This window comes from Oryza glaberrima, chromosome 5, assembly GCF_000147395.1.
Source record: "Oryza glaberrima chromosome 5, OglaRS2, whole genome shotgun sequence".
Taxonomy (NCBI): Eukaryota; Viridiplantae; Streptophyta; class Magnoliopsida; order Poales; family Poaceae; genus Oryza; species Oryza glaberrima.
The window spans coordinates 15400947-15541831 of record NC_068330.1 but is presented as its reverse complement, the minus strand read 5'-3'; the positions used below and the strand labels follow the sequence as shown (position 1 = coordinate 15541831).

Genomic DNA, 140885 nt, shown 5'->3' with positions numbered 1-140885 from the left:
TAAACATCTTTAGTGACATAAGGGTAATGGTTGGCTCACCTGTTCCATGACATCAGCCTCGTCAGGGTTGAAGTTCTTTGTCATCTCAAGGCAGAAGAGCACTTTTCCATCTGATTCAAACTGGCTAGAACGCACTGGGTCCTGCGGATTGAAGGACGACCTCCAGTTGTTCAGGATGCCTGTCCTATTTATGATGACAAAGCCCTCGATGTAGTCAAATGTCTTCTCTGCTGAAATGAGCATTTCCTGGTCTTCGGTGAAGCTTGTGAAATCCAAGTAGAGAACTCGTAGCCACCTTACCTGTCATCCATCTGATTAACTCATGAGTATGCTATTGAAATGCTAATATCATCAAGCTGACATGACTTAATTGTTTCGCTTACCATTTTTGGAGCAGGTTCAAGAGGAATCCTGGCTCTTGTGATGACGCCAAACTGACCTAGGCCACCAAGGGCAGCATGGAAGAGATCAGAGTTTTGTTCAGGTGAGCATGTGATAACATCACCTCTTCCTGCATTTGCCAGTCATTATAGAGAGTTAGTTACATTAAATTGTTCAAATCGTCATGCTATATAGGTCTCTCTCATACCAGTCACAATTTCCAGCTCGTTGACATTGCTGATCTGTGGGCCATGCCGGAAGGTCTGCCCACTGACTCCTGCATTCGACAGTGTGCCTCCAACCGTGAGATGGAGATAGTCCGTCCACGACTTTGGTGCTAAACCATACTTCAGAGTCTCATGCAAAACATTTATCCAGAGTTCTCCTCCTGAAGCATCGACATAGGGTGATACGCCAGGGTTCACCCTCATTGTGTTACTCTGGAGGGATTCCATACTGATGACGATTCCCTCAGCAGCCTGGGACTGCCCATACAGCGAGTGCCCATGTCCACGGGCTGCCACTGTGAGCGTGGAGTGCTCACCCATCAAGAACACATGCCTGATGGTTGTGGCAATGTCAGCCACTGAGCCAGGATGAAGCACCGCAACCGGCGGGAAGCTGGACAGGTTGCCAAAGTCCTGTGCAGCAGCAGACACATCGTGGAAGCTGAAATGGCCATCAAGGGTGAGTGCCTCCAGGGATGATGGCACATCTTGTTTAGGCACATGCATGGTGGTGACACCACCAAGGGCAAGTAACAGGAGCAGCTTCAGATACTGCAAGAGTGATGGCCTCATGGCTCTTCTACGTGTCAAGAATGAACAATATTCTGTGGCAATGTTTTGAGAGGAAGACAAAATGTGCAGGAGGACAGTTGTTCACTGCCAAGAGCAGAGGGATGGGAGTGGAGATGGAGGGAGAGAAGGAGATTTAAAGGAAAACCTTGAAGGGTATGTATGTGGACTGGTGCAGGAAGTGGCATGGTCAAACCGGTATTGGGCACTGTTTGGTAGACTAGAAACCCATGTGAGGATGTGCTGCTTACAAAATTTGGTAGAATACATGTTTCTTTTGGAGGAAGCTATGTTGCGGTGGTTGATGGCTCTATTTGAGATGCTAATGTTCTTTCTTCCTTGGCTTCTGTTTCAAGCATGGTGCAGCATCTGTCAGTAAGTGATTGGATGCAGGGAAAAAATGATGCATTCGTTTAGTAAACTCAGTCTATCACAGTACATATCTTTCACTACAGCTTGTTCAGAGGAACAGTGACATAGAAGAGATCAAGCAGGTGCAGTGAACAGAGATGGGTTTTGAGCGTGTATCTGGTGTGGATCTCAGAAGGATTGAGATTCTGATGAAGTCATATGTAGGGAAAAAGAAGTGATATCAGGTATTCAAGTGGCAAACCTGGTTGCTCCTGAGCAGGCCTGCTTGATCCCTCAAATTCGATTTCTCATGCAAAAATTCATGTTGGTCTTTGCGAGGATGAGCCAAAGTGCTATCTCTGTGCTTTCATATTTACAAGTGGCAAGCCTCCTCTCAAGCATATCTGATTAAGTTTCTTCCCATATTTCTTTTTCGGATGTTGGGGCCTGTTTTCCAACTGCATGAAGATCAATTTCTTGCAGAACATATAAACAGGTAACAAAGCTTCTGTCTGGCCATTTTTAGACAAGTTGATACATCAATGATATAATTCTTTCTCAATATTTTGTGGTTCAGGAATTTGATATTTTGTGCTAGCTCAATTGTATGGACATGGATCACTTAAATGTTTGTCCCTTTTTAGTGACCAGAAACTTTTGCTTGATAATGTAGAATTCCTTTGCCCACATGCATGCTGTTGCCATCCTAAGGTTTATCCAAAACAACACTGCCATGTTCTCGGGGTAATTTTTTTCCAAGTTGCTGCCTGTTAGAGTCTACCATGGGAATCAACGGATCATTGTGGTTCTCGTATCTGATCATATCTGTCTGAAGGCAATGTGAGCAGATATGTGAAACAAACTGAATGCTCTGGCATGTCTGCTTTTTACACTTAGGAGCTTAGACAACAGTTTATGCTGCAGTTCTGAAGATATCTGGTAAATCCACAAGCGTAGGAAACCTAGGTTGGACAGACTTTGTAAAGCAAAGTGGAAATGAGGGGACCGGGAAAACTAAGTATTTACCTTTTTTAGGGATAAGTTTATGCCTAACTTTTGTCACAGATTGTCCTTGTGTGAATAATTTGATACATGCGCCAGTGAACTTATGTTATATCAGCTGTTTACTTCAATTATTAGCAATCGGGATTCAGGCATGGTGTTTATTTGAGTTTTATAGGTATCATGTGCAAAATTCAAAAACATGTATAATTCTTCCATTTTTGATTAAGATGCCTGCTCTGGTATCCTTTTATAATGCACAATATTCAGACTTTTTTTCGTTCTACATAGTGGTTACTTGAATTGGGGGGAGGAAATTAGCAAAGCTAGATCCCCTAAGGTCTGAACAACAAATTGGTAGACTCTTTGCATTACTATCCATTCAGAATTGATGCATTGTACATTTTAAAGGGTACATTTGAATAAACCAAAATGTTGAACACTGCAACAAATAATACCATGTCTACCCGACCTGTCCACCAACCAGAAATTTACAGGAACATCACACTCTGTCAATTATATTTACGTAGTTCTTGGCAAAATAACATCCTGTTCTTACCTTTGACTGCAGAAATGTAGCTGATGCCATGCCTGCATACCACCCATGAGTGGCATACCTAATATCAATATCAAGGAATGACTTCCTGTAGTGCTCTTCTTCCTTGAGAGCACACGCAATAAGCTATCAAAAGAGTATACATCTTTTCCAAGAAAACGAAAGGTAGAGATTTTTTTATCAAACATATCAACACATGACCTATTTGTTGACTTGAAAAGGAGGATTGGTTATACTTTGGGTTTCTTGGTCCTTAAGTGGGAACTGGGATATGCAAACTGACAGCTCCTTTTCTGTTTGTGGTGCAGGGAATGACAGAGAATTGCCACTCTCTAACCCAAGAAATATCACACAAGCCTCAATAGAACCACAGGTATCGTGAAGCAAATCACTCTCAAACATTATTGTTTTTTTTATTCTGTTCTAATTTTATCTGGCTAGGAAGTGGGAACTGTCGGGCGCTGGAATATTGCTGCTTCTTTTAAGCTCCTTTTTTTTTCTGTCACAAAAACTATTTCGTTGAAGTAAATGGATGGTTAAATCGAAATGTGCCCATCTTGACAAAAGGAGCCTAGCACTACCCTCACATGGCCATGGTAGGCTGAGTCCAGAATAGAGATTAGATTCCCCAATCCATGACATGCAATTCGCAAAGGTGACATTGATCCGCATCTGACTGCATGCTTTCAGCTGCTCCTTTGCTGTTTCCTTCCGTGCTGTCGATTATCAGTAGGCTCTGCCCGCAGTCCCCAGCAGGAGTCCCCCACACGGCATGTTAGCCCACCAATGGCCTAGCCTGCCTCTCTGTCTGCTGTGACCAGGCCCCTCTGGACGTTGGAACAACACTTTCGGGCCAGATTTCCCAACCAAAGTCACAGCAGAGGGTTTGCAAAACCAATTGGCCACCGAAAACCGCCCCCGAGTGGTTTTGTCAATAGCTGACTAGCTATCTATGAAAATTGGTGAGTTTCAAATAATCATAGTTTGCATGTGTGTGTGTTTTAACTTAGGTGATTTATCTAGCGGTTTTGAAATGCAAACCGGCTCGATAAGGCTGATAACCACACCAAGATAACCGAGCGATTATCGTCATGTTTTGAAACCCTGCAAGTCTGCAACTAAGGCCTTCATTCACAACTCAAAAAATTAACCTGACAAGGGAGTATGGTCTTTATCCTTAAGGGCCTTGTTTGGCTAATAGGTTAGGGAAATAATTTCCCACACACCAAAAGGCATCTTTAAATCCTAACCATTCATTCTTCCTATTTCATTTAATTCTAACCCTTCATTTATTTCCCAATCCCAATCTTACACCTCATTTCCCATTATCCAAACATAGCCTAAGTTGTAATCTTCCAAAATCAATTTTGAGTCATATTCTTCTAAAACCAATATCCAATGCGAAAATAAGCCTAGCATGACCACATCCACATACACCACATATGTGAGTACGTGACACATACAATTGCCCAAGCCCACTTTCCACCAATATCCAGATCAGTGGGCAGGAGAGCTAGTGGACAGTAGGTTGGTTGGAGCCAACAATGCCCACTTCTGGTATATGCCACCTTGGACGCCCAATTGCCCAAGGCTCAGGCTGCTATTCAGCCGTTGATGCCGCGGTCACCAGAGACGTCTACACTACACTTGCACTTCTGCTTTTGCTTGGAATGATTCTGGAGATCGAGATAGATCGAGATAGCTTCTGCCAAAGCCGTGCAGGATGACAGGGCCATTTCTTTTCTTTCTTTCTGAGTTCTGGAATCATGCGGTGCGTGCAGCGGTTGTTTGTCGGGCTATGTTTTGACAGAATTTTTATAGAAAAACTCTCGATTCCTTAATGAACAAGATTGACTTTGAAATGCTGTCACTGGCCTAAATACGTCTGCCTGTCTCTATTGGCCGTTAGCTGCTTGTTGGCCTATAAGCTGCAGTCCGAATTTGAATTCTATAACTTTACCTTTTAGAGTTGATTTTGGTTTTTTTTTTCGTTATTTAGCTTGCCTTTTGGACCTCAATCAAAGAACAGAAGTATAAAAACCTTACCCTAAAGTTATTTTTGATTTGCTTCATTTATTTTTCTTAGCTTATAAGCCGTAGCTCAGACTTCAAAAGTGTTTAGGAATTTGGACTCCAGCTTCTATTGGAGCAATTGTGGTCGCCCCTCGGGCTGTAGCATGCCACACGGAGCCACTGCCTAGGAGCAACATTACGCAAGCAATGGTCTTATCGTGGTTGGGTATTGGTAAAAAAAAAAACTATCGCAAGTCTTTTGAAATGTAAAATCTTTGCCATTAAGATGCGATTGGGTTAACCTCAAACCATCCCAAAAAAGTCCTGAAGTCATGCAAGGAGGGGAAAAAATAGACCTTAAATCCCAAATTAAGTCCTTAAGCTGAGTTTGGGAGTGAGGGAGTGAGGGTTAGGAACCGTCATCTCAGCACGCAAAATAAAGTGATGGTTATCGCATGATTAATTAAGTATCAACTGTTTTTTAAAAAATAGATTAATATGATTTTTGAAAACAATTTTTGTATATATATATTTTTTAAAAAACACAACGTTTAGCAGTTTAAAAAGTGCGTGCATATGAAAAGTGAGGGAGGTGCATTGAAAAGGAAAGAAATGGACTCAGCCTTGGGTCACAGCAACAAGAGGAAGTCCCCAAGTGGAAAGAAAGTTCTAGAAGTGATAAACCACCCTTATCCTTCCAATTTCCAACGTGTAGCTACTAGCTAGTAGTAGCATTTAAGGCTACGTTCGAAAGGATGGTTTGGGAACCCATCTCGTTCGATAAGATGGGTTGGGAACCCATCTACTCCGCACGGAAAACGGAATAGTCCATTAGTGCGTGATTAATTAAGTGTTAGCTAATTTTTTTATAAAAAATAGATTAATTTGATTTTTTAAGTAACTTTCGTATAAAAACTTGTTTTAAAAAACGCACCGTTTAGTAGTTTGAATTAGTTTGAAGGTTGGGATCTTTCATGTTCGAACGCAGCCTTTAGCATATTGTTTATGTACATCTTCCTCAGTGCCAAGGGAGTTCATGGTCCCTCAGTCCCAGCCATGCACTGTACCAGGGGCATCGCATCGGCGACCGAAAAGGGGAAAGAATGCTGCCATGGGCGCGATCGTCGCCTGTGGCCCGGCCTTAGAATTGCAGTTAAGTGGACACGGATGGGCCCACACTTTTTCACGTGGCCCACTTGACACATCCTTCGGCTTTTTTGGGGGCGTGGGCCTTTTGGCTTCCGTGTCGGTTCCTGGAAATGGAGGCAGGAGCCCCAAACTTTGGGGGTTTGCACAGCATAGATGCTTTTCAAGTCCTTTTAGAACAGGAGACCCGGTCAGTGAACCAACCCTGTCCACTGCTACGCTCCCTCCGTCTTAAAATATACTCCCTCTGTTTTTTAATATACAATACTGTTGACTTTTGTAATAAAATTTTAGTATTTAAAATTTATCTTAAAATATAATATCTTCATATGCTCTCTTTTCTCAACTAATCATAATAATATTGTATTAAATTTTAGTTTGCACCTACTCTGAATCAATCATAACCATTTCCTATTTAATTCTACTAACTTTTTAATCTCCGTGTAAAACCTATTTATATTTTGGGATGAAGAGAATACCGCTTCCACTTTGCAACAGTAAAGCAAACAACGGAAAAGGCAGCACTGCTTCGGCTACAAGACTTAAACCTCGATGTCACGTGCACCCTTTGTGTCTCGATTGGCTAGTTCATCCACTGTGTCCCCTACTTGATCAGTAACATATGTCTATCGTGTAGGGAGTATCTTCTTGCAGGCTTCTTTTGTAAAAACAAATGTTGTGCTTTTTGTGGTCTATGCGTGCTGTGGGCTACAGGCCATTGCAGGAATGAATTGGATAAAGATAAAATTTGCCATCCTAAAAAACAGGCTATATTTAAATATTGTGATCTTTGCTAGTGGACACCGTTAAAACGTAGCTTTACTTGGAGACATCTAAAATATGGTAATTTGCTAGAGGACGCTGTAGTCATTAAAATACAATATCCACTCAACTTGGAAGAAAGAGCGGAGAGACTAGGTGGGGGTATAATCCGGTTCAAACTAGATGTATTGCCTTGTTCACACGGATGAGAAGGGCATTCTAGTTATTTTAAAATATTTCTCTTCCATACAATTTGAAAATGATGAAATAACCGACGCGGTGTCATCTATTAAATTACCATGTTTTTATTGTGAACTCAGGTAAAGCCATGTTTTGCGCGTGTCCAACAGGAAAGACAATAATTTTTTTATGTGCCTTGGATAAATACGGCGAAATTGAATTGAATGAGTACTTTTGCAAGTCAGATGGTGTTGAGAGAATACTTAAACCATTTAGAAAATAGATGGAAATGGTACCTGTTGCAGCGGTAAATTCAGTTGTATGACTAGTATATTTGCTTTGAAGCTGGCTGGTTCGATTTCATGTGCCTTGTACAATTCACATCTTTTGGAGATAACCCAAAGAATAAAATTAATAATTGAGATTACGCAATTCCATAAGAATAGAGAGAATCGATTAATGATTGAATGGCTGTGGCAGGTGAAGTTGGCTCTCCATAAGAAAAGAGAATCGATTAATGATTGAATGGCTGTGGGAGGTAAAATTGGCTCTCCGCATGGAAAATATGGTGGTTTATTAATGCATAATTAATTAAGTATTAAAAAACTTGAAAAATAGAATAATATGACCTTTTAAAGCAACTTTTGTATAGAATTTTTTTTAAAAAAAAACATCGTTTAGTAGTTTGGGAAGCGTGCGTGTGAAAAATGAGGATGGTGAGTTGGGAAAAGAGGGGGAAGAACATAACCTAAGATGATTTAGCATAAATGCTAGGAATAATTGAGAATACTTGAGATGATGTGTATAACTTTATGAGAGGAGACGGTTTGTATCATGGATCGATGATCCAAAGGCTAAGGATGATTGAGATGATGTGGTTTATAAGAGAGGAGAGAATTGGTATTGCCTATACTTATTAGTAGTGTCAAAAAATACTAATACATGAGTATATTGGATTTGTGCAACCCAAACATTTGCAATTGGTAGTTGGGGCGGCGAACGTTAGGGGTTCGTAGGAAAGGTCGGATTGGAAAGCTTAGGTCAAAGGTTCATAGATTAGTGAAATCTTCTGGACTACTTTCTCCGTCCAAAAATATAAGCAGTTTTAGACTTCGATATAGTCTTTGAAATACTATTTTGACCAATAGCATCTATAAAAGTTAGATGTTTTAAATTAAAAGAGTTGCATATTATGATAATTTATTTAATGATAAATCTAGTAATATCAATTTTACATGATTGATCTTTTTAATTTCTGTGCTATTAATAGTCAAAGTTAAAAGTGTTTAACTTGGCACTATTCTAAAATGCTTATATTTTGGGATGGATGGAGTACTCCATATGGTATTATGGTTGATGAATTCATGGTGATAGAAGTATATCCGGTTTAACTCCTGCTCCCTTAACAGGAACGTTCTCAAAATTATCATGTCAATGATGAACTCTCACGTTCCTAGACCGAAAAAACAATGATCCAAAATTCCCAAATGGACAGATAGGCAAATCTTTATTTGACAGGAGCGCACATACGCTCTCCGTTATCTGTCGAATTTGCATCAAATTAAGGTCCACACACAGCAACGGTGCAGCTTTTGATCAGTAGGGATCATTTGCACTGTAGCCACTAGTCAGTGGGATTATTTGGTCGGCCTGGAGATACCATATCTCTCCATCCGTTGGCCGGCTTATCCGTGATCTGGTTGTCGTGTAAAGCTGTGTGCGTGCGAAGAATAATTTGTTGCTTCAAATTCGACAGAGTAATTTGCACTGAAAAATAGAAACCAGTAGTACGGTGGTAAAACCGTGGCGCATGACTTTTCATTTTGGGAGAATAGTCAATGTATCCTTAAAGTTTCGCTCGTTTACCGAATTCGTCGTATGGATATACCATATCATCATTCATATAAAATATATAGTGAATTGTCTAATTTACCCTTATACATATAACAAAAAAAAAGAAAAAAATAAAAAAAGTAAGGATGAATTAGATATATATACCATAGGAACAAAGTACAAAGCAGAATATTGTTGCGAGCGCCGCACAACGCTCCCTCCCAGTTTTTCCCTTTTTTACCACCCAATCTTTATTTCGCATCCTACATCTCCTTAGTTCGTTTTTTACCACCCAGTTCGTTTTTTTACCACCCCACCATTCGTGTTTCTTTTTTCTCTTTTTTATCTTATTCGTGCTTTATCAAAGGATCCCGTAAAAATATTAACCATCTAGGATTTTCCTTTTTAGTTCCTTCTCTCTAGTTTTTCTGTTTTCATGTTTTAGTAAAATATTTACTATCTAGTTTTTCTTTCCGAGTTTTCTGTTTTTCCAGTCTCTCCACTTTTCAAAAGTAACGCCTTTTCAAAAGTAACGAATTTACTCTGTGGAGTTTTTCATTTACTCCCAGCCTCCCACATCTGCTTCTTAAAAGTAACAAATTTATCTCGCATGAATGCCCCTCCATTCCTAGATGGTCGTAAAAGAATTACTACCGGCTTACAACGTAGTAATTCTTTTACCATGGTTATAAATATTGGAGTAAATTGCATTGGTTGTACACAAACTTGTTAGGTGGGTGCAATTTAGTACATAAATTTATAAAATGCTCGTTTCAGTACACGAACTTGTCTAGTTCGTGCGAACAAGGACCAAAATAACTTGGCAATGTTAATTTTACAAAACTGATGTTGATTAGGATGACATGCATACGTGTAGTGAGTATGTATAAGACATGCAATATTTATAATTTTAGTCTCAACTGTCCTTTATCATGGAAATGATGACTTTCATATATTTCTAACCCTTATATCATTGCTCAGTTTTTTTAAAACTTTTTCTACTATCACTATATCCTATTCTATTTTTCATTGAAGAGGTGTATGTCTAATATCAACCTTCTCATATATATGTTTACGTAGTATCCTAACAGCCCTTAAATCAATAAGATTAGCCATGTAGTGTCCTTTTCGCCTTCTTCCGCACGCACCAGACAAGTTCATATACCAAAACGAGCATTTTACAAGTTTCGTGCACTGAATTGCACCCACCTAACAAGTTTGTGTACCGTGGTCTGCGAGTAAAACAATTACCACATTCCTCTCGATATAGCCCATGATCTAGTTTCGTGCACTGAATTGCACCCACCTAACAAGTTTGTGTACCGTGGTCTGCGAGTAAAACAATTACCACATTCCTCTCGATATAGCCCATGATCTCGTAGCCACTGTGTAGTAATATGTTTACTGATGTGTTCAGTACACAGTATAAGAGTAAAAACTTAGACTTCATGGTCTGCGAGTAAAACAATTACCACATTCCTCTCTATATAGCCCATGATTTCGTAGCAACCATGTAGTAATATGTTTACTGATGTGTTCAATAGAGTAAAAAACTGATACTAAGAATATTGTTAATATGTATCACAAAATGGCCGTACGAATAAAAAAAATTACAGGCTCAATCACACACAAGTGATAAAAATTACTCATAGGTGAATCAAACTAGAAAAGAAAAAAATTGATTCAGCCAAAAATCCATCATAAAACTAGGATCCTGGTGGCTTTGCTAGATCTTGCTATAAGGATGGAGATGCTGATCTGTATCTTGTGACAGGTAGTGGAGTAGGGCTGTCAACGAGCCGAGCTCGAGCGAGCTCGTCTGCCTAGGCTCGAGCTCGATACAAGCTTGAGCCGAGCTCGAGCCGAGCCTATAAAATATTCGAGCCTTCCGACAGGCTCGGCTCGAGCTCGATCAAGCTCGAGCTCGACTACCGAGCTTGATTTTTAAGTAAAACAATATATATTTCAAAGATAATCTTTAAAAAAATAATTAATTTCTAGTTCATCATATTAATAGAAGAGGAAAAAAGAATAAAATAAATATATGATGTCAATAAAAGGCATACAAATAACATATTTGATCTCCTAATTTATTAAATAACAACAAAAAAAATCATATATTACTAGGCTCGTTGGAAACTCGAGCTCGGCTCGACAAAGCTCGCGAGCTTAGGGAGAGGCTCGGGCTCGGCTCATCTGGAGCTCGAGCCGAGCTCGAATCAAGCAGCTCGCGAGCCTCGAGTTTTTTTGACAGTCCTATAGTGGAGAGAGCAACCGGGTGGCGAGTGGTAGTCGACGATGGAATCATGGAGGGGTGTAGCGACGTGGTATAGAGATGGGTTCGACGTTGCGCAGTAGCAACCATCCATCATCTAGCAAGCATGAAAAAAATGAAAAAAAACATTCTCATTCATGTATAAGGACGACGAGCAAAAAAAATAGCAAACAACCTCCATCACCAGCGGACTATACCCTATCCTTTGCGGCTAGCAATATGGAGCACGATGTGCAAATATAGGGCCTGTGCAGCCCATTAATTCAGATCAAGTAATATTGGAGATTGCACATTAATTTGATTTGCAAAAAGAAATGGCAAAATTTGCCATAGGGCATCGAAAAAACGTGTAATTAGCTCGTGGACACCGCAAGAACGAGAATCTGTTGTCGGACATCACAATAAAGTGTAATTAGCTCCAGAACACTCGGGGCCTTATTTTATTATTTCCTGTGAATTTGGAGAGAGAAACATTAGTGAGAGTACGATTTTGCCCCTGCCCTCACACCAGCCAGAGCACCGCCACCACCTCCTCCGTGCGGCGGCCGGCGCGGTGAGTGCGCTGGGGAGAGGGGGAGAAAGGCGAGCCCGCTCTGTGTCGCCCGCTGCCACACCCACGCAGGCCGCCAACGCACGCCGCCGCCGGTGGCGACAGTCGACGCATGCGCGTGCCGCTGCCTTCTCTACCATCTGCGCCGTTGTGCCGGAAGACGAGGAAGACGACAGCGACAAGGATGACAAGAAGGAGGAGGCCGTGGAGCTTGAGATGCTGCACATCGACCACGTGTGGAAGTCCGTGAAGCCGACGAGCTCCGCTGGTGGCCACCGCGGGCTGATGCAGGTGGAGCTGCTCCGTTGTTCTTCGGTCGCTGGACATTTCCGTCGGCATCAGTGTCGTCAATCAACACGTCTGTTAGCTCCACGCCAAAGGGGTCATCGGTGGCGATGAGCCCACGCACGCCGGCTACAGTGCGAAACATCCCGGTGATGGCTGCCGCCGCTTAGACCTGTCACAGGGACAGAACACAAGCGCTGCACATGTTCAGTTCCGTCGCCGCCGTTGGCCAACCCAATGCGTCGTCACTGTCCAGGTCGAGACCCAAGGGCAAACTTGTCTTTATTTAGTGTTTCTCTCTCCAAATTCACAGGAAATAATAAAATAAGGCCCTGAGTGTCCAGGAGCTAATTACACGTTTTTTATGCCAGATAGCAAATTCTCGTTCTTGCGGTGTCCACGAGCTAATTAAACGTTTTTCCGATGCCCTGTAGAAAATTTTGCCAAAAGAAATTGGTGCTTCATGCGTGAAGGTAAAGGAGAGTATGCAGATACAAATCGGAGTGTCATTTCCTTACTTGCTTGTTCTGTCAATGTCACCGACGTGGAGCAGCCGCCGGTTGTTTCTCTTGACCCAGATAAACACCTCCTTGCTGGTTAAGGTGATGTCCGACGTCCGGCGACAAGGCCCGAAGCAGCGCCTTCGCCTCAACCGCCACCGGCCACCGCCGTTAACCGCCACGGTGTCATCGTCCTCCTCCATGGTGTGTCACCGATCTGTGGGCTGGGACGGTGGATCGATTTAGATCCGGGGAAGTTGTTTTTATCGAAGTAAATCATTTACTCCGATAATAGTGGGAGCATGACGACGGGACGTGGGGTGGGATCGGAAGTAGGGAAGTTGTTTTTATTATCGAAGTAATTTGTTTACTCCGATATCAATGGGTGCGGGATGACGTGACATGGGGTGAGGTGGGCTTGGACTAATACATGTTTGGTGCTCGGAATACTAAGGAACGCACTGCGCTCCTAATAGTACTACTCTTTTTTTTTTACCCTTTTGACATATTTTTTACTCTTACATACACCATACTTTTTTTTCCTTTTCCTATAATATATGTAAGGGTAAATTGGATAACTCATTGTAGATTTTGCATGGGAGGGTAATACCGTTTGTGCGTGTGGCGATTTTGGTAGGTTCAAGAACTATATTAACCCACATGATAAATTTAAAGGACTCGTTTGGACTATAAAAGCTAAATTGACCCAGGAATAGAACTTTAGGGATCATGATAAGTCTCAGGACCACCTTCACATTCTCGGTTCTGTACACAGGTGTACAGGACAAGCATGTGCCACCGGAACTCTATTCGCTTGCGTACTTACACGAGTAGACGGGTGATCAAGTTTCTGGGCAACGTTACGCGTGACTACTACAATTCATCTTTGCCTTCACCAACATGTCAACGGAGAACACTGAAGACAAGGAGGTGAACGGGAACGACAACAACACTAGAGACAAGGAGGTAAACGGGAACGACGTCAACGGAGAACACTGGAGAGGAGGTGAACAGGAACGACAACACTACAGACGTGAATGGGAACGACAACACCAACAGAGGCAATACTGCCTCAAACTCCAGTGGAGTGCCATTCTTATGATGCTCCAATTTATCAACTGCACTAATTCATACCCTAATTTATCAATTGCACTAGTTTATATCCTATATGCGTTTATTGTCTTAATATTTTGGATTAAAATATGTCGAATTATGACTAAATTTCCAACATGAAACCACATCGATATCAAAAATATATGGGCGTATAAATATATATGAGCAGCTTCACAAATAGGCATACCCTAATATACCCATGTTCAACATATGGGCAAATCCGTATTAAAAGTCCTGTGGGCTGTGGATGTAAAGTGTATTCATCTGTGTCTTCAATGTGCAAGTTTCAGGCTGAAACATACCTTAATCTTGCATCATCATAAATATTGCTGATATTAAGTAGGGGATTTTCGGCATTTCAGTGGTCGAGTGCAACATGAAGATATTTAATATACGACAGCATAATTCAGAGCATAAAAACACATAACACTAGTATAATATGAACTTATAGCAGTGTAAATCACAATACTAAGAACCACACTTCACAAATATCATTGACGCTTTAACCATACTGCCACATGATACAGGCAACTCAAGCGTAGCAGCTGCACATCACACTACTCTGGGTTTAATCAAGAAGTTAAAATGGCTGGTGCAGCAGCAGAGCCACAGACACAGACTTAAAAGGAACAAACGAAAGCCTCTTCAAGTAGAGTATGCTGCAGGCCAGTGGCCAGCGCTGAAACTGGCTCATTATTTGTAGTAACATGAGATAATGAGAGAATAATATGTGGATATGGTATTACTTAAGCTCTTCTGATAGGAGCATCAGAAGGGAGCCATGGTTGCTTAAGAACATCCTCAAGTTCCAAGCTTTGAGCGAAGAGGAACAGACTTATCATGCCCATGGCATCATCATCAAATTTCTGGGATCCTCTCCAATTCCTGAAAGCAAAGCACAATAAGATCAGCCAGAATATAGAAAAAAAGATACTGCAAGAAACCAATCTGAAGAGTACAAACATTTTAATCTTCTTGCACCGATCTTTTGGATGTTTCAGGGTCTTGTCCCGGCCCGACGCGGTCAGGGCCAGCGCAGGCTCCTTCCGGACCGGGATTGATCAGAGTTTCAGTTGATTGCTATTCAAAGTCTTCATAGTCGGCCTCATCCAGCATGTCGTCATCGTCATCGTTGAAGGCAGCGACGTCGGCTGGGTAGCGCAGGATCCCACCGATCCCACCAAAGCCACGGCAGAACTGTGATCCTTCCTGCGACTTGTTGGTGACAAACTCCAGGGTGCAGCCATACTGCTGGTAATTCTCCGCGAACCACTCCAGCAGCAACGGCTTGTCGATGACATCAAACTCTCCTGATGTTGCCTCGTCCACAAAGTTGCTCTGATCTGCCTCCTGGTCACTGTTGAGGTACTTGATCACTGTTTCTCCTGTGGCGGTGTTCTTCAGCTCGTATCGCCTGACATCAAGGTTCTCCCACACAATCAGTGTATCCACAGCACCCATCTCGAGCGCCGTTATTGTATCCTGCACACCTAGGACATACTTCCCGGTGTCCTGGCTTATCTCCTCAAAGTACTTGCCGATCAGCTTCTTTTCTTGGACAAACTTGACATCAGACAGCACCTCTGCAGACATCTCAATTGCTTGGTTGAAGCCACTCTCCCCTCCATATGACACATCAAGAGTCTTGATTACCTTTGCTTGCAAGCGTGGATCAAACATCTCAGATTTTCCCAGCTCGGTCTTGAAATCGGCAGAGCCAGCGAGAATAAGACCAGCGATGTTTGGCTGGTTGGTGGCTGAATTGATGAAGAACTGGGTAGCAAGCTCAGCCGCCTTGCGCAGGTAGTTGTGACGCCTCTCCATGCGCAGGCGGGCAAAGCGGACAGCAGACTGCCCTCCTCGTCCGTGCTTCTTCGGGAGATCGACGTTGAACTTGTAAAGAACCTCCCTGCTGTTGCCACTAAGTGTACCATACAGTGTTCCGTTGCCATCCATGATTATGAAACCAAACTTGTCATCAGACTCCAGAAGCTCATTCAGTGCCTCTGTGTGGAACTTGTTGTCACACAGATACAGCGAAGCGTTAATCGGCCTGAACGGCTCAAAGTCGAAGGTGACCTTCTTCTCTTTGCCGTCATCGGTGACAATGGTCCCAGTATAGAGCACTAATCCATTCGCGGGAACTCGACTATACAGCTTCAGCCTCTGTTGGGCAGAAGTTATGGCGGCCAACACGGACTGACGGTTGACTCTGCTCTTGATGTTAGAGGCAGTTCCATACTCATCACCCAGCATCTTGGTGACTCGGGAGACCTGATCACGAGGTGGCATGATAAGCGAAATCATGCTCGTACCGTTGCCCCTGGCAGCATCAAGTGCCTTGATCAATTTCTTGACCTTCCATACTTCAATGTTCTTGTCGGTTTCATGTCCCTCGCCCATCTTGGCTAGTGTTTACAGCTCTCTTCGCCTGAAAGAATAAAGGTATGGCAACTTTATTTTTTTAAGAATTGATTGGTATGAACAAGTTAAAATAAGACTGATACAAATACTTTTAATGAACCAAAACTCATACAGAATGACCTAAATATGAATATATAGTCAGTGTAACATGTAGACGTGCTTAATCATTGAAATATAAATAAGTTCTGGTCATGGTGTATATTAAATGAAACCACACCCATATACAGCAAACCAAAAGAAATCTATGGAGTAACTTAATCAACATTCACACAACACAGCTTTTAGTTCTCACAACGCTACAATGATTATATGCAGCAGACTAGCCATCCGATCCAAAACAGCACAGACATCAGAAACATATGCACTGTGCGTTGTTCCAGTTGGGGCAAACACTCAGATAAGTGAATGTAAAGTATCAGAAATGGAACAATTTTAGAGTGTGGGTCTCTGTTTTAACAAAGTTGTTTTTACCGCCTTCTTGTAAATAAATAAAATAAGGTGCGAACCCTGTAGCTTAGTCCACAGGAGATCAGAAATTGCACTAAGATCACAGTTCACAACAGGAGATCAGAAATTACTGGGCAGGGCATTTTGTTGGATTCAGACATGAGCCTATGACAGAAGGGTGTGTTTAGTTCATGTCAAAATTGGAAGTTTTGTTGAAATTGGAACGATGTGACGGAAAAGTTGGAAGTTTGTGTGTGTAGGAAAGTTTTGATGTGATGGAAAAATTGGAAGTTTGAAGAAAAATTTGGAACTAAACTCGGCCGAAGTAGGACGTAAAAGAGAATCTCCATAAAAAGAGTGTAATTTTTAAGAGGTTTTTACAGACTAGTCAAGAAAACTTCTTGCAAACTGGAATGATATATCATTAACAGATCCATCTTTTTAGCATCGATCTGCATAGAGACAGCACTTACTACTAAATCAATCGAGACTTTGCACCCTATGTTTTATTTGGTCCTTCTGATCCAACAACCCAAGCGTACACTAGCAAGAAGGTACTAACACTAGGATAGTAGCGTTGTCTAAATAAAATACATCCAACAGCGACGAGATGAGCCTCATCATACTATTAAAAGAACACAACAATCAAGATTAGACATCTCAAATATCTCTAAATCTATCCACGCCGAAACACACCCGGCACAACCGAACCAAATCGTGAGCCAAGAATTAATATGTTCCACCATCTTAGAGCACACACACAGGAAAAAAAATCCACTGATTTTACAAACTAACCGTGTACCGTGTAGACGCCCAATCCAATCAAGTTGAGAAGAAGAAGAAGAGACACACAGATACAGATACAGATACAGATACAGGAGCTGGAAAGCTGGAAGGAAGCGCCTCAAACATGGAAAGAAATTAGAGCACCCTTGCAATCATCCCGCCATTAGCCACATGCGCACATGATGACACAAAAGTACTCCCCCCTCCCAAAATACAAGTAAAAATAAGATCATATAAGACATTCTACCCAGTACTATTTCTTATAATTTTGTGACGGAGGGAGTAATAGTAGTAGAAGAAGAGGGGAAGAGGCGGCGGCAAGGCAGCCGGGGGTGCGCACCTGCGTGAGCGAGCGAGATGGCCGGGCGCCGCGGCGCGGCGAGCGAGCGGTTGCGGTGATGTTCGTGTGCGTCCGCACTGCGTGATTATATTGGTGCCGCTTTGGCTCCGCGAGCTTTAGAAGAGAAGGTTTTGAGCGAGGCAGGGACGGTGGTGGCGGAGATCACGTCATCCAAGAGAGAGAGAGAGAGAGAGAAAAAAGAGGGGTTGGCACACGTAGCAGATGGCGGGAGAGCCAGAGTATGTGTGCTGTTCACCAACCCGTGCGGCGTGGGACAAGTGTCCGCGCGTCGCGTCGGTCTCCCGTTGATCGGTTCGGTTCTCCTCCTTCGCGAAGTCGCGGGCGGGCGGGCGGGCGGGCAACGCAACACCTGGCGCAGCGAGGCGTCGGCCACCGAACAACCGTTGCCGTTCGCAGCAGCGAGATATTTTTTGGGTAGGCACTTTTTTTTTTTAACTTTATCAAAATTTGGTAAGTTTGAAAATGACATCAAAGTGAACAGGCTCTCAGATCGGAGTTTTGTCAGGGTGTCACGTTGAATGTGGTTTCGTTATAATGTTATATTCAAACGACTCTATTTTGCTACACTCCTATTTAGACCAATTTTGATTATTTACAAATGTTTTCCACTGTGATCTGAAACTTGCGTGGGACATATCGATCCCAATCCAATTGTCGTCTTCCTCTAGATGCCGCTGTCGCCAAACCTAGATCTCCCCTACGTGACAGCGCTCCGCCGGTAGCAAGGGACGTGGGGGTTAGGGACTGCACTTCACCGCCAACCACGCCGGCGCCGCGGCACACCAGGCGCTCGACCTGACCGCGCACCACGGCATCACCCCATTCTCCAATGAGCTCCTCGACGTGGGCGGCGACCTGCTCGCGGCGGAGCTCCTCATTGAGGCGAGAGCGTCAAGAACACCATGGAAGCTGCTGAACCTGGCGCCGACAACATTGACCTCAATGTCTAGCCTCCTGACGCCATCGGCGATGACGGGGCCTTGCGCGGCGACAACCATGCGAGGCCAGCGCGCGCAAGCCGTAGTCAGCTCCACCCTGCGGCATCCAGCCCCTTGAGTAGGCCCTCCACCTCGTCGGGGAGGGAGATCAACGCTGGCCATGGTAGAGCTCGCTATTGAAGAGGGACTTCAAAATCCACCACGGAGTTAAGCCAATTTGAGTGGGATTTATTGGGGGAATTGATGATGAGGATGAGAGGAACCGATTTTTTTCATTCAATTTGGGGCGAGAGCAACCTAGGATGGAGATTAAGAGAAGCATTGTCGCATGATTTCACTGGAGAAAGAAGGATGGTGGCGGGCAGAGGTGGAAGACGCTCCTCCACAACTGAGGCAAGGGCATTTGGGTCAAACCAAATAAGAAAAACAACGGAAAACATTTGCAAATAACCAAAGTTGGTTGAAATGGCAGTGTGGCAAGATGGGGTCGTTTGAAAATAGCATTACAACGAAGCCACATTTGGCGATGGCATTCTGACGAAACCCTAACCCGAAGATGGCTAAATATCAATTTTCTCGATGCCGTCGCGTGTCCACGGTCGGCTACGGGTTCACATCCTCCACTAATTAGAGGGGTGATGAATGACAGAGGCGTGTATAGTAAAATGTAAAATGTGAGGAGCGTGTACAGCGCTACAGGGAAATTATTGTAGAAACATACAATATAAAAAAAAGACACGTCAGTGCCTCTTTATTAATACCGGTTTGACAAAACCTGGCACTGTTAGATGGTTTTGAACCAAAAACAAGTTCATGATAAAAACATGCTTCACCTGGCATTGATAATCATTCAATATTGATTGTTCGACGACACATCAGCATCGGGTCTTGGTTATTAACCAGCACATAAGAATAACACATCAGTGTTGAATCTTACATTTATAGTGAGATGAATGGACTTTTGGCAGGAAAGTATATCAGCGTCGGGTCTTTAGAATACAGACCCGACACTTTTGCCAATGACATAAGTGCCGGGTATTCTAATGACCGGGCACTGATGTCGCTAATCATATTAGTGCTGATTTCGGATATATGAACTTAACCTTTTCGTATGAACTCGGATTACGACAAAGTTTAATGAAAATTGTAGCTCTCGACAACACCTATGATTTTATAGTTGACAACTTATTCATTTGAGCTATTTTAGATACTCAAATTCAAGATTCAAATCTTGCTTATGAAGACTAAGAAGGAAAATATCCATTTACTAAGAAGATTGATGCGTAGGTGAGTTGGTAAGGATAGTTGCATCATGCTTGTGAGGAGGATGATGTCTTGAGTTCAAATATTTACAGTGGCAAAAATTATATTATATATACAACTTGCGAAAATAGATATTAGTGGTTGTGGCTTTGTACATGCATGAGTAAAGATGGTAGGAGTATTCAAAAATATTTTTTTAGCCCAAATTTTGAATTTGGATACGTATTATCACAGATGAACCCATTTCAGTGCTGAGTCTAAACAATACCCGGCACAGATAAGCCCACATCAGTGCCAGGTCTAGAGAATACCAGCACACATGAGTCTATCCAGATTCTATCTAGGTGCTTCTAGGCACTGAACAAAGGGAATCATCAGTGCCGAAAGTTTGGTGTCAGGTATATTCACTTCACTATCAAGCATTTCAAGCCAACTGACATTGTCCAAGTGCAGGAAAAGGCAGTAAGCCCCCATCTTACTCAAGACATTCAATAGATTATCCTTACATCGTCCCAAGACTGCTCATAATAATAACAATGGTGCGCACAAACGACAAAGCAGACATCTCAACACATGTAAACCCCCCATCTAGATGAGGTAGAATGGAAACGGAATCAAATGATCGAACGCGAATCTCGCTAAGTTGTGAGTTCCATGATGGCTGTGACGATGTCGCCATTGGCAGCCTTGAGTGCCTTCACCGCCTTGGACCTCGACACGGTGGCCTGGGTCATCACCAGCTCGATGTCCTTCGGCTCGACACCAGTCTCGTCGACGGCCTCATCATCTTCCTGGGCTGCTGTCGACGCCTCCGGCTTCGAGAGCATGCTGCTCAGATCCGGCGCCTTGAACTGCTCTGCAGCCTGGGTCTGCAGCTGCGAGCTCAGGTCCTCGATCTTGGCCTCGCCAAAAATGACATAGGTGTCGGATGTAGGGCTCTTGAAGACATCCGGTTTGGAGATGACAAAAAGGATCTGAAATGGGGCAAAAGAAATAGCAAACATCAACAGGAATCCAACTAATAGAACTATTTAGATTGGCTAGATAAGAGCAGTCGTAAGCTCACATTCTTGCTCTTCTTGACAGTAACACGGCTCACACCAGTGATAGACTTCATGCCAAGCTTCACCATGGCCTTCCTGCTTTTTTTCTCACTACGACTCTGCTTAGATCTTCCACTTGCATCACCTCCTGGTAAAAAAGAGAGTATTGTGTTTAGAAACAAGTCAGTTCAGGCTCCACTGCAGTTTGAACTAAAAAGCTACAATCGATCATTTGGAAAAAAGCTAAAAAGCATCATCTCCTTTTGAAGAATTACTAAACAGGAAAAATATATTACAGGATGAGGATCAGAATATCAGAACATACATTACAGTATTAGGATTAGAATTACCAAAAAGATCAGCACTTGCAAGACTAAGTTACAATTTGGTAAAAATTCTCCCCGCAATATGGAGTTCACATCTATGTGAACCAAGTAGTGACAATGTTTAGCTGTTCTATGAACAATGTTGTCTTAATAGCAAAATGTGTGCAGTGAGCCTGAAATGAACTTCACAGAGCTGGGATTCAGAATCCAACTAATTAAACAAGAATCGCATACTATGTGTACTATAAATATGCCGCAGCTGAATCATTTCTTAAAATTAACGCTAGCCAAAGACACATTTGAATCGAGTAAAGTTTCACATACCCTCCGCATCATCGTCATCTTTGTCATCCTCGTCGTCATCATCTTCATCGTCATCGTCATCTTCAACAACGACTGGCTCATCTCCCTGAAAGAAATGGAGAAAAAAAATAATTGGTTTCACTCGTACAGCGCACATCACATAATTGGGCCAAATTCTACTTTCTTCCATCGATTAGCTGGGTATAACTCAGACTCTACTTGACCATTGTAAAGAAGAAGAAGAAAAACACAACGCGGCGCGGGAAGCAACGCACAGTAAAGAACACAGAGCGATCCAATCTCACCACGCAAACTCTACGGGATAAATCCACCAGCCTAAACCAACTCTGCAGCAACTGCAGCCGAATCCTATCACCACGCACTCAGATCCTATCAAGCACAGAGAATGAATCTAACAGAAGCAAAGCCTTCACCGCCCAACGCCCCCCGACCAGGCATAGAAACTAGACTTCCGAGCAGCCGACCAAGATCTCTCACCTCGTTGAGCTTCTGCTCCTCGATCTGGGCGCGGAGCTCCTCCTCCTGCTTCTCGATCTCGGCCGCCGTCATGGTTGGGAGGGGAAGAGGAGGTGGAGGAGGTGGCGGCGCAGACGAGCAAGGGAAAAACCCTAGAGCAGCGAATGGAGTTGCCGGCGTCGGCTGGGCAACCTAATTTTTATACCTGAGATGGGTTAATGGGCCTTAGTGTGGCCCGCTAATTTCCAGTCCCATCTGATGCCACTCGACCCATGAAAACCAACCTGGACTAATTAATTAGGCTTAGGTTGGATGGGCTTCATCCACGTAAATGGCGAAAAGGAATAAGTTCACTTGCCGTTCCTCATCTTTATATTGAGTTTAATTACACCCCTAAACCGCAATACCATAAATTTTCACTTCTCATCTTGGAAAAATTGTTCAAGTCAGCTCGATATTATGGAGGGCTGGTTTCATTGATGTGGCATCCTAGTCAGTAAAAATAAAAATAAAATACATGTTGGTACCAAATATGAATGGCCACCTCACCTTCTTCATCTACTTCTCCCCTCTCTTCTCTTCCCCTCGTGTCCTCCACACTAGCAAGCTATGCCTAGATTGCCACTTCGGTGATGCCATCTCTACCATGTCTCTATTTTCTCATAGGCCCTGCTACCCTGACCTTCTCCGTGCACAAGGCACAGCGCATCGGCGTCTTGAGCCAGGAACCGGCATGTGGCGTCCGACGATACGAAGACACCAAGCACGTACACTACCTTCTCGCGTAAAGCCGATAGGGTCTCCCTGGAATCGAGCATTGTGGGCATGGTGCACACAGCTACTGTCGCGGAGGACAGCGAGCCGAAGACTGACATGGAGAGGGGCGACGGCCGTGGCGTGGGCATTTGGCGAAGCGAAATTGAGGGTACATGATGCGATGGCGAGCAAGCGTTGACGAGAGATAGAATAAGGTCGTTGTGCTATAGGGAACTTGGTGGCAATGGCGGCTTGGTGGATTGGGGACGGGAGTGATGGAACTGTTGTGGGTCAAAGAGGTGAGAGCGATGGCAGTGGTGGTGCGACGGCGATGATTGTCCTCCTCTAACCACCGTGGCGTGGACACGTCGTCGATGGAGTCGAGTAGCCATGGTAGAACCGACAGCCACGGGCGTAGCTCACGGTGAAGCACATCGACTACAAGGCGGCGAGGGTGGGCCCCGTCCATGTCAGCATGCGCGTCGTGGTCGGTGAAGCTATCGCTAGGGCTCCGATCGTCACGCTCGACTCGACATGGCAGTTGGGGGTGATGGCCACTGCCACCATGAAACTCTAGAGCCGCCCACATAACCGTCGTCATGTCGTGGAGTTCCGACGCCCACGCCGTGGCCGTTGCCCTTCTCCGAAACACCAATGTCCGTGGCCTCAGCGCCCCCCTCCCGCGTTGGTATCTACTCCAGCAGTCCCTTGCCACCCCGTTGTGTTGCAAGGTGAGGTTTGGTAAAAGGAAACGTAGAGGAAGAAGGAGGTGTGTGGGCCCCACATTTTTTTATTTATGCTGATTAGGATGCCACACTAGTGAATCCAACATCTATACTACCATGGGATCTGACTTGAACGGTTTTGTTAAGATGGAGAGGGGGAGATTTTTGATATTGCGATTTAGTAATATCAATTAAACTCGACATAAAGACGAGGAACAACAAGTGGACTTCCATGGCGAAAACGTTTTATCATCCTAATTACTTGCCTAAGACTTGAACTTTAGGATAGATATTGATGGCCTAAGAAAGTCTCACTAGTTGTGATTAGCCATCAAAAGCAATCACTAGTGGAGCGACATGATCACAAAGATTAACAACCAGATATTATTTAAAAAAAACACGCACACACATCCTAACTAAATCGGCTTCCTTTTAAAAACTCCAACCTATCACAAACAATTTATGAAGCAATTCAAGTCAAAGGTTCAAGAAAATTAGAATATTTAGCTCGTACACACACGTGGATGACATTGTTAACATAGAGACCAACTCAAGTCAAAATCACCACTAGATGTATCAACAAATATTTTTTAAAAAAATTAATTGTCAAGAGGCTCACCATTTTTTTTTGACTTGAAGTATTGCATACACATGTAAAACTAGCATGTTGGGATCTTAGATGCACAAAAATAATACAAGAGTTCATGTAATGATATATGTTGCGTTCCCCGGCATGCAAAGCGAAGCTCGTATTATTGCATGATTAATTAAGTATTAAATATTTTTTAAAAAATGGATTAATATGATTTTTTAAGACAACTTTCATATAGAAAGTTTTGCATAAACCATACTCCCTCCATACTCACAAAGGAAGTCGTTTAGGACAGCGACACGCTCTCCAAAACACAACTTTAACTTCTTGTTTCTATAAAATTATTTATTGAAAAGTGATATATGTATACTTTTATGAAAGTATTTTTTAAGACAAATCTATTCATATAATTTTTATATTTTTAAACTCAACAACTTGAGAGTTATTTGTGATTTATATTCCTAAGGTTTGACTTAAATATATTGTCCTAAATAACTTCCTTTATGAGTACGGAGGGAGTATCATTTAGCAGTTTGAAAAGTGTGCACGCGAAAAACGAGAGAGGTGGGTTGGGAAAATGGGAGGAAGAACACAACCATACTTGTGCTCTAATTAAGCTTAATAATCTTCGTTTAGTTGAAGATAACTCAAATACTTGTAATTTATAACATTTGAATCCAATTGCAAATTCTTGTTGGCATCACCAGATGCATTCATAAAGACAAAAGTAACGTTGATGGAACAACCTAGAGTTTCACATCTAGCGAGTAGCGACCCTTTAGATGTAGAAGGCTAGTGGATCAGTAAATGGTGAAACCTCATATATAACATAGAATAAATTTCCTTTTTATAGTGCATTAGCATATATCTAAGTAGAAGGAAATCATATGCACCATTTTGGTCATTCGAGTCCAGTAAGAAAATTTAAGATACATCATAGAGACTAATTATAGAGATTAAATACCTACTCATACACTTGTCGCTTGTTGGACAAATTAGTCCCTTAAACTATGTTATCATTCAATCCTTTAAGTCCCACTTAAAGGTCTAGATGCACTTTCACTCTTAACCATATTGTCTCCGTTGTTAGCCCCGAGCTCCGCTAGCGGTGCTACAACTCTCCTTGCCGAGCTCCGAAAAGACAACAGAGGGGAGGAGTTTGTTGGGGGCGAAGGGAGGGAGAGCATATGCTGATGGTGGAGGGAGGAAGACCACCAGTAGCTCTGTGTCTCTGACTCGTCGACCTAATTAAGGAAGAGAGGGGAAAGAGATGGAGAGGAAGAAGAGCGTTGTTGGACTAATATGTGGGACCCTCTCTATCCCTATGCTAACTTGGACTCCTTGGACCGGTGGCATCTGACATGGCGTCTAACCGCACCAAACCAATCTAAAACTGCTTAGGGGTAAAGTGTCCGATATTGATAATTTATGAGTGAAAATAATCGGTTTTGAAATAGACAAAAAAAACAAGGGGGAAGCACCGGTGATATGGTGGAGTCATGCAAATGGTTCAAATCCAGATACCCACGAATATTACTCACATGAAGATGGAATTTCAAATAGTAATTTAGTGAGATGAGGGATTTGCCGCTGCTTTCCGTCTCTTAGACCACGTGTTAGAGGGCGGCACATTCGTAGAATGTGTGTGTGGTGTTGCGTTAGGGCTGTCAATGAGCCGAGCTCGAGCGAGCTCGCCTGCATAGGCTCGAGCTCGATACAAGCTCGAGCCGAGCCTATAAAATATTCAAGCTTTCAAACAGGCTCGGTTCGAGCTCGACTACCGAGCTTGATTTTTAATTAGAACAATGTATATTTCAAGAATAATCTTTTAAAAAATAATTAATTTCCGGTTCTTCATATTAATAGAAGAGGAAAAAGAATAAAATAAATATATGATGACAATACAAGGCATACAACTGACATATTTGATCTCCTAATTTATTAAATAACAACAAAAAAGTCATATATTATTAGGCTCGTTAGAAGCTCGAGCTCGGCTTGACAAAGTTCGCGAGCTTTGGAACAGGCTCGGGCTCGGCTCGTTTGAAGCTCGAGCCGAGCTCGAATCGAGCCTAGGACAAGTCGAGCTCGAGCAGCTCGCGAGCCTCGAGCTTTTTTGACAGCCCTATGTTGCGTGTGTAGTGTTGTGTGCTAGATGTGTAATCAAAAAAGAAGAAATAGATTAAAACAAGAGTTGGGGAGACTATGTATAAAAAATGACCGTTCTTGAGGCTAGTGACAAAGAAAACCCCCGCATTTCTTTGTTAACTTGGGGTAAGTTTGGTAATGGAAGTTGGGAACTCTCTTCAAACAAAAAAAATGGAACGATCTATTATCATGTGATTAATTTAAGTATTAACTATTCTTTTAAAAAATAAATCAATATAATTTTAAAGCAACTTTCATGTAATTACTATTTTCTTTACAATTACACACTATTTAGCAAGGAAATGTGTGCCTGAAAAAGGAAAGCAAGAAAAGAACTCAGGTCCTTTTTAGATCCCACGCAAAGACTTTTCACCGTGTTACATCGAATGTTTGGACACATACATAAAATATTAAAGATAGACTGGAAAAAACTAATTACACAGATTATGTGTAAATTGCGAGACAAATTTTTTAAGTCTAATTGCTTCATGATTTGACAATATGGTGCTACAGTAAACATTTGCTAATAACAGATTAATTAGGCTTAATAAATTCGTCTCGCAGTTTACATGCAAAATCTTTAATTTATTTTTTCATTAAACTATATTTAATAATTCAAAAAATGTGTTTGCATGACACGGCAAAACTTTTAACCCATGCATTATAAACACACACCTCAGCCTTTGGATGAGAACCCCGTTCCGTTTTCCTCCGGCACGCGCACGGCCCCACCATTACACCACAGCTGTCAGCCAGTCACCACCACCCCGTGCGCCGCTGCTGCTGCTGCGCGGCGCGGTTTAACTCCACCTCCATTTATTTCCTCTCTCTCTCTACTCTCCTCTCTCCCGCAGCGAAGAAGCGAAGCAACCAAGCAAGCAGCCGCCGCCGCCGACCGAAGCAGCGCGAGCTCCGAGCCACCCCCAAAACCCTAGCCAATGGGGGTGGCCGATGCGTGAGGGCGGCGGGGGGGGGAAGAATGGGGAAGGCGGTGGCGGGCCAGCGGCGGGAGCAGCCGGAGGCAGCAGGCGGCGGAGGAGGAGGAGGCGGAGACGGAGGAGGAGGTGGAGGGTGCCGCGGGGGGGCCGTGCGGCCGCAATGCGTGGCCGCGCTGCTGCTGGGCGCGGCCATGGCGCTCTCCGCGCTGTTCCTGCTCAAGCCCTTCGCCGCCCACCGCGCCCGCGCGGGGGCGCCGCCGCCGCCGGGGCCTCCCGGCGACGCGTTCGCGGGTGAGCTAGCCTCGCCGAGATCTCGGTCTCGACGGCCTCTTGCTTTGGTTTTCTTTTCTGCAAATAAATTATAATACATAAATAAACAGTTCGGTTTCGTCGTACGGACGCTATGAGTATTAGATAGTGATTTTGGGAGTAGTTCGTTTACATTTGAGCCTATTTCGTTTGCACGAATTTGCGTGGCGCGTACGATCTGTAGCAAATGTTGCGCCTTATAGTGGAAACCGGAATCGAATTCGATGTATAGTGTCAATCATAGAGCAAGTTGGGCATTTCCTTACGCTTGATAACCTTCTTTTCTTTTTCAACCATATGCTGTTTGCCTGGCAACTTTGGAGACATATGGACGGTTTGGGCCGCATAGTGTCATAGTCACATGTTTGTGCTGTTTATCAATGTGTCATGTTAGCCTTTCTGAGGAAGTTGCCTCGTAGATTTTTCCAACCCCACTTTTTTTTTTTTTTGGTAAGTGGACTTGTAGATTCTTGCTACAGAACAGGATAGGAAATGCTGGGCCAACCTTTCTTTGTGCCAATTGTGGAAAATGTTATATTCCTGAATGGCTTGTTGAGTTGCCATACCTAGTTCAGCTAGTATGCTCTCGTGCGTGTGGTGCTGGGTGGGTGATCTTACATGGATGATAGATTGCCTATTTGTGCAGCATATTCCATTGCTAGCCTTGGTGGTTCTCTAGTCATGGACTTTAATTTGTGTGTGCTGTTGGTGTTGATTTATAGACTTTTCTGTTTCCTGAAGTGCTCAATTTGTTAATAAATTGTACGTTCAACTATTCATGTTCAACTATGGAGTATCAAGCTTTGTTTTATTCCATTTCCATTGGAATATGACAATGATAAAATGCAAAAAAGAAAAACTGAAAAAAAAAAAAGGTGTCATCTTGTCAGATACTCAAATGATGATGTATTGATGCCAGATGCTCTCAACATAGTGAATTTTTCCATAAAAGAAAATGCATTTTTGCAATAGGTGACATTAAATAACATGACAAAAAATATCACGCAAGAAATAAGGTGGATTGATAACCTAGAAGACCCTGACAAAAGTTGCCGCATAAAAAGGTAATGAATAATGAGTTATCAAATGGTGATGTTAAATGGTCTTGAGAGAAACTGCCGTGTAGACACAATATTGCTTTATTAAAACGTGATGCTAGAAGACCCCAACAATAATCTTTAGGATAGATGAGGTTTTGGTTTATTCGAAGGAGCCAACAAAACTTGCCGCAATAGAGAAGCGATCAATTTATTGAGTGCTGAAGTTAGAAAATCACAACAAAAATTTGCTGCAGTAGAAAGAGGTACCCGATCAAATTATAAAATAGTCATGTTAGAAGATGTCGACAAGAAAAGCTTTCAAAAGAGAAAACATACTTTAAATGATGATAATTATGCAACTCATGCATACAGCTTTGCGAGTGCAAGATAAACTGCACCATGCAAAAAAAAGGTGAGTTGGATCTGGCAGGGCATGTGGGAATAAAGCAGGAAGTGAGATGAAATATTCAGGAATGATAATGTTGAATGTAAAATATCATCTGGACGTAAATGTCCCTGCTGAATAGTTGATATGCAAACAATTTGCATAGTCTCTGTTGCATATAGGATGGTGTTCATGCATTTGACTTGATCAGGAGACCACATTTTGAATTATAAGTATGATCAACAATTTTGAACACCCATGTCCTTTCAATGAGGTAGTACTTAGGTCTTCCACTTTTACAGTTAGCTTATGAATTAGTTCTTCAAATATTTATTTCAGTAGTTTACTTGTGAAATATACTTTTCCAACTACTCCTTTTTTCTGCTTTTAGCATGAGCCCTCTAAATTTGCAGCAAGATAACAGAATACAGCCATTAAAATCAGATCAATATTTCATATGCTATGAGAACTCACTCTGATCTAAATAGCATTATCTATGTGTTTTCAGTTGGAAATTTTAGATGGAAATTTTCACTGCAGTACTCTTACTGGTTCTTTTAACAGCTGACATAGTGGCGAGCTTTATGCTACAGAAGACAGTTTCTGAGTTGAGTGGAAGTACTTCTAAGCTTGAATTTGACATCTACGGGGAAATTGGCATTCCTAACTCTACTGTAAGACAGAGATTCTGCACCTTATTCACATGTTTCTTGTCATGTACAGTTTGTCCTATGTTGTATCAGACTGATTTGTAAATGACCATGCAGGTGGCTGTAAATTTCCTACAACCAATAGGTGCACCAAACTGGACAAATGTCATTTTCAGCATTGTGCCTTATCCAAAATACTCAAGTATATCTTCCATGTACTTGAGCATTCTTAGGGCTTCTTTTATGTCCCTGACTGTAGAGCAGTCAACACTCCACTTGACAGAGTCTCTGTTTGGGGACACATCGTTATTCGAGGTTCTTAAGTTCCCTGGTGGAATAACCATTATCCCTCCACAAGCTGCTTTTCTTCTGCAGAAGCCTTACGCATCCTTCAACTTCACTCTGAACTTCCCAATCTATAAAGTGCAAGGTAGAATGAATGAGTTGAAAGACCAAATGAAGGCAGGACTACAGCTCGATCCCTATGAGGTTGGTAAGAATCAGTTTAATTTCAATTTCTTAACACTATAACAATCATTCTATGATGTTAATATGTTATAATTTAGTTTTATACACTTGTTGCCAACTTGCAACAAAATTGTTGTGTACTAGAAATATTTGGATGCCTGTTTCTTGTTACTTCCCTGGTCAGGAATATATAGTGCTAAGATATAAGCAAACTGTTTTTTTTTTGTCTTTTTATCACTGGTATATTGAACCTATTTAGGTCTGTGAAAATGACATATTCCCATATCATAATAATATTACAATTTTTTTTGTGACATAGGTGGATGTTGCAGACAGCGTGCATACCAAAATGCCACAGGTTTTTTTTTCCATATAAATATCATCTCTTTCATAAGCCAGTTCCCCTACTCTGCCAAACACCGATACCCCTCCATGAGCTTCAGCATGTTATTGATTGATTCCATGATGAATACTGTTTTGCCTATTCAGCTCTCTAAAAAGTCCATTTTTTTGTTCCATGGTGATGAGGAGCTAAAAGATTGAGTACATTAAAATACCAGTTTCAAGAAAAAAAAAAGGGTAGCTTACAACATATATTGTTGTCTTTGCATACTTTATTGAAGCTAAAACATTTGAGAATGGAAAACAAACAGATAGCTCTACTACATAATACATATTCCCTGTGATACAAGTGGTCTATCACAAAAGTAATTAAAATGTCACAAGTTATGCGTGATTTTCTTCGTGTTATTATTTATTCCACACTTGCCCTAGGAGTCTTAAGACCCTTGATGCTTATTTTGTTGTATGTTAGAATATCTATGGTGGGAGTCAATAATTACTAGTCTACTGGGTCACAGAAACTGGTGCACGCCATTGGATCTCTTTTTTTGTCTATTGAATTTAATTTCAACTCTTGTACTTTGCAGAACCTCTACATCAAACTAACAAATTCAGAAGGTTCAACGGTGAGACCACCAACAATTGTTCAGGCCTCCATTGTTCTTGAAGTTGGTAATCACCAGCCCTCCCTTCCAAGGATGAAGCAGTTGGCTAAAACAATTGCTAATTCATCTTCAGGAAACTTGGGCCTGAACCACACGGTGTTTGGCAAAGTAAAGCAGATAAGCCTCTCATCTTATCTTAGACATTCTCTGCACAGTGGAAGTGACTCTGATGCACCTAGTCCAGCACCCTTGCCTCAACAAGGCCATCACAATCATCATCAACATCACCATCACCACCACCACCACCATCACCACCACCATAGTCATGAAGAAAAAAGGCATTTGTGTCCGTCTCCTGCACCTGTACATTCTCCTGTTGAACAACCCAAATATAGATCTCCACCGTCTAGTTTTTCACATCCATACACCAATAAGCCAAAGAATAGAACTCCTGTAGCACCAGCAGCTGAGCCAGTACCTAGTAAACACAATAATCACTTTGATTCACCTGCCAACATGCCTCGTGCTGTGTCACCATCACCTATCAGTCCATCAACTTCTGTTCATCACTCTCCGAATAACCCAAATAGGCACCATAGCCCCTCTGATCCATCTCCAGTACTTGCTCATGCACATAGTACTGCCCAAACGCCAGCTGTGGCCCCTGCTCCTCACTCATGTGAGTACTGTTCTTTCCACGGTTCCATACTGCCAGATTCATTATTTTTTAGCAATATTGTACTTGATAAATTGATATCAAGGATTTTGCAATTTTATGCTTTTCAAACTCAAAAAGGGGTGGTAGTAATAATATAAGGCTTGGGACTTGTTATAGGTCGATAGTTTTTAAATTTGTAGGTCTATTATATGCAACTTCTAAAAAGACGCGAATATTAGGGAATGACCTAATATCAAATAATTACTTTTCAAACTCAAAAGACGTGAATATTAGGGAACGACCTAATATCAAATAATTACTTTTCAAACTCAAAAGGGGGTGGTAGTATTATATAAGGCTTGGGACTTGTTATAGGTAGATAGTTTTTAAATTTGTAGGTCTATTATATGCAACTTCTAAAAAGACGCGAATATTAGGGAATGACCTAATATCAAATAATTAGAAGGGGTGTGGCTTCGAACCCAGGTCGTCTAGCCCACCGCTAGAAGACCCCTGGGCGTTTCTCTTATATGCAACTTCTCATCAATCAAATTCTGGTTTATTGCTTTCTGAAACTTTATACCTGTTCAACCACCTCTAGATGTCGCATATATTGAATGTCACTAAAATAACGTCATGCGTTTATGTCAAACTTAGTTACAACTTAGTGAATTGTTCATGTCTGTTACTGTCTTCATACTTGAATAACCCTCTCTCTTTCAACTTATCTGAAGTAGTTCTATTGCAGCATATGCCACGCGGCAGCATTCGTGTCAATGGGCTCTTGCATTCCTGTTGTGCATGCTAATGGGTCTACCATAAGGAGGGCAGACTATCTAAACAGAATATATACTCCAAAAATAAGCAGCCTCACCGATCACCGGCCGTCTTCAGAAGATAACTGAAGTTGCTCATGCGCGAAATTGCGCATCCAGGTCAGGTGGGTGGTGTATATTGTGTTAGAAACATGTAAATATGGGCGGGGCAAATGCAAAAACAAGCATACCTGTGTGTAGTGGTCAAAGCCAAGGAGGTGGCAGGCCCCTTCTGTTGTTGCACAGGTGAAGCTCTGTCCTGCGTTTGCAGTGTAATAGTGCTGAAAAATGATGGTGGAATCCAATATTAGATGCTTATACCGTTTTACATGGGAGCATATGGCAGTTTCTTTCAGTTCTCGATGGATCAAATTCTGGAATTTTTTGATGTTTTACCACTCTAAATATGTTGTCACTACGTGACAGTGACATGGGCTAAGATGGCGAATAAACGAAACCCATTTTGTGGAGTGGAAAAAATACCAAATCTCGAAACTCTTCGGTGATCCATACACGTTTGATAATTCTCAATTCTGGCAGTTTACCGTCTTCTCCTGCGAGTTTCTGGCAGCAGTCTTCTGAGTAAATTTTGTACCCTGTGCGAAACGCTCTGTATCCGAATTAACATGCTAGGTATGTTTACCTGGCCTAGAGAAAACGTATTTACTGAATTAGATCGTCCTGTTCCCAAGCAGCAACAAATCCTGGTGCAAGGTAACTACCAGATTAGTTCAACAATCAAACATAAAGGCACCGTTTCCTTTTGTGATTTTTATGATGTCTTTCATAGTAAATCATTAATAGATCTCTTTGATAGATCATAGCAATCAACTAGATTGAATGTGTGCCATATCATAGTAATTCCAAATTTCTTGTATGCTCATCCAACCAGTCATTGTCATTTACTCTCTCCGTCCCATAAAAAACCAATCTAATATAAAGGATTTTGAGTTTTTGGTTGCATTGTTTGACCACTCGTCTTATTCAAAAAATTTGTGCAAATATTAAAAAGGAAAAGTTGTGCTTAAAATATTTTAGATAATAAAGTAAGTCATAATTCTAAATTTTTTTAAATAAGACGAGTGATCAAACAGCAAAAGCAAAAACTCAAAATCCCTTATATTATGGGATAAAGGGAGTAGATCTCTTTCATAGATCATAGCAATGAACTAGATTGAATGTGTGCCATATCATAGCAACCCAAATTTCTTGTATGCTCATCCAACCAGTCATTGCCATTTACGTACTAAGCAACAGGCAAAAAAAAAAAAAGAAAAAAAAAAGAAAAAAAGAAGGCATAAGAATGCTGGAGTGTGCCAGGTTTACAACATGAGATGATATGCTCTCCGAATGATTCGTGAGTGGTGAAAAAGAAAGAAACAATTGAATGAATTAATATCTGATGATGTACAATGGATCTGATGGTACAGATTCTACAACTATGCTGCAACAAATTACACAATGTAACAAATTTTCAAGAATGTGAATTGAACAAAGATACACAAGCCGCCACCTTACAACACATGGTGGAAGCCAGAGGTAACAACTGTAACGATCAATTTGTGTGACACATATGTACCAATTTTCCTGATCGTGTGGGCATACAAAAGGTCGCTGTCAATAAGTTTTACTGTGCTTGCTGTTGTCTCTCTTGAGTTGTACTTTCAGTTTTTTACCACCTAATTGGTATCCGTTCATCATACTAATGGCTGTCTGTGCAGAAGCAGGAGAATCATAGCTTATAAAACCTGCACCCAATCAGGAACCAGTTAACAAAGCATGATAATACAATCAATGGTTAGCAGTTAGGACAAGTTAATTACCGAAGCATTTACTAAGACCAGTTGCTTTGTCTACAAAAACTTTAGCACTCAGTACTCTACCAAAACCCTGAAAGGCACCGGCAAGATCTTGGTCGCCAAATTCTTGAGGGATGTGGTAGATAAATAAATTGGCTCCAGGAGGACCTGTACACATGAAAAAAAATCATCTATAAAATGAATTTGAGATCTAACAGGTAATAAACTAATTTTCAGGAGTGTAATAGAGACAAACCCTCTATCTGAGGACCGGGGTTGCTGCTAGTACTTGAAGAAGTGGGAGAACTAGCATTCGCATTTGGAACTTTCATTGAATTGTGAGAATTCACAAAAGGACGACTATTGATAGCATTACCAGGATATGATCCCGGATACTGCATACTAGGCACAGGCGAATAAGGACTGCCTAACTGCATTGAGTTAAACGATCTAGGAGCAGAATTAGGTGAAAGTTCAGAATTGACTCCACGAATAGAGCTTCCTTGATTAACAGACTGAACCATATTCGGGAAGGCAGCTTGATTTTGCATAGGAGATAAAGGGTACTGCATTAGTCCATAGGTTCCTTGTGGCTGCACAGATCAACAGAAATATAGTTACATCCCACAATTCAAGCCAGATCATACTCAGGTGCAGAGTATACAAAGCTAAGTTGTCTACACACTGTGTTTCAACCTAGTTCTAAGGAAGGTGCAAACTGTAGCAGTTTAAAAGAATGCACTTTAATGTTAAGCATAATAGTGAAGTTAACTGTTTAGCTATTTGCAATAATAACTGTTCAATAATAAGCAAAGATACAGCCAGAGGACAACATGAGGAACGACAGATGAACAGCTATAGGTTTTCAGAGAGCATGCGCTTGGCAATGATTTTTGGTTTTTTAGAAGACTGAAAAGCAAGTTAGGAATAGGATTACTTGTATTCTAGGAATAATTATGTGGTTGTGTGATGTTCTAAAATCTCAAGACTTTTTAAGTCATAATTTACCTGGTAGCCATAACCATTATACTGTGGTACATATCCCATCTGCATAGCTCCAAATAATGAAGACTGTTGCATTGCATTTGGATTTGACATATTAGATGGGTGAAATTGAGCCTTTTGTGCTTTTCGAGCTTGTCTTTCCTTCTCAGTGTCAGCCCATTTAACAACCAAAGGTACACTTGAACCCTACAAAAGATCAGGGCACATCAAGATCTATGTAATCAACTGTGAAAATTCAAACATAAAGGAAACAGCTAATATATTAATACAACTTAAGGAGCTGGCTACATTTATATATTAAACATACTATCTTTCTGTATACATATGCTACTACTAATTTCCATTGAATTTAAATTTGAAAATTCTCAAGGGTTTTGTTAAGTAGTTTGGAGCTTTTGATTCTGTAAATATTCTAAGATATTATTGGAACACTAAAAAACAAATTTTGGATATTACAGATTGCCTTTTAGGAACAGTCATTGGACCAGAATTGCTTTAAAAGCTGTGACGGTGACAATATGCACATTGATTGACCTATTTACAACATATTACTGCGTCCAGTTTTGCGAGGCTAAAATTGTATACTGTCTACCACTGTTGTTGCTTATACATATTCAAGTGTGAGTGTGCAACAAACAAATCCATCACATTTGAGCTTAACTTATATCTGCACTCATCTATTGTTAATTTGATCTGGATGGACTGTTTCATGCTACAGTCATGTAGCTATTACTTGTTACAATCACAGAATGAGACAGTGAATGAAATTATTTTGTTCAGCTATGTTGGAACAGTATTTGAATCAGGATACAGTACTATTCTTGGCTTTGAGACTGAGCTAGTACAATAGATGCCTAAGTTGCTATCGTTTGCAGGAGAGATCTATAAACACAAATCAGCAAAAAAAATATTGTATCATCCTTCAATTTCCACAAACCTCTATTTTGTGTTTCCCATTTAGAGCTTCGATAGCTGCCAGCGCTTGCTCTTTTGTTTCATACTTCAAAAAGGCACAGCCGGCTGCAAGATCCATAGTTGGAGTAAGCTAAAGGTTCTGAGAAAGTTTAGGGTTCTATATGACAAGTGTTTTCCATCTGAATCAAGAGGGGGAAAAGGTAAAGAGATTTTCACCTTTGCTTGTCTGTTGTGAACCTCTCAAAATTTGCAAATCCTTGATGTTCCCATATTGCGAAAATAAATCAGTCATTTCAGCATCTGTTACATTTTTTGGAAGCATTCCAATGAAAAGTTTGTGCTCTGGAAGCAACAGCGTCAACATGAAAACATAGATACATTAGCAAAATTTAACAATTATTCTGAGGATATACAAATGAATTATGGAAGAAATAATTTTAGAGAGCCTCATACCCAGTCTTTCCAACTCTCCATCAGCATATTTCACTTGCAATGGACTTGAAGCCTGGTTTCAGAGAAAAAAAGGAATTGCTGTCAAGGAGGTCGCAAGAGAAGTAATGTCGGTTTTACAGAACTGAAATCACAACAACAGGCTTTACTCCCAAGCAAGTTTGGTAGGCTACGGAACTTAAATAACTGCCATGAAAAATAAAAAAAAATGTAACAATACTCAGAGATCACTAAAATTTATGATCGTTGAACTGCCGCTACCAGATAACAGAATTGAAACAATACGAATTTTATCCATCATCAGAAGAATGAGCGCTCACTCTCGGGTAAGGTAGGGCGTGTGTGGTTTTAATTAATCCAGAGATGTATGTGTATCATAACATCAAATTCAGAAACTCCTAGCGCTCATGGCATATTAGAGTTCTAACCATGTTTTGGCTTGTGATGAATCCACAAATACCAATCAGAAATAAATAGACACTAAAATAAGTACATGCTCAAACATCATTAACCAGCTCTAGAAAACACATGCTTGGTAGTCACAAACAACAAATAATATTCATTCATATGAGAGTGCCAGGGGTGAGATACGATCTTTATCTTCTCCCGTCAGTGACCAGAACCAGAGTAGAAGTAAACAAAACTACATGGATAGCAGAAAATATGTGTTTGGATTTCATGGCAAAAATGCATGAATTTTGTTATTAGATGTTTCTTGGCTAAAGAGAGGAGAAAGAGAGACTGTGTCAGCTCTTGAAAGGAAATTTACATGAGAATGTGCCATGTTTGGTTCCCTCCTAAATTTATAGAAATTTACAGTCGTGCGAACTATGAGATTATTTTGGTGCAATCCTATGATCCAAACACCAAGCGTACTTTTTTTTTCTCATTTGGCTTGCAATCCTTTACTTTTCCTACAAAAATCCTTGTTCTAAAGCAGGCCTAAAGTTTCACTTAATCACACTGAACATCTATACTTCCAAAAATATGATGCGCTCCCAGATTATCCACGAGAAACCATATTAAACATTTAGAAGGTTCCACATTGAACAACTACAGACACAAAAAAGAAATCCTTTCACATACCCCTGGAAGGGTGCGCTTGTTGTGATATGCATTCACCGCCTTGTCAGCCTCCTCCCTTGATGGGCAGATCAAAAAGCAGCAGCCTGCAAAAGGTCCAGTGCATCTTAAATCAAGGTCAAAATGATGGACAAGTTGATCAAGAATTAAGAATGTCATCTGGAAAGAAAAGGTAGTAGATACTTTCTTCCTGGAAAAAGATACAGTTTCTAATTTGGCAGGAAATGCCATCAGGAATTTGTACAGAGGGAAATGCTGTTTAGTTACGATATGCATAATGCATGTTGAGTTCTTTGGGAAGAAAGAGGGCAAAGAAAGAAGATGGAATTGTAACAAATGAAATCACTCCTGACAATAACGAAAATCGGCTTAAACCAACAAAATGGAAGAAGATCCAATTCCATGTGACACTGAAAAGAATCAGCATCACAATAAAACAAGGTCTAGTGACTAGTGAACAATGACTCACAACAGGCTGGAAACAGTTATTGTCCCATATTTGACCATTGTGCTGTCCTAACCAGGCAAGTGATTGACATTTACAGCAAAAGAAAGGACAAAATTATCGGAGCAAATTACTATGTAACGGCAAATCATTTTGTAGAACAAATTAAGCTCTTAAATCCAAGAAAACAGAAGAAAACAGCGAACACATGTACAGTTCGACTGGTCCTGAATGCTAACCAAATCATGCACGTAAAAGGAAAAAAGCACATCTTTATTCAGTTAATGGCTAAAACGAATCTGCACTGAGCCCTGTACTCCATTTTCAATTGAAGTCAACCAGATCAAGTTTACACCTAAGAGCATCTAAATTCCAGAAATTGAACACCAAATGCTTACTTCTGCATCTCAAAATCAACACATGCATGGGGAAACACCACAGTTCAAAGCATTGTAACAAACCAAAGGACCAGAAACTACCATCCCAAACCCCAAATAACTCAAAATCTATGCCTTGTTCCACAAGAGCACACAAATCCAACGTATTACACCAGCATTGGACCAAATCCCACTAATTCAACACGAACTCGAGCTCAATCGCCAGTAAACAAGAAATTTCAAGCCAAAACCCAAAGCTCCTAACCAATTACCACAAGATGCAGAACCCAATTAACCGCGCGATGAATCAGACTAGAGCAAACAGCACAAAAAAAAAAAAAACCACACATGCAGCCGCCAATTCAGCTGCTACCCAGACACCGAAATTGGCCATGAACAGCCGAAATTCCCCACCACATTCCGCATAAATCGCCACGAGAAGCAACCAACACCCGGGAAACCTTGTGGCCCCACGGGAGGAAAAGCGAGGAGCTCGAATTCCTTCCCCCCCAAGTCAAACTCGGTGGGAGCCCGCCCGCGAGACGGCGACGGCGACGGCGAGGACCCCGATTCCGACCCCTCGCCGCGCCGGAGACCCAGATCCCGAGCACCAGACCGGAAGAGGAGAGCCGCATTGCGCTGGGAGTGGAGGGTGGGGAAGGGGAAAAAAAAAATTCCCGCGTACGGATCTCGGACCTCGGGACGCCTTGGTGGCCTTGTCGCGGATGAGGGTGACCTCGTCGACGACGGCGACGGCGGCGAACATGGCGGCGAGCTCGTCCTCCGTCATCTGCTTCGGCACCTGCCCCACGAACAGCTTCACGCTCTCCTCCCCCCTCCCGTTCCCCTGCTCCTCCCCTCCCCCCACCCCCGCCGCCGCGGCTGCCGGCGCCGCCGCCTCCTCCTGCTGCTGCTGCTGGTTCTGCTGGTCCCTGTCGCCGCCGCCGTCCTCCGCCATTGGGGTTAGGGTTTGCGGCGGCGGAGGAGGAGGAGGCGTGGGAATTTGGGCTTGGGTTGGGGTGGGGTGGGGTGGGGTGGCGACGCCGCGTGGAGACGGAGAGGAGGGGGAGAGAGGGAAGAGGGGAAGAAGGCGATTGATTAATAATAATAATAATAATAATAATAATAATAATAGCTGTCAAATAAATAAATAAATAAATAAGATATAGTTCTAGTTTCGGTTTGAGATATATAAGGAGTCTTAGAGTTGGATATAATTATTTAGAAAATGAAGAATTTACTGATAGAAGATTGTGATTGGTTGAGAAGAGATGATAGGTGAGAAAATTGATTAGTGTAGTATTATGATTGGTTGAGAAGAAAATATTGTTATAATTTAGAATAAATTTTGAAGATTAAAAGTTGTTATATTTTGAAACGGAGTGTGTAACAAAATAGTGGAAAGAGAAGGAATGGATGGATATATGGGATATGTAATGACGATGATTGTGATGGCAGTGGGGAGTATGAGTAGGAGAGGGAGTTGCCAACTTGGCTTCTGGTGTGTGCTTCTTGTGATTTCTTCCATCCTCTCTCTCCCTCTTTCTTGGCTGCTTTAGCCCCAACGGTTTTCTTGCATCAATCCGTCTATGTTTTCTCTCTCTCTTCTTGTTGTTTGCTTACTGCCACTAGTGGTTTTCTTCTTGTTTCTTTCTCTATTTTCTTCGAGTTCATTGTTCTTTTTTCTGAAAATGATTCTGATGAGTGAGTACTAGGTTGCCTTGGACATGTATGTTTTTAGTGTTATAGGAATTACTGACACAAGAAATACTACTTTTGTCATATATTACAGCTATCTTTAGCATTAAAGACGATAATGTAATTTAGAATACTTTGATTTGGAGTGTACATCACACTGTAAAAAATGTGATTAACTTTTTAACAATGAAATGCAAAAATTTTGGATTTGCTTCAAATAAGTTACAACCAATTATTCCGAAGTCTAGTTAAAAGCTACAATCACATCACAATCCATAATATATCAAATTAATTATTAGTTATGATTGTATCTTCACTGTTTAAACTTATATTGAATTAATTGTATTGGTCCGATGTTGGCAAACTGTAGGATCCATGCCATATTGTTCGCTTGCTTAGCTTGCTGTATTCCCTCCATCCTAAAATATAAGGCTCAATCACTCCTAACATAAAAACCAAGAAAAAATTATCACCTCCTCGATTGTATCACATCCATTCATATCAGCAATGTGATTGAGGATTTAAAATAAACCAAATTAAAGAACCAAGAGGTGATAATTAATATATACTTATATGCACGTCTTATATTATGAGACATAAGAAAAGAAGTAATTGTGTCTAATATGTTGGGATGGAGATAATATAACATAAGTTGCCTAATTATCTTATGTAAGTTTGTCGTTATATTGTTTTATGTAAAAAAAAAATACCATGTAACATTTGCTCCATTATTGTCCTTTAAGGCCATGTGAATAAATGTTCCTAGTCTCTATTTAACCAATCGGACTGATCAATTATGATATTTGGAATCATGATCGAGTCATTTACCTCTTCTCTACTATTATAAAAAATCAAGATGTTTATACCAATACTTGGTACGTCGTCCGTATTTGAGTTAATTTTTAAATTCGTTCGTTTTTAGAAATATATAAGGAGTCGTATAAGAAAATCTTTTTTAAAAAAATCCGCATGCTAACTTGGGACGGGAATCAAACTCCTAATTACTTCAGAATTCTTGCCAGGCCATAAGAGTTTTGAATTAGATATCAACACTATCAAAATAAAAAATCTCATATACTTTTTAGAAAAAAATCTAAACAATAATACGATTAAAATAACATTCACCTATTACAATGCACGGGTATTTTTTTTCTAGTCATGCAAAAAATTGAACTCTGCCAAATGAAATTCATGTGTCCCAAATCCCAATATGCCTGGATTTTTTATTATTTGCCATCCTCTTCAATGGTGTATTCCCAAATGCTACCTTCTTTAACAACTTAAACAACTTAGATTATTTACGATCCGAACACACCAGATTGTTTCTATTTTACTACTTTTACTTATATGGTAGCATTTCAGAAGAAAAAGTTTCTATATTTTTTTTTAAAAAAAACACACTATTTAATCGTTTGGAAAGCATATGTTCAATAAAAACGAGAAAGTTGAAGTTTGGAGTTAAAAAAAAGAACTTAGTAAATAAACAAATAAAATTAAACCTTTTTTCTAACATATCAGCTTCAATTTAGACGAGTCAACCCAAGAAGGTTTGAAAGTGAATCCTATGTTTGCTTCACGGTAACAGTGAAAGTAAGCAAGTAAGTGCCTGTTTAGTTGGCGAAATAAAAATTTTTAGGTGTCACATCGGACGTTTGACCGGATGTGGGAAGGAGTTTTCGGATACGAATAAAAAAACTAATTACATAACTCGCATGAAAACCGCGAGACGGATCTTTTGAGCCTAATTAAGCCGTCGTTAGCACATATAGATTACTATAGCACTTTTATGGTTAATCATGGAATGGAATTGGAAGCCCAAGTAAACGAAATCATGCTATCATCGACAAGGACAGACAGGCTACAAAGCCTGGAGCTTTTGCCAATTGGAACTATCCCTCTCATCCGTCCGTCCTCCTACCAGGGAGCTGGCATGTCACTCTCTCTTTCTTTCTGATAAAAAGAGACTACACAGATGAACGAGTGATGTGGGGGCATCAACGGGGAGAAATTGCTAGTCGTGCCAAGGAGTACGTTATGTTTCCTTTTCTTTTCCTATGTTCTGCTCCCCTTTTCTAAAATATAAATAATTATAGAATAATGCTAAGTCAGATATTTTTAATTTAACTATTAATAACGAAAGAATAAACAAAATTGATCACATATGAATGATGTTATTAGATTTATCATAGACGAACTATTAATATGTAACCCTTTTTTTTTGTTTATAACAACTTATTTTTATGAATATAATTGGTTAAAGAAGATCATGCCAAAGTCTAAAGATTTGAGATGGAGAGAGCAATAATATATTTGATGTTCTAGCTCTTTGCACTGGACCATGAATAGACCGATGACCCTGATTGTATGATGTGCTGCCATGGGACTCAAGATAGCAACAACTCAAGGTCTCAAACAAAGAACAAATTCAATTCACATGAAATTATAAGGTTTTTAGTGGGAAAAAAAGAGACAAGCGTAGACTTTTATGTGTGTTTAGATATAGCAGTCATTTAACTTGCCATAACTATATGGGTTTGCTTGTAAATAATTTTTACGTCTCTGACTTACCGAAAACCCACGAGTTAATTTGGACAACTTCTCACTTAGCGGAACACATTATAAATGTTTTTTAAAATAGTTCAAACGGGGGAAATTGTGTTTTTACCCCTATTTTAAAGTCTAAGTATCAAATTTGGCAACATTTTTTCAAGTTTGCTCATTTGACCATTTTTTTTAAAAACAAAGATCAAGTCTAAACGTGTTTCGTGAAGGCAAACTAACGGTGTTAACTCAGAAAAAATATCATTTATGTCCTTTCTCATTTGACCTTAAATTTCTAAAATTTTCACTTACTCGATCTAGTTTTTTTCACTTTATTCCTATAAAATATGAGATGGAAATCTTGACTAAAAATATGAGACAAAATTGATACAGGTTTGAAGGTTTAATAACTTTGACCTAAATTTAAGGCCGAGGCAGGAAAGGACAATGTTGTGGTCATTTTGGTCTTGTTTATTCTCTAAATGCATTATCTAATAACACTCCTAACGTGTGGTTAGAAGAGGATCAGACATCATGTTTATTTTTTAAAAGTAAAGTCAAAAGATTAAAGCTAGGAGAGAGAGGGGGTGGCAAGTTGGTAATTAGGCTTCATAATAGGATACAAACACAATATTCTCTAAGAAATACCATAAAAAAATGTCATGGTTTAATGAGTACATGTATTCATGGCTCTTATTCCTGTGGTGTAGATGCATATGCGTGTTCATTAAAAACACCCGATTAGCTGGCATGTCCAATACCAGAATATTTATACAGTTATACGTACGATTTAATGATTGCATTAACAATTGGAATTTGTCAACTGTTAACGAAAAAGAAATCGTCTTAAAAACAAATGCTGCAGAACAGAAAACTAAAAAAAGGGGCGGAAGAAATACACCAGGTGTGCCTGGCGACCTAAATGATTATTCCGTTGCTTTTGCATGTGTTGAGAAAAAGGAGAAAACAGTGATGTCTAAACAGGGCGCAGCTTTGTCCGAAATGATACATGTCACTGCCAACCCAAAGCCCTCCCCAGTGGTTGTCTCCTCTTTAGATAAAATCTTACCTTTTTTTGTCTTTAGATAAAATCTTTGATAAAGACATCATTGAATTTTCATGCATGGTTACCTTCTTCGAGTAAATTAGTAATTTCCTTCTATGGGTGTGTTTAGTTCACGCCAAAATTGAAAGTTTGGTTGAAATTGAAATAATGTGACGGAAAAGTTGAAAGTTTGTGTGTGCAAAAAAGTTTTGATGTGATAAAAAAGTTGAAAATTTGAAGAAAAAGTTGGGAACTAAACCAGGCCTATGTCGTGCAAACAAACAACAAATTCATCAGTCTTAGAATAAACTTTGAGAAATGGTGCATAATATGATGCTTACAAATGTTACTTCTACCGATGCTCGGGTACACCTACACACCATATTTCCATACTAAAACTTACGGGTAGTGCAAATAAAAAAAAGTTGTTCACCGATATACTAGATTACTAGTACACAATATCTCTCTAATTGGGCACATATAAGGGATCGGTTGACCCAATGATTATACAGTGTGAGTCTCCATCTTTATCATGGTTAAAGGCTTCTAAGGTCAAAAAAACAGGCAATTCCACCACCCAAAATTACATTACATGTCATTGAGCATATTTTTAATTTAGTTAGAGCCTTTCAGTCGTTTTTTCCCCGGACAGTTTAAATTCACCGTAAGTAAAACGGTCACGTTTATACAGTTATGGCATACGATGCACTTGCACCACCACCACGTTCCAATACACCGTACTCCAGGCCACGACAAAACCAGGCAGAATGGGCACAAAAGACCGCCACCTAAGCCGCACAACAGAAGAGCTAGAACAGCAGGGGCAGCCAGCCCATAGGAAACAAACAATTTCCCTTCATCAAGGAATCGAGTCGGAGCCACGGGCTAATAATAAAGAGTATAATAATAACAATATTAATATTCATCATCATATCAGCACATAAAAACGGCGACGGCGGCAAAAAAAAAAACAGCACGACCGGTCCAGCAAATTCCAGTTGTTCAAAAAGGAGCAAAACACCAACGACGATACGATGGCTCATGGCTCCCCCCCCCCCCCCCCCCCCCCCCCTCCATAACGTGCCCACGAACTCTAGGCTGGCGTCCAGTGCGGCAGCCACATGCCCCCGTGCCACCTCGACCGGTGTGGACCATACCACGCCGCGGACGCAACTGGCCACGGTCAACTCATAAACACCGCACAAATTACACCACCACCAAACCAAATGTAGTGCGAGGCTGCGAGCTAATTACTCTCTAATAATCCCCTCTTAACTGACTAGTCTAAGCTACTGCAACTAGGATTTGGAGCAGGAGAGAATGTACATTTTGGGGGGTTTTTTTTTTTCCAGACTGGTGATTTTGGAGTCGGATTGAAGCCTAACCAACGGCGATCCTGTCCGGGCTGAGCAGCACACTTCACTTGGTTGGAGGGTAAAGGGGCGGAGCGGAAGAGGCGTTGTCGTGCTGCAGCGGGGCTCGCGGCTTGATGTCCCGGCTGCGCATGTAGGCCAGGAACTGGCCAGGGAGCTCCTCCAGCAGCGACTGGACGACGGAGATCTGCCCGCCTGCACCCAACCGACGGTCCAAGATGTGGGGTTTGATGGAATGTCAGCGACGAGATTTTACAGGGGGCACTGTCACTGTGTGTGTGATCTGTGGTAACATATGTGAGTCAGTGGCTGACCTTGGACATCCCTCATGGGGACGAACTGGACGATGTCCCGCGTCGCGATCCTGCCGGTCGAGCTCTCCAGCCGCTTGCCGTTATCTCCATCCAGGATCTGCAAAAAGAGGGATTGGTCGATTTAAAATCAGCATGAAGGATGAAAGGGAATGTATGTCTAGATGCAATCAGAATTCAGAAAAAAGGTAGTAAAGTACTGCATTAGTTCGACAAAGTGCAGGACTAGAGCTACCCTCGTAACAGCTAAGCTAAGCTTTCAAATAAGGAAACGCTGTGATTGGATGAGGTATTAAATCATACGCCTATTTTTTCATTTACTATCTTTGAAGTAAATGCCTTTACCTCCATTTGCTTGAAATCAGCATTTCCAACGCCCACGATGAGGATTGACAATGGCAGATCGGATGCCCTCACGATAGAATCTTTTGTTTCTTGAATGTCAGTGAGAACTCCATCCTGCAAAAAATGTTCAGGTGAGTGATACAGACTTGATAGACGTCAAAACTCAAAATGTTCAGAAATCTGGTCGCGTACCGTGATGATGAGTAGGACAAAGTATTTGTTGTTTCCGTATTGAAGGGAGTGGCTGGCAATCTCGGCAGCTTTGTTGATAATTGGCCCAAACAGAGTTGGCCCAGCAAGGGTGACACTGTAAAGGGTAGAGGTGTATGCTGACATGATGCCTTCAACTCCGACGACCTGTAATAGTAATTGAAAATCCATAACATAAATTAACATGATATAAATTGTAGAAACAGAAAATACATAGGATCAACCATTAAATACAAATGACTTGCAAAAAAAAAAAAGAAATACAATTGGCATTAGTAGTCATGTTGCTCATTATTTTGGCAAAGTTCAGAAGGATTTCAGGAACAACACCACACATGATTTGGCAGTACCAGAGCCATGCATTAGGTAACATAGTATAGTTATTACAAGAGTGATGAAATTGAATACAAAAGGTACATTCCATCTACAGTAATACACAAATATTAATAGTAAAAACATATGTAGCAGTGAATAGCAATTAACTAATTGTGAATGTTATAAGAAAAGCCATGCCAATTTTTAACATTCCCAAGTCCTTCTAGCTCCTAAAATTATGAATCAGCAATATCCACACACAAGAATGAGTTAAAGAAATTACAAAGGCTGGAGGGATTTTTAGTGGAACAAAAGATGGCTTAAAAGCACTTGTTGCATGAGAGGCTTTACTAGAGACTACTATTGGAAAATAGTGAAACAAACCAAGCATGAATCTAAGAGGTTCAATGGTAACGAATGTCTTATGTCATATTGTAGGAAAGGGGGAGGGCAAAGCGCTAACGTGTAAAAAAATAACTCATCAACCATGAACCTCACCTCGCAATCATTGGTAGTTGCATTCAGATTAAAACAGTGGGATATGTAGCCCTGTGGTGTCTTCGCTCCAAAACCCCATGCCGGGAATCGCCTATCATTGTCATAAAACTGCAGAACTTCGCCAACCCCTAGTATTGCCTGATACATTAAAGAGTTCAGTTTGCAGGCTTTCTTTCATTTCGAGAATAAGCTTGATCAAACAAGCCCTGACCTGCTGGTATGAGTTCGGTCTGCCAGAGGGGTCAATGTAGTGCAAAGACTGAGGTGAACGGGGGTCACCATTTGAAGCTGAAAACACACCAGGGTTGCACTTTTGTAAATATATATGAGATTGACAGTGCTATATATTTAAGCTGAAACATGGCGCTAACCCGTGAAATCTACAGCCACCATAAAATTTAGCTCAAAACCACTGGAAATGTAGTCCAAGAAAGTATGTTGAACTTTTTCCTGGAACTTATCCACAAACAATTGTCCCTTCAACTGAAACAGATCAGATATATTGAGAAATATTAGATTTTGTGTTACCTTTTTGTGTAGTAGATAACATAAAATAAGAAATTCTTAACCTTTTTCTGTCCCTTATGGCTGAAAAAATTTGCTCCAGACTTTGAATTATATACATTCTCAAGTTGAGTGATAGTTGTCTGGAAGGCCCTATTTGTAAGACAAGCAAGGATATATATAATTAAACTCAGCAACAAGAGCAAAAGATGGCAAAATGATTCTTTAGTCCTTGTGCATACCCAATAAGTTCGTGGTCACCACTTGAATCAAAATCAAAACACTCAACTAGCAATGGGTTATCCTGAAATAATTTAAAACAGAGAAAACATCAGACCAACCTCGGACTATACAAGCAATGCAATACTAATACAAATATCCAAAAGTCAGAGAACTGAACTTGCCTTGCTTCCAAATTGTTGTGATGTTAGTATTATGGGCCTCCAAACAGGGTTTAAATTGTTGCTGATCACTTCAGTTTTACAGATAGGAATGGGACCAGCAGTTTCCACCAGTCTTGATATTCTCAAGAAAGGATCCTGTGTGAATAATATCAAATGTAAATCGAGTGTTACTAATTTGCTAACTAGTAGCATACCTTACTAGCAGAGGAAGTAGTATCATACACTTTTTGAAAATACATCTTTGTTTTCCAAGTTTAGGGCATGGAGTGTCATCTCAACTGCCATCCTTGAGGAATTACTTTCTTCAGCATGTACTGTCACTGTTCCTAGAAGGGTATGTCCACAACTATCTCTGAGGTTAAGTGTCAGGCTGTGATTGTTTGTGACAATCTGTACGAAGAACAAAATATATATATTAAAAGAAGACGATCTTGTTTCTTTGCCCCTATGCATGTGCTCAGATGCCTTGTATACTGCAACTGGAACTATCTAATTCATATTATTTGCAAAGGATCCTGTAACTGGAATCATACCTCTGACAAATTGCAGCATGCTTCTCCAAGAAAATCTTGCTGAGCCAAGTTCAGTGTCTGCATAAAACAACGAATACATGATTCAGAAGTAGTAGTAACTTTACAAGCTAGGAATGGCACAGAATTGGAATGGGTTAAATCAATTGTTCATCAATGTTACTATATATTCTCTTAGTAATGCACTTTATTTCCCAAATACCATATTTAGGTGACCAAGGTAAAACTGTAGAGGAGCCTAAATGAGATGAGACAATTCTACAGCCAAGTCACCAGCTGGTTTTCTGAGAAAATATTAACAATTGAGGCCATTCTTCAGTCAAATCATCACCCAGCTAGTTTCAACACATATGAAATGTATACATGCACCATTTTTGTTTAATTATGTAATGTGATGCGTGTTGGAAGAATTTTCATGAGAAGCTCAAGGCCCCCAAAATACGCATCATATGTAGTATCCACAAATAGGAAAGGACTAAAAGATGCACACCATCAAATATAGCCATATGATAATAAAGAAAAATGGTGCGATAAATGAAAAACCATGGATTGATTTCAAGATCATATTTATAGGTGATTGAATATATCCAAATTGAATATGGGCACATGAGAAAGAAAAGTTCAAAGAGGGAAAAATATGAACGGAAGGAACAAAATATACCTTGACTGGCGTGTTATGGTACCTTGTGTCGATGTCATATATCTTGAATCTGTCATAAATGGAAACAAAAGTGTATTGATAATTGGTAAGTAGGATATGTCTACAAGTGATTCCTACATTTATATGTTATAAACTTACACAAGCGGCTGTATAATCTCAAATTGGTAACTTATTGTAGCCTTTGTGATCCACGAGGGTTCCAGTGAGTTCAGTATCACTTCAGTACGGCCAATCTCTTCTAGCCTTGCATCCTTTCTTATGTAGATCACTAACATTGGATCACTCTAAAGTATGTAATCAGACACTGGATAAATTCGGGGAATACATTCACATATGCAAGGAAAATAACCAATCAGAATTAGTTTGTTGTTATGGTAAATGCAATGACAGACAATGAATAAAATGTTTACCATGTTTGTATAGATGGTGCAAATCAACAGATGTATTGGTTGTTGGCTTGTTGCATGTTTTAACTAGTATATTTGAGGATAAGTATTGATATCTGTTATACATATGTGAGAATAAAACATGTTGAACTTGGTTCACAATTTGACAGTAAGGATCGTTTCCTATTTACTTAAACTTATAATATTTACTTCCTACTTCCGACTAGAACTGTTGCTCTTTTACAACATCACTCTTAGAAGTACCTAGAAACTCGTTTTATTTTAAAAACTAAGTTAATTAACAACTCAGATCGTAACATTACAAAGTAATGGTGATTTGTACCTTGGAAAAAGCATCCATATTCCGCAACTTTGATGCTGAAAAGGATAGCTGCAATAGTAAGGAAGATAGAAATAAGTCAGTGCTGGAGATCATATGACGTTCACGACCCACTGGTTCAGAGCTAGTTAGCAACTCAGCATGACAAATGTAGAATTGATGCAACAGTGCCACATACAGATGGGACTTCAAAGTTCAAATTCATACAATACCGAACTCTCCATGACTCCCATGCATGTCCTTTTCAGTTTTCACACATCAAGATCACTACAAGACAATCCAAAACATACAAACGCTCCTAATAAACTGTTACAGGTGTTCTATCTAGCGAGCACATTATGCACATGCAACCAAGGATATGAGCCTAAAATTGTAAGGGGAAAATGCATGAGTGGAGTGGCAATTTATAAAGAGAAAAGGTGTGAACCTACAACTCTTCAAATAGGCATATCTCCATTCCTTATTTCCTTGCATATATTTTTCAGAATAAAAAACAGATTATAATATTATAACTATATTTTATTTTTAGACGGTGTTGAATAAATCTTATGAAGACCAAAATTTTAACTAAATGTTTTAGGTAATGTGTACGACATAAAGTTTATTCTCAGCGAGACACCACACACAAATAGGGATCAAGTTATCAGGCCAAGTTAGTGCTGATCAACACCTGCACACGTCTTATATGTCAGACTCTAGCATATTTGAAAAAGAGATTGATATCTCCCACCCAGTCCAACCTATAACATATTTTGCCTGTCCTAATCCATTTGCAGAAACGCACCCACTATTCAATTCTCTATCAAAACAAAATGATTAGTTTTTTTTCGGAGACTTTACAGCTGAAAAACAAACCGATCATCATTTGAGGAACAATATACAGAAAAACTGAACATACAAGCACCGGAAGTTCTAATTTCTGAATTTACGGTGAAATAAAAATTAAGAAAATAAAAAAAATGGATGCATGCATGGAGTTTGGGCTAAAAAAGGCAGAACTCTAACATCAAGGAGAAACGCACATTGACGCATGGCTTAGTCCTAATTTTTCAACGAGAAACAGTTCTGATGGGGGCACATTTTCCAAATTAAGTCCAACCACATTCAAATAAGTAATGGATAAATGGTAAAATCGGTTTAGAATTTTTTTTTGATAGTAGGATACTAGGATTTGTAGTTACCGAAAACACGCACACATGAAACCCGGTTCAGACCGGAGCATCGGCATTTTTTTCAAAAAAAAAAAAAAAATCCTTCAGACTTCAAACAATGTTGTTACGGAGGAAAAAAAAAACCCTCCAAATTGGCACATCAATGTTGTTACGGAGGAAAACACGCGAGTAATCAAAACGAAAAGGACAAAGTCGTAGTAGTAATTCATACGCAAACAAGGCACATTTCCGTCCGCTAATAGTAAGAAATTTCTGAACATCGAGTCCCCCGTCACCTCTCCAGAAACCGAAGCACATTGTCCCCACTCCCCACCAAAACAACCACCAAAAGCTACTACCAAAAAACCCACTCCGCCGAAGCCGATCGCGAACGACGGCAAGCAACCACCGGGATTCCCCCCTCCCCCCAAAAACCCACTGAACTGAACAACTAGGGTTTTCGGGAGGGGAACGTACCTCGAGAGGCGAGTAGAGGCCGCGGAGGCCGGCGGCGTTGAAGAAGTGGTCCACCGCCTCGTTCGCCCCGCCGCCCTGCCCCGCCCCTCCTCCCCCTCCTCCTCCGGTCCCCGCCGCCCCGCGGCCGCCGCTCCCGCCCACGGCCTCCATGCCGCCGCGCACGTCGCCGGACAAGCACCCGCCCATCTCCCTCGACTTCTCTCTCGCCGCGGCGAAAACGTTCGTCGCAGAGTTTGGATGCGCGATTTCGAATTGAATTTGTTTATGATCAAGGCGGATTCTGCAAGCCTGAAGCTGAAGCTTTTTGAAAGTTTTTCAACTGTGGGGAGAGGGGAGTATGGGAGAGGATATTTATAGGTCAAAGCGCGGCCCCACGTGTCAGAGAAATAGATATGCTTTCTCTTTTTTAAAAAAAGGGGGGAAAACGCGGCTGAACTTGAAAGAGAAATAGCTGCGAGAAAACTAGGAAATTTCTTAGCGCAAGAAAGAGGACTCCCTCTACGGCTCTACGCGGATTTTTACGCTCCTTCCTTATAAAATCCAGAAAATTTTAAAAAAGAAGTACTAATAAAGATGGCAACATATCATATGCACACAGACCCTCACGTGTACACACGTACACACCAACTAAAAAATATCACCAAAAAATCTAGAAAAAATCATGCACATACTTTTAATTGTATTACACCTAGGGTTAAAATCTTAACGTCAAATTCATTATATTTTAGCCGTAACAAAAAAAACAAAAAAACTGACAGTTTTAAGGTTGCAATTTTGTCAGAATTTTATCTTTTTTTTATTCTCTATGTAGAATGAATTTGAAGATGCGACTTTGCACGTAGATGTAATACTATTGAAAGTACATGTATGAATTTTCCTAGAATTTTTTGTGATAATTTTTAGTTGGTGTACACGGTGTGTACACGCGAAGGCCTGTGTGCATAGGATACGCTCTCAATAAAGATATACCCAACTGAATTTGGCAAGATTTTGTCACAGAATTGCACGTTTATGAAAAAAAGACGCGAATATTAGGAAATGGCCTAATATTAAATAATTAGAAAGGCTGAGGCTTCAAACATAGGTCGTTTGGCCCACTACCTTGTGAAGATAGCCGGAAGACCCCTGGCGTTTCTCCACACGTTTACGAGGCTCTATTGTAAAACTATAGATTTGATTATACTAACATTATAGTAAAATTATATATTCCAAGGTTTATATTTTAGGATTATGTAATTTCAAACAAAATTATTACTCCATTCCCCTCAAAATATAAACATAGTTATGCAGATTGTAGTTAAAGTGTATTATGTTTTAGGATGGAAGTTTTACAAAACTAAAGATTTTGTAAAGCACAAGTATAATAGCTTAATAGTACCTTTACACGAATGAAAGCACTACTAAAAGAGGTGTTGTGGTCTTGCACTGGAGTACTTCTGATGGCAGAGCAATGTTGGCTACAGACATATGCTCCCCAATAAGATGGATTGCTTGTCACAAGATAATTTGGTCGATGGGATCGAAAGTAAATCTCGTAAAGGTAGAGAGGGTTGAGAAATATACTTGTATATGGCAAAGCTTAAAGAGTTACAAAGCTCATTTTAAAAAACGAAGTCCTCTTAGATCTTGTTACTACAAAATATATATAAGTATATAAAGTAGGAGTACTGGTTCCTCCGTCCCAAAATATAAACATTTTTAAGGATGGCACGAGTATTAATAAAGTATGTGAAAATGATTGGAGGAAGTATATGATTGGTTGAAAAGAGAAAGTAGGTGAAGAATAATGGTTGTGATTGGTTGAGAAGAAGATGTAGGTGGAAAAATAACTTTATTTTAAGACAAGACACTATGCTAGAAACAGCTATATTTTAACACGGGAGTAGCAGTTATCTCACTGTACAAACTTTCTTTCTCTTGTTGCTCTGGTTCACCCCCATCAGCTTTAGCACTCAAAATCAAACTTATAGAAAAGAAAAGGATAAATGGAGTTTATAGGTTAAAATGAAGAGTTTTCATCTTCTTATTTTGGTCTGAAATATGAAAAAAAATGTCTCACCCTAGTAATTTTAATCAATCACTAGCTCCAACTCCATGATTCTAACTTAATTTGGCACTTAGCACAAATAGAGTTAAGTTTGAACTTAAAATACGAGCTACGCTTAGTGTTCAATTCTATTATCTTGTCCAAATTTTCTATAAATTCAAGCATGGTTCTGAAATTTGTATGAAACTTGCATGAAGTTTGGATCACATTGTCAGTGTTTGGATAAGGCATACCCAATAGTCTTAGGTTAAGTTTGACGAGACCCACCATATACCGAGTCTTACATGAAATTAAGCCTCGCATACAGAAGGTATCCCGATGCAAAGTTCTACATGGAAACTACAAGGACTACTCGAATCGTATCTATATTTGTCTTTCTAGTTCTACTTGGACAAGGGGACATCTGTCGGATCGTATCCATATTTGTCTTCCTAGTTCGACTTGGATCGTATCTATATTTGTCTTCCTAGTTCTACTTGGATAAGGGGACATCTGTGGCTAGGTCTACTTGGATAAGGGGATATCTGTGGGTATAAATACAAAATATCCATATTTGTCTTCCTAGTTCTATTTGGATCGTATCCATATTTGTCTTCCTAGTTCTACTTGGACAAGGGGACATTTATGGCTAGTTCTACTTAACAAGGGGACATCTGTGGGTATAAATACAAACTAAAGGGGATCGCCATATTTGTCTTCCTAATTTTACTTGGACAAGGGGACATCTGTTGGTATAAATACAAAACAGAGGGGACATCTACTAGTTCTACTTGGACAAGGGGACATCTGTGGGTATAAATACAAAATAGAGGGGATCGTATCCATATTTGTCTTCCTAGTTCTACGCATGCAGACAAGGAAACCTACCACCAGGCTACGCTCCTCCTCATGATTGAAAGTAGTTAGTTGTTTATTTATTGGGTTATTAAGCCGCTTTGGACCATTGGTCCGACCGGTCAGACCAATAAACCAGTGAACCGATGGCCTCACTGGTTCGATTGCTGGTCCGGTCTTAATAACTATGAACCTAGCACTATGTCTGATCTCGCCGAGTTCATATTCGAGGAGGAAGTCTATCCTGTCATCGACTACGTGTGGTGGTTCATGCCGTCATAGGTTATCCCAAATATTATACTTGTGTGATTCTGATGAATAAAAACAACACCGGCTTTAGCCAACAGAAAATAAACTTGTATATGACAAAGCTTAAAGGGTAAGAAAGCTCATTTTAAAAAACAAGGTCCTAACAAGGTCCTCTTAGCTGCTGAAAGATCCCGCCCAGTGCCCCCTTCCTTCCCCCGCCGCCTTCCGACCAAAGAGAGTATACAATTTTGTCTTCAGGACACTCATGCCCGATCGTGAGACTGCATGTTGAACGCCTGATGGCACCTTGCTCTGACCTGAGCTATGCAACAGCGGGATCCCCCTTGATCTTTGCCGGATGTGCTTGACAGTCCCCCATAGTACGCTAACTTGGGGACTTTTTAGTCCATTTTTTCCAAGAGTCTCCGCTAGTTGAACCGCGTCCAGTAGATGACCTCTTCAGCTCATCCCCTTTGTCAGCTCTTATCTTGCCTACAATATATAAGTATATAAAGTAGTTAACTCACTGCACGAACTTTTACTTTCTCAGTTTGTGTTGCCTTACTACCCAAAATCGAACTTATACAAAATGGATAAATGGAGTTAATAGGTTAAAATGGAGATTTTTTTCATCTTATTTTGGTCTAAAATATGAACAAAAAATGTCTTGTAATCTTAGGTGTGATTGGTTTGTGGATAAGGTTGGATAGAATATAGCTATCCATATTAGGGGGACTCAGCTTGGGTGACATTGCCTAGCTAAGTCACGACGTGACATTGCCAAAATCTGGACCATGCGAAACTGATCGGACGGATATGCTGCTTGAGCCTGCCTGTAGGTAAAAAAAAAATTCCCAACCCATCATCCTGGCGGGAGACGGCGTCCCCAATTCCATCCCGCGCGCCACCGCGCGAGGCGTCCAGCTCGACTGGCCTTTGTTCGCCCGCCACCGCGCCAGATGACGCCTCCCCGCGCCAGGCCGCCGCGCCACCGCGAGTGAGGAGGGGACCGGGCGACCGCCTGTCCGTTTCGCCTCCCTCGCCCGTGTCAAGCAGCCACCGCGCCAGACGACGCCCCAGTCCTGCGTGCTCGCCGCGAGTAGGAAGGGGGCCGGGCGGCCGCCGCGCGAGGCCGGGGCCGGGGCCCTGCCGTGCCGCCGCGGCCGGAGGCGCGTGGAGGCGGCTGCCGTGTGAGGCCGGGGCCTGGGGCCCTGCCGTGCCGCCGCGGCTGGAGGCGGCCGGCCACCGGGCCTAACGTCGACGAGTTCCAACCGCCATCGATCTCGCTGGTTTAGAGTAAGCTCAAAGCCTTGACTTAATTCTTTTCTCCGCTAACTGAATAACTAGTAAGATCTTGCATGTATAGCTCTTAGTATATTCTTCAGATTTTGTCATTGATGTTATGCAACTTGTGCATTTCTTTCACTGATACCATGTGGTAATCACTAAAATTCGTGCCTGACCGTAGGTTGTGAGCTGTGAGACAGTGAGAGTTAGTCCATGTAGTTTAGACAGTGACATTGGGAGACATCAGCATTTTCAAGATTTGGTAAAACATCAACCAAAGAATTTTGTTCGAGCTCCTGTACCAGCTAGAGTTGTGCCAACTCCGAGGCTGCTTACTAAAACTCCACAAGCATCTTCAGAACAACCACTGCTATGCTATACTTGTGGAGGACCTCATTTTCTGAAAATTTGTCCAAAATTACAAGCGAACTGTTATAATTGTGTGGAAGCTAACATTATAGCAATCAGAGTCCAAAGCCTAGGTAGAATTTAAATTCAATCCTTGTCCACCCATATTTTAATCTAGTGCCACTATATCTGATTTTATTAAATTTCTCCATGTATCTGTATTAACAACAGAGAACCAATCCTCATTTCCAGAATTCTTATGCTACATACCTATTGCTACTAGTAGTACAATACCCTTATTAATTGTATATCATTTGTAGTAGAAGATATGGTTATTTTAGATGGCACTAATGATAAGTTATGGTTGACTGGTGTGCTTGAGATAATAAAATAGGTGTTCTAATTATTGCAGTTTGGATTTTTTTTTTGAGAAATTTCAGTACTGGGCAATTCATTGTTGTGGGAAGCAATGGCGGAACTTGATAGGAAGATACCTGAAGTTGGTCAGAGGTTCACAAATCCAGAAGAGGGTTGGTTGTTTTGGGTGGCATATGGCGGCCGTATGGGCTTTGATGTGAGGAAAAGATGCACAAATGTAAGCAAAATGTATGGTAAGGTGACTTCATGCAGGTATGTTTGTTCTAATGAAGGTCATCGAGCAAAAAGGCAAACAGAACATGTGACAAAGTGTTTTAGAGCTGAAACAAGAACTGATTGCAAAGCTCGGATGGTTATTTCATTGGATCGAGGTGCAGGAAATTATGAAGTCACTGATGTTGTGCTTGAACACAACCACCTACTCCACTTACCAGAGACCTTCCACTTGATGAAATCACAACGGATAATTTCAGAACTCCAAGCTTTCGAAATAGAAACAGCTGATGATTCTGGGATTAGGCCGAAAGCTGCCCATGAGTTGGCCACTCGTCAAGTTGGTGGGCCACTTAACCTTAGCTACACTTGTCGTGACCGCAGAAATTACTTGCAAAGTAGACGACAGAGGGAATTGGCTTTTGGACAGGCAGGAAGTATGTTGAAGTATTTCCATGATAAAATTGCTGAGAACCCGTCTTTCCAATATGCGTTGCAGCTGGATTGTGAGGAGCATATTACCAACATATTCTGGGTTGACGCTAAGATGGTCCTCGACTATGCACACTTTGGTGATGTTGTCACATTTGACACAACTTTCGGGACAAACAAAGAATATAGGCCATTTGGTGTTTTTCTTGGGCTCAATCAGTTTAGAGAAACCACTATTTTTGGTGCTGCACTTCTATTTGATGAAACAGAAGCATCATTTACATGGTTGTTTGAGACTTTTCTAGCTGCACATAATGGAAAACAACCTACAACTATTTACACTGATCAAGATGTAGCAATGGGAAAAGCCATAAAGATAGTATTTACAGAATCATATCATGGACTGTGCACATTTCACATAATGCAGAATGCTATCAAGCATTTATCTCCAGTGAAGGGTAAAGAGGAAGATGAAGGTGAAGAGGAAGACGAAGGTGAGGAGGAATCTCATATTCTCTCTGATTTTAGTGATTGTATGTTTGGCCACAAAGATGAGGCATCATTTGAAGAAGCCTTTCAGATTATGAGATCCAAAGTTCATAAGCAAACTTGGTTAGATAGCATTTACAAGGTCAAAGAGAAATGGGCTGAATGCTATATGAGAGATGTCTTCAGTTTAGGAGTGAGAAGTACACAGCTAAGTGAGAGCTTCAACAACGCATTGAAGAACCATTTGAAATCAGATTTTGATATCATTCGATTTCTGAAACATTTTGAGAGGTCAGTGCAAGAGAAAAGAGATAAAGAACTACAGTCTGAATTTGAGGCAAGGAAGAAGCTACCAAGAAGACTAATATGCACACCTATGTTAGTTCAAGCAAGCCAAGTGTACACTCCAGTTATTTTTGAAGCTTTCCAAAGCGAATATGAAAGATCCATGGCTACATGCGCTAGAGTTTTAGATGGAGAACACAAATATGCTGTTGCTGTTGGGAATTTGCTTGGTGAGCTAAGTTCAGAGGTGGAGTGCATAGTGATCAGTGATCCTCTAAACCAAAAGGCTTCATGTAGTTGTAGAATGTTTGAAAGGACAGGAATATTATGTGCACATGGTCTAAAAGTTCTTGATTTAATGAATATAAAGAAATTGCCACCACATTATATCTTAAAGAGATGGACTAGAGAGGCACGCAATGGAAATATACAAGATAGGCAAGGAAGGAATGTGGTAGCAAATCCAAAATTGGAAGCTCAACTACGGTACAAGTTTATGTCTCATAAGTTTCACAATTTGGCACATAAAGTAGCTCACTCTCCAGAATGTTGTGTACTGTTAGAAAATGCACTTGATTGCCTTTGTACACAGCTAGAGGGGAAACTCAATTTAGAATCTGCAGGTGGTACAAATGACCCATGTGAGGACAAAGAAAATGTTGACCCAAATGCGCAGCAAAGAGATGATAAGCTTAGTGCTGCACAACTAAAGAAGAAAGATGTTCAGTGAAACAAGTCAAAGAGAACTACAACTTGGATTGATAAGCTACGCAAGGGGAAGCGCAAGAATACTAAATCTGCAATACCAACAAAAAAGGGAGTAAAGGTATATCATATGCAAGTTGTATGCATCGCGAACATCACTACATTGTAAATCCATTCTTTTGATCTTGTACAGAATCTTGTTGGTAGAAATAGAATGGAGTACAGCTACTAATCTTGCATCCCCCACATTGGCATCAACAATTGCTTCCACTGATAAGTAAGATAGTATCATAGTATTTCCTCCACACCAATCTGTCCAAAAGGCAGCACAACACAGCATCTGCATCTGCAGTTCCTGCATGCCTGCATGCATTGCCTCTAGGCATGGGCCATGGGCCTCTCCCTCCACTAATAGTGTGTGTCAGTGTGTGTAGGCAGGTTAGCAGGTAGGTGTAGGAGAGCAGCCAAAAGAGCAAGATGAACTGTAGCAAAATGAGCAATAGCAAGATCAAGTGGTGCATCAGACTGCTCATCTCTGTATATTGTTTTAAATCTAGCTTCACTAATTAATTGACTTCTCATTGGCAGAAACAAAAGAACAATAATGCTTTACAGAAGAATGAGGTACAAGTGAAGGTTGATGGCAGCCACAAAGGAAGAAATGTGGAGCTTCAACAATACAATATCATTAGCGATTTTACTCAGCTTGTGACAGCACCAAGTTGTGATGATGATCTTCTCTATGATCAAGATCTGTTCTAGTCCTTGCAAGATGGTTGCATGGCTTTTCGACAGGATGGTGAAATGGGCTTTTGTACAGGATGGTTTGATAGCTTTTGGACAGGAATGATAGCTTTTGGACAGAACTAACTATAGTCTTTTGTGGCCTCTGTTTAGTATTTTGGACAGGGCCAACGATAGTATTTTGTGGCCAAATTGTACAAGTGAATATGGCCTACCTTGGAATAGTTTTCTATATGCTCCACAGACTAGTTTGAATGACATGTATGATCCAAAAACTTATCTCACAACATTATCAATTTCTATATGGTTGTTTCCAACTTTTTGTGCTGTCTTAATGCTCCAAGTTTCAAGTTTATAAACTTCTATATGGATGTTTATTTTTTTGTGTGTTGTCTCAATCCATCCACCATTTATGGGGACATGCTGTCAAATTTTTCAGCAAATAACATCACAAAAGTTACTGAATTATTCATTCATTCAAATTACAGCATACATGAGTCATACAACCAAATCAATCTCTCAAAAAAAAATTACAGCTAAACAGTTGCTGCTTCAATTTTGGATGCCTCCTCCCTGTTTGCTGAGGAATTGCAGGGACGGCAGGCACAAAACGGTTCCTCCCTGTTTGCTGAGGAATTGCAGGTTTCATGGGAGTAGTCGATGCTTGCATTATCTCTCCACAGCAAGCTTCATGTATTGTTTGCTTTGTCGGCATTGATGACCATCGCCTGCATCGGCACCCCGACGGCCAGCCGCCTCCATCGCCAAGGGTCACGGCGGCAGGGCAGGGCCCCGGCCCTAGCCTCACACCCGGTCCCCTCCCCACTCGCGGCGGCGCGACGGCCTAGCGCGGCTGCCGCTCGCAGCTAGCTCGCGGCGGCAGCTTGACGCGGGCGAGGGAGGCGAAGTGGAGAGGCTGCCACCCGGTCCCCTCCTCACTCGTGGTGGCGCGGGGAGGCAGCGATGCGAGCACGCGGGATTGATGCGTCGTCTGGCGCAGTGGCGGGCAAACGAGGTCGAGGCGAGCGCGAACGCCTCGCGCGGTGGCGTGGGGGATGGAATTGGGGACGCCGTCTCTGCGGGACGATGGATTGGGGATTCTTTTTTATCTACAGGCAGGCTCAAGCAGCATATCCGTCCGATCAGTTTCGCGTGGTCCAGATTTTGGCAATGTCACGTTGTGACTTAGCTAGGCAATGTCACCCAAGCTGAGTCCATATTAGGGATAGGTGATTCTGTTTTTTTAATATTTTTAATAGATATAGCCATCTAATTTCTTGTTTGGTTTGATTGATAGAAATGGAATGAATGAAAACAATAGCATGTTAATTATTATTAATATAGCCATAATCTATATTAATTAACAATAAAATAGACTGATTATATCTAATTAACATTAGTTTTGATAAGTTAATTACTAATCAATCACAAAATGCATTAATTATTCCTAATCAATTACTAATGATTAAAATTTCCAAAAGATGGATATCCTTGGTCAATTTGGCCGCAACATCTTCGTGGAATATTGTCTCGTCGGACCATCCTATCTACTCTTGCCCACTAACCAAACACACTTAAAAGCTAGATTGTCATCCCCTCAAACCAAACATAATCGATTGCTAGCTCTAAGCCTCTAACCCCATGATTCTAACTTAATTTGGGTACTTATCATATTATCTTGTAGTTCTCTGTAAATTCAAGCATGATTTTAAATTTTGTATGAAACTTGCATGGAGTTTGGATCAAAGGCTTAGCGCTTGAGCCTTATAGTATAGGTCGAATTCACCTATGGATTTGATGGTATTATAGTTCGTGCCTATATCTATTTCTAAGTAGTATTAGGTTCGGATTTCATGGATTTGTATTTATTTAATGATTTTTATAAGATATATATTTGAGGACACCGAAAAGAACATACATGATATACATGATACAAATAGAAATGAATGGAGAGTTAACGCGGAGGCTGCCATTCAGATTGCCGCTAGGCTACCGTCATGAGTGGTTAAGAAATGTCACGAGAAATCTGTGTAGTGTGCATTGCCTTCTCTTATTAAGACCACAAACAATGTTTTACTCTCACCGTTTCAGAATGTAAGACTTTCTAGCATTACCTATATTTATATATATGTTAATAAATCCATATGCATATATATGTCTAGATTCATTAACATCTATATGAATGTGGATAATGCTAGAAAGTTTTACATTGTGTAACGGAGGAAGTACGTATTAAAGAGATAGATAGATGAAATAAGTATTAAAACTTAACATTTGAAAGGTGGGATATAATTTTCCAATCCATTAGACCAACATGCCTCTTAGGACCTTCGTAATGGAAGCTACTACTATAAGGCTGTGGTCTTCCCCCTATTTTCCTTTTTAAACTGCTTAACAATGCTCTTTTTTATAAAAAAAAAATTCTATACGAAAGTTGCTTTAAAAATTATATTAATCTATTTTTCAAAAAAAATAGTAAATATTTAATTAATCATAAGAAAATACATCGCTCCATTTTACGTGCGCGGGAGGTCTTCCTGAACACACCCTAAGTGACCTCAACATTCTACATATACTACGGATGTCCATGCGTCCATGTCTCTAATTTTTTTTAAGTAAATTGTACTATGCACCAAGTGTATCTTAAGGGCGTTCACAATGCAATGAGTTGGCAGTCAGCATGAGCAATCCACGTCGGCAAAACGGGGAGAATCCACGCCACGTTCGTGCTTGGGCCCACCAACATGAGGTCCTCGCGTCCAAAGAAGGTCACAAGTTCTTCGGTGATATCGAGGTCACGTGGGGCAGGGAGAGAGCGCCGCAGCCGCACTGTGGAGCGAGTAGCTTCTCCATCGTTGCTCCGCGCGCGCACTCGTCCCGCTCCATGTTTGGCACTGGCCGCCTCGCTCCAAGTCTGGCGATGGCGCCCCACTCCACATCTGGTGTCACCGCCCGCTCCACGTCCGACACCGGCCGCCCCACTCCACGTCCGGCGCCCACCTACCTGTGCCTGGACCGCGCTAGGAGAGAAGCGATGAGTGGGACCCACCACGAGTGGCCTGCACTGTGAGACATGTAGCTTATATTGTTCCTTGTCTATGTGGCTGTTGAGGTCCAGCATTTTTCGGTGACGCACCGCTAATGCCCTAAGAAAACATAAGGTAAAGTGGAAGTATATATGCCAATTCTAGTGCAGTGAAACGCGGAATAAATTTTACTTGGTATAAAGCGTAATTTTTCTATTAAAAAAGGGAAAATTGCAAAAATCATCCCATAAGTCACTTGAAGTTTGCCATTCCACCCCATAAATTATTTTGTTGCAAATGTCCACCCACCTACTCAAATTTATTGCAAAAACCACCCAGTAAACACATGCCGAATCAACATGTTTTTTTAAATGTGGGCCAATATGGTCTTTACAAAAAAAAACTAAATACTTCTAGAGTATTATTGATACATTTTTTGTGAGATTCCACAAATAAAATTATTAACGAGAGCTTAAACATTATCGCACTGTGTTTTGCTATATGCAAAAAAAAAATCAATCAAATATGGAAAATAAGTCTAATGTAAGCACTTGGACAAGATTGACTTAGCTAAGCATGTAGTAACCCTACATCATCAATAACGAACTGATTCGGTTAAGCACGCGTGTATTGGGGTGGTTTTTGCAACAAAACTTAGTAGCGGATGGGTATTTGCAACAAAATGACTTATGGGGTAGAATGTCAAACTTCAAGTGACTTATGGGGTGGTTTTTGCAATTTTCCCTTAAAAAAATTTCTCAAACGGCGCAAACGATGTGGGGGGGGGGGGCCTAATGGGCGATCGATCACCAGGCTATCGCCCAAGCGATTAGATCCGGCCCCCTCCCCTATACTCTATACACTCCTCCCTCCTCTCCCCCCTTCCTCCCCCCTTCTTCTCTTCCTACTATAGTGCACCATAAACAAAATTTTAAAAAAACAAAAAGTTAGAAAAATTATGTATAGAAATACTATATATAAAAAATTTGAATTCAAATTTAAATTTGAATCGGGTATGTAAACTTTTGACTTATAAACTTTGGGTTTATAAACTTTAGATGTATAGAAATACTATATATAGAAAATATTTGAATTCAAATTCAAATTTGAATCGGATATAATTTAAATTTGAATTTGAATCGGGTATGTAAACTTCTGACTTATAAACTTTAGGTGTATAAACTTTAGGTGTATAAACTTTAGATGCATAAAAAATAATATATATAGAAAATATTTGAAATCAAATTCAAATTCGAATCAGATATAATTCAAATTCGAATCAGATATAATTCAAATTCAAATTTGAATCGGGTATGTAAAATTTTGACTTATAAACTTTGGGTCTATAAACTTTAGGTGTATAAACTTTAGATGTAGAAATACTATATATAAAAGAAATTTGAATTCAAATTCAAATTTGAATCGGATATATAAACTTTTGACTTATAAACTTTGGGTCTCTAAACTTTAGATGTGCAAACTTTGGGTCTCTAAACTTTAGATGTGTAAACTTGAGTTGTATAAACTTTAGATGTAGAAATTTATTAAAATAGAAAAGTAATGCGGTGTCAAAAAAGAAAACCAGTTGAAGGGAGGGAGGGGGATAGGGGGATTGATCGCTACCCCCGCCCCAGGCGATCGATCGCCGATTAGTATTTCCGGCAAACGATGTCGCAATGTGGAACAAGAAATCTGAAACCACGGCCGCAGTAAGCATGGGGCATGGTTTGTTTCCTTAAACGGAGACACGGTTACAACTCACACGGAACGATCAAAACTCAAAAGCGAGCGCGTCATACATATATGATCGGAGACGATCGACCTTTTTTGTGCTTGGTACCCGCACGCCGTGGACCAACTGTTCGAAGAAACGGAAGAGGGAGAAAATAGGAAAGCGCCACCACGCGCACGACGTAACACTGACCCATGGGCCCGAGCATCCGTGGGGGGGGGGGGGGGGGGGTGCTGTTCTGTTCTCCGCGAGCGCGTTTCGCCCAATCGCTCGTCACGAGCGGCGGTCAAAACTTTCCGAGAAAGGTACGGAGTACAAAGGTCATCGTCAAAAGGGTCAACACGGCGGTCGTTTCACTTTCATCGGGCACCAGGGGTGGAGCCGTATGTATGTGGTGGGCTACTGGGCTACACAGAAAGTGTCGTCGAAGTGCAGGGAAAGTTTGCTTTCTTCCTTCTTTTTCTTTCGTACAAATAGAGGGCCACGGATAGGTGAGACGGTTGGCTATCGATCAATTTTTTTTTCTTTGTTCCCGCGTGATCACACGACAACACACGGACACATCAAATTGTCAAATCTTAGCAAAATACATATCAATACACGGACGTGAAATTGTATGAGCGCAATGCCCGTTTTGTTTGGAGGGAGCTTTAGAAAGGGATTAGGAGTTTAGATGGATGAGACTATTAAATGTTTTATTTGGTTGAGAGACATGGGAATTTTGGTGGGATATGGATGAGAAATTAAGAAAGAAACTTCCTCCTTTTCAATTCTTAGGTAGAGGTGGTAATTGGGAGGGAATTCCTCCTTCACTCTACCTAAACAAATCTCAACCATCCATTTTTCATTAATGACCTAATCTCCAACTAAACTCCCTATCAAATTGCACCTCTCTACCAAACAAGATATTAGGATTAAAAATCAAATTCTCATCTTAATCTCACCATTAATTTTCTCATGTAAACTCCCAATCCACTTCTCTCGAGTTACCAAACAAGCCGAGGTAAGGAAAATAAGCAATTCAAGTGGCACTAAAAAGGAAGAAATAGTACTCCTTCAGTTTTAAAATATAATGATCTATTATCATATGGGACGTATTTTAATACTTAGATATGTTTAATTCGGTTTTAAATTATTATATTTTGGACATTGATAGTAGGGAGGAGCGTTGGCCGCCATGGATGCTCGGTGATGAAGACAGCCTATATAGACCTACCATGAATACAGTTAATCTTGCGAAACTTTTATATGTAACATTACATTAGAAATAAATTAATACATTATCCCTATACATCTATATATCCTTATATACTCCATCCGTTTTATATTAGTTATTGACTTTTTCTTTAGTCAATACTATCTCCGTCCCGGAATATAAGAAGTTTTAGAGTTGGACATGGTTATTAAGAAAATAGGTATAAGTGAATAATGGAGGGTTGTAATTGGTTGAGTAGTGGATGTTGGTGGAAAAAGTGAATGGTGGAGAGTTGTGATTGGTTGGGAAGAGAATGTTGGTGGAGAAGTTATTATATTTTGGGACGGAGGGAGTACCTTTTGAGTTTGATCAAATTTATAGAAAAATATAGCAATATTTTCAACATAAAATAAACATATCATCAAAATATATTAAATCCTAGTCTTAATGAGACTAATTTAGTGTTATAGATGTTACTAATTTTTTTTATAAACTTAGTCAAATTGAAAGTTACTTATATAATATGAAATGAGTAGTTCGACCAAAAGCTTGATATGTACTAAGCCACATTATTTATAGAGAAAATCCGAGAAATGTCATGTCATTGACAAGCGTACTATTCCAAAAAATGCTATCAATAAGTGCAAGTTCCATGAAATACCATCGTACAAGCGATTTTGTCATATAAATACCATCGCCGTTAGGATTCCATCAATCCCGCACCGTTAAATACACATCCTATAATACTTAATGGAGGGTTGCTAACGGAACCCTAACGACGATGGCATTTTTGGGACAAAGTCACTTGTACGATGGCATTTCATAGAACTCACACTTGTCGATGGCATTTCTTGAAATTAGGTGCTTGACAATAGCATTTTTTGGATTTTTCCTCTTATTTAAAAAAATAGTAACCTTGATCTCTCATGTTTTGATCTCAAACATCCATTTATCACGTGTATTTATAAACCACTAAGTATAATTATTCCTATAAGTATTTGTGTGTATTTAACCATGTTAGCTATTGGATCTCTCTCATGCTTAGTACATAAATATCTAGGTGCCATGTACAATTTCAATTTCACATCAACTACTGTCGACGGGATATACCCGACAACAATAGTTCTATAGTATGTAGGATGTTGATACTGAGGTATATGCGAGATCGCGTAAAAAATACGAGGGACATTTATTTTTATATTGGTTTAGCTCACAAGATGAATAATAGCCCTAGTTAAATTTATATGAATAGCTCTGGGATGTATCACAACAATTATAATAGGGGAGCAAGCTAGCTAATCTAGCATACCAGCTAGTATTCGTCAGTAACTAATCCGATGACTTGGAGTCGATGGCTATACATTGACTTCCTCCTGGCTGGTCTTCGATGTGGCTTGTAGCTATAGCTTATGATTCGATGCCCTTCCATCTCAGGGGCTATATATTTATACGGGTAGGGAATATATTGTTAAGTGGAATTCGAGGAGTCTTTGTGGGATACAGGCATATAAGACATTGCCTTTCCCGAGTTGGTGTTTGATATCTTGTATTCCCATGCAAGGAGTTTGTTCTTATATGCTATATTCCCATATCCGAATATACCTTTTCGTATAATACTAGTATATGTGGTATTCCTAGTGGTCACGAATCCAAGTATAAGAAGTATACCTAATCTGTAACATGACAACTACTATATATATCTCTTAAAATACTGTCCTTTTAGGCATTATAAATATACAATTTACAAATTGTTTTGTTTGAGTTTTTTAAGTACATATAAATTCCCCACTACGATACATGGAGTATCCACTAGTTTAAGTATAGAATGGATCCCTTAGGCAATACTCAACGCATCATCGTGGATAGTGGTCTCAAGCTTCCATGTTAGAGCCGAGTGCGGGTGGCAATGGGGACCGTGGTCCTGCACCACAACGTGTGTTCTATAGAGGTTACAATTTCCTCGATGTGCCTTGGCTCGGAGCCACGGTCAGGGCCACATATTGGGGAGGTCTGGATCCCCACGGCGTGCTTGTTCTATATATAGAAAAAAGAGATATGGTGGAGAAGAGGAGAGGAGGGCCTACCAAGCAGGGATTGAGTTTATTGCCTGCGAGCTCGTCCGCACAGACGACGAGTAGATCTACCGCAAGGGAGCTCTTCCGTTCATCAAGTTCCTCTGCATCGCGGGCTCATCCATGCTTGAGCTACTATGTCTGTCAAGCTCATCGTCGTTCCTCGAGATACGGTAGCCGCGAGGTTCATGGCCGGATCCGGTGAACTCTTGGCCAGATCTGACGAACTCAACCAGAGAGAGGAGAGGCGGAGGTTAAACGGGAGAGGTGTGGACGGACTATACCTATCTACGGTATATTGTAGAATATGGGAAATGTCGGAAGTTGGAACCAAGGTATACGCGTGATCATATCAAGAAGACAAGGAACAAGGGTTTATACTGGTTAGACCCCTCAAGATGACAAGGAACAAGGATTTATACTGGTTAGACCCCTCAAGATGAGTAATTACCCTACTCCAGTATATATGTATATATGGATAGGAATACAAAGTTCTCGCCACCTCCATCCTCTTGAAGGGGAGAGGCACCGCTGGATAGGGTATCTTTCGTCTTCTATCGTTGAGAAATCGCGACAGAGCTTGAGGAGAATGGGGGAGGCAGAGACTGAGAGGCACCGCTGGATGGGGTGGCTTTCGTCTTCTGTCGTTGAGAAATCGCGGCAACGCTAGAGGAGAATGGGGGAGGTGAAGACACTGGATACGGAAGAGCGACAACGGTGCTAGATGAGGAGAGAATGGCGACTGCGTTCGATCAGTGGGGAGGGGATAAGGTGGGATTATTGTCAGGGTTATGGATAACACATACCCAATAGTAATCGACTAAGCTCGGCAGGGCCCACCACATACCAAGTTTTATATGGAATCATACCTCGTATATAGAAGGATTTCTGGATAAGGAATGACAAGTAGAGTTATATATGGAAACTATAAAGACTACTCGAATCGTATTCATACTTGTATTCCTAGTTGTACTTGGACAAGGGGACATCTATGGGTATAAATACCCCTAGGAGGAGAGTGGACTCATATACAAAACAAGACGGAATAGTCAGAATAGACACCAATACACGCCGCTAAACATCGACATCAGAGATCAGCCTAGACAAACCCAATCTAGTGCCCGCGGAGGCCAACAAGAGGGATCTAGCGCCATCTCTGATCTCGCCGAGTTCATATTCGAGGAGGAAGACTATCCTGTTGTCGACTACTTGTTGGTGTCCATGCCACCATGTCGACAACTAGATAGGTTATCCCAAACATTATACTTGTGTGATTTTGATGAATAAGAGCAACACCGGTTTCGACCAACAGGAGTAGTGCTATTACCTGATTCTGATGAATATGGGGCCCGAACCTGTATAAAATCCTTGTCTATGTTTCTTTTAGCTCAATCTCGCATATACCCTAGTATCAACGATTCCTATAACATGCAAATACCGTATTCATGATATAAAACATTGACAGTTGTGGAAAGGAAGAGGGAGAGGTCTGGGTGAAAAGTCATATGCGTGTAGTTGACAAGTGGATCCAATATAGTTTAAGGGTGTATATGTACTTCATTTTATTATTATAGGGTTCAAAATATAAAACTCCAATTGATTTGATAATAAAAAAATATCATAAAAGCTAACACGTAAATAATTAGGGATTGAAATATAAAATATACTAAGGAGTGGTCTTCATAAGACCACTAGGCTGTGTTCGGTAGTGTAGGATGAGAAGTAATCCCTCCTGCATGCAAAACGAAGCAATCTATTAGTACATGATTAATTATGTATTAGATAATTTTTTTAAAAAATAGATCAATATGACTTTTTAAATAAATTTTCGTATATAATTTTTTTTATAAAAAACGTACCGTTTTTTAATAGTTTAAAAAGTGTGCGTGTGGAAAATGAAAGAGGTGAGTTGGAACATGAGGTGCCGAACTCAGCCTTAATACTAGCGGCCTTCCTTGTACGTGGCCTTAGGACCTGTTTAGATCCCACCCCAAAATTTTACACCCTGCCACATCGAATGTTTGAACACCTGCATGAATTATTAATTATGGGCTAAAAAATAATTAATTGCATATATTGCGACTACTTTGCGAGATTAATCTTTTAAGTCTAATTGCTCCGGATTTGATAATGTGATGCTACAGTAAACATTTGCTAATGATTGATTAACTAGGCTTAATAAATTCGTCTCGCGGTTTATTGACGAATATTGTAATTAGTTTTTTGTTTAGTGCCGAACACCCATACGACACTATATATAATATCCGATATGATACACCAAAACTTTACACCCCTAAATCTAAACCAACCCTTAAAAAAAAAGAAAGAGTACATGATAAATCCCTTAAAAAAGTATAGGATGAATGAGTAGACCAAAGTCACCAAACACACGTGGACCCGACTACACTATGTAACACATCCTGGCATTTACAACCAGCCCCCTCCCTCTGGGAGATGGTCCCCACACCCCCAGGCCCCCACGCGTCGCGTCCACGGAAACCGTACCCCACAGAAACGAAAACCCCCCCTCCGCCCCCCCCAACTAGAAGCCCGAAACCGTCGGAGAGTTGGAGGCGGCGTCCCCATCCCATCCGTCGTCCGTCCCCGTACGTCCGCCACCCCGTCGCCTTCCCCCCTCCCTCCGTCTCCACCGCTTCTCCCGCCGCCTCTTCTCCTCCAACCACCAGACGGGGACCACCGCGGCACACACACAGAGACCCCCAGATGCTTCCACCGACTCCGACCAGCAGCCGCTCGCCACCAGCCCACCACCAGTGAGTGACGCGACGCGACCGGCGGCGGCGGCGATGGGCAGCGTGGACTTCGGCCTCGTCGAGATCCACCCCGGGGAGATCCGGTTCGAATGTACGTGCTCCCCCCCCCCCACCCACCCACCCACACACACACACACACTCTCTCTCTCTCTCTCCCCCTCTGCAGCAGACGAGCGGTGTGTTTCGGGGAGGCACTGGCGCTTCCCCCGGTCGAGGTTGCGGGCTCGCGGCCGCGCTTAGCCGATTGATTTAGTATCGCTTTGATTTGGGATCGCGGCGTTCTGATCGTGAGCGAGGCTGCTGATTAGCTGGAGACGTGCGTTGTTTTTTTTTTTTTTTCATTTTTGGCTTGGCTTGGGTTTGGGGTTTTTGAGGTGCTCGTGGGTTCAATTTGATTAGAATTACAACAGGGATGAAGTTCGCACTGTTTTTGAGGCGCCTCGTGAGTTTACTTGGGGGACCAATTTGATTAGAATTACAATCGGGATGAATTTTGCTAAGTTTATTATTATTATATCTAAAAACAATTACTATATTGCATTCTCTTTTCCTTTACATTTTTTTGGACAAGACAATAGCTGTAAACTTATAGTTGCGTTACTTCTATACAAGCAAATTTTATTACGCGTTAGCATTTTTGTGGCATGTACTTGCAGTTGGGATTTGGTTACGTTATATTTTCATCATTGAGTCTTTACTTTAGGAACCTGAGCCTTTCTGGCGGTGGTGGTAGTAGTAGCTGTGGTGGACTGGTTGTTGGTAACTAGCGATGAGGTAGCTCCTGCTGCACCCTGAGTGGTTGTCATGTTTGGCACGGGGCATGCAACAGATCTGTTTTCTATGCGGTTGTGCGATTGGTGAATCGGTTGCAATGATGTCTTTGTGAATTCCTTGTTTTTTCACCTTAGGTGAGACTGTTAAAGAGAGTACAAGGACATGCTTTGTTGCTGAATATGCTTGGTCTGTGCCATAAACCGCACAAGGTGGTAAAACAGGTCAACGTGGTTGCGCACATGAGTGATTAGGACTTAGGAGCAACCTTACTTGACCACTTGAGTTTAATCACCACATTTACATAGGCACTGGCTGTTGGGTAGTGGCCTTGTTGAGACCAGTGACAGCCGACTTAAATCTATTTCTAGATTTATGCAAAACAGCATGTACTGGTGATAGTGTTATATCGTCTAGATAATTTCTGTAGATGCCTTCTGTTCATGAGAAAAGATGGTGGCGGTGTGTTTGATGGATACAAGTCGCCTTGTATGCATGCCTTTATATTAGATTTGAGGCTTTTGTACTCTTTGTCCAGATTAATCTATTTATTTTTGTGTGCGTATGGTTACTGTGATTTTGGGTGAAGATTGGAACTCAACTGTGCATTATTTCCATTTGGTTTTCCTTTCTCACCAAGGTGATTAGGGGCCTGAGCCCATATCAGTAGGAGCAGTCTTGGCTTTTTTATATGAAATTATTATGAATATAGTTGAGATAAGCTTAACTTGTAATTATAATGATAAAAAGATCCCTCACATTCAGAATGTAGAAACATGTGAACCATTTCTAAGGATTAAAAGGTGTTAGCTACAGCCCAAAATGTATGTTAGACTTCTGTTTGAAGCTAACCTGTAACAATGCATGCTCTATGAGGGAATTATTTCACTTCCATAGTCCATATAATGACCTTCATCTTTCTACTGCTCCTATTGTAATCAATTATTTGCTACTCTATAGGGGATGCCATGCATCATTCACCATTTTAGAAAAATCATATTGAGTGGCAAAAGATCTTACCACATATATAGTGGTGAATAATGGTTACAACAAAGAGCATGGGTACCCTAAAATTAGCCATTTTGTCGATTGGCATATGCTCCAGCTCCTCCTTGTTGGTTGCGGTCATTGTCAACTTGTCATATTAAAATTAAAAATAGTCCTCTTATATCTACTGCAGTCATTTACCCTTTGAGAGATTTAAGTGAATGCCAAAATATCTTACCTGCCCAAAGATTTGACTAATAGCACCAATTGTTAAACTAATGGGATTGCAGTGAATATTCTTACCACATGCAACTGTTTGTCTTACAGGACCAAATATGAGCAGAGGACTTCTATATGACCTTATCTATGCTACATTTTTCTAGTTCTTATATAACCATCTGGATGAAATCTTGTACTATCATTTTTGAATTTATATATATATATATTTATGTGCTGTGCTTTTTTTCTTTGTTGTCAGTTGAGGTGAAGAAGAAAAGTTCATGTTCTGTCTGTCTAGTGAACAAATCAGAGGAATATGTTGCATTCAAGGTTGGTATACAATCTTGAGCTGTTTTCAAGTTTTCATGTTCTAGATTTTCATCATGTTGATGATGCTTGAAGCTAATATTAGATGGACATGTGTGGAGCTTTTAAACTTACTTATGATCATCAGTATCTCAATTAATGAATCGATACATGAAGATGGATTTTTTTTTTTGTATTTACTTTTGATTAAGCACCATGGTAAAGTGCAAACTCTGATCTTGCTACCAACATTTTGCTAGGTCAAAACAACTTCTCCAAAAAGGTATTGTGTTCGACCAAATGTAGGAGTCATTCTTCCAAGGGCAACATGTGTTTTTACAGGCAAGTATCTTCTACTGTCTGATGGCCACAACAATGATTTGACAAATTTATGATTGATAATGTTGCGCAAGTAGTGTGTTATATTCTTCCAGTTGACACGATGAAACATATTTATGTTACAGCACTCAAAATTCTTCTATGAAGTTAGCATCTATTTCTTTTCAGCACGAAATCTGCTCTCTGCTGATGATAAATTAACTCTTACAGTATTGCTTTATTACTTGGTTTGTTCATCCAATGGACGCCATCTTACTTTTGTGGAAGACATGAATGAGCTTGACGTTTCTGTTATTGTTTTATCTGTTTAATTTGATTTGTTCAATATAGTATATTTTCCTTGCATTTTATGCTTGTTGACTTTATTATTTAACTAAATGTAGTTATTATGCAAGCACAAATGATTGCTCCACCAGATCTGCAAATAAGAGACAAGTTTCTTGTGCAGACCACAGTTGTTCCTTTTGGTACAGCTGACGAAGACATTGCTCCTGCTTTTGTAAGTAATTAAGTATGCAGCAATTTATGTTTCGCTTATGGGATTCTACGTTTTGCATCTTTCACCCAGATCTTAAACCCTCCTGATTCCTCTTTGCAGTTTTCCAAAGAAGTGGGAAGATATATCGAGGAGAATAAGCTGAGAGTTGTTCTTGTCAGTGCGACTCAACTTGAAGAACAGCAACTCATCGCAGGAGTTCCCAGTGCTAAGACTGGTGTTGAGGTTCGTGTGGCAAAAGAGACACTGAATATTGAGAGTGAAGCATCTAATGTCATGAACAAAGTTCATCATTCCTTGAAAACAAACTTCCCCCCTCTGAGAGAAAATCCAGCTACTTTGAACGAAATGCCCTTCCCTGTAAAACAAACAACTATTCTGGCCCCATCAAAAGAAGTTCCAGCTATTTCAGCAGAAAGTGCTCACCATTGGAAAGAAACCCCTGCTGAAAGCTTGTTTTCAAGTAATGCAGTTCATCATTCCCTGAAAACAAGTTTCCCCCCTCTCAGAGAAAATCCAGCTACTTTGAATGAAATGCCCTTCCCTGTAAAACAAACAACTATTCTGCCCCCATCAGAAGAAGTTCCAGCTATTTCAGCAGAAAGTGGTCACCATTGGAAAGAAACCCCTGCTGAAAGCTTGTTTGCAACGAATGCACTTCCTCATTCCCTGAAAACAAGCTGTCTTCTCAGAGAAAATCCAGCTATTTTGAATGAAATTCCCTTCCCTGTAAGACAAACAACTATTTTGCCCCCATTAAAAGAAGTTCCAGTTATTTCAGCAGAAAGTGCTCACCATTGGAAAGAAACCCTTAATGTTTCTCTAGAATCTCATTTTTCATCAACAGAAACAAATGTTGTCTCGAGTGAGTGCCCTGAAACATTGGAAAATACTTCTCCTTCAAAAGAATTTGCCATCTTAAGAGATACACTTGTCAATGCAGAGAATCTTCACTATGTAAGTTGCCTATTCTAAAGTATTTTGCATGTTCTGCTGCCTCTGTTTTAGCTTCGAAGACCATTTTGTTTATTTGTGACATTAGCATATTACTGTTGGAATTCAAAAACCCATTTGTTCTTATGTTATTATCAAGTATAATTTGCTAGCACTTACAGGATACTTCCCTCCAAACCGTGCATTTTATCTTTATATTGGTTGGAAATAGTGAATATGGTCACTTTGTTTGCATGCAATGGTTTTGATTTGTTTACTGCACAGTCCACTAGCTAAGTGGCTATCTCTGTTCATTACCCGTACCAGGTAACTGATGATGTTCAGAATCTAATGACAAAACTCAGTAACCTAGAAGCAAAACTAGAAGAGGTAATGATTTTTTAACACGACACATTTGAGTTAAAGTTGAGGAATTAATGAGATAATTCTGAAGACATTTTCTTGATCTTTACATTATTGTATTGTTTCTTTTTTATGTGTAGGCTGAAAGTGTGATAGTTAAACTGAGGGAGGACACCAGAACTACCATTAGGGAGCGGGATAAGCTAAAGCACGAAATGGTGAGATTTAAACCACAGTACCGCATCATTATTAACACCTATGCTCCGTTGTTGACAAAATAACTGAAGTCTCAGAAGGATTCTAATTTCTTCATATTCATCTTTTGATTTTCTGCAAGAGATTTTATTTTTATTCTGTCCATTTGGTCCATGTCATATCCACCTGGAGCAACACAATGCCAAATGGGTCCTAGTATACCAAGTGAAAACAATGTCATATTCTCCTTATGTTGAGAATGCACCGTAAGATCGCACATGTTAACGTATCATCATGTTCTGTAACCGATCTGTTTCTCTGGATCAGGTCGTCTTGACAAGGAAGGGCGCTTCACGGAGCCAGGCTGGTTTCCCTTTGCTGTTTGTGGTCTACATGGCGATCCTTGGCGCGTCACTCGGTTACCTGTTGCACCTATGATTCTGATTGATTGGTGCAGTTGGAGACGAAGTAACAGTATCACAGGGAGTACGTGCTGAGCTTTCTCACAGCAGCTGGAGTAGCAGCTGGAGTAGGAAAAGAAAAGAAATCAGAGGCAGGTAGCCTCCTCTTGGTACTGAATCAGGGATGAACTCTTGTCACGTGACGATCGTCACATCAATTAGTTCAGGCGTCCACTTACTAGGTGATTAACCAATTAAACGGAGTACATAAAACAGCATGATTTTTTATTTACGCTGTACATAACCTCTTTATATAAGTTTCCTGCCCGTGGACCGTGGTCGCTAGAGATAATCCAGGATGTTGTTCAGAGTTAAAACCTTTGTCACTACTACTAGTTGCCACGGAAACTAGTTTGATGCTGTTGACTTTTTTTTTCAACGTTTGACCATTCATCTTATTTAAAAAATTAATGTAATTATTATTTATTTTATTGTGATTTGATTCGTCATCAAATGTTTTTTAAGCATGACATAAATATTTTCATATTTGCAAAAAAAAATTAAATAAAACGAATGGTTAAATGTTGGTTAAAAAGTTAACGGCGTCATACATTAAAATAGGGAGGGAGTATCTCTTAACCTGTTCTCCAATTGCCTGGCCTCCTGCCGGCCAATGGCGTCTAATCAAACTGAAACCCGGCGGGCGGCCGGCCGCCCGCCGGCGATCACGCTGGGGGGCGGTGTTTCTGAAGCAGGAAAACGATAAGAGCCCAAGAGCAAACGAGCTTATGAGTTAATTAAACATTAGGGCCGAAATTAACTAAAACTTGTATCATGATGATGATTTCCTAAGACTAAATTAAGGCCCTATTAACTCCAAAAAAACTGACGGAGTGGAAGCCTCGCTTCATGATTTTCTAAGGGGGAATAGTAAAGGACGGTATGAGTATCGATCGACGTCTCAGAAGTATCATTCCGTCCGAATGAGCTATCATCATGTAGCATGCTTCTTTTCTAAAACTAAATCAGGGCCTTAATTAACTCCAAACCTGATAGAGTGGCAGCCACACAATCTGGTTGGGGTGATTACTCTATTTGGTTTGCGCGGGGGGGGGGGGGGGGGGGGGGGGGGGGTGGGGTGTGATTACTCTATTCATGGCTTTTCCAAGCTTGTCGTGCCCGTATGTTCGCGTCCATCGTTGACTTTTTCAATGCCATGCACGCACGTCGCCACGTAGGCACGCGCCTAAGCCGCAACCCCTGCAAGTATAAAAGCGCGCCTACCGCCTCCTCCTCTCGTTGCCTCCGAACCCTTCAAGCTCCGCCGATTCCTCTCCTCCTCCTCCGCCTCCTCCTCCGGCGTCGTCAGCGTCAGCAGCGGCGCCGGCCATGGGTTGCGGTGGCTCCAAGGAGGACGTGGCCACCGGCAACACCACCGCCCCCGCCGCCGCCGGCAGCAGCAAGCTCTTCCGGAGGAAGTCCTCCGTCTCCGCCAGCCACCGCTCCTCCTCCTCGTCGTCTTCCAATGGATGCACCTCCGTCTCCGTCAAGGACGTCGCGACGAAGAAGGAGGAGGAGACCGAGGCCGACGCCGTCGAGGTGACGTCGGCCGAGGAGGCGGCGGCGGCGGCGGTGGTGGTCAAGAAGGACGTCACCATCGCCGCTGCCACGCTCGCGGTGACCGAGGCGATGGCGACGGCGGCGGAGCCGAAGGAGGAGGAGGAGGAGGAGGAGCTGCCCGAGTCCACCATGGCCGACGAGGCGCCGGCGGCGGTGGTGGAGGCGGCGCCGGCCAAGGCCGACGAGACAAAGGAGGTCGCTGTTGTCAAGGAGGATCAGGAGAAGGCTGAGGAGGAGACCAAAGCCGAGGAGGAGGAGACGCCGTCGTCTCCAGCTCCGGCAACTGACCTTGGTAATTGCTTGTTGCGTTTTGTATTTTAAGTTGTTTTGATATTTTTTTATTAATTAGTCAAACTTTTAAAAGTACAATAAAATTAGTAGAAAATATACCTATATTTTTCAAGATAAAATAAACATATTTTTTCAGTGTACATTAAATTAATTAGGTGTTTTAGATGTTTCTAAATTTTTTTATAAACTAGAACACATTATTTTAATCTTATTACTATTATACGGTTTAATTCTATGAGAATTCGCTTGGATATATATATTCTTTTTTAGAAAATTATGAGCTATAATTAGGAATCCGATCGTCTCAAGTTAGTATGCGAGTTTTTCTAAGAAATTTCTTATACGACTCCTTCTAAATTTTCAAAAGCGAACGAACTTAAAAATTAAAAATTAACTCAAATACGAATATATATTTTCAAAAGCAAACAAACTTAAAAACTGACTCATATTATACACAGATGACGTACCAAAGTATCGGCATATCCAATTTTTTTAAAAAAGTTAATAAATACTTAATTAATCATATGCTAATGTACCACTCTATTTTTCATGAACGGGAGATTTGTTCCGACAAAACCAAATGAACACAGCCTTAATCCAAATTACATACGGACACACTAAGTTGTTATCTTCCTGTCAAACCACACTGGACACAAGCACACGGCTGGGTTTGGGAACAAGAACACGGCATTGGGCACGTCATGCGCGGGCACGTGCTGGGAAGATACGAGTGACGCGCAGGCGGACTTGACATACGAGATGGCGAGATGCACCAACGAAAAAGTTTGAGAGCAGATTTCGTTTTTAATGTTTACGGAAAGAAAGACACACGATACGGGCAATTGAAATCGGAGTAGGAGCGACGTACGAAATTTTGTTCGGCAAAAACATCTTAAACTTTGATAATAGTAGAGACTTGGTCAAGTTTTACAAGTAAAAAAAAATAAAATGACTTATAATATGATCAACTACAATGAAAAATCATGTGGAATAAAGACACGAATATCAAATAATAATAAAAATGGGTGAGAGACTTCAAACTCGTTTAGGTCTAGCCCATTATCTTATGAAGTTAGCCGGAAGACCCGTGAGGTGTTTTAAACAAATCATGCAAATTCTAGTATAATTAATTTCAGCCAGAAATGGAGAGAGTTCGCTCTAATTATTCGTGCCACATTTTGCAGGGGAATCGAAAGAGCAGAACACCATGGAGGCCAAACCTGCCGTCAACCACAACGGCGAGCACAAGGTAGAGGAGGTGGCCACCACCGTCGTCTCAGAGTCATCGTCGCCGTCGCCGTCGCCGTCGGAGGCAGAGAAGGAGACCGCCGCCGAGAAAACCAACGACGTGGCTGTCCCGGAGTCTTCCTCGCCGTCGGAGGCGGAGGAGAAGAAGGACGCCGCCGCCGACGAGAAAACCGCCGCCGCCGTGGCAGCGGCAGCCGCAAGCGAATCATCATCACCGGCGAACTAAACGGAGGCGAGACCGATCGATCGAAGAGACGACGTGTAAACCATATCCCATCCATCATATCCATGTACCTGGAATTAATCCGGGAGATCTATGGATTTATAATCAATCAATCGACGTGCTCCTCACTCATCTTTGGTTGAAGCAAATATACGTATGCATATATGCTACTCCGGCGACATCGCCGGAGCTCGATCCCGAGATCCGCCGTTCGTCCATGCCATGCACGCCGGCCGGCGATCTGCTCTAACACTGGGCTGACTGCGTGTAGTTAGGTTCTAAGCTGGTCCAAAAGGAATAAGTTCACTCTAGGTCCCTCAATTTGTCGTCCAGTTTGATTTTCGTCCTTAATTCGGAAAACCGGATATGACACATCCCCAACTTATAAAACCATACAAACAAGGTTCCTCGATAGTATTGACCATAGTTTTAGCCTATGTGGCTTATTTGACTAGGTCTTCGTCCCACGTGGCATTGATATGACGCTTACGTGATAACTTGATTACGAAAAATAATAACACACGTGGGACCTACATTTAAGTTACACACAAAAAATAAAAAAAATGGTGAGCCCCATATGCCATCTCCCTACTCCCTCTTCTTCTCTCTATATGTGGCCGGAGTAGCATCATCGATGTCAACCGACGCAGCCACTACTAGGTCTGTCGCCTTGGCGAGGACGAGCGAGAGCTTCCCGCCACCAGAGTACGCCATGTGTGGCCCACTAGATCCTGATCCATGCTCCTGAGGCTTGACGGAGGTGGATCCACGCTTTTGAGGCCACGTCATTGCGGTCACCAACACTGTTGTTGAGCACTACAAGCCTCCAGTTGAGGTCCCAATGCCTTCGAGCTTGCCGGCTTCGGATCTGCCGTCCCAAGGCCCACCAACCGCGGGCATGGTCGATGGTGGCTCGCAGCGGGCAGGAGTAGAGGCGAAAGGCCGCGCGTGGTGTTGTAGCATGCTAGGGAGTGGGAGGAGATGAGGGAGAAGGGGCAAGGGAGAGAAGTGAGGAGGTGGAGAGAGGGAGGTGAAGGGATAAGGGCGCGGGCGCGCGGCTTGTGGCTAGGAGCGGTCGATCCGACTTCTAATTTTAAAGGGGCTTTTGGTTTACGCAAACGGCACCCTCAATGAAAAAATGATTTTCGCAGGCCTCTATATTTTCTATTTCAGTCCTTGTATTGTTTTTTTTTCCAATTTATATGGTAGTCTAAAACTTTACACTAAACATCCCAAAAACCTGATATAAATTCACTACTTCATAAATTCCTTCAGTTTCATTTCTTCCACCACCAGCCTCTCTGCCCCCCCTTCTACCACCGCCACAAGCCTATCCCTTTTTGTTTTTGATTGAAGTACTGTAGCGGAGGCCCCCACAGTTTTTTTTTAAAAAAAATATTAAAACAAAGAATATTTACAAAGAAACAATCCAGTCTTTAAGAATCTCTCTTTTTACGGATTATGTCTAAATAAAAGCAAGAATAATTCATTCTTATCAAGATGTCCCCAATAATATACAGAAGGCCTTTGAGCTTGTAAACTAAAACCATTTCTCTGCTTCCAAATGTGTCAAGCAACATATAGAACTTTCTCCACAAAATGAGATGAAGTATATGAAGCTTTTGCTGCTTGAAGCATATCTCACAAATTGGAATTCAGGCCCTAGACTATACCAACTTGAAGCCAACATTCAAAGTTTCTCTTATACTCCTGTCACATAGGACACAAATTAATTCACTTCTTCTTGGGGCACATTCAAAGTCCCAAGGCTATCCCCTTCCACGACCGCCACTGCCTCTCCCCTCCCAGTGAGGAGGACAAGCGTACGTGAACGAACTTGGCCATGCGAAGGTCGTCCTCATCTAGACCTTCGCCATCCCATTTTTGTTGCAGCCGCCACCTCCATTTATCTCTTCACCGGCGAAGAAGACGACCATCACCTTCCTTGTGGTGGTGCAACTGACTAACAAGCACCTTGGCGGCATGTGTGTGTCAGGGTTGCGGGTTAGGTATACCCTTTACCCTTCGATATACGTCACATATCGGTATGACATGCCCACGCGCATACGGATACTCTCTGCATACACTAAGGAAATCCTTCACGGAGTCTACGGACGAAAAGAGTCCTACTCGGACAAGACTGGGTCGTCAATGTATCGTGTAAAGTCTGATGTCTTCGAGTTCTACTTGGAAACTGCCTGACCTGCGATATAAAAGGGACCTCCCGGGGAGGACCTAGGGCATCGAATCTCAGATCCAACACAACCCCCACAGCCTACGAAGTCGGAGCCTGCAGGAGCCAAATCGCCGGGGATCTAGTCGAACCAACTCGACTACGATCTCGCTGGATCCATCGAGTTCCATTGTTCCCTTTGTAACCTGTGTTTTCCATCATATAATCCCACATCAACTGGATTAGGGCTATTACCTATTAAGGGGTCTGAACCAGTATAATCTTCGTCTTTTGTTTGCTTGATGTCGTATTACGTGGACCCTTGTACCAACGTACCCCAATACCCTCTATATCCGGTCTACGAGTATCACCCGTCGACAGTGTGGTCGACGAACTCCTCGGCAGCTACACATATCGGGGTTGCGTAGGGGAAAAATAGGGCGGCAGGCTCCCAAGCGGCGGCATAGATTGGGGTAGTGGAGCGTCTAGCGGCATCGTCCATAGCAGGTGGGCCCTTCTTCTCACTAGCCAGAAGCCATCCTCCTTGCCCTCTCTTCCCTCGCCCCTACTGGTCAGTGGTTACCGCCGCGTTCTTTCTAGCCACCACTGCCTCCTCTCTAGCTCTAAATCAAGGGCCCACCTCTCGGCTTGATGACACGGGCTCATCCAAACGCAACTAGTGAGATGTAGCTTCAACACGTGATTGTCCTTGCCTGACAAGGTGCCCCATGTTCTCTGCAAGCAAGGAGTGGCTCCACGGGGGCATAGCTTGACTTGAGCTAGACCCGCAGCTCCAACGTGGCCGGTTGAAGCCACTCGCCAAATGGGCGTGTTGCAAATGCCCTATAGCCCCCACCAGAGTCCACAAGTCAGGGCTGCACACTGCATCCGTCACCACCTTCTAAAGTAATAAGTTCACTTTGAGTCCCTCAATTTTTCAGTTACTCTGATTTTCATCCTTGAACCAAAAAATTCAGATACAACCTATCCTCCAACTTACAAACCAGTGCAAAGAGGTCCGTCAGTAGTATTGTCCCTGATTTTAGCTGACGTGGTGCCTACGTGGATCCTTTGACTAGGTCTTCGTTCCATGTGGCATTGACGTAGCCGTTTGATCCAAAAAAGGAGCAAAATGAAAACTAAAAAATTAAAACAAAATATGCGAGACCCATATGTCAGTCAAACAAGAAGATAAAAAATACTGTGACCCACATGTTAGTGGGTCCTACTTTCTCCACCTCACCTTCTCTACCTCTACCTCTATCTCCTCTCTCCACTGGCGAGCAGTCGAGCACGCGTAGAGAGGGACGAGTCAGGGAGTCCGGTGAATGGGGGGGGGAGATGGTGCGTGGCGATGATGAAGCGCTTGCGGAACTTCTACCACTTCTTGCCCTCGAGGGAGCGAAGGCGCGCAAGCTTCTTGTTGCGCTTGCGTTGGTGGAACTGGCGGGTGAGGTCGAAGCAGGTCAGGACATGCCCACTGCTTGGCTACGCGCGTAGTTGAAGAACCCAGCGCCGGTCACTGACAACCCTGCGGCGGTGGAGGCGGTGTGGGTCTCGTGGCCCTCGGTGTCCAGTGGCGACTTGGACTCGTCTGTCTCATCGATGCCGTGACGTGGGGAGGGGTGAGGAGTGGAGCGGGGTGGGGTTGGCGGCGAGGTCACGCCCCCAAGGCCCCTTTGCTAGCCTCCGGCGCGCCCCTGGTCGGCCTCCCCGCGCTCTACGCCCGCTTGCTAGTGGAGAGAGGAGACAGAGGTAGAGACAGTGACATGTGGGTTCCAATTTTCTTGTTTGACTGACATATGAACCCCCACTTATTTTTTTTTAAAAAAATAGTTTTCAATTTTGCTCTTTTTGTTTTTTTTCTGTATCCAATTGCCACGTAAGCGTCACGTCAATGCCACGTGAGAAAAAGACCTAGTCAAATAAGCCACATAGGCACCACGTAAGCTAAAAGCAGGGACAATACTATAGAGGAATCTCATTTGCACTGGTTTTATAAGTTATGGGATGGGTTCTATTGGTTTTGTAAGTTGGGGGCTGGGTTGTATCTTGTTTTCCAGTTAAGGAAACAATTCAGACTGAGCGATAACTTGAGGGACCTAAAATGAACTTATTCCGTAGGAAATTAACGGACATAAATTAGGCCTAAAGTCTACTTGCAACATGATAAATGAGCCCATTGTTGATCTCAAATAGGCCTGAAATTTAGGACCAACGAAGACTTTAAACGGGTCTAAACCTAGGCCCAGATCTATACAGGAGACAAAATAGGCCCATAGCTGGTAATCGTGGCTCAAACGTAGGCCTGTTAGATGACTATACGCGTGGGCCTCCGTTTGGGCTTTGGAGGAATCTTACGGGCCTACAAGTGGGCCGTCAGTTGACGTATGACATGTATTTGCTCCATCTTGTTGCCATCTATGCAAGTGCAAAAGGTTGGTTTATGCGTACAAACTAAGCGGTCATTAGAAAGCGAATGATGCTTTGATTAAAGAACGCATTATGCGTTGACTTCTCTTTCTTGAAAATGGAAGGGGTCCAGTACGGATTCTGATAGCATAATCCCCGTTTATCTTCTATGTTAAGCATGAACCAGCTAAAGCAATCTGTACTTCGGTAGCATTGGTCAAGCGAAGACCTAGCCGTAAGTTACAAGCACAAAAATGAGTCCAAGAATACAACTGAAAAAATTTCATCAATTCTCTTAGTAATCAAACGATATCTTACGAAGATCGCCAAATTTCAAATCCTGTGTTCCAAAATCGGCCTAAACAAGAAGGTTAAGCCACCACTTTATAGCTGAGCTACTTAGAGTCGTTTATGCCACACCAACTGCTAATGGAATGCCTAATGATGCTCCATGATCTTCAATGCATGGTTGGTCGATCGGTAGTACTACTACCAAACTGTAGTAGTACATAGCTTAGGTGCTAGACTGCTAGTACTACTAATTAACATGAAAATTAACAACAAATAGATTCAAAGCTGCCCTGATTCCAAACAATAGAAACCCTCTCCCTGTTCCCTTTTTAGTTCTTTTGGCTTCTCCTTTTGGATTCTAATGGAGCTCCAGATCAGATGCAAATTAGTTTATCTCGCATGAATTCATCAGTGTCCAGCTGAAATGGGACTCTGCTTAGCTAAGCAAGAAACTTCTGGCTTGATTGCATGTATTCTTGTCACAAGAAGATGCATGGAATTTCAGAGTAAATAAATAGATAGATACAAGAGCTGCATTGGAACAAGGCATGTTGCCATGCTTCACCTTCCCGAAAAACATGTGCCAGATTATTAAAAGGCAACTCATTGCAGGTCTAAGTCACACCGACACACAACATGTGTCACCCAATGTATGCTACTACCTAAACTCAAATGCTGAACCTGAATGAGATGTGTTTCACAGGGAACGAAATGTAGCCATCAGCAAATGCTAATCAACCTTGTTTTGTTTCCAGGACTTCAATCACTGAAGAAGTGAATTACTTTTCAACAGCCTTCAGAAAGTAAGATCTCTGAACTTTTGCAAGTTCACCAGGAGTATCATCAGTGCATCCAGTGTAGTTTTCATCTCATCTCACCATCAGCAACCATCATCGAATTGACTGCGACAAAATCGCCAGTAGCACAACTGACAGTGAAGAAGGTGAAGGATCTCAGATCATTCATACTGAAAGAAAGAATGAAAAACCAGATCTGTTGGTCAAAACCCAATACTTTACATCTGAGCAGCAGCAACTGGTCATCCCAGAAATTTCATCCCAGGGCAGTGTTAGTGGCCTTGGGTGGGTGCTGATTGGCTGGCTGAGCTGTCTCCTCACCATCTTGGAAGATGAAAAATGAATTAAAAGGGAATGGCACCATGGGAGACCTGAAAGTGATGCCCCAACCACTTGGCCATAGCAGTCTCCATAAAGCAAACATCACAACCAGAGTTTCAGAGGAAGCTCACACACCTTTGCCAAGAAGCCTTCTTCTTCTAGCTGCCACTTTCATCTTGCTTCAACATACCACCAATCACCAAGAGATTTGTTCTTTGATCTTTCTCTGCCAGTGCTGACATGGGCAAGGTGTGCTGCACCGAGGAGTCCGAAGAGGAGGCCGCATTCAACCTCATGGGGCTTCTCGTCGCTGCGATCATCGCCTTGGTGCTGATGCTCATCTGCACACCGCCACGGCGGCGCTCAGTCACCATCTACCCTTGCTGCTGAGGTGGAGGAGTACCTGCAGGACTGTGAGTCCTCTGATGGGAGAAGCTTGATTGCTTCTCTGAAGAATCAAAGATGTGCAGGGTGAAGGTTGTTGGAGAAAGCAGGAAGGCAAGGCATTGGCTCCTGATTTTTCAAGTTAAATAATTGCTTAATTGTAATGCATCCTATTGTAAGTCATGTTTATTGGTATAATAGTCTCTTCATCTTTAGCCTGAATTGATAGCTTTGGAAATATATAGATGCTTGTCAAATCTGTTAAATGTATGATATGACTTGCTAACCTCCTACTCTCTCTCTCTCTCTCTCTCTCTCTCGATTTTGACGTGATCACGACACAGAAGCACAGGAACTGGTTTATCCTCAGATAAAATGTAATTAGCAAAAAAGACAGATTTATTGTTCTTCCCTTGCTGTTAAGTCATTAAGTGTTTCTTTAGTGATCCCCATAAAGGATGCACATTTTTTGTGGCCTAGTGTAACTTCCAATAGAAAAGCACTGAAACAAGTAGGAATATTAAATGGTTTCACTTAGATCCTAAACTTCCGGGCAGATCTCAAAAGTCTACTGTCAGTCTGAACTCTGAACTAACAATTTTTAACTACTTGATTATCTTTTCATCCTTCCAAATATTAACCTATATATATTTTTTTAAAAAGTTATTTCTGAGCTGAAGGAGCATTGTGGAGTTTTGCGGTTCATGATTCTCATTCTTCCGTTAGGTTTTTTTTTCTATTGGCAGAATTGCAAGCCTCCAGTGCACTTTATTCCTCTCTCTCTCTCTTGATGAAAGCATGGCAGAGGAGGCCTCTGCACTTAAGATATCAAAGAACAGAGCAAAATTTTTACAAAGAAGAAGAGGAACAAGATGAGAAAATTAAAACAAAGATAGATAATTAATCAGCTAGAAGTTCTTTCTCTGTTTTTTAGTCGAAGCAAAAGAATATCGAGATCATCCGTAAAAATGTGTCTAGGAATCCAGGCCTCCAGGGTTCTTGCCTCTCTTTCTCTCTGTCCAAAAGTGGATCTTGGCTATGCAGAATGTCACATCGTTCTCATTTTCTTTTTCTCTAAACACTTTAGCAGAACTACAGACTCAGGAAACTCAAAAGGTATCCACGAAAACCAGCTAAGACATTTTCTCAAGTAGCTTATCGAGTGCAACAATCACTTCATCAACCTGACAACCCATGCTATTCATGGTTCAAACTTCTGCCACGAACTGGATTTTTTTTGAGAGGACGAACTGCTGAAGGTACTGAGTACTTACTGCCTAAACACTTTAGCACATCTTGATAGGGATAGCCTGATGTAACCGTCTTTACAGACAGGGTTATAGTGTGGGTTGTCAATGTCACGAGATAAACTAATAAAATCTTACAAAATTTGTTATGTCACATCGGTGTAAGAAACTAGGGCTATGAAACTGCTTTGACGACAAATATAACAGGCTAACCATTTATCTAGGTTGCTTTCACTTTTGGTCATCGAGTTATCCAGTTTGGATTATATAATTTAGAGAAAAGAAAACAACAGTGCTACTTATTTTGCATTATAACATGGTCAATACTTGAGGAAGCAGTATGGCACTATAAAGTATTTCTAATTTACACAGCACAATACTTTTATTATATATGAGCTATCAAGGAACAGTTACAATCCTAGATGGTTTCAAACTTCCATCCTTATCTATGATCCCATTTACATGAAGAGTGCCACAAAAGCATCAACAACAAAACAGAAGAGGGTAAACATATTTACAAAAACGCACAGCTGGTCAAGTTGATAGGGCTTGCATGCTTTTAGTTTACTTATTTATGTCCACCAAACTGACCTGGAGGCGAAATACCTCATGAACAGCACCACGCTTAAGAATGGCTAGAATTGTTGCCCCCTCTGACATGGTGAGCTCACTCAATGAAATTTCATGAGACTCGGATTCATCAGGCAACCGGAAACCATAGAACCATCTACCAAGCTTGTATAAGCTCACACACACTTTCCTTTCCTCCACTTTCCGAGCTTGAAGTGCTTTATACACTTCATTTGGCTGAAACAAAGTACATTAAACTTTGAATAAGAATTTTATGACGAAACCAAAAGTTGGTTAGACAAATTCAAGCCAAAACATCTGCCATCTGCCAAAACAAATATTTCGACAGCTTGACAAACTCATTTATCTAGAGATTTCTGATGATGGCAATGCTTTATGTTTTGGGAATTTGGGATAGTGTGTTGCATTATAAACAATACAAAGAATGTAGCTAGTATGGTTTCCACCGTATAATTTTTCCTGGCTGTGTGATGTTTATAATGTCTGCTAATTACTCATGAGGGTGTACAAAGAACACTAATCAGCATATGAGGTGCTTTAAGAACATATAAGTTGCTGGAACAATCTTGATGTAGTGCAATACGGTGAGCGACTCTGGATCTACGTACTGTTGACTTTCAGGAGAAAGTGTAAGATCATCGAGTTGGGGATAAAACAAAAATCCGTTTGTTGCAAAGCATAATGGCACACATTAGCTTCAAATCATGATCATCATACCACAAGAAAAACTAAACAAGAACATCAGGAAGGTGTAACTCACCGGTATATTTAGTGATGAAATTGAGTAGTGCAATCCAATTAGATTCATGATTGCACTGTAATTCCTTGACAACAAAAAGAACTGGGCATCAATAAAACCTATATCCCTCATCGAGGCCAAATTAGCAATAGCTTTCAGATAGTATTCAGCTTCGAGTGACCCATTACGCAAATTATTCTCCACAAATTCAGCCACACCAGATATAGCAACAGCAGTTCTTCTATGATGGTTAATGTATAGAGCTTTCCAACCCTACAAAACGAGTAATACTCACACATAAGATTAGTAGTCATGTTCTAGGCATTAACAGAACATATGAGTGGCTACAAAAACACAGGAAGGACACAATAGCTCTTCAAGTGTAAGGTTCCTTCTATACTAAACTTTGAAAAGAAACAGAATCCAGATGAACCCTTTAAACATGATAATCCCTTAAAAACAAACCATAGTCTTGGAAGTAAAGCCACCACCATTCTTATCGTACAGTCTAGGGGTATGATCAACTAAAGAGACTTCCTTAAACTTCTAAAACTGAAAGGGAACCAATTAGGTCTTCTCTATTTTCTTGGCTAAGTGACAAGCAAAAGAGACCACTCAAAAGTCAACGGTAAAGAAACTAGGAAGGCCAATTGGTTAGACTCAAAAGCTAAGCCTTATACACCATCGTGCTTAATCTCAGTTGTAACGAATTTATGAAAAAGAAAAGCTTAAACCCCCTCGAAGAAAGGCTAAGACTTAAATTAACTGCGAATTATGAACCAATTTTGTCCTCCTGCCTAATGGATATTAATAGGAAGTTAGGTACTGATGTCTCGTCATAATAATAATATCATCACGTACTCGTAGCACACAAGAACAGTTGGGAATATTTCATAATCACATCACTCACACTGGAACAGGTTGCTGGGATGCTTCATGCTTGAGGGGTACCAGCTCATCTTGTAGTAGACTAGCTAAAGGTATTTCCTCTCTAATCCTTACAAGATCATAGTACAATTAAAATAAACTACTTGTGTACTTCAGCAGGAAATTGAAGATACTAATAGCCTTTTAAACACACACCCACGATATGCATCAAAACAAACAAAATCCCAGAAAAGCAAGCAAAAAGGCCAATCTTTCAAAGCAAATTTCGTACTTATTCAGTATTGTCATTCACTTTAAATCACAGAGATATGCCAATCGAACAGTAAATTTAAGGGGGCAAAAAAAAAAAACAAAGTGGGGATAAATAGATAAGACATGATTGCTTTCTTTTTGGCCTACTAGCAACCCATCTTGCAGTAGAATAGCTAAAGGTATCTTCCCCTCTAATCCCTAAAGATCATAGTACAACTAAAACAATTATTACTTCTGTGCTTCAACAGTAAACTCAATATAATTAGCTTTTCAACCACACACTCCCACGATATTACATAGCACAACAAACAAAATTCCAGAAAAAGGAAAAAAATATGTTGTCGCTAGAACAGTGAATTTGAGGGGAAAATTGAAACGAACAAGGAACGATTGCCCTATCTACCCACCTGGACACCAGAAGCCCCTTCCCCTTCCCCTCCTCCTCCTCCCCCTGCCGCGGCGGCGAGCGGCCAGCGGCGGCGGAAGAGGGCCTCCCACACGCAGTCGGCGTCGCAGGCGCGGCGCCACGATCGCGAGCAGCCGCCGAGCGCGCACACGTCGGCCTCCTGCGCCCACGGCTCGAGCCCCAGTTCGGGTCAAAAGGGTCGAATCATACATATATACTTCTGCCAGGGTAAAGAAAGGGAGAGGGAGGGAGGGAGGCGCACTTGGAGGCGAGAAGCTACGGAGATGGCGATGTCCCCGGGGAGGTCGGCCCACCTCCCCTCCGGCGCCGGCGCCGGCGACGGCGGCGAGAGCTCCATGTCGGTGACGTCTCGCTCCTCTTTCTTTGTATTTTTTTTTTTTTGGACACACTCCTCTTTCTCTTTTCGGCTAAAAATGTGCAGGTGAAACTTTCATTAGTCTTAACTGCAGTTAAGGTGGACAACTCTAGTTTGCTTTCCATGGGCTAAAACCAGAAAGACCGACTGTAATCAGCGGCTGCTCCTTCAAACTTTCAAAAATTCCGTCACATTGAAATATTTGAATATATACATAAAGCATTAAATATAAACGAAAAAAAATCAATTACACAGTTTGCATATAAATTACAAGACGATCTTTTAAACCTAATTACGGTATAATTTGACAATGCGATGATACAGTAAATATTTATTAATAATATTTAATTAGGTTTAATATATTCGTCTCGTAGTTTACAGGCAGAATATACTTTTAAAAAAAATTGGACAGCGAACTAAATATGGCCAGTATCTATATATTAGTTTGGATTTATTTTATCTATATAGTATCATATGATCTTCGGGATACCATCGGATTTTAGAAAATACATATTTTATATAAAATATATAATATATTATACAAATTAAAACCTATAATATTGATTTCGATAAATTCAATTGGATTTTATGTATATTTATTCACATTATTTTCAATCCATCTTATTTTAGTTAATACTGTGTAGGATCGGAAAATGTGAAACGAATAGTAAGATCGAGATATTATGAATAAAATTATTATATTATGTGGAATCGGTATCATTTTATCTTGATAGGATCGTATTATCGTAAAATACTAGGATACGGATTGAGGTACTGATAATCTTGCTCTAGACCCCGAAAATACCTTTTAGAATGAGGTTATGACTTAACTATGAGGGTGACTGAAAACGATTACTAGTTGATCCAACGGAATATTTTTATGCGTATGATGTTAATACAGTACCTTAGAGATCACTAAGAATATTAGACACGATTCTGTAAGTACCATAATCTAGTACCTATGTATAATGACGTTATGATAATGTCAAATATAAAGTATACGGTTGCAACGTTATAGCGTTCCTTTAAGTCTTCCAGTGTTAAAATTCATTTTCCCTTACACATTTAAACATATATAGTTCATATCAGTTATTTTTTGAACTACCAAAATAGAAATAAACTAAAACTATGATAAACAATAGATGATTTGATTTGATTTAGTTTTCATGCTATGAGCTCTTTAAGAAAAGAATGAATCTATTCTATGTTATTAACATTGCTAGAGTTTAATGATTTGCCATCGACTTTATCTTTATCTATAACATGTCATTAACTTTATCAGTTGTCGTTTCTACGATATCATTAGACTGGATAATTTTTTAAAAAAAAAACCTATAATGCCCTCCAAGATATAAAGGGTTGACAATTTATTGACCCTTGGAAGTTTTGGAAAAATATAAAAATTTATGTGTAGCATTCTTCCTCAATAAAGAAATTATGTATATTTCAACCCTTTTTCTATGTTTTTATTTTTTTTCAGATTATTTTTGTGTAGCATGTGAAAGAGAAATCGCTTACACTAAACTATAAAAGATGGCCACAGGTGATAAACGGTCCTATCTTTTTCTTATACTTATACTTATCAGTCAAAATTTAAATTTTCAATTTTAAATTTATAGTTAATTTTGGAGTTTTTTCATTGTAGTTTATTTTTCAGCTTTTGTTTTTAGATCATTACAAACACGTATATAAAAGTTGTATTCACAAATTATTTTTCATTTGCAAATATGCCATTTCACATTTTCCTCCAAATAACCAAACGATGGGGCTGAAAGAATAAAATAGCATGAGTAATTTTTTTTTGTAAAATATTGTGTAAAATCGTACATTTACAATTTACACGTGCATAAAACTTCGTAAAAGATTGACGTGGTACGTAAAATATTGATGATTTCTGAGAATCTTGGGCTTGTTTGGATCCAAGGGGCTAAAGTTTAGCCCTAGAGAATCTTACCATTTAGGATTAGTAAAAAAAAATACCCGTGCGTTGCAACGGGTGAAGTCTATTTTAATCTTATTACTGTATATGTTTTAGTTAAGATGAAATACACTGTGGAAGTTCGCTTGGATATACTTCCTCCGTCCCAGAATATAAGGGATTTTGAGTTCGCTTGGAGTATATATTTTTAGAAAATTATGAGGTGCAGTTAGGAGTCTGATCGTCTCAAGTTAGCATGTGAGTTCTTTTAAACATATCTCTTATATGATTCATTTTGTATTATTAAAAGTGAACGATTTTACTTTTTGCCGGTCGGCCAAAGGATAGCCGACCAATTTCATTAAGATTTGGGGGAAAATACAGTAAAATGTTACAACGACATTACTATACCGCGGTAGCCAGTAAAGGACCCCAGCCAACCAAGAACGAGAAAAGAAAGCAGGGCTAAACCCCGCAGGCAGTCATGGCGATTACTCGTGAAATTGGGAGAAAATCCCAGCCACCCTCTAGACAGCAATTTCCTCTTTAATATCCTCCGCAAGTTGATCCGGTGTCTTGGACACGTGTTGAAAAAGTCTTGCATTATTACGCTCCTTCTAAATCAACCAACAAATTAGCATGAATGCACTGTCAAAATCCGTCCTGTAGCTTATCCGGAAACAGCGTCTTGTTGCCAACCACCAGTCAGCCAGTGTGTTCTCCTCATCTGCCGGAATTGGGAAGCTAGCATTGCACCATCTTCTGATAATTCTCCACACCGCCGCCATGAAGTCGCAGCCAACGAACAGGTGGTGATAGTCCTCGTCGGATATGAGGTGAACGATCTTAAAAACCGACTCAAATACATATATGTACTTTCAAAAGCAAACGAATTTAAAAACTGGCTCAATTACTATAGTATCATTGTAGCAAATCATGGATTAATTAGGCTCGTAGATTCGTCTCACAAATCAACCTAGAGGTTACAAAATAGGATAATTTTGTTTTTACCCCTACTTTGATATCTAATATTGATTTTACCCTTAATTTTTTAGGGTTTTCGTTTTTACCTTTGCTTTTTTGAAATGAAGTAGACGTTTACCCCTATTTTTAATGGAAGTTAGCCGACCTGGGATTATGGAGCTAAAACGTAGAGAGAAAAAGAAATAGTGATTTTTAAATTCGTTGATGGACCTTTGTACCCCTGGTGAGCCATAACCAAACAATGCCGTCCTTCTTGCCATCCCCAATCCAACCTATGGTGGCGAGCAGAAGGCCGCGCGTATCGAGGCAGGCCAGGCGACGGCGGCTCGACGAGGGGACGAGACGAAGGTGGGCTCTTGTCCAGGCGGTAGCGGCTTGACGCGAGGAGCAAGCGACGGCGGCGTCTCGGCTAGGCATCGGCGGCTTAATGCGGGAAGGCGGCGACGGCAGTGGCCCGGCCAAGCGGTGGCGGCGAGCACGCCAAGCAGCAGGCCTTGCGCAGCGAGCAGTTATCAGGGGCACTGCAAACTGATGACAAGCAGGGCACGACGGAGGTGCACGCTGCGGCAAGCAGCATCAACCTGGCTCGGCTGTAAACAGGCGATAGGGAGGAGCGACATGCTACTGACTGTATTTGCTTGATTTCATGATTTGGATTTGCTTGATTTTGTGTGATTTTGTGATGGTTGCTACACGTATTTTGTTAGCTGTGTAAAAACCTTGCCAAAATTGTGCCCAAATTCTGTCTTTTTTTTTTTCTTCAAAATGCCCAAATTTTATCAAATTTGTGGCAAAATTATATCAAAATTTTAATATTCTATCAAAATTATCATATTTGTAAAAGTTTATCAAAATACAAGCTGCATGTAAAAATGGGGGCATATACACAGTTATTGAATAAACATTCAGGCAAATATGCAATATCAAATAAGGGTATGATTGTCTTTTCACCAAAGATTTAACACTGTCAACTTGTCCATCCAAAGTAGGGGTAGAGTTTTCTTTCATTTTAAAAAAGTAAGGGCAAAAACGAAAACCCTAAAAAATAGAGGTAAAATCAACATTGAATATCAAAGTAGGGTAAAAACGAAATTGCCCCTTATAAAATAGGTTTTGTCAGTCCTAAATAGCAAGATTCGATCCAAACAGGGCCCTCGTAGGCCTGAAGCCGCAGCCGCCGCCGGCTAGAGGAAACGGAGCTTCGTCCTGTCGGAATAAGTTCACTTTGTGACCCTCAAAAGTGATCGAAATCTAATTCGTAACCCTAAATCACAAAACCGGATATCTCGACCCCTGAACTCTTAAAACCGGTGCAATTTGACTCCCTAGGTGGTTTTGGAGGGCGGTTTTGCTGACATGGCGCCTACGTGACGGTATTAACCGGGTCTCCTTTATACGTGGCGTTGACGTGGTGTTTAGGTGGCATTTAGATTAAAAAATATATGTGGAACCCATTTATCATCGACACATAAAAGAAATTGTGGGGCCCACATACATGTGGAGCCCACAATCATCCTCTCCCCTTCTTCCTCCTCCCTCTCTCTCCATTCTCTCGCCGCGGTCGGGTTCATCCGGGGCGGCGGCAGGCGGGAGGGCGTTGGAATCACCTCCTGCTCGTGGTTCTTCGCAAACACCTCCGGGTCGGCGCAGAGCTCGGTGGTATCTCAGCCGTAGTAGCCGGGGAACTCACCGGAGAGCGGGCAGAGGTAGATGACGCGGTCGGGGCCGTACGACGGGTTGCCGGGGAACTCCATGACGGCATCAACTCCAACTGCGTAAGGGTCGCCCTTGAGACCGGCGGTCTCATCAGCGCCGTGACGATGGCCGTGAGCAGGAGGGTGAGGCAGAGATGTGGTCCTTACTGCTCGCTGCTTGACATGGGTCCTCCCTCTCATCCATTTTTTTTTCGTGGTGGTGGCGGCGGCGGAGTTGTGGTGCTTCTTGATATGTGCATATGTACGTATGCACGCCAATTTGTTTGCTTGTTGCTGAATTGAGCAGCTTGAGATTGTGATGGCTCTGTTCGACAGGGATGCAAAGTGACGAGTAGATATTGCGTGTGCCGAAGATGGGTGTGCGCAGTGGATTGGCATCGTCCGGGACACGAGGCTATACCGCCCACCTCCGCCGCCGCTCCCGTAGACGCCGCTACCGCTCGAGCTACGCGGATTCAACCGGTGCGGCGATGAGGTGCGGCTGCGTGCCCTTAGTACGATTACGGCGAGGCGACCGTCGAGGGAGATGGGGCTGTCCCGTCGCGTGGGGGCGCTGCTAGATGCCGCGGCCAACGGTGGTGCGCGGCTTTCTGTCGTGGCCCAGCTCCCTTGCTGCTGTCGCCTGTTGCCGCCCGCCGCCGTCGCTGCTCCAGTGCCTGCCGCCGCCACTCCCGCGTCTCCGTCGCTTGCAGGCCGCCGCGCCACACCCGCGCCTCCGCCGCTCGCCGCGTGTGGGTCGCCATCGGCGAGGAGGCCGTAGAGCTCAGCCCGAGCGCCGCCGCCGTCATCGCTCCAGTGCCTGCCGCCACCACTCCCACATCTCCGCCACTCGATCACCGCCGCTCCGGCCCTCGCCACCCGCCGCGGGAGAGAGAGAGAGGGAGTGGCGAGGAGGGAGAAGAAACTGGAGGGAGGGGAGAGAGAGAAGGGACATGTGGGTCCCACAATTTCTTTTATGTGTCAATGACAAATGAGTCCCACAAATATTTTTTAAGTTCTAAATGCCACCTAAACGTCACGTCAACGCCACATGTAAAGGAGACCAGGTCAATAGCGCCACGTAGGCGCCACGTCAGCAAAGCCGCCCTCCAAAACCGCCTAGGGAGTCAAATTGCACCGGTTTTAAGAGTTTGGGGGTCGAGATATCCGGTTTCGTGGTCTAGGGTCACGGATTAGATTTCAATCAATTTTAAGGGTCACAAAGTGAACTTATTCCTCGTCTCGAACACTGGGAGGAAACCCGGCCCACAAACCTAATGATGCCAATTTGTAGGCCCGTCCCGACCCGGCCCACTTGCAGTCTGACACCTACTTGCCTTTGCCTTAATCCTCCTCTCTCTCTGTAGTTTTCCCCTTTGGTTTTGCTTTGCCGTACGCCTCTCCAACTCGAATCATCCCATCTGTCGGTGATTTCCGTCCAATCTTTGATCGGATTCCGGGGGCCCTCATCATCGTCGAGCTCTTCGGTCGTTCGATCGGGCGCGCGAAATTCTTCCGGCGCCGGCCGCCGGCGGCGGATGGTTGGTTGGTTCTTGGCCCGGATTTTCGGGGAGATTTGAGGGGGTAGGTTTCTCCTCGCCCCGCGGTGGCTGTGTGGGTTCTTGGATTCGTTGTTTGGTGACTGTTTAAGCGGGGATGGAGCGGCGGAGATGGCTGCAGGCCGCGGTTCTGTGTTGCCTGCTGGTGCTTTGCTCCGGGAGAGGTTAGGTTCTATCAGCTACTTGTGTTCTTGCTGTGATATGATTGATTTGGGATAGTTTCTGATAATTAGTTCAGCAAGATTCGCTTTAGGGGAGTGCGGATGTTATTACTGTGCATAAACATAAACCCATTTAGCTCTAGAAGATCGCTGTTCATTAGTAGTTGCAATTTGTGTAAAGCTAGTAATTGCTTATTTTGATCATACAATTGATTAGCTCTATCTAGATGAACAATGTTCATTAGCAGTTTGAAGATGCGTCGTCCATACGTTGATCATACAATTGCACAGATTCTTGGTCTGTCCTGTCCTGATGTTGGTTCTGCTTTCATGATGTAGAACTTAAGACTAAACACACCCCAATATACAACTCGACCTTAGCCAGGACGCTTGCGGAATATACATCAGCAGTAAGTTCATTTGCTGTTTGATCTCTAGCATCGTCCACTTTGGATTTTTTTAATACATAATTACATATTAGTGAATACCTAGGGTGTCTAGTGTAATATGGAGTTGTTGAATCTGGTGTCTTTGTACAGGTTTATACAGCTGACTTGACACAACTCTTTTCGTGGACCTGTGAAAGGTGTTGTGACTTAACAGAGGTAACTCTTCATGATCATCTCATTAAAGTTTAGTCAACTTCATCTCATTATATGTAGCTTGGTATGACTGATTGATATTTTTTTTATGACTCAGGGGTTTGAGGTAATAGAACTGATCGTCGATGTGAAAAATTGCTTGCAGGTTATTTCCTCTACCTTCAGCTATTCTTTGCCTGGATTTCTGTAATAGACTATTCATTAGCATTGATGGTAGTAGTTTTGATGAATCAGGCATATGTTGGTTATGCTAGTGAAATGAATGCTGTCGTAGTTGTGTTCAGAGGCACTCAAGAGACCAGGTACATTGCATATCACTTCATGATAAGTGTTTACTTTTTTTCAAAGTACTAAGATTGTCAGTTTGTTTTAAAAGCATTCTTGAAGTTCATGTTCTTCACAGAATTTTATTTTCTGTTCAATATTATTAATGCGTCAAATATTTCAAATTGATACATGATGGCTTGACTCCCTATAAACAAATAAATGTGACACTGTTGAAATCTTGATACTTTTATGTTAAGTAACACTACCCATTCTATATCTCAGCATTCAGAATTGGATAGAGGACTTGTTTTGGAAACAACTTGATCTGGACTACCCAGGCATGCCTCAAGCAAAGGTGAACATGCTAATGCATCTATGATTCTATGATAAAAACCCTCTTCTGAGCACCATTAGTATTGATGGTCTATCTGTTTATAGGTCCACAGTGGGTTTTATTCTGCATACCATAACACGACATTGCGCGATGGTGTTGTCAATGGCATTAAAAAAACTAGGGAAGCATATGGTAATATTCCCATCATGGTAACTGGGCATTCGATGGGAGGAGCTATGGCTTCGTTTTGTGCGCTTGACCTTGTGGTGAGTATTGAATTTTGTTTAAATAAGATATTTAATTTTGAGCTTCTTTATGAAGTTCTTTCTTTTGAAATTATTGTCTATGAAGTTATCTGCTCTGTGAAGCATTATAAGCTGAACAGAGTAGAGCAGGTTACATCTTTTAGGGTCTGAATTCCTCTTCAGATGTTACTCCTGACAGATTCTCAACGCCTAAATTCTCATGGCGTCAGATTTCTAACATCAGAGAAAGCAATGACAGACAATTAATTCCACTGTTCTCAAATTAAAGTTACTCTCTAGACTTTACTGGTCAATATTGCTAATATCGATTGCAATGAATAAACTCTTTACATTTATGAATTGAATATTTCGAACATTCGTTTGGTAGTTCCTAGGACTAGCAGCATAGGCTAAGAACTTCATTCACACCATATTGTTCTAAGCTGCTTCTTATATGACCAATTATGTGGGGTCATATTTTTGTGTTGATGCAATGTGATACATACCAGTTGCTTCAAGCATATGACGTATAACTCTTTTGTTAGGTTATTGTAGATTTATTTTCCTCTTTCTTGAATCATCTCGTTTTTTAGCCATATGAGATGAAGAAAATTTACTTCATCCGCTTCTGGTTCAGCCAGCATGTTAACACATATTTATTTGTTTTTATAGGTCAACTACAGGTTAAAGGATGTGACACTGATAACATTTGGACAACCTCGGATTGGAAATGCTGTGTTTGCTTCACATTTTAAGTGTCATTTGCCAAATGCGATTCGAGTGACTAATGCGCACGATATTGTTCCTCATTTACCCCCATACTACCACTACTTCCCACAGAAAACCTATCATCATTTCCCACGAGAGGTATGTTCTTGCCCATTGACATGCACCTTTGCTGACAGAGAAATCGAGTATTATTCTTGATGCATTAGAGATGTGACTAAAGTCGGTTCTCTTTTATCTGTCTCTCTTAGGTATGGGTTCATAATGTTGGACTTGGAAGCCTAGTCTATTCAATAGAGCAAATTTGTGATGACTCTGGAGAAGACCCAACTTGCAGCAGGTTCGTCTTGCTCACGCATATGAATCTTGTTTGAACTTTAAACTCCTTATGACTTTGTTGTACCTTTTATCGTTTTATACCCAGGTCTGTGAGTGGAAACAGTGTGCAAGACCATATAAACTACCTTGGCATCAGCATGCATGCCGAGGCATCGGGATCTTGCAGAATTGTCACAGGTGACAATAAACTGCAGTATAAGATGGACAGCGATGGCAACATTGTTTTCTCGAAGCAACCTGGTTTATCAGTTGATCAGTTGCATAGTTCACAGTGAGCAAACTCATGATGACAGGAATCTTCCATGCCCTCTATGTAACTGTATGATCACACCACAGGAGGATATTGGAAGAACAAATTTGTGTATAGTTCTTTGTACAGCATGTAAAGCATTATAGATACTGTACGAACGTGCTCTTGGCTGGACTAATTTATCATGAGAATGTCATGCAAAAGCTTTTCCAAGCAGAACCATGCCAATTATCATGTTCTTATTTCTGTGTATTTTTAGGCATGGCATTGGCAGCTGATTCTCATTGTGTTGCACCATGCATACTTGCCTTTCACCTTCAATTCAAGGTTCAGCTTTCATCCTCAATTGAAGTTTTCCTCGGTTGGTTGTTGCTCAGTTCTTGGCCCATTCATACTAGTGGTGGTGTATAAGACAGAACATCCAAGTTCTTTCACACATTAATTTACACCATCCAGGTTTTTTTTTTAAAAAAAAAACTCATCAACTTGAATCCAAATCCTACTAGAAAGTGGATAGACAATGACAATAAGTAAGGCACCTGTTAAAGCTAAAAACATAAAACCACAATATGGCCAACTAGTATAATTATTCCCCAACAAAAAAGCCTTAATTTCAAAAAAAGAAGAAAAAACTGGATTTTTATTCCATTTTACATGAAAGACACACAGGACTACGCCCTGGTAACCCACGACTCTACCACCACACCCAGTCCTTTCCTGATATCGTCAAATTCTCTTCAGCTTAATTTGGGCACCGTGCTGTGGACGGAGAGTTAACACTATATAGGGTGCGTGGATGTAGGACGGCGAAAGCTCCAATGAGAATCGCTGGAGGATCATGCTGAGAGCCATCTTGGCTTCCAGAAGTGCGAAGCTCTGGCCAATGCAAATACGAGGACCCCATCCAAATGGGAAGAAAGAGGCATCATGATACTTGCTTGCATTGGAGATGCCATCAGCAAACCTACCTGGATTGAATTCACTTGCATCCTTGCCCCAAATTTCAGGATCATGGTGAATAAACAGAATGGGCAGTATGAGGTTCATATCAGCTGGAAATTTGATGCCACCGAGATTCGTTTCCTTGAATGTTCGCCTGTTCAGAAGCACCACTGGAGGGTACAACCTAAGAACCTCATATAGAATCATTGTTACCTGGAGAAACAACAAAGCAGGGGTCAAGATCATTGCCCCTAATATACCCTTGCTTAATTCCCATAAACCCTTTGTTGATATGTATATTCAATCCAACCCTCGATTATATTGCCGATGATAGCTGATAAAGTTTTAACATGATTAGCACTTGTAGAATCTAAAATGTAAATCTGTGCAGTGTTCATGAGGTGCAGAATTATCTATCTGTATCCTCAAAACAACAAAGCCATTTATTTCCATATGAACTGTAAGCAAGGGCTTATTAACTATTATAGCTAGTATAGTAGATTAGTAGTATCTGAACATTGTGGAAAAGAAAGCATTCTAAAAACATTTGGAAGAATGCATGGTATAAGCAACCATTATGTTTGGTCAAAATTGTAACTGATCAAGCAATGGCATGCCAAAATCACAGTAAAAATTAGCCTGTGTCCTCTCAGTAGACTGCATTTTTGCTTTTTGCATATATTGAGAAAAATAACAGGAGAGTTGATGCCGTTGATCTCATACTTACAATCTTCAGGCGACTCAAGCTATCATAGTCTGGTGTGGTGGTCCTTCCAAAGTGGTGTAACACTTCTTCTCTTGCCCTCTCTTGCCACTCTGGGTGCATGCTTAGCACAATCAACGTCCAGGTGAGCAACAACGATGTTGTCTCCATTCCTGCGAAGTAGAATAGCTTGCATTCCTCAATAATATCATCTGTACTCATTCCTAGTTCTGGTTGCTTCGTGTTTGATTCCACCAACAATCCCAGCATGTCGTCGTTGCTGTTTTCGCCATTTGTAATAGCCCTCTCTTTGTTTCCAATTATTTCAAGCAGAATTTTGCGGACCTCTCGATCGATTTCTCTCATCCTTCTGTTGTTTTTAGTTGGCAAGTACCTGTAAATTTTTCAATGTCATATCAAAACAAATTCTTGCTTGCTAGTCTGTGCATTAAGAATTTTGGTACCATCATTCAAGATTTACTATTAATTATACCTTCAGAGGTACCAAGGTATACTTAGCCGGTGTTTTGGTATCACCTAAGTTATCGATACTTATTGGTAACTTTCCAATGACTTCAAAAATACTATATATTTGTCAAGGAAACGAAAAGTTGTATTCTGTTTTCATCTTTAGATTTCTTCAATTAACTAAAACCTTTCCCAGGCTGCCAAAATTCTATTGGAAACAAAAGATCAGTCATGGATTTATTTGTTTGAGTTTGACATATATAACTTTGATGCCTCACTAGTAGTACTGTCCCCACATGTCAGCTGGTGATGAATGCTATATATTATGAATGATTTAATAACCATATTATCAATTTCATTTGTAGCTAACAACATGGTGAACGTAATGTCTACTTTAATCAACAAATGAGTCCTGTGCTGCAACTTCAATTTCACAGTCAGTGCAGCATTTTTAGTATGGTTTCAACTATATTATATCACATTCACATGAATATTTACTAGAGATATTTAAATATGCAAGTTCAAATTATTTCTTTTCGAACAGACCAATAGCCTGGTATAAAAAGTTTCTGAAGGGCTTCTGTTAAATATTGAGCCAGCTCTTCTTGCAGCTGAAAAATTCTCCTCCCTTCTTGATAACTGCTACCAAATGCTGTTCTTGAGATCACATCTCCTGTAAGATTTCGGAATTCAGGCCAGACATCTATCTCAGATGCCGCTTCAAGAGAAATTGAATTCTCCCATCTAGTAACCATTTCGGTGCAGCAGTTGGCAAAAACTGGCAGCATCCTCTGTGAAGGAGAAAACATCATTGTTAATCAAGTTTTTGTGCATGAACCAAATAAGGAGAATATGGAGTGCTGCAATTAGAAATGAGAAAACCAAAGCCATGGACAAATTAATTTCCATTGAATTTATTTTTAGTTAATGAACTTTTTATTGAACTCAATCAATCAAATTAAAGTGATACAGCTGCATTGAGAATACTACCGGCCTTTGCATAGCCATGGACAAATTTCTGTTGAAATTATTACCTTTATTTTCTCATGGTGGAAGGCATGGTTTAGAATTCTCCGGTGCTTAGCCCATTTCTCGCCTTCGTAGCTCACAACTCCTGTCGCTAGCAACTTTCCGACACGGATCATCTTCGGTTTGCCAAATTGGTCAAACTTATTGAAAACCTCTCTTACTAATTCAGGGTCGGGAATCATCACTCTTGGCACTGGACCAAACCAAATGAATGACAGTTTACCTGCATTTATGTGATATCCGTAGATTATATAAGTTGTTAGAGGGGAAGAGTGACTGTAAAACTACACCCAATTTATTGTTGGTGATTATCATTTTTTAAGATAATGGAATAGAATTCTGGCCTTTGCTCAACGAGCTACAACCAATTATTACATAAATTTGCGCTAGACAAACGCACATGAACAAGTCTTAACAAGCACACCGAAAATAACTAAAACAACCACAAGCTAATAAAAGCCTACAAAACATAAAGACTCCTTGATTATTAAATTCTATTTCTAAACCTCCAACCATAATTGGCGAAAAACTGCATGACCATTGTCTCATGAATACGACATGCAGTTTTTATTAGCTTGATGTCCTCATCACACTTTTGTAGCTGAGCGGCACGATCTACAAACGACAATAGAGAGAGCAGTGAACTGAACATCGCACTAGAATAGCGAACTTAACTTAATTAAGCACAATACTATATGTCAATTGGTCGTTGCATTTAACCTATATTGACTAAGCGGTATGGAAGCGGTACCAACCCTAGACTTCCCCAAATCAATGAAGGAGTTCATTCAGCACCGAGTCGAGTGAGCCCTCATCCCGAGGGGGACATAATTCTCTTAATGAACTACTTATTAATATAAAATAAAAAGTCTCGTAGGAGCAAAAAGAGTGAAATGAGGACGTAAGCCCCCTAGGTCTTCCTCTTCCTTCCAAACTAATTGCTTTCGTTTAACTCTTCCCGTAAAAAAATATACTGAGTGGTTGAAGGAAAGCGAAAAGGAATGGCTTTTTCATGTACCAGATCCGGTGAGCCAGACATCAAGCAAAAATGGAACATATAGTCAAAGAGTAAGGAGAAGTTATTTGCAATGATGGGTGGATTGGTCGGAGCCCTAGAATTAGAGCTAGTACGTTACCCTGAAGAGAACCTGTAGTCTTCTGATTATCCAGGTTCCTCTCAGCTTTCATCTTCTCAGCCCTTTGTAAAATTGGCTGATCACTATCACTTGCCCTCCTCTTGCTCTGTCTGGATGGAGATATATAGTAACGCCTCTGGAACAACAGTTAGTTTGATTGCTAGACTGTCCTGGGACTGAACTGACTCCACTAAACCATCATACTCCTCATCAGACACTGTCAATCCATTTGACTTAGGCACCACCATCACTTGAGTAGATGGAGAAGAAGTACCACCTTTCTCCGGTATGAAACCACTAGGCTGCATGCACTCAAATTCAAATTGGGAATGGAAGGAAAACAATCTTTTGGAAGGACAACTGGCTCAATGGGTTGTGTCCGAAGGACATAGCTCCAAACCTCTTTAAGCTGGCAAAGAGTAAGAACCGAAACGTTGGCACTGAGCTCGCAAATGATGGATGGATTCACTCTTTAAGACAAATTTGAAACTTTGAAGAGATCCAGGAGCTCATTCACCTAGGAGGACTCTTGAGTCAAGTTACTTTGCTAAATGGAACAGAAGACACAATTTCATGGAAGAGGAATAATGGGGCCATATATTCGGCTAAAAGTGCCTATCTCTTTCGATTCATAGGTTCACAACAGGACAATGTTTTCCTGTTGAACTGGAAGGCGTCGACGCTTCGAAAACAAAAATTCCTAGGCTAGCTCATTCTACACCACAAAGTTTTAACAACCGAAAACATCCTAATTCGACATTGGGAGTGCGACTGGATTTGCCCTTTATGTAGAGGTGCTTTTGAGGATACAGACCACTTGTTTCAACAATGCGATTTCTTTAAAGAAACGTGGAATCCTGTCTCTGCTGCCCAAGGTATTCAAAATACCCAGACTCACTACTCCCTAATAGAATGGATGAGGTATATCATGCAGAATGAAAGCAAGACGGAAGCAAAGAGAAAGGCGGGAACTCTAGTGAAGACCTGGTGGCATATTTGGCTCCAAAGGAATGCAAAGATCTTCAGGGGAGAAGAACCAGACGTGCGAAGGACATCACACCTGATCATCCAAGATATTCGAGAAAGCGGATTCACCTTCCAACCTCCATGATTGTAGTTCTTCTCTTTTCTCACCAGGCATTTATGTTTTGGTCTTTTTATAAGTTGTTTTTTCGCTTAATTGTGTAATCGCCAACATGTAAACCTTGGTTTTCTATTCTTCTAATAAATTCGGCAATACTCTTGCCACTTTCCTTTAAAAAAAAAACCACTGGACTGACCAATCTTGTCCAATGTAGACCCCATTTTAAAAGTGCCTACATCTGATCCCTTTCCCTTACCATGAACATTACTCCCATCTTCTTTTTTTTTTCATTCTCCTTATTTAAATCAAGAGCTTGTGTAGGATGTTTGTGGTAGTATTAACAACTCCTAACTTTTTTAAAAGGAAAAAGTGACATGTGAGGAGCCTATATGTCAATTAATTCCACCAAATCTCTGCTTTTCGTGGGAAGGAAAAAAATAATGTGAGGCTAAAAAGGTTCACATGTGATTAACAAATATATACAACAAATAAGAGACGACAATAACATGTTAATGGTAAACTTTTTTTAATTAAAATCCTGTTGCAGCGCATGGGCAATATGCTAGTATGTCAAATTACCAGAAGTGTAAAATGTGTAGCATCTCCCGGCACTCCTAAATAGCTGCATGTTCTAATTAATTAGTTTAGAAGCTCCTGCCAAAGTACACCCACATGACTATCCCACGAACATCATCTACTGTCGGATCCAGAAAAGCCTTAATAAATATTATTATATAAAAGTTTGCTATAAAATTTTTGTTTTCAATTCATAAAAAATCAAATTCTATTGCGCATCTGCCTGATGAGCCCAGGGTGGTACGACTGTAGATTCGCCACTTACACCATCAACTGGTTGCTTTCCCCCCCTGTTCATCTCCTTCAGAGCTTCAGAAATAGAAATTGAGAATATTTGCAGGAACATGATTATCCGCCCTTTTGGTAAGGGCGGGACGTTTCTATATGTTTGGAATACTAAGGAGGTTTCTATATGTTTGGAGACGTTTCTATATGTTTGGAATACTAAGGAGGAACTTAGCATCCAGTATTGATAGAGAAGAAAATGGTGAGAAAACCTGCGCTCAAACAGATTCGAACTCAGGCCAGCACGCTGCTCCTAGTAGCTCCCTGCCAGAGCTAGGTGTTGTTCTCGTTTCTATATCGATCCTAGAAGTTCAGGAATGACAGCAAGGTGAAAATTTTCAAAAATTTCTCATTCCTTTATTTAGCAAAAAATATTTTATTTCGTTCAAAATTTAAATTCTTTCAGGCCCTGCCTGAAATTTTGTTGCTTTACACAATGTTGAATCTTGAGTTAATCTCTGCAACCCGATGAATGATCGTAAGTTCACAACTATCGATTGTTATTCGTATATCCACCATGAGTATCTCCTTTAAAAAGTAATGGTAGTGATTTTGTTACCACCTCTACCATCAACTCCCTACTTTCTTTTTAGGAAAAAAGGCGGGTGGGACTAAAGGGTCATATATCAACTATTTCTCACCAACCCTATATTTTTTGTGAGAAGAAAAAAATAGTGTGGGTCCGGAATTTCACATATCAATAATAAATATATACAACAATTAAAAAATAATACATATATAAAATAATGTTAATAACGGGTTAATAATAATTTTCTAAATTGAAACTATGTTGTACTAACACACAAACAATATACGCTAATAATGATGAATGGCAACCGGTGATATATACTTTATCCGTTTCATATTATAAGTCGTTTAACTTTTTTCATAGTCAAAATTCTTTTGATTTAATCAACGTTATAGAAAAAATTATCAACATTTACAATGACAAATTTGTTTCATTAAATTTAAATTGAATATTTTTTGATAATATATTTATTTTGTATTGAAAATATTAATATATTTTTCTACAAATTTAGTTAAACTTAAAAAATCTTGATTAAAAAAAGTTAAACGTACGAAGGCCTAAGGACAGTAAGGAGAGAGAGAGAGACTTCGCAGCGATACCGTGGTCCCTGACGGCGTTCCAGAGCAAGGGCAGCACGCGGGGCGCGATGCGGTGGCAGCCGAGCGGCAGCGGCCTGGACCATGCCTCCCGGTTGAGCCGCCCGTTCTCGGCCACGTCGCCGCCGAGGAGGAGCTGGTACCGGCCGCCCCCGACGCCCTGCGCCCGCAGCGCCCGCTCCAGCCGCCGCGGCGCGCGCTCCACCGTCCACCACGCCGCCGCGGCCAGGCACACCAGCGCAACGGCCAACGCCGCCGCCGCGCCGGCCGGCACCAGCCCCAGCCCCAGCATGATCAGCATGGCGCGGCGAGGTGAGAGGGAAGCAGAGGTAGTATATGCTATGCTTGGGTTGACGCGATCTTTCTGCTACAAGACAGAAACGCGCCGGCCTGTTTTCTCCGTCGTAGCAGCCGTCCATCGAGCATGCATCGCGTGGCGTGGCGCCCAAAGGCCTCAGTTTAGATTCTCTTCGTAATTTGACATGTACTCTATATTAATTGACGTTTTAAACAAGATTAATGTTAAACTTTTATAACTTTAACCATCAATAACTTTAAAAATATTTAGTTTAAAAGAATTAGAACAACATATATAGATTTGTCTTTTAAAGCACTATAATAAAAGTAAACATGCATTTATTTATTATATATATTATAATAGAAAAATAAGATCAAAGATATATCTTGTAGACCGTGTCATTGTTCAAAACATCAATTAAAATGAAACCAGAGGGAGTAGACATATCTATCATGATTTTTTAATAATTCGGCTTATTAAATGTTCTTTAAGTATGACATAAATATTTTTATATTTGTACAAAAATTTTGAATAAGACGAATGGTCAAACGCTCGTAGCGGCATCGGTGCGACAATTTGGATGCAAATTCGCTCTGATTTTGTGGGAAATGTAAAGAGGAGATCGAGTAGATAAAAAGTCCTCAATTAATTTTAGGAGATGGAGAAGATTTGACCAGATTTGATGGGAAGGGTTGGCCCCGGCATCGCATGGTATGGAACTGTCATACGGAGGTTGAAGACGTTTGGGTCTAGCTTGGTATGGAGAGAAGGTAGGAAGCAGCAGATTGGGCTGGAGCTGAAAAGAAAGGCCTAATATAAAAGAAAGATTTTAATTAACTTTTTCCAATTATAGTGTATAACTATAACTGTCATAATGTTTCAATTAATTTCTCAGCATCACTAAGAAAAAACACTTTTACCCATTGCAACGTACGGACATTTTTCAGTATATATTAAAAAAACTGATAAAGTAATAACTATAGGCCTGTCAGTCTGTAACACGAAGCAGGCTGCAGGCCCAGCGCATATCCTAGTTTGTGGACATCATGGGCCGTGGCCCAACCGCTGTATAAACATAACAAAAAGGGGAAGCCACCATTCTAGGGTTGCCTCCCAATCCCAGACTCTCCATTGCCGCCTCCAAACCCTCGCCGCGATGGGCAGGAAGCCCTCGTCCGCCGCCGCCGTCGACCACGGCGCCCTCTCCGCGAGCGCCAAGGCCGCCGACGACCTCCTCGCGGCGTCCGCCGGCTGCGGCGGCGCCCACGGCCACTCCCTCTTCTTCGACGCCCTCGTGCAGCTCATCCCCCCGCGCTTCTACCTCTCCGCCGCCGACGAGGACCGCCCGTGGTACCAGGGCCTCTCCAAGTCCGCCAAGGCCGCCATGAAGGCGCAGTCCCGCGCCAACGTCAAGGCCGCCCGCCGCGCCCGCCTCGATCCCTCCGCCCCGCCCTCCTCCACCCTCGACCTCCTCAAGAAATCCCTCGCCGACCAGGATGCCCACGATTCCTCCTCCTCCTCCGGGGAAGATGCTAGCGACGACGACGACGATGACGACGACGATGAGGTCGAAGAGCGGGAGGAGGACGAAGGGGATGAGGAGGGTATGCAGCTCGCGCCCGCGGCCGTGGTGTCCGAGGACCGGTCGGTGACCTACGAGGAGCTGCGCGAGCGGCTCCACCGCCGCATCGCCGAGCTCCGCGGCAACCGGTGCACCAGGCCGGAGTTCCTGAACAAGCCCAAGAGGGAGAAGGGCAAGAAAGGGAAGAAGGGGAAGGATGTGGGGAAGAAGAGGAAGCGCGAGGATGGCGGCGGCGGCGGCGCCGGCGCTCAGGATGGGGAGGGTAAGGATGGGAAGAAGTCCAAGAAGGAGGAGGATTCCAAGGCACCGGATATCGTCTATGGCAATGTGTGGGTCGATCCTAAGGAAGCGAGGAGACGGAAGAAGAGAAGGATCAAGAACAAGAAGAAGGCTCTTGAGGAGGCTAAGCGGATGCAGCAGGCGAAGGAGGATCCTGAGAAGGCGACCAAGCTGGCGTGGGATCTGGCAAGAAGGCGGGCTGCTGGCGAGAAGGTGCACGATGACCCGAAGTTGATCAAGGAGAGCATGAAGAAGGATAAAAAGCGGCAGCAGAAGCACGCCGAGCAGTGGAAGGAGAGGCAGAAGATGGTGGACAAGCAGAAGAAGGAGAGGCAGAGCAAGAGAATGGAGAACATCCGGGAGCGGGCTAACCAGAAGAAGATGCGCAAGATTGAGAAGCGCGAGAAGAAGCTTATGCGCCCTGGATTTGAAGGGCGCAAGGAAGGATATGTCAATGAGTAACATCTCCATTGAATGCTGTGAAGTGAGAAGGATCAGTGTATCAGCCAAGGTTGCATTTGTCAATGTCGGCACTCGTAGTAGGTTAGCAAATCATTACCGTCATGTGCCTTATTTAGAGCATGGAATTTGAATACTTGGCAGGTTTGTCTACAAAAATGTTTTTGGGGATATTCTTGCGTGTTATTTTCATTTATGGTTGGATAAACCTGCAAAAGAAAAAGAAAAGAAACCGCCTTGCTAAGTCTTTGAGGCATTTAGCACTAAATTTTGCACACAGTAAATCGTTAATATTAATGGTGCTTTAGTGGCTGCCCTTTTTTTGGTTTCCAGTGGGTAAGACTGATGTATGGTTATATCTATTTCCATTATGATGCTTTTGTACAGACCTTTGTAGGTTGGATTTCTTTTACCACTTTCTTCACTGTTAGCTAAATTACTGTCTGCGATGTTCACCTATTATTGTGGCATGGATGCGCTACATAGACTTGGTCATTTTGAAAATTTTCTGTAGTTTGTAGTTGAATCTGTGATATGCCTGTTTTATCAGACGGTATGACACCATTCTATTATAGTTGCCTCACAAAAGCTTGTTAATATTCGGAGATAACGAACTTTTGCAGTGAACTTTGAGAATCATCAATCTATGTTTATAACAATTCTGCTATGAGCCTATGTGGTGAGAACTTAAAGAGGGGAGAAAGGAGAAAACTGGAGATATGTAGTACTAGCATATTTAGATTGTTTGTATATCACATGCTATGAGCATATTTAGAAGTTTGCTTTCTGTCTGTTCATGTTCAGATTGTGCCTGCTGGTTCTGGTTCTTGGTGTAGTGGTAGTTTTTTAGCCCTCTGTTGATTAAGTTTTTTTCTGCGTTCTGCAAAATTTCGCTTGAGGGATGTCATGTACAGGAGTCGATTGGCTCCAGATGATCATTTGCATATATTCGTGAAACAAGTAAATGAGTAATTACATATCTTGATCGCTTGTTCATGTTGCTTTTGGTGCCGTTTATGGCTCAAAATTCGATTTTTAAGATGCTCACGCAAACATTGTCAACTCAGGAAATAGTGGTGCCCTCTTTTGTCCGTCAATGCATTGCACTTATTCTTGACCTGTACCGAATCTTATATACCTATAGTTGTCCCCCACTGTGAACACTATATTTCCCCTTTCTCATAGAGCCACGTATACTTCTCTCAGTATCATCTCGATTATTTTTAAATCGATCTATTTCTTAAATTGCCCTCTCATCAAACGCATTTCGCAACCTGCCTTTTTCGATGATCAATCAAATATGCATATTTTACTTTAGAAATAGTGAAATATTGCCAAGCCGGCAGGAGATGCTTAAACAGCAAGTAGCCAAGTTCATTCGTATTTTGACTTGAACCATCCTCCGCTCCATTTCATTCAGCTGGTAGTTCATTTGTATTTTGACTTGTACCATCCTCTACTTCATTCTTCATCTGGTTTCTTGAAGAAGTCTGGTTTCTTGAAGAAGTCGCAGTACACAGAAAGAAACACTGCAGGACAAAATGGACACTGGTAGCATGGCCATGTTGCAATGGGAATTGTCCGCACCTGCAGTACAAATGCAGCACCAAATGCAGTGCTGCATAGGATCCATGTCCGCAATGTTACTTCGAGAAGCAACACGGTGTTCAGCAAATAAACAAACTCAAGGTGTTGCGAATTTTGTTTGCCACCTTGTTCAGTATACCCTCTCTGCAATTGTAACTTGCAGTTGTAACTTGTGACTTCAATTTAATTTAAATGGAAAAAAACAACCATTGGTGATGTCTCAAACAGGAACAACGATATGGACAAGTAGGAATAGCCAGGAACAATTTGAGATAAAAAACTTGGAAGTAGGAATAGCCATGAACAATTTGAGATAAAAAACTTGGAAGGGAAGTATATTAAGCTTAAGTACTTGGAAACACAAGTGCTTTTTGTTACCCCATCCACCAATATTGACTCGCAAGAAATTAGTAAGCAAAGAAAAAAATGAGTAATATATACCGGAAGAACCATAGCCAAAAAAGAGCACAGGTTAGAAGATTGAATGAAGAACAGCTTACTCGTAGAGATAAAACAACAGATAACTCCGACATGAAATTGTCAAATGACAGGTGTATGAAACACAGGTAAAATGCCGTACCCCCTAGGTACAAACCATTGAGACAAAAAGAAAAGAAAAGAAAAGAAAAAAAAACATCACATCCCTCGGTACGCAGACTTCACTTCACATAGAGCTAGAACACTCAGGAACAATGGTGCAGCCGCTGACACTCATCATGCAACAACATCGACATGAGATACCCAATGGATAGCTCCAGAGCAAATTTTCTCTTTTGCTTTCTACCTACATTTCCAGCCAAACGGTGTTTCTGTCTTCATGATGAATAAAAGGCACATTCGCATGATCAATCACGAGGAATGGACGCCAGGAATAGGCGCGTCGACGATGAGATCGCGGTGATGCTATTCGTATGGACGAGAGGAGAGCTCTGAAGCAGCGGTGGTGTCTCCAGGACAGAAAAAAGAAAAAGAGAAGCTCTATTCACATAGACCGCAGAGCCGAGATGGAGCGAAAATGCCCCATGTACCTAATTCGACCCAGTTGGGTTCTGCAAGTGATTCATCTTTTTTTTTCCCCTAGAATGACGACTTAACTGAACCTTCTGCTTCAGAGGTTTACTCATTTGTACTATCAAAGCTGCCACGAGCATTTGGCCACTTTCTTTCTCTTGAATTCTCCCCCCATGTTTTGGCCTCTGCGACTGCACGCTGCCTATCAGTACTCCGCGATGATTCCCTCTTCCTTCCTGCGTGAGCAGGACTACCCATCTGTGAACCTGTCACATCCATGCTGTCCAAGCCAGCTCGTCGACCAGAGCCACTGCCAGAATTAGTCCTGCTAACCTCAGCTTCATATTTTGATGTTGTGGTGCCTTCTTTCCTTAAATCTGGAGATTGTTGGTGATTTGGTGAGTGAAGACGACGCTGGTCAAAATTCGCACCAACACGGTTTCTGGCCCTAGGGGTAGATGCATTGCTCCGACTGTGCTGAACAGGTGCATTTGGATCATATGTCTGGGAAGCAAGATATGAAAGAGCAGTGACCACATCTCCTATAAAAGGCCTAGTGGCAGCTTGCTCCTGCAAACACATTGCAGCAACTGCTAAAGCCTGATACAGGCCCCGCATAGGAAATCGGCCCGCAAGTAATGGATCAGCCATTTTAGGAAATTTCCTGCGGTCTTTAAACAGGGGACGGGCCTGCAAATAAGATCAATGGTATCAGATATCCAAAATTGTGTTATCTGAATATTTATCGAAAGTAAAGCTTATTTAAATCTGCAACTGCAAGAAAATATATTGTCAGGTAATAAATTAGTATAGATAAAGGAGTGATCAAGATATCACAAGAACTAGTGTCAATGGTCAATAATAAATAACCTAATTCCACTGGTGTTAACAATCAAAATAAAATAATTACTTTCCCCCCCAAAAAAAAACTACTTTACGCTCACTTGATAAGAGACACCGTTCTTGTATTATAAGAGGATTTCAGAACCAAGGTGGAATCCGATATTGAGGTAAACTTGACAATTATACAAGTATGCTCAGCTGGTTTAGATTATAAAGTCAAATCAACAAACTTTACCAGCTGGTTTACCCGCTTGGCTGAGCTCCTCAGCTCCAGATCATAATTCTAAGCTGAATTTAATTTAAACTTTTGACTTCATGATCAATTTTAGGGGTTTTCTTCATCGCTCTAATTGCTCTCCTTTCATGATTGCTAATAAGAAAAGTAAAAAAAAATGTAAAATCATTCTTAAAAAATCAAAATTGGTTTGGAACTGACAATAAATCCAAGGCCAAGAAGGGCTGACCCTGGTCAAACTGCCTAATGAAAAGTTACTGTTTCTGGATGAATAAGCAATAACAATAGCTGAATAGAAATAGTTTTCGAAGATTGCATGTTATATGTGCTACAGTGTAAGGCTTTCGAAGATTGCGTTCCAGAAAATACGAGGGAAATGCCATATGAATTAACAAATGAGGCATTTGATATAAATGTTAGTCTCAAGGTTCAGTTAGAAAAGGTTATATGATCTGAGAAGTAAATAAAAGACTAACCTTGCACAATTTCCAAAAATGTCTTTTGAGACATTAGCTTTTTGGCTAGTGGATTATTTCATTTTCCAAGCTAGGAAAAACAGTTTACTCCCATCCTAGTTATACTTTTAAATCTTTTAGTTCATTTTTTCCTTAACTACAATGTTTTAGTACCTATGCTTCATCCAAGAAATTGTAAAATAAATGAATTTGCTACGATATATCGATAGGCAACCATCAAGCTTATGACAAAATTTAGACAATAGATGAACATACCCATGCCACTAGGTTCTGCTCTCCAAGTGGTTTGGTGTTGTCGATTGCTTTGCGGCCAGTAATCAGTTCAAGGAACACAACACCAAAACTATACACATCAGATTTAACAGTAAGCTGCCCAGTCATCGCATATTCTGGGGCACAGTAGCCATAAGTTCCCATAACACGTGTTGAAACATGAGTTTTGTCACCAACAGGGCCAAGTTTTGCCAGGCCAAAGTCTGATAGTTTTGGATGGTATCCCTCACCAAGAAGAATGTTCGATGACTTGAAATCCCTGTAAATAACAGGAGGATTTGCCTTGTCATGCAAGAATTCCAAGCCCTTGGCTGCACCAGCAGCAATCTTCATCCGTGTATTCCAGTCGAGAGGTTCCTTGTCAGGTGGAATATCTAACACACAAAAGTACAAAACGTTGCCATTTATGAATCATGCAAATTAATTTAAACAAACTAAATACGTCTTATGAACAAACAATGCGCTTAAGAGTCTGATGCAGACATCGTTGTTGCATATTACCAACTTTTATGGAAACATAAGAGTCTGTTGGTTTCGAAAAACCATAATGCTAAGTAAATCAAGTCCAGATTATAGACACAATGTTTTGTTTTCATGATTTAGCAATGGAACAAGTATCTGAGCATAATTACATCATAGGGTATTCTAGATATATAAACTTGAGACAGGATATGTGGGAGACAATAAAGTTGAAGTAACAACAATGTAAGGTTTCTGTTTGGTAAACCACTTTCACGACGCAAATTATTTTAACTAGTATTTATTAATTGTGAGTTAATACAGGATAACCCACAAAACTGTTGTTTTTTTTCCTTTTTCTGGAAGAAACTTTATACTGTTGGAAGTGTGAGTTATAACGAGCCCACAACGATAGAATAAACACATGTAGGTACTTGCAAGCTGAGTTGACAGATACTGCATGTATAATGCCACATGTGTCTTTGAATATACAGGACATAGGCATACAAATACAATAGGAGTTCATGAGTGTAGTAGAGTAGCAAATTTACCATGCAAATGATCCTCAAGTGATCCCAATGGCATAAACTCATATACAAGGAGACGTTGATCCCCATCAGCACAGTATCCAATTAGGTTAACCAGGTTATCATGGTGCAATAGACTGAGCATAAGGACTTCAACCAGAAACTCTCTATTTCCTTGAAGTCCATTGCGATCAAGTTGCTTCACTGCAACAGCCTGCATATTTGGTAAGCTCATCAATCAAGACTTTAAGGAAACATGTCTCCCCTAATGCTCCACAGATCACATAGGGGGTTAAAAGAAATGCAGTAACCATAATGTGGTGTTTTAGTACGCAAATTACCAAAAGTGCACAGTAGCTAACCATAGAGAATTCAAAAAATCCCCAACCACGAAAAACATATTTCAGAACACAAACCTGCCCATTCTCCAAGTGTCCTTTATATACGCGGCCAAAACCTCCCTCCCCCAATAGACAATCTTGTCTGAAGTTCTTAGTGGCAGCAGCAAGTTCACGAAAAGTGAAAGTGTGTGCAGCAATAGGTTGACCATTCGCATCCCTTGGGATGAATGCATCCTTCCTAGAGTCCAATCCACCCTGTGATTTTGATTTATCTAGAGAAAATGATCTAGTGTTAGGGGCCACCTGAATCATCAATGTAACAAAAAAAGGTGAACTACTTCTAAAGAATAAATAGTAAAATAGTAAAAACAAGTCATAGATACCACATGATTGTGCAGTTAAATTGCTTAAAATGCTCTAATACCTAAATTGAGAATATGGTTATGTTTGTTATTAAACAAATCAAATATAACAGTAATAATATCTATTTAGTAAACTTCCCTTTTTTACTGAGAAAATTCCTTATGTACCATTGAGTGTTACTTAAATCCCCTATTTACCATCTAAAATTTGATGTTCACTTATTTTCCACCGACCCATATTTAATAACCCTTTCTTGCCCTAGTCCATTTATTACTCTGGTAGGACGACGCATTGTTAGTGGTCAGGTTTTTTTTTCTTGGCAAAATCCTATTCTTGCCCTTACACGGCCACTTATCATCTTCATCCAATCTCTTTCTGCTCTCCTCTCTTCTTCATTTTTCTCGAATACGCGGAAGAGAAACATTAGTACATTTTAGTATCAAAACATTACCAATGTGCCACCAATAAAAAATAAAACGACCATACCCTACTCTACTAGCACTAATATCAACCTACAGCCAGCTGCACTAAATACTCCTCTCTCTTATTCACCCACCATGCCAGATGGCACGCTACCATGGTCCACAAGGTACTCTAAGCGGCTCAACTGCTGGACTTCCCTCTCCTATCCCAATCACATAATCACCCATGTAATTTAGTTGCCTCCCTCACCTCTCCCAGCCCCAACGATGTGCCATTGATTACAAATTCAGCTGCCACTGAGCTCGTCCCCACAGCCAAAAAAGCTTTGCCACCCTCAAGTTTTGATTTCGGCAGCCATGGATGCAGCCCCCTGCAGCCAAGCATTGTTGTCAGTAGACGGACTTAATGTCTTTCTACTGCTGCTAGACACATCCACACCATTCCCAAACACAACCACTGCCTTCAAGGTCATGGCCAGTTAGCCACCATGGACCTTGGGTTTAGAACGAGAGGAAGGAACTTAGATTTTGTTGCCAGTGTGTTCTGATTTCAAGCGCAGACAGCCTAATCCTTGGACGAGGAGCTTTGACTTCATGTGCCATCGTGCCTCAATTTGTGCACTGCCAAGCTCACATGCTGCCAATGTGCTCTTCCCGTCGTCATGGCTTCAATTTCAGCCATTCTTTGTATTTGTCCCCCAACATTATGGCTTTGACCTCAGTCTCTATTGACAATGGGCCCCAACTTCATGGTATTCTGGCTTGATGTAATCATCCACGGTGCTCAGTACAGCAGACCTTGAAGACAGAACAGGCTAGGAAGGAAGAAATAAAAAGGAAACAGCAGGTGAGGAGAGAGAGGAAGAGAGGAAAGGAGAAGAAAGAGGAACAAGGCCATGGAGGAATAGGGTAACATCCTCGAAGACAGAACAGGCTAGGAAGGAAGAAATAAAAAGGAAACAGCAGGTGAGGAGAGAGAGGAAGGGAGGAAAGGAGAAGAAAGAGGAACAAGAAATGAGAATGTGAAAAATAATTAAACGTCAATTTTTGAATGGCAATAGAGGAGTAGGGTAACATCCAATGGTATATAAGGAATTTTCTCTTATTTATGGGCACACCAAATGCTGACTCATTTCTTCTCCCTCTGATTAGAGTTGTACATTTTGACCTCTCGGAGAAAATGTGGTGCCTCCTCATATTACGATAGTTTGAGCTTTTATAATAACAAATGTGAAAAGCAGGTACAATTTTAGTTATTGATGATTAGACCATTTACAGTCTGATGAAAAATCCCTACAAAATCAATGCCTCATCTTGAAACACAAACGGAATCCATGGCCAGCTAAACTGCGCTCAATATCATCATTATACAAGTTATATTGATTTATTGTCTTATCGATTGAGGGGGGTGAATAAAAAATATGTTTAAGTCAGGACAAAGTCGGAAAGGTTTCACTTTTGTCAGCATGCATGTTGGAGTTGGAGCATAGGACAAAAATCCAGACAGAGAATTATATTAGAGAAATTGAAATATGCATTTCCGTTTTGATGAATGTCATATAGAAGATCTTTCATGAAAATCACATAATTTTCCAGTCCATTTACAGATGTGTTGTGCATATTAAAAACATATCCAGTGGAAGAACTGAGATAACCTGCCTAATCATTCTAAAACACATTGGCCATTTTGGTCATCACAAACCAGGATTAAAATTTTGTGGTGAATGTACCATGTTGTATGGAAATAAATAAAAGTACAAAATGACGCTTCTTTGGCACTTGTTTGATGTTGCACTGGGTCTTCTACCATACGTACCAACACTAGCATGTGTTGTCCATAGGTTTGTCATTGTAGCCCAGAGAATAAGTCAAACAGATAGAATGCTTTCAAAGGTCAGCTTTACTAACAAGGTTAACCACATTGTTACCGATTATTGCTAAAATTGCAGGTGATATTTCCTGGGGGGAAGCTAAGTCTCCCTGACTCGTCCATTTCTTCATATACATCTATAGCAGTCTTGCAAGTACTTCCACATCATTTATCAGTATAAACAAGAAGTGAAACATTAATTTCCTTGTCCCCCTGAATCCAATACTGCAAGAGTCATACTGCAACCTCCTATCCATCCACAACCTCCTACCCATCCACGAAAATATCACTAAAGCCGCTGGCTTCTATCAGTTATAGGATAAACCAAAAAGGATGACCTAGCTTACCGATCCAAAACATCACAGATAAACTACAAATAGATAAGTAACGCATACTAACATCAAGCACTCATACCATCAAAATAGCCTAACACGAACAAAAGGAAAATCTCCCAAATACCACTACACCACCATCCGCGCCGAAACCTCGAGATTGTCTCCAACCCATTCGCTAAAATCGAATACGTATTAGCACAAAGTTCGAATCGCCCATTGATCCGAATCACACCAAAATCTCATGAACTGACCACATCGGAGCAAATCATCAGCTACCATTTCCTACAAACAAAACCACCCCCAAGATACAACCCTTTCCCCCCACACCCCCACCACAAGAACCGCACCTGATCCGACCCGGGCGACGCGGCGATCCGCCGAGCCGCCGTCCTTGCGCCCGCCGCCGCCCTTCTTCGCCTCCCCCTTGCCGCCCGACCCGAAGCACGGAAAGCAGCCCATCCAAGAACCCTCCTCCCCTCCCCTCTCCCGGAGGGGAAACGCAAAAAAATCAAAAAAAAGAAAGAAAGATCAAGAGAAGCGCGGCGGCCGGGGGGCGGAGGCCGACCCACCACACCAGACGACACGGGGATCTCTCCCCCCGATCTGGGGGGTCTCGAAATCCGATCTTTGGAGGAGGCGACGGCTCTTGGATGGGATTTGGGGGCGGTCGGTCGGCGATTTTGGGGGTAGGGATGGAAGGGGAGGGGAGGGAGGGAGAGGAGATGGATGCCCAAGGGAGGGCAAAAGTCAGCCCAGGGGCAAGAGTGAGATGGGAGGATCTTCCGGGAATCCACCTTACCATTTGTCTCCCCCATCATGGATTTTTTTCGTTTTCATTTCATTTTATTTTTGTGTAAGTTTAAGTTTTTGTTTAGGAATTTATGATTGAATCTGTGTGCATGTAGAGGAAGGTTTTATCTGTTTGTTGTTTGAATTATCGTTGATCTTAATGGTCGGTGATTTTAGAAACGAGGATAGATGAAAGGGAACCATTGGGATAGAAAGAAAAAGTAACATAGGGTGTCCGAGGGATAATGCTAAAAGTTATCTTGAACAATCAGCGTAGTAAGGACGTACTAAGAAGTGGATTTTTCTGGAGTCCGTGGTGCCGTGTCTCTTGGGATATTTTTTGTTTTGATTTGAGTTCTTTTTGGACATTTTATGTACATGTGAAGAGATGTTTGTTCTATTGTCCTTTGAATTGTAGGATCTGTTTGGATTATTGCTAGCCTAGATCTCATTGGACAGAAACAGAGCTCTACGAGAGAGAATAGCACAAGATATCCGAGGAACGATGGCAAAAGTTCACTCAGGGCAGCTAGCAAAGTGAGGAGAGAGAGGGTCTTCCAAGAATCCACTATCGCATTGTGTCTTGGGATAAATTTGGTTCTGATTTAATTTCTTTTGCAAAAAATAAAAACTTTTTAGAGAAGGAAATTGCTAGTTTTCGGGTGACTGAAATTAATAGAAATTTTAATCACCCTCATCCTAACACTGAAATTTTAGAGGAGGGGAGGACTTACCGGTGATGGCGGCAACAACGGTGAAAGCCCATTTCTCCATTGATGGCGCCGCGGTGGAGGTAAGGTTAGTGTTTAGGGTATTGAAGAGGGGGATATGTTAGGAGGGGGGGCTAGGGAAGGGGGGAAGAGGGGAGTTCCTAGGGGACTTGGGCTGTGTTCTTCCCCCATTTTCCCAACCCAACTCTCTCGTTCTCCGCGCGCACACTTTTCAAACTACTAAACGGTGTGATTTATTAAAAAACTTTTTATATGAAAGTTGTTTAAAAAATCATATTAATCCATTTTTTCAAAAAAAAATAGTTAATACTTAATTAATCATGCAATAAAACGAACTTCGTTTTGCGTGTCGGGGAGGAGGGGTTCCCAATCCCCTCCTCCGAACACAGCCTTGGAGGGTTTGTTTGGATTATTACTAGTCAAATCTTATTGGATAGAACGGAAGCTCTAAAATAGAGAGAAAGGTGGCCTAATATGTCCAAGGACAAAGTCAGCTCAAGGAAGCCAGTCAAATCTTATTGGAGTATCTTTGTGTTTTTTAGAAAATTTTATTTGATTTATTTTGCACAAATGTATGTGTATGTGAAGAAATGATTCATCTTGTTGTTTTTTTCAATCGAATAGCTCTTTTGGATTATTATCAACTCAGATCTCACTGGGACGAAAGTAGAGTATCGGGACAAATAAAGAGGATAGGACAAGATGTCCAAGGCCAAAATTCATCTCAAGGCAACCAACAGATAAAGCAGGGAGAGGATCTTCTCGGAAGCTAATGTAGTTGAGTCTCCTAAGATAAACATTGTTTTTATTTGATTTCTTTTGCACAAATCTATGTGCATGTGAAGAGGGTTTATCTTCTTTTTTGTTTGAATTGAAGGTCATGTTTGGATTATTACCAACCTATATATAACTAGGATAGAAGGATGGCTCCACGATAAAGAGTAAAGGATGTTTTCAGAACAACCAACAGAGTGAGGATGGATAGGATTTTCTCCAAACTATACTCATGTCTCTTAGAACAAAGTAGGGCTTGTTTCTATTACTACCAACCTCGACCTTTCTAGTATGAAAGGAGAGCTCCAGTATAGATCAAGGGGATAACACAATATGTCTAAGACGAAAAATCGGCTTAGAGTAGCTAGTAGAGTTAAGAGGGAGAAGATATTCTCGGAATCCACCATGCTCATGTCTCTTAAGATAACTTTTTGTTTTTATTTGATTTCAATTCCACAAATTTGTATGCATCTGGAGAGAGGGTTTATATTGTTGTCGATTGAATCGAAGGTATTGTTTGGATCATTACCAACCTAGACCTTACTAGGATGGAAGTTGTGCTCCAAGATAGAGCAAGCCGGTAGTAGATGTTTAAGGCCAAAGTCGGCTTAGGGCAATCGGTAGAGTGAGGAGGGAGAGGATCATTCCGAAATTCACCGTGCTTTTTTAGGAAATTTTTGGTTTTGATTTTTTTGCATAAATTTGCGTGTGTGTTGAAAGGGAATTTATATTGTTGCCATTTAAAGTGAAGGGCTTGTTTGGATTATTACCAATCTAGATCTCACTAGAACGGAAGCAATGCTCAAGAATAGAAAGAAGGCAGCACAAGAAGTCATATGCCAAAAGTCGGCTCAAGACAACCAACAGAGTGAGGAGAGAGAGGATCTTCTCAGAATCCACGGTACTCGTGTTTCTCATGTTAAACTTTGGATTTGATTTTATTTGTTTTGCGCATGTTTTGTGTGCATGTGGAGATGAATTATCATGTTGTGGTTTGGATCGAATGGGTTGTTTGGATTATTACCAACACATACTTTATTGGGATAGAATGAGAGCTTAGGATCAAGATAGAGGTTAGCACAAAATACTTGAGGTCCAAAGTCAGCATGGGGCAACCAAGAGTCCGGCGAGAATCTTCCTGTAATCCAATATACTCGTGTTTTTATGACAAATTTTGGTTTTGATTTGTTTTCCTTTGCACAAATTTGTGTGCATGTGGTGATATGATTTATCTTGTCATGGTTTGAATCGAGGGACTTGTTTGGATTATTAACAAGTTAGAGCTCACTAGGATGGAATAAAAGTTAGAGAAAGAGTGTTGCAAAAAATGTACGAGGCCAAATGTCAGCGAAGAGTAGCCTATAGAGTATGCAGAGAGAGAATCTTCCTCGAATTCACTGTGCTTGTGTCGCCTCTTATGATAAATTTTGGTTTTGATTTTATTTCTTTTGCAGAAATTTATGGGCATGTGGAGAGAGGGTTATCTTATTGTTGTTTGAAACAGAAGGCTTGTTTAAATTATTAGGGTTTAAATTTTGATATCTACAAATATCAAGTTCCCGTGATGTCCGTCTTTTTTTGTCAAAGGCACATTTAGGGCCTGATTAGTTCGTGAAAAGAAAATTTTTAGGTGCCACATTGGATATTTGACCGGATGTCGGAAGGGGTTTGCGGACACGGATGAAAAAACATTTCATAATTCGCTTGTAAACCGCGAGATGAATCTTTTGAACCTAATTAACCTATCATGATTATGACTAATTATGGACTAATTAGGCTCAAGAGATTTGTCTCGCGATTCCCCCCCCCCCCCTTTTGATGGCAGGTAGTATTTTTTGATGGCAGGTAGTAATACCCAGCTTTCAAAATGAAAGCCAACAAAACACAACACAGTTGTTTTACAAAAAAGAAAGGCATAGGCAGTAAAAGATTAAAAAAACAGAACATGACCCGCATACATGTTACTGGGAAGGAACTAGCAACCAGGCAAAAGACACCACTCCGAGAAAACGAAAGGAAGCTAAACACCCCCCACAGCAACATTATAGAACTACCCCTAACTGAAATCTAAATCATCTGGCAGCCTCCCCGAAGGACGGAGTTGTTGAAGCTTGGTCATCAAGTCCTTAATCAGTTGCTCCAAACAAACCTCTTCTTTTCTTCTTTGAATGAGCCTCCAGCGCTGAAGCAGTGAAATTATCCTGTAAACAACCTGCAAAGGAGACTTGAGCAATTTATTCTCAAAAACCCAGTCATTCCTAGTTAGCCAAATACCCCAAATCCAACTTGCGAACACTACTACACCCAGCTTCCCCCCAGCTTTTGTTTTAATAACCCTAGACCTTCCCAAAAGGATACAGGGATCACAGGGAAGTTCAGAACCTCCTTGATCACACACCAAGCAAATATCGCAATGGGGCAATTGAACAAAACATGATTGACATTTTCAGGTGCCCCACACAACTTGCATTTGTCATCTCCCCCCTTCCAGTTTCTCTTAACCAGCTGAAAAGCACATGGAATCCTCCCCCTTCCTGCATGATAAGCAAAATGTTTTATCTTCCAAGAAATTTTACTCTTCCAAATCTCCTGCATATCTGTATCTACCACCCCCAAAGGTCAAGAGTCTATACATTGATCGAGAGGTAAACTGCTTTTTCTTAACATGAAGCCACACCACCTTGTCATGTTCCTCTTTCAAAACCACACCTTGTCTCGCAAAGTATTTTTTTAATCTATACTTAATGCTCTATGCATGTGTCTAAAGATTCGATGTGATGTTTTTAGAAAAAAATTTTGGGAAACTAAACCAGACCTTATGTGTTCTCCGTGTAATAAAAGAAAACAACTCAAAAGTAATCTAAGTAGACCTCACTCTGAACCTCTCAGGCCCATACGGGCCCAGTACACGAGCTCCAGATGGGCCAGGGGCCAATACGCTCTCCTCGTGGGCCAAGCACGAGGAGGCCCTCCCGCTATTCTTCTCTTCTCTACCCTTCGTCCTCCTCGCGACCAGCCGGCGGCGGAGAGAGAGAGAGAGATAGAGAGAGAGAGAATCGCCATGGCGTCGCGACTCGTGGCCCGGTCGAGGAGAGGCCTAGCGCTCGCCCTCTCCCGCGCCGGCGCCGGCGCCCCGTCGCGGCCCTCCCCTCCTGGCCTCGGCAAGGTGCGCCGCCGCCCCTCCCTAGTCCCCCACTGAGACTCTCGCTTTTGTTGCGTAGATTTTAGGTGTTTACAAGATCGAAGTGGCTGGGTGCGAGCGCTGTTGATCCGATTGCCTCTGGGATGATTTGGTTGGTTCGGTTACCTGTGGTGATAGTATTGTGTAATTGGTGTGTGATCTGATGCAGCCTCTATGTAGATTTCGATATTGCCCTGTTTCGTTGTGAAAGATGTGTGTGCCCTCTATTGGTGATAGGTTTGAGATGGAATGGATATACCAGTAGAGGCTGGGAGCCTTAAGTTGTCCAATTGATTAGCTGAACTCTACTTATATGTTCCCATGTTTTGTGAGTACTGGACATGTTCTTCCTTGAGCAGAAGATTAGCTACTGTAGTAGACTATTACTCCGTTCGTCCTAAAATATAAGGGCTTTTGGTTGGATATGACACATCCTAGTACTACAAATCTGGACAGAAGCTTGTCTAGAATCATAGTATTAAGATGTGTCACATCTACCCAAAAACCCTTAAATTTTGGGACAGAGGGAGTAGTAAGTTTCCGTTTTGAAAAAAAAAAAAACCTGTAGTCGAAAACTCTTAGTTAAGATCTACACGCTAACTTTATATGGCATTCACCTCTCCATACCATCGGAGAGTATTAACTGACTTTTGATCCATTCATGCTTTGCTTAAATTTCTGAGCTCTCATGCTAGTTAGGAATGAAATTATATCCTTGTATGGCACACACCTTCTATCTGATGAATAATTTGTCTTCTCAAAATTGAAACTTCTGAAATTTCATTCAACTACTATTGGCCAAATTGAAGCTTGACATCTTGCTTTTGGCATGATTTACCTGATATTATGCATACATTTAGGCTTGAAAAACTCATCTACAATTTACCAAAATGATAAATGCCCAATAAACTAATTTTGTTTGCTTTGTTGATTATGACAACTGATATTTTTTTGAAAGACAATTGCCTCTGACTTTCTGTGCTCTAATTTGCATTTCTGACATGATATTTATGCGTGCAGACTCTGGGGTATGAGCCAACATCACATCTCCATGGTGCTCAGTTTTTACCTTGTTGGTTTTCAACTATTGCATCTAATGGATCTCACATGCAAAAGGCACAGGTTTGTCTCCAGCTAGATTAGTGCTTGATTTGTCAGGTGCCCTGCTACATGTTGAATGTTCATCGGGTTGATGTTTTCTAATCTAACTGATACAGGAGACATGTAAGCCAGTTGCTGGAATGGAACACTCTGATGCACTGAAAGTAATGGAAGGAACCTCTCCTAAAGTTGTGGCATTCAGCCCACTAGAAGCAGCTATCACTAAACCTAGAAGCAGTCCCTTGACAATTGAAAGTTCTAAAGTAAAGCGATCAGAGATTGCAACGCTAGTCACATTTTACATGATCCCTTCTCTGCTTGTTTCCTCAAAAAATGGGCTTGCTACCTCTATTTTGGTTGGCGCAGTATTCCATCAAATATACATGTTTCACAAGGAGATATTTCTGGACTATGTGCACCATGATATCACCAGGAAGTGGGCTTTGATATACTTCAAGCTGCTTTTGTTGATCATGGCGAAGGAAACCATTGTGTATTTCAACTTTATCTGAGTTTTATCTCTTGCAGAGGGACAATCTATGTACTCATCCATACACCAGAAAAAATGACGGTGGTGGATAAAATTCTGGCGCCTTGTTCTCTTCATGGACATTTTCAACATTTTTCCTTCTCAACTTCATTTGTATATGCACTTGAAAGAGGATGATTAGTGATCAATGAAGCAATTAGTTCGACTTCATTCTTGTTTATAATAATAGCAACTGATATGAACTGTTTGGTATTTGCTAGCACGATGCAGCCATATGGATTTTGTTTTCCATGTATGAATTATCATCTTATGTGCATATATTTCTCCTTTTGGAGGCTTGAGCTGCCATTATTTTTTTGCGAATCCTTCAGACTCCAGTCCTACATGAATCCAGCGCTATGCTCCTTTTTGGAGGTTTTGTTACTGCAGAGATGATTGTGTGTTTAACTTTATTGATTGGTTTGATTGTTTCTGCAGATGTTACAAAGATTGGCCGGTTGCAGTTTGTTTGAAATGCTAGGATTCAGAAGTCCCTCCAGATGCTTGCTTCAAATATACTTACTACTCAGTAAATGATAGGAGTACTGCTCTGTAAATGCATGAAAAAACAGTGATGGAGAAATCTGATGCTTGTGTACCCAATGATGCAGGATCAGTCCTCCTTGGTGAACACGCTGGAATTTCCCAATAATTTGCAGTATCCCACAACATTCAGAAAACCAAATTCCTTGGAAATTCACGACACAAGGTAAAGAACAAAAACCCATGACGTTTTGCTTTGCAATTTGCAGGTAGGGCTCTGCTGTCCTTGCTGCTGCTGCTGGATTTGAAAGAAAAAAACCTGCGTACGATGTACGTACGCCGGCTGCATCCTTGTACAGCCATGTTCATGTGAGAGCGGAAAAAACTGCCTTCCAGCTCAGCTCTGCAAGGCTGAATTGCCGCCTGGATCCTGCGGCCGCCATGTATACCCGGGACGGCCGGCCGGACGGCGGCGACCCCATCGGCTGCCACGCGCACATGCCCGGCGACCGACGGCCGCCGGTGCTGACTGTGAATTGACATGAATGCTGCCACTGCCTGTGCCTGCAATGTCCCAGCTTGCTTTGCAGGAGGCAGCAGCAGCAGCAGCTAGCTGTGGTAGAATGGCTGCTTCTGTGACCGTCTCTGCATTGCAGAGAGATGCAGTGAGTGTGTGTTGAGTGACTCCTCCAGCTGGGAGCTCCAGGAATTCACCTCCCCACACACAGTCACAGTCACAAACACACTCCCAGTGCATTACCTGTCTGTCTGCACTGTGCATGCAGTGAAACCTCTGAACATTTTCACCGTGGCATTCTGAATTCTGATCCGGCAATCAATCAACCAGCCCTTGCAGTTATTAGTGAAGTGCAGATGTATCATGTATCTGTCCAGCCATCAAATGCTGCAGTGGAGAACAGGGAACTGAAGGGGGTTCTTGGATTTGGCTTCTTTACTTTTTCGCTGATTTTATTTTTTTTTCTCTGGCACCTGCTTTTATTTCTTCAGATCTCATATTATCATCACCATATGGGTGGTTTTGCAAGAGTGGACCTGAGGTTCTTGCAGCAATGCAGCCGCAGGACCCATAGAAAGGACCATTAAAAACTGTGGCACAAAACATGCATAGTGAAAATGGCCCAGGCATTACAGAGAAAAGTAGTAGATATGCTAGCTATAATTTCAGGACTGTGCAATTTTGTTGTCTTCCCTGGCTATGGAGTACGGAGTATCATGTTACAACTCACCATGTCTTTACATATGGTTAACTTCACTTGTGACTCTCTCTTTTAAATAAAAATAGAATGACCCTTTTTCTCTCTTACAGTCCTTGATCTTGAATGGGCCTGCTGCATTAAATGTTGGTTTAGTCCCTTGTTCATTAAATGCTTAGTACTATGGCCGTGTTTAGTTCCCTTCAAACTTACAAAAATTCCATCACATCAAATATTTGGACACATGCATGGAGCATTAAATATGGATGAAAAAAATACTAATTGCACAGTTTGCATGTAAATTGCGAGACGAATCTTTTGAGCATAATTACGCCATGATTTGATAATGTGGTGCTACAGTAAACATTTGCTAATAACGGATTAATTAGGCTTAATAGATTCGTCTCGCAATTTACAGGCGGAATCTGTGATTTATTTTGTTATTAGTCTACGTTTAATACTTCAAATGTGTGTCCGTATACGTCAAAAAATTTTTGGCCAAACAACTAAACACGGCCTAGCTTGTTACTCCATTTTCTAGACAAACTTAAAATCAATCGCTGTCAGCATAGGGCTATATATATTTGGATGTAGGCGAGTACGTTTCAATTATAATGCTTTAGTCCTTCCTGGTATTTTCATCAAGTCCAAAAAAAAAACCTTCTACTTAAATGCCATATTTTAGATTCAGTAAATTTAGCATTCATTTTAGATAGTTAGCATAGAAAAAAGTCAAAAACTAACAGCAAGTCACTACTATATCTTTATTTCTTTTTCACCTCAAATAATAGTTGTTTCTTCATTTTTTTGTGCATTGATTGTTTCGAATCCTTAGGTAAAAATTGCAGGTTATGTTGTGTGTCCTGCAGGCCTCGCGGCCGGAGCCTAGTGAGGACGAATAGAGAAGAGGAAGACAAGAGATAGGTAACCTCTTTCTTGATTCCTTCCAATTGACTGTCATGCCTCTCTTTATATAGAGCCGGCTTCTAACAACCTTATCTAATAAAACCTAACAAACTAACTGAATGCATGAGAGGGATTGAGTTCCACCCAAACACCAGGGGAACTTACAGTGATTCACCCTTTTGTTCTTTTCAGGCAGTAGTTTTAGTTCATTAACAGAAAGAAACAACTCTAATTTAGTGTGTAGCAGACAAAAAGAACAGGATCTAGCTAGTTTGTGTCTCCTCAGCTACCATCTCTATCTATTCCACTGCATTCATTAGCTCTTTCAGCTGGGATGTGCAGTCTCATTTGGATAAGATGCTGCATCCTCTTTGAGCATCTTCCTTGATCAATAGCCATTGAATTAGTGGCAGGCTAACATTGTGCATAACATCTCTGTATGTAGATTAGATAAGAGGTTAATTTCTTCCCTACAATTCTGCATGCAACAGGCTGGAAGCTGGCCTATTGTAATGAGTGTTTCTGCTGTAGCAGTCATTGGATTCTCATCTCCATAGCTGCAGCAGCATGCTGCATGCATGTGGCCTCCTATTCCTCCTGTTTTTCTTTCTTTTTTTTAATGTTCTTGAAACAAAGTGACATCCTCATTAATTTTTGTTCCAGACTTTGGCATTTTATTTGGTCCAGTACTTGGATAATTGGATTACATGCAACGAATGCTAGGAATGCAGTATGAGCAGTGAGATGATCTCCGGTTTTCTGAAGTGCAGTGTCCAGGTTCAGGTCATTTCAGTTGAAGCCGTATCTGATCTGATCAAATCAGATTCTGTTTATTAAGAATTAAACTACATGTCAAAGCAAGTTGATCTGTTGCTAACAATTAGTAGCACAATTTTTTCGAGTTTTTCAGTTTAAATGTGTTGTAACTAAAGGCTAACAAAGCCAACAATGATAATATGACATGTAGTTTGTTCATAGTTACCTTGTTCAGATAAATGTAAGAGAATAAATGAGCCAGTATTAGTACATTAAAAAAAAATATGGCCATTGCCTTGTCAAACACACACACACATGCTTCTAGTATTAAAGTACACAAACAATGCACTTTATATTCATGCAATAATATTTTATGCTGTTTATACTTTTATATTCATACAAGAATATTTTAGAAGTTGGTATCTTAATTTACTACAAACATTTAAAGTTTAATTAGATTATGTTTAGTCAGTTGTCACACTGGCAATTTTTCTACCTGTGGTGTGAACAAGCTACCCAAATCCCAGAGTTCATTGGATTCAGATTTGGATCTTGGAGTATCTGACTGACTGGACCGGCCACACTGTTTTTAGCTTCATCCTAGTATATATATTCCTATGTCTAGTATTTTTAGCAACTTGCATGCTGCATCCTAGGGCCTGCATTGCAGATTGTTGCCTGAATAAATTATGCATATGCAATGCCTCATGTGCATGTGCTCCATGCCTCCATTGAATAGGTTTGACTCTCTTATTAAACTAGAATACCTATATAAAATTTAGGTCATGTTTGCCGCACAAAAATTTTATACCCTGTCACGTTGAACGTTTGAATACTTGCATAAAGTACTAAATATAGGCTAAAAAATAACTAATTACACAGATTGAGACTAATTTGCGAGACGAATCTTTTAAGCCTAATTGCTCCATGATTTGACAATGTGGTGCTACAATAAACATTTGCTAACGACGGATTAATTAGGCTTAATAAATTCGTCTCGCTGTTTACTAACGGATTCTGTAATTAGTTCTTTTATTAGTGCCCGAACACCCCATGCGACACCCTATATAATATCTGATGTGACACGCTAAAACTTTACATCTTTGGATCTAAACACCCCCTTAGAGTAAATTTCATAGAAGTGCAACAGTTCTTATTGTCAAAACTATCAATTTGCTCTAATTTAGCTAGAAATTTCATAAAACTATAACAATAGCAAATAATTTTACCAGTAAATTGCAACTCTTATCCTCCACATATATTTGACAAATGTGGGTCCAACTTGCCATAATGCGAGCATTACACGTGTGCCTAATTAATATACCTAACCTCTTAGTTTGCAGCTATCGGATGGACTCTAAAACCATAACGTGTATATGACAGGTGGGACCATATATTAATAATGTAGTATATGTTTATAGATAACTATTGTATAAATTGGCTATTAAATTAACTATAGATGATTTGGAGCCTGTAGTTGGCTATATTATTAAACTTGCTCTCAGAGATTGTTGTAGTAGTTTGTTAAAGTTGTAGCAAAGTAATAATTTTATATAGTTGCAGCTTTTTAAATTTACTCTAAAATTTATAGAGACGCGGTACTACAGCTCACTTCAGGGTTCACAGAAGTCGCACAACTACACATATATAGGGTCTGTTTGGGAAGCTTAAAATTCTAAAAAGCAGCTGGTTGTAAGCCAGCTTCTGAGAATATGGAAAAGCTGGGTTTTTCAGCTTCTGGCTTCTAGTTTATTTTCTGGATTCTACAACTACAATTTTTCAGAATCTGGACTAAAAGCTGGAATGTTTGGGGGAGCTTCTGATTCTGAGAGAAGCTGTAGCAGCTAGAAGCTCCCCCAAACAGGTCCATAGTGGTAGTGTGACAATTTTTTTCAGAATGACAAATGTTAGTGGTGTTTATTTAAATTTGTTCCGTTGAGCACTGATAAATGCATAAATGGCTTCTCTAAAAATCGCGTGTCGTACTATTGTATTGGTGTGTGTGCACAATTAGATGTTTAGGGTGAGAACTAAGGGTTTATGGCTTTATGCATTAGCAATCTTGATTTCTATTATTCGGACTATAAATAAAAAAAAAAAGAGAATTCAACGCATCATCCTAGTCTGTCTCAACCGTCCGATTTTCCTCCGATGGGTACAAAGTAGGAATGAAAACAGACTGGATTTGGATGGATAGTGGTCACACCATACCCTAAACCATATTTTTTAAGTGGATTTAGAGCAGGTGCGGATAGTGTACGGATATGGAGCGGATTGTTTCGGATGTCAGAAATAGTGTGGAATCAGTTTGGAAACGGATTAAATTTATCGGATGTTATGTGTATATGCAATCAATACAATATCGAATTAGCAATGCAAGTAACAATAATACAGTAGTCAATAAATGACCTGTTGTAATAATTGTGTGCGTAAGTGCTAAACAACATGAATACATGATGTCTATAATATAAAAATAAAGCTACGTAAATGTGACATGAGACGGTTAAAGCCTCGTGTCCTCATCCACATATCATACTAATCTGCATCCGCCGGATTTTGGAGATACCATATCCTCATCCGTATCCATATGCGTCGGATTTCTAAAAATCCGTACTATATCCTCGTTTCGGATGGTTTCGGAGCGGATCGGATAGGATATTATCCGATTTTGTTTCCACCCCTGGAACAAACAATGCAGAAACAGGATCCAATAAAAATTATAAAAAAAAATAGTGGAAGCGCCTAGTTGTAATGGGCCAAGTGGAAGATATGATCTTAAATTTCATGTATCCATATGGGTGTTAATTAATTAGCTATCGATAAACTACATACATCTATATTCCTAGTAAACTGTTCTTTTTAACCTAGTGGAGCAAAAGATATGATGCAATTGATGAGAGTTGTAACTTGTAAATTATCAGCTCTTGAAGCCCGTTAATTAGCCTTCATTTTTTATGTGCTTTTAAAACACAATATTCGTCTATTCTCCTTTTGCGCCACGTACAGCACCATCGTGTGTGCCTCTTGGCTTAGCTGCAACCTGTTTTGAAACTTAATCACTAGAGATGATATTGCAGATGATATTGCAGGTATTTTAATAGTAGTTTATTTTTCAGAATTGGCTTATAAATCAACGAGAGATATTGATATAAAAGTTTTATTATAAATTTAGATATAAAAGTTTTATTATAAATTATTTTTCTAGTAAAATAGTTTACGGACGCCAGATGATTGAACTGATACACTACTGGAGAAGTGATCTTTGTCGGATTATCCAAAATCCACAATATTCCCGGTTCAACTAAAAACCGGGTCTAAAAATCATTTTTAGTCCGGTTATTTGAACCGGGACTAAAGATGTCCACTTTAGTCTCGGATTCGCCATCCCGGTTGCATAACCGGGAGTAAAGGCCCTTACCAACCGGCGGCAAAGATGCCTTTCCCAGCAGTGATATTTTTTTATCTCGTTAACCACGCATGACGCATGGCGTGATCGATCAAACGCTTTACACGTACGCCACAATACCATCCAGAGCATTGGAGAATTCCTGTCATTCTGTGACTAAAATGTCCCTATGTGAAAATAAATCCCTTAATTAAGACTTAATTTTATAAAGTAGTACTACCTCCGTCCCATTACAAGTGCAACCATAAGTTTCCGCGTCCAACTTTGATCGTTCGTCTTATTTAAATTTTTTTATAATTAGTATTTTTATTGTTATGAGATGATAAAATATGAATAGTACTTTACTCGTGACTTATGTTTTTAAATTTTTTTAAAAAATTTTCAAATAAGACGGACGGTCAAAGTTGGACGCGGAAAACTATGGCTACACTTATAATAGGACGGAGGCGGTAGTACTTACTTAAAAGTTAACAAAAAAAAAACAGTGATACGATCACATATATTAAAAAGCAGTATATCAATTACTGATGATTACTGTCTCTGTCCATGTAGGTAGACGATGTTCATAATGTCTAATGGTATTATAGTACTTCCACCGTCCTATAATATAAGGAATTTTAGTGATTGTGACATATCCTACTATAATGAATCTGGACAGAGACATATCCTAGTACAATGAGATTCGGTCTGTCCAGATTCACTGTATTATGATGTGTCACATCCATTTAAAATCTCTTATATTGTGAGATAGAGGAAGTAGTAGCTAGCCAGTGCGCATTCTACATTCATTTATTTTAAAACAGGGAGTAAGTCACTAAGCTTAAATTTTTTCTAGATTAAAAAAATATCCTCGGTTGCTCCCGCTACTGTTTATTATAACTCGTAGAAGTCAAACTTTAACTTGCATATTTGTGGAGTGATATATATCATATTAATTTATCTTATTAAAATTTAAAATTTTATCATATTTATATTTTTTTTTAATGAAACGAGGGGGATATCTTTCCCGTCGCGACAGAAGCAACGCATATGCAAGGGCGGCGCATGGCCAGACTTCACGTGCCTACGTACCGATGCTAGATGCCTTCTCTTGGTTTTGTCTGTACGTACACACATTGACATCGTACGAGGAACACTTAACTATTGGCTGGTGTTATCAGCCACGTTTCATTGGAAAATAAAAATGTAGGGGAACCACAATTCGAAAACTAAAAATAGACGCCTGAGGTTGATTTACTCATCAGTAAAAAAATTTTACTCATGTTAATGTGGACGAATCTCAGGTCTATGTTTTGATCCAATGGCAATTTTCAGTTTTTCAATATATATATATATATATATATATATATATATATATATATATATATATATAGTTTGCATTATATATTTTTCATGTTTTCTTGGATAGCATCGTTTACTTGCCGCGTTCAGTAAGAGTAGATGGAGAGGAAATGTTTGTTTTCCTCCGTGCACTCTTTTTAATTAAACTGGTAAACGACGTGTCTTTTGAAAATTTGTAGGAAATTGTTTTAAAAAAATCATATTAATATAGTTTTTGACTTTGAAATAATTAATACTCAATTTATCAGCACCTTGTTTTACGCATCTTCTAAATCTTTGATTTTAGAGTTGAGTTTATAGTTTTTTCATTGTAATTTATTTTTAGCATTTTATTTAAACCAATGATAATATAGTATAACATTTACCCATAAGTTCTTTTTCCAGTAAATAATATTCACAGTACAAACTATTTAAATAGGTGTGGGTGCAATTTAGTATAAGAACTTGAAAAATGAGTGTGTTTGTGAAACAACTTAGTAAGTGGGTATAATATAGTACATAAACTTGACAAACTTGATGAGTAAGTTTATAGGTGCAACAACTTGTAAGATAGATGCGATTTTATTTTTGAACAACAAAGTGATGCATGTAATAACTTCATTATTTTGAGCACTTTTTTTCAATACACATTTGGTTTTAAGTACTTATTTTGGTCAATATGCATACAAACATTTGTATAAGAATATTTGTTTTTTTTTATCGTTCTAGTAACTAAAATTCAATTGAATATGTTTATGTCGATGGTTGATACCGCAACTACACTATTTGGAAGTATCGGGGTGCGATTCATGCTAAGGCTATACGAAACAGAAATATGCACTGTAAGTAAACTAACTACCCTAGGATCCGTCGAGAACACATTAGCGAGAGAGTCGACGAATATGACTTCGGCTTTCTCTGGATGTATCTCGATCTGGGTGGTGACTATGGCTTTGCGTTGGTGTGTGTCCCTCCTTGACCCAAGGGTCCTTATATTTATAGCATAGACTGGCCCCTTCTCCAAGTAGAACTCGAGAAATTACAACTAAACCCGAGATAAAGGAGACCTTATCCCCTTCAAGTTGGACTCTGACACCTTCTACTCGGGGAGATAATTTCCTTTCGTATCATCATATTCTTTATTGTAAAGTCATCTTCCCGTATACCTACATGTATATGGTATCTATGTATCACCATAAAACCTCGTATATGAGGTATGCCTTATCCATTACCCCGATATTTTACTACATGGAAAATTTTATATTTCAGTTGAGATTTGTCGTGGTGAACAAAAAAAAAATCTAAACTGGTGGTTAAAATTGGATGAACAATGTAATTGTTATAGACCATAATTCTTATAGATTGCATTCAAGATTGTAAGATAATACTCGTAAAATTGTAAAATTTTATAATATCCAAGATTGACATTGCGAAAAAAACTCACCTAACACTCATTAATCAAAATAGCACTTACATAGCTAAGTTGCTCCATCAAAATGCTAAATTATCAAGTTCTCACACTGTAGTGCACCTCCTTATCAAGTTGTAACACTTAAATGCTTACATTTTAAGTTCTTGTACCATATCACACCTACCTGTTAAGTTGTGATACCATGGATGAAATTTATTGATCATAGCCAAAGTTATTGTACTAGATCATACCTATTTGTCAAGTTGTTGCACTTGGATGTTCTCTTCGACATTCTTCCATGGCTTATCAGCTGTAACTCAACTGATCATAGCCAAATATTTATTGCTCAAAACAAATGTGTGTGCTTCATGTCTAAAATATTGCAGCAACGGATAATATCTACCTCCATAAGTTTGGCAATTTTTAATACGAAGTTAGCGTAGCTTAACTGGTTAAATTTCTTGTGGGAGAATATGCTCACCTAGATTTAAGTTCTAGACTTGACACGAGTGCTTCTGTTTACGACTAATTATTCTTTCAGTGATAAATGATCTACTCGTCGACAGCGAAACATATGTGGCAACTTATTCAATCTTAAAATATGCCGACTCAGTTTTTAGATGTACTTATAAGGATATAGTGTGTGTTCATTCATAGGAATGAGTATGTTTTAATTTATTGTATTTTGAAAAAAATGAATAAATAGTGTTAGTGAGGTAAGCACCAAACCTAACAATTAGCGGTTTAGCACATAATAGTAGGACACATCAGAGCGACGAATAACTAGGATCTCCGGCGCCAAGCAAAAGCTAAAGACCCTTCACAGTGCAGGGACGTGGCGTGTTGCCACAGCTCGCCACGTAGGACAGCTGCTATCGTGGCATTAGGGGACCATTTCTTTGTGAGAAACACGAGACTAACTTGAGACACGAGATACTCAATTGAAAAAGCTGAGAAAAGCAGGGAGTTCAGGTTGCAAACCACCATCCCCACCTTCCCACCGTCGGAACAAACCTATCTCTCCACCGCCGAAGTCATTGTCGCTTCAGATCCATGCCGCCACCGTCGCCCTCGGCACTCCGACTCCTCATCGCCGGCCGGAAGTGGAGGGGCCCCGACGAGCTCTCATGCCGCTCTGGATCCGCACCGCCGCCGTCGCCCTCCGAGCCCTCGTCGTTGGCCGGGAGTGGAGGGGCCCCGGTGAGCTCTCGCGCTGCTCTGGGTCCACGCCACCGCCGTCGTCCTCCGAGCCCTCATTGCCAGCCAGGAGTAGAGGGGTGAGCTCTCATGCCGCTCCGTTCCATGCCACCACCGTCGCCCTCCGAGCTCTCATCACCGGCAGGGAGAGGAGGGGCCCCGGCGAGCTCTCACACCGCCGCCATCGCCCTCCGAGCCGCCGGTTAGGAGGAGGTCGGGGAGCTGCCGGCCTCCATTGGCTGGAGTTCGTTGTGCCGCCAGCCGCCATCGAGCTATGGTGGATTGGGGAACTGAGAGATTGAGGGAAGGGGAGAAATTTTATACTTGTTTATAGATTTTTGGGTGTTTAGTGCTAAATTTTATATGTTAAAATAAAAGATGGCAAGGGCTAACATGAAAACTAAGGCCCTTCACAGTGGGCGGAACCTCGTCTACGTGGCGCGTGGATTCATCTACGTGGCGAAAAAGGTTGATGGGGCCCGTTCCTCCACTCGGTTTTTCGCATCCTACTTGAGCAATGAGTTCCTCACTGCGCTGCAGGCTAAATGACAGGAACATGGCTCTACGTCAGCGTCACTTTCTTGGTTATTGTATGCTATACTACTGAATCCGAGCCAACTTGATACTATTTGGAAGGCAACTCGCACTGTGGGAGTTGTAGCTCAAATCATCTGGGCTCACACTCAAAACTTATTTGGCACATGAAGTTCCGGTAGTGCGTGACCTGCACTGCTAAGGGCATGAGCAATGTATATGTATGAAGCAGCCCATAAGAGTGGGTCCCACAGCAGGAGGCATCAGTTATAGCAAATCTCACAATGTTTGTAGCCTATGTGAAGATATGGTAGGTCCCACGTGTAAATAAAATATCTCTTCTTCTCAACTTCCCCGTCTCTCCTCCATCTTCTCAAAAACGTTAATATCATTGTTAGAACCATCAACCCCAAAAAATGCATGCCAAATCCATATATCAGCAGAGGTAACTGCTTCTAGCATGATAGTCAGTACTCCATAATCACCACGGGTGAAAGGCTTCTCTCCACATATACTCTAAGGTGAAAGGCTTCTTCTGATTTGATTGATTCTTGTACCATAGATGAGCTTTTTCCATGATCATGTCATCAGAGTGTCCACTGGTACAGGTACGTCTAACTTGAGCATAAACTCCACAAAACTTCCCAATGTCCTTCTTAACATTTCCCCAGTGTGTCTTCAATTGCTTGACTGTCCTCTTGTGGCCATTTGTAGGACGGTTGTTGTTGAACTCATCAGCCACATCCTTCCAATAATACTCTCCCTTCTTGTCATTTCCATCTATAGGATCAACCGAGTTGCTCAACCAAGCACTAATTAACCATAAGTTCTCCTCTTCTGTCCAATTGGTGCGTGTTGCTCTCCTCACCTCGTCTTCGCTGCTTTCACTTGACGACTCAAGATTAACTGGTGCCTCTTGTTGTCTTGCAGGGCAGGTGTGGACCCCCGTTTTTATAACAGGAATCATTCGTGTAAACAGTACCATTTCCCTGGATCAAGTAGTCTGGTACACACGAGTTCATAGCTGAAATACCCAAAAGCACATACACGAGAGTCCAGTGCTAATTATTACATCATAAGCCCGCAGGCATTCTCTTAAATCATCGAACCGAGCGGTCCGGAATACATCCAAAAACAGAAATAGATGAGGCAGCGGAATTCAGGCAGCGGCATGCCATTGCCACAGGCAACGACCGTAACTAAGACCTACTGAGCGCCATCGTCTTCTTCTCCCTCCTGGTAGTAGGCATAGGGATCCTCCGAAGCTTCATCTCCCGCTTCTGATTAATTTTATATTTGCAAGGGTGAGTACCAACCGTACTCAGCAAGCCACCACAGCAAGAAATGCACATGATAAGGGTATTCAGAGGATAGCTATGGTTCCTTTGCGCAAAGCCGGTTTTGTAATTCTTTTCGCAAGCCTAAGACCTAGCACAGACTAATCAAATTTTAGTACCAGTGTTCATATTAAACAATGACGGTTCTGTCCACCATCCATTGTGATCCCAAGGATAGCTTCCCGCCATTGAGTAGTCATGGTTTTCTGAGGACGTCCACCTTCCTTCCTCTTAGGAAGTGGCTCCATCAGCATAAAATTCATCATGCAATATCCCATCCCACACAAGTTAAGAATTTAGAGTCTAGCCAAGTGTAATACATGTCCCGGTGCTCAATAACCGCGAGCACGGCTATTCGAATAGATTTGGTTTACTCACACTGCAGAGGATGTACACTTTACCCGCACTCCGCGACTGCCCAACACATGAGCCTCGTCCCAACACATGAGACGCGTCACGGCAAAGCTTTTCGATAACCTCGCATTGGCAGTACCCGCTCCATGAACTTAAATCCTCATGCACTCTAGGCGTCCATGTTTCTAGCAGTGAGAGGAGTTCTGGCGCTCCCGGGAAAGAGAAGTCTCACACACATATTAAATTATGGTTCAAGTTAAGTTCTCTCTCTCACACACTCATGGCAGTCCTACCAATGGCGACACCGATGTAGGGCACGCCTCTCGGCCCTACCTCAACGGCTGTCCCATCGTAGCGCACCTGCCTCACTCAGGGGTGAACCATCTATGCAGGGATACTGCCTCCGCTCGGCTATCTAATCCGCTAGGTCTATACCCATTCGAGAAGTACGGTTGTACGGGGGTCGTTTCATGCTTAACTTCATGGCTCGGTCCTTAATTGACCGGGGACTGTACTAGCCTTTTCCAGATACCACCCAAATCCTCCGTCCGCCCCAGTCGAAAACAGTTGTTTAGTTTTATTTCTCCTTTCACAAATCATGTCATCAATATCATGGCAATGTGGTGCTCATGTCTCCACATGCCACATCTCAATTACCTTCCCAAAGGTAATTGCCCAAGCATATAGCATTTGATAAATATGAGTATACATGATTCTAGAATAGCATTTCTAAGCATTTGTCATAGTTGACTAGGGACTCATACGTAAACATGGTTACGAAGGAATAAGGGGTAAACAATAATCAAGGCATGGCATAATCGCAAGTAGGATGTTCATCATTGCATGCAATTTTTATTTGTAAACAAAACAATTCGCAATTGGGATCAACGTGATCAAGGAATAGTGATGACTTGCCTTGCTCAAAGTCTTGCGGGTCTTGGCCTTCACTTGGATCCGCAACTCCCTCGGGCTCTATAGTTACGTGCGAAAATTGATTTGAATTCGGTTAGAATTCAAATAAAAATCCAAATAAATTCAAATGGAAGTCGAATGCGAAAGTTGATTCTTTTATATTAACTCTACTATTCGCAAACTAGGGGAAACCCAATTTCGATTTTTAATATCCTAAACTATTTTGCGGGTATAAATATTTTGTTATCGTAAGTTTTTAATTTAATCTACCCGAGCATTATATCCATATAATAGTTTAGAAATTTCTATCGCGAGCTAAATGTAGGACGGAATCCTAAAATTATCTTATAATATTATACGTTTTAATTTAGTCTATGACTATACGATTAAATATAATATTCGTCTAAAATTCCTAGCGATTAAATCCGAATTTCTACCGTGAATCGATTACTTATAGAGATTATCCAAAAATGATCTATAATAGTCTAAAAAGATTCATCTAATTGTTAATTATATCTAAATTACTACTGCGAATTGATTTCTTTTAGAAATTACCAAGAATAATTAAATTTTGCAATTCTACGACCATGATTATTCTATAATTAAATTCTAATTATTTTAAATTTTCTAAACTATTAACCTCCCTAATTTTCTTCCAAATTTTCTATTTATTTTTCTCTTTTCCTTTTTCTCCCTTTTTCTCTTTTCCTTTCTTTTCTTTTTTTTTTCTCTTTTTCCTTCTTTTCTCTCTCTTCTTCTCCCTTCTTTTCTCTCTCTTCCTCTCCCTCCCAGCCTCTCTTTTCCTCTCTCTCTCTCGGCTCTCCCTCCTACCCGAGCGGCGGCGGCGGTGGGCGCGAGGGGGAAGGAGGGCGGCTCACCGACGGCGGCAGCGGCGACGACGGCGGTGGCGGTGACGGCGGTGCGACGACGGCGCACGGCGGCGACGCACGGCGCGGCGGTTCCGGGCCGACGGCGCGGCGGCTTCGAAGGTGGCGGCGCGGCGGCACGGGAATGGCGGTGCAGTGGAGAGGGGAGAGGGGAGGAAGGGTGAGATGGGGTGAAGGAGAATGGAGAGAGGGGGGGGTATTTGTAGAGAGGGGAGGAGGAGAGGGGGAGGGGCGGCGGCGTAATGGCGACGCGACGGCGGCGCACGGGACGGAACGACGGCGACGCGCGGGCGGCGACGCGATGGCGGCGTGGGGCTCGAGGTGGCGGCGCGGGGCTCGACGCGGCGACGCGACGCGCGAGCGCGGGGCGCGAGGCGGCGATGCGACGGCGGCAGGACGATGGCGCGGCGACGGGACGGTCGCGCGGCGGCAGGCGGGCGCGCGGCGCGGCGACAGCATGGCAGCGGCGGCGCGGGGCGCGAGGTGGCGGTGGGACGCGCGCGGCGACGGGACGTCGATGGCGACGGCGACAGCGGTGGCACGCGGCTCGGGGCGGGATGCGATGGGCGGCGACACGACGGCATGGCGCGACAGCGACGGCGCGGCGCGGGCTTGACGGCGACGCGGCGACGGGACGGCGCGCGGCGCGGCGCGGGGCGCGGAGCAGAGACGGCGACGGCTCGGCAGCGACGACGCGACGGCGGGCGGCAGCAGCGGCGATGGGACGGCGCGACGGGATGGCAGCGAGCGACGCGTGACGGCACGGGCGCGGGGCGCGAGGCGGCGGCACGGTTCTCGGGATGACGCGTCGGGCGGCAGCGGCGACGTTGGCGCGGCGCGGCAGGGGCGGCACGGCGCTCGGGGCGGCGACGGGACGCACGGCGACGGGACGTCGACGGCGGCGGCGACAGCGGCGGCGCGCGGCTCGGGGCGGGACGCGACGGGCGGTGACGCGACGGTAGCGCGGCGCGGGACGAGCGCGCGGCGCGGCGACGGGATGGGCGCGTGGCGGCAGGCGGGCGCGCGGCGCGGGGCGCGAGGCGGCGGCACGCGGCGCGAGGCCGACGGCGATGCGACGGCGATGATGGCGACGGCGGCGCGGCGGGCGAGCGGCGCGCGGGCGAGCGGCGCACAGGCGGGCGGCGCGCGGCGAGCGGCGCACGCGGCAGGGGAGGGGGCGGGGCTAGGGGGACCGTGTCGAGCACCTGGAGTGCAATGAACAGTGACTTTTCTATTTATCCCGATTTTAGTGTATTTTCCATATAAATTTGATTCAACAATTCCTAATTTTTGTATATAGGAAGTTTAATCAATATTTGTGTTATTTTAACTAATGAATCCACCCTAGATTAATATTACTCATATTTTATTTTTATATAATTTATTTGGGTATTAATTAGGGTTAATTCTTATCCCATCGTATTTAAATTTAATTGATCCAAATATGGTTGCGATAATATTTTATTTATTTCTATCCACACCTAATATTTATTTTAATTTATATTTATTTTACCAACTTGTTTTTATGGTTTTTTTTCCTAATTAACTATTCTTTACTCACGGTTAATAAACTTCGAGATCAAATCCAAATAAAATAGGCGAATAGGATCGGCATGATGCAATTAATTTAAAAAGTTTTTGAAAATCCGTATTTTTAGAGTTTAGATTTTTGTCGGTCGAATTTTCAGGGTGTTACAAACCTACCCCCCTTAAATAAATCTCGTCCCGAGATTTCTTACCAGTTTTCGAATAGATGCGGGTATTCTGTCCTCAAGAATTCTTCGCTTTCCC

At 41.4% G+C, this 140885-nt stretch overlaps 14 protein-coding genes and 1 long non-coding RNA gene across 21 annotated transcripts in view; 7 read left to right on the top strand and 8 right to left on the bottom strand.

The window, feature by feature from the left end:
* Nucleotides 1-1196, bottom strand: part of LOC127772659 (cytokinin dehydrogenase 9) — a 2408-nt gene extending 1212 nt beyond the window's left edge. The window contains exons 1-3 of the mRNA XM_052298615.1: nt 590-1196; nt 384-511; nt 40-300 (exon numbers count right to left, since the gene is read on the bottom strand). Of these exons, the coding sequence (XP_052154575.1) occupies nt 40-300; nt 384-511; nt 590-1181 (981 nt within the window). The 5' untranslated portion in view covers nt 1182-1196. The remainder of the gene's footprint in view (nt 1-39; nt 301-383; nt 512-589) is intronic.
* A 220-nt stretch (nt 1197-1416) lies between these two features.
* LOC127772661 (uncharacterized) lies at nt 1417-14334 on the top strand. Of its 3 annotated transcripts, none has more exons than XR_008017435.1 (4): nt 1417-2025; nt 3103-3252; nt 3396-4049; nt 14272-14334. It is a non-coding gene; the product is annotated as an uncharacterized LOC127772661 (long non-coding RNA). The 3 variants fall into 3 exon arrangements; XR_008017436.1 differs by lacking the exon at nt 14272-14334 and adding an exon at nt 13407-13798 and having other exon boundaries at nt 3396-3460; XR_008017434.1 differs by lacking the exon at nt 14272-14334 and adding an exon at nt 6719-7303 and having other exon boundaries at nt 3396-3460.
* A 158-nt stretch (nt 14335-14492) lies between these two features.
* LOC127772660 (eukaryotic peptide chain release factor subunit 1-2-like) lies at nt 14493-17895 on the bottom strand. The gene is made up of 3 exons (XM_052298616.1): nt 17742-17895; nt 14708-16175; nt 14493-14629 (listed from the first exon to the last, which is right to left on the bottom strand). Exon 2 carries the CDS (start codon nt 16145-16147, stop codon nt 14825-14827), a length of 1323 nt encoding a protein of 440 aa, XP_052154576.1. The 5' UTR covers nt 16148-16175; nt 17742-17895; the 3' UTR covers nt 14493-14629; nt 14708-14824.
* A 2516-nt stretch (nt 17896-20411) lies between these two features.
* Nucleotides 20412-22298, bottom strand: LOC127775216 (nascent polypeptide-associated complex subunit alpha-like protein 1). The gene is made up of 4 exons (XM_052301543.1): nt 22134-22298; nt 21657-21741; nt 21030-21154; nt 20412-20937 (listed from the first exon to the last, which is right to left on the bottom strand). Exons 1-4 carry the CDS (start codon nt 22203-22205, stop codon nt 20602-20604), a joined length of 618 nt encoding a protein of 205 aa, XP_052157503.1. The 5' UTR covers nt 22206-22298; the 3' UTR covers nt 20412-20601.
* Nucleotides 22299-27112: 4814 nt separating this feature from the next.
* Nucleotides 27113-33508, top strand: LOC127773312 (uncharacterized). 4 transcript variants are annotated; one of them, XM_052299365.1, is made up of 6 exons: nt 27113-27562; nt 29570-29679; nt 29773-30144; nt 30443-30481; nt 31053-31749; nt 32466-33508. In XM_052299365.1, exons 1-6 carry the CDS (start codon nt 27313-27315, stop codon nt 32534-32536), a joined length of 1539 nt encoding a protein of 512 aa, XP_052155325.1. In that variant the 5' UTR covers nt 27113-27312; the 3' UTR covers nt 32537-33508. The 4 variants fall into 4 exon arrangements, with proteins under 4 accessions (XP_052155325.1, XP_052155326.1, XP_052155324.1 ...); XM_052299364.1 differs by having other exon boundaries at nt 27120-27562; nt 32477-33492; XM_052299366.1 differs by lacking the exon at nt 30443-30481 and having other exon boundaries at nt 27118-27562; nt 32477-33497.
* Nucleotides 33509-33908: 400 nt separating this feature from the next.
* LOC127773314 (RNA-binding protein BRN1-like) lies at nt 33909-39661 on the bottom strand. The gene is made up of 9 exons (XM_052299368.1): nt 39314-39661; nt 37799-37881; nt 36716-36767; nt 36479-36604; nt 36285-36367; nt 35351-35533; nt 34599-34935; nt 34367-34510; nt 33909-34291 (listed from the first exon to the last, which is right to left on the bottom strand). The coding sequence occupies exons 1-9, from the start codon at nt 39573-39575 to the stop codon at nt 34161-34163; spliced, it is 1401 nt and encodes a 466-aa protein (XP_052155328.1). The 5' UTR covers nt 39576-39661; the 3' UTR covers nt 33909-34160.
* Nucleotides 39662-44973: 5312 nt separating this feature from the next.
* On the bottom strand, nt 44974-51710 carry LOC127772853 (protein BONZAI 3). Its single transcript, XM_052298837.1, has 16 exons — nt 51407-51710; nt 49782-49829; nt 49191-49336; nt 49053-49101; nt 48395-48451; nt 48084-48251; nt 47862-47996; nt 47700-47761; nt 47523-47610; nt 47325-47436; nt 47165-47241; nt 46954-47091; nt 46123-46287; nt 45931-46044; nt 45589-45685; nt 44974-45469 (listed from the first exon to the last, which is right to left on the bottom strand). Exons 1-16 carry the CDS (start codon nt 51590-51592, stop codon nt 45321-45323), a joined length of 1791 nt encoding a protein of 596 aa, XP_052154797.1. The 5' UTR covers nt 51593-51710; the 3' UTR covers nt 44974-45320.
* An 18282-nt stretch (nt 51711-69992) lies between these two features.
* Nucleotides 69993-75603, top strand: LOC127774363 (uncharacterized). Of its 2 annotated transcripts, none has more exons than XM_052300590.1 (8): nt 69993-70307; nt 72453-72523; nt 72760-72841; nt 73222-73337; nt 73437-74291; nt 74595-74657; nt 74771-74848; nt 75153-75603. In XM_052300590.1, exons 1-8 carry the CDS (start codon nt 70250-70252, stop codon nt 75261-75263), a joined length of 1434 nt encoding a protein of 477 aa, XP_052156550.1. In that variant the 5' UTR covers nt 69993-70249; the 3' UTR covers nt 75264-75603. The 2 variants fall into 2 exon arrangements, with proteins under 2 accessions (XP_052156550.1, XP_052156551.1); XM_052300591.1 differs by lacking the exon at nt 69993-70307 and adding an exon at nt 70341-70532.
* Nucleotides 75604-76508: 905 nt separating this feature from the next.
* Nucleotides 76509-78757, top strand: LOC127773098 (uncharacterized). The gene is made up of 2 exons (XM_052299111.1): nt 76509-77138; nt 78322-78757. Exons 1-2 carry the CDS (start codon nt 76616-76618, stop codon nt 78609-78611), a joined length of 813 nt encoding a protein of 270 aa, XP_052155071.1. The 5' UTR covers nt 76509-76615; the 3' UTR covers nt 78612-78757.
* A 7830-nt stretch (nt 78758-86587) lies between these two features.
* LOC127774873 (uncharacterized) lies at nt 86588-89596 on the bottom strand. The gene is made up of 4 exons (XM_052301166.1): nt 89372-89596; nt 89111-89269; nt 87585-87836; nt 86588-87040 (listed from the first exon to the last, which is right to left on the bottom strand). Exons 1-4 carry the CDS (start codon nt 89465-89467, stop codon nt 86798-86800), a joined length of 750 nt encoding a protein of 249 aa, XP_052157126.1. The 5' UTR covers nt 89468-89596; the 3' UTR covers nt 86588-86797.
* A 5847-nt stretch (nt 89597-95443) lies between these two features.
* LOC127773647 (lipase-like) lies at nt 95444-98804 on the top strand. The gene is made up of 10 exons (XM_052299783.1): nt 95444-95804; nt 96141-96211; nt 96341-96406; nt 96501-96548; nt 96638-96705; nt 96953-97025; nt 97109-97270; nt 97922-98116; nt 98227-98315; nt 98400-98804. Exons 1-10 carry the CDS (start codon nt 95738-95740, stop codon nt 98587-98589), a joined length of 1029 nt encoding a protein of 342 aa, XP_052155743.1. The 5' UTR covers nt 95444-95737; the 3' UTR covers nt 98590-98804.
* Nucleotide 98805: 1 nt separating this feature from the next.
* LOC127774207 (cytochrome P450 CYP72A616-like) lies at nt 98806-106213 on the bottom strand. Its single transcript, XM_052300472.1, has 6 exons — nt 106187-106213; nt 105916-106111; nt 101712-101929; nt 101224-101468; nt 100234-100603; nt 98806-99719 (listed from the first exon to the last, which is right to left on the bottom strand). The coding sequence occupies exons 1-6, from the start codon at nt 106211-106213 to the stop codon at nt 99291-99293; spliced, it is 1485 nt and encodes a 494-aa protein (XP_052156432.1). The 3' UTR covers nt 98806-99290.
* A 1110-nt stretch (nt 106214-107323) lies between these two features.
* Nucleotides 107324-108666, top strand: LOC127773646 (ribosomal RNA-processing protein 14-C-like). Its single transcript, XM_052299782.1, has one exon. It carries the CDS (start codon nt 107367-107369, stop codon nt 108531-108533), a length of 1167 nt encoding a protein of 388 aa, XP_052155742.1. The 5' UTR covers nt 107324-107366; the 3' UTR covers nt 108534-108666.
* A 1923-nt stretch (nt 108667-110589) lies between these two features.
* On the bottom strand, nt 110590-118032 carry LOC127773645 (receptor-like cytoplasmic kinase 185). Its single transcript, XM_052299781.1, has 5 exons — nt 117620-118032; nt 114358-114554; nt 113966-114155; nt 112938-113329; nt 110590-111818 (listed from the first exon to the last, which is right to left on the bottom strand). Exons 1-5 carry the CDS (start codon nt 117729-117731, stop codon nt 111234-111236), a joined length of 1476 nt encoding a protein of 491 aa, XP_052155741.1. The 5' UTR covers nt 117732-118032; the 3' UTR covers nt 110590-111233.
* Nucleotides 118033-122545: 4513 nt separating this feature from the next.
* Nucleotides 122546-124566, top strand: LOC127772646 (succinate dehydrogenase subunit 4, mitochondrial-like). Its single transcript, XM_052298597.1, has 3 exons — nt 122546-122732; nt 123768-123869; nt 123965-124566. The coding sequence occupies exons 1-3, from the start codon at nt 122628-122630 to the stop codon at nt 124358-124360; spliced, it is 603 nt and encodes a 200-aa protein (XP_052154557.1). The 5' UTR covers nt 122546-122627; the 3' UTR covers nt 124361-124566.
* Nucleotides 124567-140885: the final 16319 nt, after the last annotated feature.

Excerpts from the sequence above, each read along its gene's own strand:
- LOC127774873 (XM_052301166.1), bottom strand. The coding sequence starts at position 89,467 with ATGGAGCTCTCGCCGCCGTCGCCGGCGCCGGCGCCGGAGGGGAGGTGG. Across the intron at positions 89,270-89,371 it reads CCGTAGCTTCTCGCCTCCAA|GAGGCCGACGTGTGCGCGCT; the intron begins GTGCGCCTCCCT and ends CCGTGGGCGCAG. Across the intron at positions 87,837-89,110 it reads AAGGGGCTTCTGGTGTCCAG|GGTTGGAAAGCTCTATACAT; the intron begins GTGGGTAGATAG and ends CTCGTTTTGTAG.
- LOC127773645 (XM_052299781.1), bottom strand. The coding sequence starts at position 117,731 with ATGGGCTGCTTTCCGTGCTTCGGGTCGGGCGGCAAGGGGGAGGCGAAG. Across the intron at positions 114,555-117,619 it reads CGTCGCCCGGGTCGGATCAG|ATAAATCAAAATCACAGGGT; the intron begins GTGCGGTTCTTG and ends CATTTTCTCTAG. Across the intron at positions 114,156-114,357 it reads GACACTTGGAGAATGGGCAG|GCTGTTGCAGTGAAGCAACT; the intron begins GTTTGTGTTCTG and ends CCAAATATGCAG.
- LOC127774207 (XM_052300472.1), bottom strand. The coding sequence starts at position 106,213 with ATGCTGATCATGCTGGGGCTGGGGCTG. Across the intron at positions 101,469-101,711 it reads TCCACCATGAGAAAATAAAG|AGGATGCTGCCAGTTTTTGC; the intron begins GTAATAATTTCA and ends TCTCCTTCACAG. Across the intron at positions 100,604-101,223 it reads CTTTTTATACCAGGCTATTG|GTACTTGCCAACTAAAAACA; the intron begins GTCTGTTCGAAA and ends AAAAATTTACAG.
- LOC127773098 (XM_052299111.1), top strand. The coding sequence starts at position 76,616 with ATGGGTTGCGGTGGCTCCAAGGAGGACGTGGCCACCGGCAACACCACC. Across the intron at positions 77,139-78,321 it reads AGCTCCGGCAACTGACCTTG|GGGAATCGAAAGAGCAGAAC; the intron begins GTAATTGCTTGT and ends CACATTTTGCAG.
- LOC127773646 (XM_052299782.1), top strand. The coding sequence starts at position 107,367 with ATGGGCAGGAAGCCCTCGTCCGCCGCCGCCGTCGACCACGGCGCCCTC.
- LOC127772853 (XM_052298837.1), bottom strand. The coding sequence starts at position 51,592 with ATGGGCGGGTGCTTGTCCGGCGACGTGCGCGGCGGCATGGAGGCCGTG. Across the intron at positions 48,452-49,052 it reads ACCATAACACGCCAGTCAAG|ACACTGAACTTGGCTCAGCA; the intron begins GTATATTTTGTT and ends TGTTTTATGCAG. Across the intron at positions 47,437-47,522 it reads GCCATAAGGGACAGAAAAAG|TTGAAGGGACAATTGTTTGT; the intron begins GTTAAGAATTTC and ends GATCTGTTTCAG.
- LOC127773314 (XM_052299368.1), bottom strand. The coding sequence starts at position 39,575 with ATGGCGGAGGACGGCGGCGGCGACAGGGACCAGCAGAACCAGCAGCAG. Across the intron at positions 36,605-36,715 it reads TGGAGAGTTGGAAAGACTGG|AGCACAAACTTTTCATTGGA; the intron begins GTATGAGGCTCT and ends TGTTGCTTCCAG. Across the intron at positions 34,936-35,350 it reads ATAATGGTTATGGCTACCAG|CCACAAGGAACCTATGGACT; the intron begins GTAAATTATGAC and ends TGATCTGTGCAG.
- LOC127773647 (XM_052299783.1), top strand. The coding sequence starts at position 95,738 with ATGGAGCGGCGGAGATGGCTGCAGGCCGCGGTTCTGTGTTGCCTGCTG. Across the intron at positions 96,549-96,637 it reads ATGTGAAAAATTGCTTGCAG|GCATATGTTGGTTATGCTAG; the intron begins GTTATTTCCTCT and ends TTGATGAATCAG. Across the intron at positions 97,026-97,108 it reads CAGGCATGCCTCAAGCAAAG|GTCCACAGTGGGTTTTATTC; the intron begins GTGAACATGCTA and ends ATCTGTTTATAG.
- LOC127772646 (XM_052298597.1), top strand. The coding sequence starts at position 122,628 with ATGGCGTCGCGACTCGTGGCCCGGTCGAGGAGAGGCCTAGCGCTCGCC. Across the intron at positions 122,733-123,767 it reads CCCCTCCTGGCCTCGGCAAG|ACTCTGGGGTATGAGCCAAC; the intron begins GTGCGCCGCCGC and ends TTATGCGTGCAG. Across the intron at positions 123,870-123,964 it reads CTCACATGCAAAAGGCACAG|GAGACATGTAAGCCAGTTGC; the intron begins GTTTGTCTCCAG and ends TAACTGATACAG.
- LOC127772660 (XM_052298616.1), bottom strand. The coding sequence starts at position 16,147 with ATGGGCGAGGGACATGAAACCGACAAGAACATTGAAGTATGGAAGGTC.
- LOC127773312 (XM_052299364.1), top strand. The coding sequence starts at position 27,313 with ATGGGGAAGGCGGTGGCGGGCCAGCGGCGGGAGCAGCCGGAGGCAGCA. Across the intron at positions 27,563-29,569 it reads TCCCGGCGACGCGTTCGCGG|CTGACATAGTGGCGAGCTTT; the intron begins GTGAGCTAGCCT and ends TTCTTTTAACAG. Across the intron at positions 30,145-30,442 it reads TACAGCTCGATCCCTATGAG|GTGGATGTTGCAGACAGCGT; the intron begins GTTGGTAAGAAT and ends TTTGTGACATAG.
- LOC127775216 (XM_052301543.1), bottom strand. The coding sequence starts at position 22,205 with ATGACGGCGGCCGAGATCGAGAAGCAGGAGGAGGAGCTCCGCGCCCAG. Across the intron at positions 21,742-22,133 it reads AGGAGCAGAAGCTCAACGAG|GGAGATGAGCCAGTCGTTGT; the intron begins GTGAGAGATCTT and ends CATTTCTTTCAG. Across the intron at positions 21,155-21,656 it reads AGATGACGATGATGCGGAGG|GAGGTGATGCAAGTGGAAGA; the intron begins GTATGTGAAACT and ends CTTTTTTACCAG.
- LOC127774363 (XM_052300590.1), top strand. The coding sequence starts at position 70,250 with ATGGGCAGCGTGGACTTCGGCCTCGTCGAGATCCACCCCGGGGAGATC. Across the intron at positions 73,338-73,436 it reads AAGACATTGCTCCTGCTTTT|TTTTCCAAAGAAGTGGGAAG; the intron begins GTAAGTAATTAA and ends TCCTCTTTGCAG. Across the intron at positions 74,658-74,770 it reads TAGAAGCAAAACTAGAAGAG|GCTGAAAGTGTGATAGTTAA; the intron begins GTAATGATTTTT and ends TTTTATGTGTAG.